Genomic DNA, 144,179 nt, shown 5'->3' with positions numbered 1-144,179 from the left:
AAAGGGCCTCAGTAAGTAGCTGAAGCTGTCCATGAACCCAGATCCTCCTGTCTCAGCCTCCCACCAAGCCCGGCTTTGTATTTCTTTTTAAATGAGATATCTGTTCAAATCTTTTGCCCATATTTATTTGGTTTCTTACAGTTGTGGTTTTAGAGTTCTATGTACAATCTAGATATGTCTTTCTTTTTTTTTTTTTGTGGGTCTAGGGATGGAAACCCAGGGGCATTTGGCTTCCAAGCTACACCCCCTGCCCAATTTTTAGTCTTTATTTTGAAACAAGGTCTCACTGAGTTGCAGAGGGCCTAAGTAGCTGAGGCTGTCTGCGAACCGCGATCCTCCGGTCTCGGCCTCCCAAATGCTGGGATTACAAGTGTGCACCACCACGCCCAGCCTAGATATGTCTTTCATTATATAAATATATAATTAGCAAGTATTTTTGTCTGTATACAGCTTTTTCATTCTATTAACAGTATTTCAGAGAGAAAAAGTTTTATATTTTTTAGTGAAATCTTGTTTATCATTTTTTTCTTCTTATGGACTATGCTTTTAGTGTCATATCGAAGAATTCAGTTTAAGCAATGTCACACAGATTCTTTTAAGATTCATGTATATAGCCACTGCAAACCAGAATTAGTTTTCCTTCCTTCCTTCCCTCCCTCCCTCCCTACCTGTTTCTCTTTTGTCCTCCTCCTCCTCCTCCTCCTCCTCCTCCTCCTCCTCCTCTTCCTCCTTCTTCTCTCTCTCTCTTCTCTCTCTCTTTCCCCTTCTGCCTCTCTCCCTCTCTTTCTCTCCCACACTTCTTATACTCAGGATTGAATTCGGGGTATTGTATCACCAAGCTACATTTCAGCCCAGTTTAAAATTTTGAGGAGGGATTTCCGGGAAGATGGCGACCGAGAAAAGTGGGGCTTAAGAGCCCTGCTAACAACCAATCTCCATTACCACAAAATCAGCGCCTTTTATAACCAGAAAACACCATCACCAGAGAAACAAAAAAATCACCAGGCTCCAGAGAGAAAGCAGACTGAGAACAGAGCTCAGAGCCACAGAGGAGATACACCGGCCTCACGCCCGAGGCTGCAGCAGCAGCGCCATACTGCCGGCGGCAGCGGCGAGTTCACCAGACGGCTACAGCAAGCCGAGGTGAGCCGCTGCGGAACAGCCAGGCGGGATTTCTTGCCGCAGGTAAAATCTAAAGCTCCCAGTGGCTGAGCTCAGCACACGCTGCAGGGATTCAGAGTGGAAATCAAAACCAAGAAAAAATACGCCAGCCTCACGGCCGAGGGCGTAACAGCAGCGCCATATTGTCACCGGCGGCAGCAGCAGAGAATTCACCAAGTCCGGTACAGCTACATCTGCGTACTCAAGAATAGTCAAATTGCGGGCCACAGAGGAGAAATCCCAGTACTGTACTCCCTGGGACTTGACCCAGTGGGGGAGGAGCGGTGGCAGAGATATCACACCATAGGAGAATGTGCAACCTGGCACCCCCCACAGTCTAAAGCAGCCTCTATCGACTCTCTGGGTCGGAGACTCTGTGATACAACCTAGTAAAGGAGTAGTGGGGTCTGAGATACTACTGACTCGAGATCCAGAACACCTTAAGTGAAGTCATAGTGACCCAAGGGAAGAACCTAGAGAGGCACAAACATCCGAAATCATGGGAAAGAGGAATAACACTGGAGCAATGAATGCCCACAACCCCACAACATCAGAACCCGATAAAACAGAAAATCAGAGATTTCTAGAAGATCAAATCAGGAAAATAACTGTAGAAATAATAGAGATGCTTCGAAAAGAACTCAGAGAGAGCCAAAAAGAGATAAAGGATGCAATTAATGAAGTAAAGGCCTCAATTCAAAGCACAAACAACCGATTAGACCACATGGGGAACAGAATCTCGCTCTTAGAAGATGAGCAATCCAAAAATGAATGCATAGTTTCTAATCTAGAAAAAAATATCCGACAGCAGGAATCTGATATTGAAGAAATATGGGCCCGTTTTAAGAGAGCTAACCTAAGAATAATTGGAATAGAGGAGGGAAAAGAAAGTGATACCAAAGGGATCAACAATCTCTTCTAGGAAGTAATAGCAGAAAATTTTCCAAACATAGAGCAAGAGGTTGATACACAGGTCCAGGAAACTTATAGAACTCCCTTTAGACAGGATCGGGGAAGAGGATCCCCATGCCACATAATTGTCAAAATGACCAATGTGGAAGCCAAGCAGAGAATCTTAAAGGCAACAAAAACAAAGGGCCAACTGACATTCAGAGGCAAACCAATTAGAATCACTCCAGACTTCCCAAACCAAGTCATGAGAGCCAGAAGGGCTTGGAGTAACATATTCCAAACTCTGAAAGAAAACAACTTCCAGCCAAAAATTTCCTACCCAGCAAAACTTTCTATCAAATTAGATGGAGAAATAAGAAGCTTCCATGACAAACAGAAACTGAAGGAATTTATGTCTTCAAAACCAGCGCTAGAGAAAATACTCAAAGAGATTAACTACAAAGAAGAAATAGGTAACACACACCAGAACCAGAGAAACAAGAGTTTCCATCCAACAGTCAACTAAGATTGGTTATCTGTGGAGATTCATTACTTATGTTAGTCTTTTACCTATCTCTAAATGGTATTGTTTGCCTTTATTGTTGTTAATTTTTAGGATGTCTAGTTGGAATACTAATATACCTTCAGATATAGCATTTGGAAATATTTTATCCAAATCTATTAGTAACTTTTAACTCTGTTTACACTGTCTTTGGATATACAATATTTTTTTATTTTTTAGGGAGCTTGTAAACTCTTCTGTTGCCTGTGTCATTGAAATCATATCCAAGAAATCACTGCCAATTTCAATAGCTTTGTTCTTTTTCAAGATCGTTTTGGGTATCTAGAGTCCATATTCCATATTAGGATAGATTTTTTTTCTGAAAAATAAATATATAAATATATGATAGTTTCACCTAAAAAAATAGAAAAAAAATATTATCTGGTAAGAAAGAAAGTAAAAAGAAATATTGAAATGTTATCTTTAAGTCATCAAAAGCTTGGTATCAGACAAATGAAATTGTTATGTGAGATTATCATTTTTAATTTTGGATAAATTGCTATAATACTAGATGTCAACCACTAAGCCAAGCATGGGAGGGAGGGATGGGGAGAGAATGGGGTGGGGATCGGGTGGGGGCTGACTGGGCGATGTGTGCATGTATGTCTACAAAAGTTTGTATCCCACTATGTTGTATGAATACAGTGCACCAATAAAAATAAAAAAATAAATAAATAAAAATTGAAACAGAGTCTTATTAAGTTTCCCAGGGTAGCCTCAAACTATTATCCTCCTATCTCAGCCTTCCAAGTACTGGGATTACAGGTGTGTGCTACCATGTCCAGCTTATTGTTAAAATTTTATTGTAAGGTTTAAATGTGTATAGACAAGGAGGTACATATTCTCTAATGACAATATAAAATAGAGAACATATTATTAATAATGAATTCTTGGAGCAGGGCATGGTGGCACATGCTAGTAATCCCAGCATTTGGGAGGCTGAGACCGGAGGATTGCGGTTTGCGGACAGCATCAGCTACTTAGGGAGACCCTGTTAAAGAATAAAGCCTCCACAACTTAGGGAGACCCTGTTAAAGAATAAAGAATAAAAAATAGGGCAGGGAGTGTAGCTCGGAGAATAAATGCCCCTGGGTCCCATCCCCAGACGCCCCCCAAAAATTCTTGGAATTTAAGAAAATTTGACTGCTTTAGGTATCAAAACATCAGACCTCTATTCCTGTCCCCAACAAAAGGAAGGAAAGAAAAGCAGAGAAAAGAAAAACACAGTGCACTTTTCTAGGTATTGACATCACACTAGTAATTCTGTCTTCTGCAAGCCTTAGTGCAAAGAGGCAACTTTGGCTGGCCTTTGTTGTTTGCTTTTTGTGGTACTGGGGATCAACACAGGGCCTCACAAAAACTAGGCACATGCTTTGTCATCACTCAGCCACATCCCCAGCCCAGAAAGACAACCCTGGAATCAGACAGGAGATGGCCTGAGTTCTGGCTGGGCCACTTCCTAGCTGTATGGCCTAACCAATTATTTGTGTGCCTCAATTTGCCCAGCTAGGACCCTGTTTTATTTTTATTATTGTTTTATTTTTATTTTTATTTTTGGTGGTACTGGGGATGGAACCCTTCTACCTCTGGGTTACACTCCCAGACCTATTTTTATATTTTTTATTTGGAAACAGGGTCTCTTAAGCCAGCGCGGCTGGCTTCGAACCTGCGTAACCCTCCTGTCTCCACCTCCCAAGTGCGGGGATTACAAGCGTGCGCCACCACGCCTGGCTAGGACCCTGCTTTATTTTTATTTATTTAATTTAATTTTATTTTTTTTGGTAGTGCTGGGGTTCCTGGAAACCCTTCTACCTCTGGGCTCACTCCCAGATCTATTTTATATTTTTATTTGGAAACAGGGTCTCTTAAGCCAGCGAGGCTGGCTTCGAATCTGCGTGAGCCTCCTGTCTCTGTCTCCCAAGCGCGCGGGGATTACAAGAGTGCGCCACCACGCCTGGCTAAGACCCTGTTTTAAAATAAAAAATAAAAGCTGGGCTTGGTGGCACACGCTTGTAAACCCAGTACTTGGGAGGCTGAGACAGGAGGATTTCAGGGTTGCAGACAGCCTCAGCTACTTATTGAGGCCCTCTGCAACTTAGTGAGACCCTGTTTAAATAAAGAATAAAAAATAGGGCTGGGAGTGTAGCTCGAAGGTAGAATGTCCCTGGGTTTAATCCAAACAACACACACACACACACACACACACACACACACACACACACACACGTTATCAAAACACTAGAAGGTGATTGTAAGAATGGGAAAGTTTCAGATAAAGAAGTGCAAAAAATCATGATAAGACAGATTTAACTGCAAATACTTAAATTTATGTATGCAAAAGATATAAAAAGCAAATGTTTATAAATTGAGTAATATGAAATTGAGAAATAATGGTAGTCAAATATTTACTATATGAAGAACTGATACAAGGAAATAAGAGGAACTATAGTACTCTGTGTAACTACGACAATGCTGTCTTTACCAGGCCCTTAAACGCAGAGTTTGGAAGCTCAATCCCCGGCCAGCAGGTCGGCAGAGGTTTGGCTGATGTAGCCAGGCGGGGCTGGGCTGGAATGGGCTCCAGGCTGCAGATTGGGGTCATCCCATGGCATGTGTCTCCATTTGGAGACATGCCTGAAGGAGCAGCTACTATTCAGATTATTTGCAAGATTTTGATGTGGTAAATAGGACAAGAGGATATAAGCTAAGGCATCGTTTACTCCACTGAAATTACTTGTCATAAAATGCTAATTAAAGCAGATGGTCCCCTGGTCCATCCTAGGAGACATGGAGGAAGAGAACAGACTGGAAGCTCCTAGATGGTGATTTTACACCAGGCAAAAGTATGCAAAAAAACCCTCTTTAATCTAGAGGTTCGTTTGTGGAACTCTATAAGGCCTATTGACACTAACATGTTTGCCAAGCCTAATTATCCAGGAAAAAGGAAAAGGATGAGAATAATAAGAGAAAAATGGGAAGGGGTAAGTCTGATAGCGTATGAAGTGCTAAGAGTCACCAATAGCTACCTTGACTGCTGTGGGCAGCTTCCCCAACAGGAGAAGGAGAGTGAAAATTAGAGCAATGAATTTAGCCAAAGGCATGTGGAGGAGTTTTTATTGCTAGCGGCCACAATGGAATGGAGACAGCAAGTCACCATTTGTTCTAATGACTTGGGTTTCACATCCGGTAAACAGACTAGCTTGGGCTCCCTGCCCTTTGAGGTAGGCACGAGACCCAGGTTGATGGTGCTGTGTTCTGGGCTTGGTAAAGGGAGGTTCATGCCATTCTTGTGATGGGTGATAAGATGCAATCGGTGAAAGCAGCTATTAACATTGATTAACTCAAAAGTTGACCACCAGCACACACAGCTATTGTCTCCATCAGCCCTCTTTAGTGATGGGCTTTGTCTGGCTGGCTTCACAAGAGACGAATGCCATTACTGGAGACCAAATAACCTTACTGAGGCAGTTGTCAGATAATAGAGACGCTGCAGGTATTAGCCCGACTGCATTAGTTTGATTTGTTACCACTGTTCACCTTGTCCTAGGCATTAATGGAGACAAAGGCCTGGAATTACTAGGAGCAGAGATAAGCTCTGGATTAGGGCCTGTGTGAATTGAGGAAAGGAGGATTCTACTGTAGGTTTTTATTTCCATTTTGCTTTATTTTTTCCCTTTAAGTCCAGTTTTTCCCCTGAATATCATATTCTCTCCAAGTTACCAGTGACTGTAATTCCAAAATTTTTACTGATTTGTTATTTTCTTTAGTAGACCAGTTTTTTTTTATGATTTTAGAGGAAATGTAGTAGTGAACTTATATTTTATCTTGCATCTTGAATATTCTTATGTATTGTGAATTTGCTACATAAGTTTCTATTATAAGTAATTTCATTTCGTGTGTGTGTGTGTGTGTGTGTGTGTGTGTGTGTGTGTTACTGGGGGTGGAACCTAGGGGCTTTTCTACCTCCAGGCTATACTCCCAGACCTTTTTTGTAAATAATTTATTTGGAAACAGAATCTCACTAAGTTGCTGAGATCCTCACTAAGTAGCTGAGGCTGACTTCGAACCTGTGCGATCCTCCTGTCTCAGCCTCCCAAGCGCTGGGATTACAAGTGTGCGCCACCATGCCTGGCAACTAATTTCATTTCTATTATAAGTAATTTCACTTATAAATATATAATTTCAGCTAAACATACAGTTTATTTCACTTACAAACTGAGCTGTACTTTAGGACCACAAAAATCAGTTAGATAAAATTGTTGCTGGAAAATACTGAAATAATGATGTTTATAGGTATGATCCATTTTTATGATTAAAATAAATTGGATATACCAGGAGTGGTAGCACATGCCTGCAATTCCAGGCCTTGGAAAACTGACACAGGAGAATCTTGGGTTCCAGGCCAACCTCTGCAGCTTAGTGAGACCTGTTTGAAATAAAAAATAAAAAGGGCTGGAAGTAGCCAGGCATGGTGATGCACATTTGTAATCCCAGCCTTTGGGAGGCTGAGATAGGAGGACTGTGGTTCGTGGATAGCCTCAGCTACTTAGTGAGGGAGGCCCTTTGCAATTTAGTGAGACCCTGTTTCAAAATAAAGAATAAAAATAGGGCTGAAGGTGCAGCTTGGAGGTAGAATGTCCCTGGGTTCCATCCCCAGTACTACACACACACAAAAAAAAGGCTGAAAGTGTAGCTTAGACTTAGAATGTCTCTGAGTTCAATCTACAATACCAAATATAAATAAATAAATAAATGTACAAATTTGGTGCTAACAAATTATTAGTTGTTGATTAATATCTGTAATGCTGTTTCATTTTTTTTCCTGGATTCTATAGTCATTACTTAGTGATTTGGAGGTTACATTTGATTCTAATTACATTCTAGACAAACCTTACTCTTAAAATCACAATTTGTAAAATAGTATTACTTCAAAAATACTTAAATATTAATATTGTTGAATAGTTTCTTGTTTTGTATAAGACTTGAAATCTTATCCCCAATTCAGCAGCTATTAAGAAGAAAGAGAGCCGGGCGTGGTGGCGCACGCTTGTAATCCCAGCATTTGGGAGACTAAGACAAAAGGACTGCGGTTCGCGGACAGCCTCAGCTACTTAGTGAGGCCCTCTGCAACTCAGTGAGACCATGTTTCAAAATAAATAAAAAATAGGGCTGGGGGTGTAGCTTAGAGGTACAATGCCCCTGGGTTCCATCCCCAGTACCGCAAAAAAAAAAAAAAAAAAAAAAAAAAGTTGTAATTCTTACATGACAAGATATCTGAAAGAAACAGAATAAATTATAAAATGTGGTCATATTAAAAAAAATAAATAACAGCTCGCAGGGCATGGTGGCTCACACTTGTAATCCCCGCGCTTGGGAGGCTAAGACAGGAGGATCGCATAGGTTCAAAGCCAGCCTTAGCTGCTGAGTGAGGCTCTCAGTAACTCAGTGAGACCCTGTTTCCAAATAAAGTCTAAAATAGGTCTGGGAATATAGCCTGGAGGTAGAAAAGCCCCTGGGTTCCACCCCCAGTACCACACACACACATTAAAAAAAAAAAAAAAAAAACCAGCAAAAACCAATATGTAATATTTGGGAGATGAGACAGGAGTGCAGGTTCAAAGCCAGCAAATGGTAACTTAGGGAGACCCTATTTCCAAATAAAAAATAAAATAGGCTAGGGGTATAGCTCAGTAAAGTGATCTTGAGTTAAATCCCTAGTATTCAAAAAATAACAAACAAGAAACCAACAAAAATGTATGTATGTATGCACATACACATACACATAATATATAGTATATATATACATATACGCAGATCCTTTTATGATATACAAAACATCTATAAAAATATTTAATGATAGTTATCTTAAGAATGAAGTTTGAGGGAGCTGGGTGTGGTGGCACACACCTGTAATCCCAGTACTTGGGAGGCTGAGGCAGGAGGACCACAGGCTCAAGGGCAGCCTCAGCAAGCAGTGAGATTCTCATCAACCTCGTGAGACCCTGTTTCCAAATAAAAAATAAAATAGAGAGCCGGGTGTGGGGTCCCTCGCTTGTAATCTCAGTACTCTGGAGGCTGAGACAGGAGGATCATAGGTGCACGGCCAGCCTCAGCTACTTAGTGAGGCCCTCTGCAATTTAGTGAAACCCTGTTTCAAAATAAAGAATGAAAATATGGCTGGGAGTGTAGCTCAGAGGTAGAATGCCCCTAGGTTCAATCATCAGTGCACTAGGAAAAAAAAAAAATTGAGGTCTGAGGGAGATTTTTACTCTACTTCTCTACTGCTTAAATTGCTTACAGTATGTAAACGACCTTTGGGATTGAAAAAGACGCTTGCTAACACCATACACATCCTCTCTGATTCACTCCCCCAAGGCCTCCTCCATAACAGAATTTCATAGAAACCTAATGGAGAGCAAAGAAAGCTCTTGGTGGACAAATTTTGACTAATATAAAGAGTGCTCCAATTTTTATATTAACGAAAGCAGCTCTTTCCACTGGGAAAAGTGTCCCTGTCTTCCCTGGAGGACAGTTAGCACCCCTGGTCCTCTTGTTAACTATCCTGGTGCTCTTCTTTTCTTCCTCTCTCCCTATCCCAGCAAAGGTGGAACAGAATAAGCACAGTTTATTGTTGGCATGTTGTTCAGATACAGAGCTCTCTACTCAAGATGCACTCTCAGTAAATGATTTTCAAAAGCTCTAAAATTGAAATTATGACTTTTTTCCCCTCAAAAACAACTGAAAAGGCCCTCTAGTTAAAAAAAAAGTAAAGAAAAAAAAAAAAGCCAGAAAAGAATGTATCTACATATAAAGGTAATAGACTCAATAATTTAAAAAAAAAAAACCCTTTTCACTCTCATTAATAGGAGAAAGGAAGGAGGGAGAAATTGGAAAGAAAAAAAAATGGAAATTGGAAAAGGGAAGCAAGGGAGAATTTAATTCACATAGAAGAAGCTGAAATAAGGCTTCCATTGGACTCACACTGACACTTCAAAAAACAACCTCCACCTACTGAAGGTCTTCCATTAACTGGAATACAAACACCCAATCCCCGTGGAGAGGACTTCCTGCCACTCAACTCCTCTTCCTATCATTAAGAGGCAGGTACAGTGGAAAAAATAGGTGATGGAAAGAAAACATAGTTTTGTCACTTAGAAAGTACCCCAGTTATTGTCAGTGACTATCTAGGAGGACAATGCAATTTTCCTGACTTCTCAGTCAACATGATATTGTAATAAAATGCACAGTTGATTGGAAATCACTGAACTGGAAACAAATATGAACCATATGATTGTTATCACTTACGGGGATTAGAATAGAGCACAATATTAAATGAAGTAGAAAACTATTTAAAAATTTGCACTTATTTGCAACTTAATACTTTTGTGAGTAAATATTAGTGGTGTGACTATGATAGCAGATACTTTTATATTTCTACAAATATATACGTTTCTGTCACTCTGATGCTCATTATGATATATAATTACAATGCACCAATAAAGCATATTTTAAAAAAGCAGAAACTGACCTGCTATAAGAATTTGTTTTGAATTTTTTGGTGAGAAATTATCACTGCTTAATCCATAAGTCAAGAGAAACTAAAGATTTGTGATAAGCCAAACTCAGAAACTTGAGGGTTATATGTTTTCTTTCTTTCATTTGTGGAAACTCGAGAGAGAGAAAAAAAAGCAAAAAGGGGATCTTACAAAAGTTAAAAGGGAGACTGGTAGGGCAGAGGAAAGAGTGAGGGGAAGGTGGAGTGGAGGGAAAGGAGAGGGAGGGCAAAGGGGTGCTGGGGAGTGAAACTGACCAAATTATGTTATGCACATGTAAGCATAAGTCACAGTCCACTACTGTGTATACTTAAAATACACCAATTTAAAAGAAGACACACCAAGATGGATGAACAATCAGATTTTATAATATAGTTAAGCAGGATCCCGGTTCAAAATGTGCTTGAAGGAAACTAATTGAAACACATTACACTCTTTTTTGTTCTGGATTATTTTACTTGCAATACTTTGTAAATGGAATCCAGCATGTAGAATTATATAGTCACAAGTTTACTAATTTTAGCATGCTAATTTATTAGATTAACCTTGCTCACTTAAAAAATAGCTGACTTTTCTGAAAATTTTATTGAAATATATAGGAAAGGTCTTTATTGTAACCAAGAGTGTTCATATATAATATGCACCATGCTATTATCATAACTATTTACAATATATTTTCAGAAAAATCACAATACTAAGATTAAATGCAGGAAAGAAAATATCACTTGGTATTTCCACTGAGTTTTCATATTCTATAACTGGAGGATAATTTCACATGTTTAACTTTCTATCTATTCCAGATTTGTGTTGGAATGATTTTTTCACCACTAGAAACTGTGATTCTCTATGGGACCTCTTCAGTTTTGCACGTCGATTTTGGAACCAAATCTAAAATTAAGGAAAAATAAAACAGGTCTCAGAAACATTACTTTAATATTCTTAACATTTCAACCATCATGAGGAACAACTAAATTTGAAAACTACCTGGATTCTGTCTTCTTCTAGATTCAGTTTTTGAGCTAAGTCTTCTCTAATATCAATGCCAGGATAGCAATTTACTCTAAAGACGTTTTCCAGTACTTCAATCTAGAATAAGAAAATAGTTCTTTAAAATGTTAATATTCCATTCTGGTGACATAATTTGTATAGCAAAATAATTGCACTCAAACCTTGGGCGACTAATTTAAATTCCTTTGTTAAAGCGATTATCCAGAAACTGTTAATATATGATCGTCTATTGTTTCATTAATAAGGCTTCTAACCTGAAATTCCCAGAGTGAATTGGCTTTTTCTCAACAGGGCATCAGTTGAAGCCTTTGTGTTACCATAACTGTATGAAAAAAACTTCCCACCTGGTTTTGAGTAAAAGCAGTTCTTGGTCTTCGGCTTCTATACCAACTCATCTCCATTTTCAAAGAGAGTCTTTCTGAGGCTGAAAAGTAATTTTCATATTTCAAAGCTCTCTCTTCTTGAACTGGGTGATCCATCGTACAAGGAAACGAGATCCCATTGGGAAGGCTTGGGATGTGTCCACATAGATTACCACCTTTCTCTAAAATCAGAAAAATAAGCCGCATCTTAGATGGGCATTCCTAAGTTTTGCAAAGTTTTTAGAAGAAGTAATTCCAGTAACTTGTCTTTAATTTTTCTAGTGGAATTCTTGGTTTCACAAAAGAACTGCCCATCATCGACCCCAAACCCAAAAGCCAAACAAAAATGAATATTCTGCTTTGGTGACAAAGAACATTTTGGAGCCTGTAATTTTTTTTTTTTTTGTGAAAATAGAATATGTGATGTGTCAAATAAACAAATAAACCTTCTGAAGTAAATGCAGATGCTTGGCATTTCCTGTGAAGAAACTTATGCCCACTCAGCTCTAAGGCTGATAGATAATCTTTTTATTTCCCTATAGGACTCCGTAGGAGGCATTACAAATCCTAGATGCTTTAGTCAGGTAACTGAAGTCACAGTTTCTCTCTACCTCTATGTGGTATAAAGTTAAAAATTAACTAAAAACTCAAATGAAATTAAAAAAAAACTTTAAGGATTAAGCAGTGGCATACCTGAGGAGCCACAGGTGTCTGTCCAGGGCCTGTGGGGTTTCGTTGATGGAACACAGTCTTTCTTCTGGTCCAGTCCTAAGATGCTCTCAATTGAAAAGGAGCAGGGTGAGGGTTTGCTTTCCCTAAGCTGAGCAGCTTCCTGAAGGCTGGGAGACATCCTCTCATGGGCGAGCTCGGGCCCTTTTGCTGGCTCTGCCCCACATACACAGGGCTGGGATCTTGCTGCAGTTCACCTTATAGCTCTGCTGACAAGGGGGCTGGATTTAGAACGTCACTAATTAAAATCCTGTTTTAGAAAGTTTTAGCATGTCAATGAACTCTTGCCCAGCTAGCAGCTTAAGGAGTTAATTGTTTATTTGTTTGCAAGTAATTAGCAACTAATGGCTACACCAGGGGGGGCACCTACTGGGACAAAAAGTGTTATCTCTCCTAAGCAGAAAACAGATTTAACTTTCTTGAAAGAAGTGATGCACACCCTGAGCACTCCTCTTTTATTTGAAATCATTAATGTATAAAATCATGCTTTATATTCTGAAGTTCATACTTTCATAGACTCCAGTTACACATGCAGGCAAGCTAGGAAGCAGTCAAGTAATAAATAACCTAATTTAAGTGAATTTTCTTCCTATGAAATTGGAAAAAATAATAATCTCTTAATGCTATTACGGTAATGCTGATGAAAATGCCTGGTGTTCATATGCATATGTAATAGTGAATGTTGTCAATGGAAACACAATTGCATTTGGAGTGCAGCATACTGGAAAAGCTTGGCAATGTCATTAACACTGCGTGTAATTGTCTTCCAAGTGCCTGGATTAATTCATAGAAACAGTTGCACCGAGTATTTTAAATAATTAATGGACTAATTCCTTTCCTTCATCTCTACTTTTTAAACGAGGGATACAAGTTTATAAGAAGATTCCGATGTAACTACCTCCAAGCAATTTAAAAGCATGATTGTTCAAAGTAAAGAGAATAATTTCACTTCCTAACACAGTTGTTCCAAAGAAAAGAACATAGTTAAGCACACACACACTCACACTGGTATTAAACCCAGGCCGGTACCTCATGCATGCTAGGCAAGTGCTCTACTGCTGAGTTCTGAGTTTGTGCTACTGGGAAGTGAACCCAGAGGCATTCTATCTCAGAGCTACACCTCCAGCCTTTTTATTTTTAAAAACAGGGTCTTGCTAAATTACTGCATGCTGGCCTCAAATCTAGAATATTCCTGATTGTGCCTCCCAACTATGGGGATTACAGGAGTGCAACACTGTGGGCTTCTGTTTAACTACTTACTCTCCTCCTCCTCCTCCTCCTCCTCCTCCTCCTCCTCCTCCTCCTCCTCCTCCTCCTCCTCCTCCTCCCCCTCCTCCTCCTCCTCTTTTTTCTCTTCTTCTTCTCCTCCTTCTCCTCCTCCTCCTCCTCCTCCTCCTCCTCCTCCTCCTCCTCCTCCTCCTCCTCCTCCTTCTTCTTCTTCTTCTTCTTCTTCTTCTTCTTCTTCTTCTTCTTCTTCTTCTTCTTTCCAGTTCTGGGGATGGAACTCAGGGGCATTCTACCTCTGAGCTACACACCCAGCCCTATTTTTTTATTCTTTATTTTGAAACAGGATCTCGCTAAACTGCGAAGGGCCTAAGTAGCTGAGGCTGGCCAAGAATCTGCAGCCTCCCAAATGCTGGGATTACAAGTGTGTGCTACCACCCCCAGCTCTGTTTAACTACTTTCTAAGGAAAATTTTACCTTATTGATCTCCCCCCACACTCACCACACTTTTTCTTTTGGTGCTGGGAATCAAACCCAGGTTCTACCTCTGAGCTATATCCCTAGCCTTTTTTTAAATTTTGAAACAGAGTCTTACTAAATTGTCGAGGGTCTTGCTAAATTGCTGAGGCTGGCAGTAAACTTGAGATCCTCCTGTCTCAGCCCTCCAAGTACTGGGATTATAGGTGTGTGCCACCGCTCTGGGCCAACAGTTGGAATATGTGAAGAAGAAAAAGGACATAGTTGGAATGGAGTTAGCAGCACCAGAAGAATTTGGAGATCCAGGCTATGCTGGATAATGAATGAGTTTTATAAAGGCCAGGGTAAGGAGTTCCAGTGCAAAGGGAAGCCAGGGTAGGGCTTAAACTGGGGCAGATATGAAAGGATCTGTTTTAAAGCTCACTTTGGGACTGGGAGTGTATGAGCTCAGTGGTAGAGCACTAGTCTAGCATGCATAACACCTGGGTTTGGTCCTCAGCACTGCAATCCCTCACCTCACTCTGGATGCCATAAGGAAAGGCATTAGAGGGAATGAGTGTAACCAGGGAAGTCAGCTGGCAATTACTTATTCATGCAAATTTATTGCATATACACCGTGTGCTAGACACGGTTAAGGGATATACTGGTGAAAACAGCTATTTAGGGGCCAGAGATGCTATGATGGTCCTTGGATGAAAGGGTTAACAGTGAGTTTGGAGAGAGGTACAAGTCCTTAGGAGACTGCCAGACTGATTAACTGAAAAACTGGTTCCGATTCTTCAATCCTATATTTCTATTCTTCTCTATATTATATACTTCTCTATATTATATTCTTCTCTATATTATATACCCATCCCCCTGCTATGGCTTCATGGTAGACACTGCACTTCTTACCTCGTCTTAGGACTTGTCTGAATGACTTGCTTCAGCCAATAGAAAGAGATATGAGCAGAAGCTCAAATGTGCCGGAATGACTGGTGGACTCTCTTGGGCTTCTGATATCACCATGGAATCATCCCTGGGGTAGCTATTGCACTTCTGCCTGAACCCCAGAAGGGACACACTGGATCAGACCCCAGCCCATTCTGCAACCAGCAGCTAACTCACTTAAACACAGCCAAGCCGCCGGGCGTGGTGGCGCACGCTTGTAATCCCTGCGCTTGAGAGGCAGAGAGAGGAGGATCGCGCAGGTTCGAAGCCAGCCGCCCTGGCTTAAGAGACCCTGTTTCCAAAAAAAAAAAAAAAAAAAAAAAAAATAGGTCTGGGAGTGTAGCCCAGATATAGAAGGGCTTCCAGGAACCCTAGTACCACCAAAACCAAAACAAAACAAAACAACAAAAAAACAGCCAAGCCCAGGCAAACACCCAATGACCTACAATTTTGTGAGAAAAATACTCATTGTTCAAACCACTGAGATTTTTTGCACATAGGGAATCCCCCCCCCCCTCATGTATTATGTGTGTGTGGTACTAGGGATTGAACTCAGGGGCAGTCTACCTCTGAGCGCTGCCCCTAGCCTGATTTTTTATTCTTTATTTTGAAATAGGGTCTTACTAAGTTGCAGAGAGCCTCACAAGTTACAGAGGTTAGTTGTGAACCTCTGACTCTCCCGTCTCAGCCTCCCAAGGACTGGATTACAACTGTGTATCACCATGCCAGGCTTACACATAGCATTTTGGAACAAATAGCTCATTGATTCAGGGGTAAAATGAATTATTTTGGATTGGATATGGTGGTGAGGGAAAAGGAGGAATTAAGAGTGACTATGCTTTTTTTATTTTTCTCTTTTGCTTGAACAAAGTGCCAATTTTTGGAGAGTGGCATCCTGGACTGGGGAGAAAAAGTTTGGGATAAAATTACGAGCTCTGGTTTGGATATGAGTGTAAACTCAGGAATGGAGATCTAAAGGATGGTCTTAAAAGTCACAGATTTTCATGAGACCACCCAGAGATTAGAACAGTGTTCTCCAGTATGTGGAGGTCCGTGGGAAAGAAGTGATGCTGGAGAAGGAGCAGCTGGAGAAAACTGTGGAGCCAGGGAAATAGAGTCAAGAGAGCAAAAAGGTCAAGGGAAAGGATGGAGACAATAGCATCCCTAGTGGTCCCCGCTGCCACCCTTGGTGCCCTATGGCTTTCTGGCATGAGTAGCCAGAGGGGCCATTTCAAAACATCAGTCAGTCCATGTTGCAACTCTACTCAAAAATTAGCTCTCCATCTCAGTAACAGTGGCTTGCAGGACCCGACATGACCTGTCAGCTGTCTCACCTCGCTGATCTCTCCTGCTACTCTCTCCCCTGCTCCCTCCGTTCTAACCACATAGTCCTCCTCCTCCTCTTCATGAAAACACCAGGCACAGCCCTGCCTCTAGGCTTGCACTGGCTTTTGTCACTCCCTGGAATGTCTGTCTCCCATGTATCCTCCTTCACCTCCTCCAAGTCGTTGCCCCAATAGCGCCTTGTCAATGAGGCCTTCGTTTCCTATGCCTTTAAAAATTGCTACCTATTTCCCAGCACTTCTGATGTGCCTCGCCCTGCTCTCATTTTTGTATCCTACCAATTGTCACCTTTGGCCATATTACATATCTGTTTATATGTATTGTTTGTTGTCTGTTTCCTCCCTTTAGGATTTTTATCTATTCTCTTCACTCTCTAGTATTCAAAATAGTGTTTGGCTCATATTAGGGAAAAGAATAAATGAATGCTCACCTGTGTCAGTGCTGCTGAGAGGTTAATCTGAACACAGGGACAGAGCCACGAGGTCTGTTAACAAGGAGGTTACTGGCGACTGTGGCAAACTTGAGAGACACAGACTTGAAGTAAATTGAAGAGTGAATGGGGCATTTCTAGTCTGGCAATATGTTGTCTCATACTCCTTGAAACACCTTTCTACTATAAAACAACCAGATTGTAGACCTTAACATACCTTAAGTGTATTTTTGAGATCTCAACAGATGAGGAAAATTTTGTTTATCAACTAAAACCAAAACCAAAATAAGCAGCTAAGAAGTGAAATCAGAACTATAAGCAGTGAAGACTAACCATATGGTAAACATGGTATTGCTGCCAAGAACAAATATCTTAGCATCATTGAGACCAGGAGAGTAACCCTTGGACTAGCAGCAGGTGAGAAAGCTGGATTGAACACCAAGTTCAGGACAGACACATCAACCTCTTTGTCTTGGGCAAAGCAGACCAACCCCTTTCTGGAGGAAATTATCTCTAATTTAGGTTCACAAGATTCTAATAAATTAAGAGCAAACAAATATAAGCTTATAATCAAAGATCATCAAACTCATGAGGAAAGTCATCACAAGGGAAGGAATAACATCAGAATCAAGATTTGAATGGAGCACAACTGTAATCCTGGTACCTGGGACGCTGAGATTGTAGAATCAAGGGTTCAAGGCCAGCCTCAGCAACTTGGTGAGACTCCATTTCAAAACAAAAATAAAGTAGGGCTGGGGGTGTAGCTTAGAGGTTCAATCCTCAGTACCAACAACAACAAAAAAAACCAACCTGAGATTTTTTTTTTTTTTTTTTTTTTCAGATAGAACCCAAGGGGCATTCGACCTCTGAGCTATACCCCTGCCCTATTTTTTATTCTTTATTTTGAAACAGGGTCTCACTAATTTGCGGAGGGCCTCCCTAAGTAGCTGAGGCTGGCCACAAACCGCGATCCAACTGTCTCAGCCTCCTGAGTGCTGGGATTAACAAGTGTGCGCCACTACACCCGGCTCCAACCCAAGATTTCAACCATGTGGCAGAGACTGCTAGTTACCTCCCAATATCCATTTCATACTCACTAAGTAGCAATATAATTTTTAGGTAAAAGTTAATAACTACATTTACCAGGCTGCCCTGTGTTTTGGCGTGGTCATGTGACTCCATGTGTGGGGTGATATGTGCATGAGCTTAAGCACAGCTATCTGAAGTTATCTGAATAAAGGTAGGGCTTTGTTTTTCCTCTTGCCACCTATCTCTCTCTCTCTCTCTCTCTCTCTCTCTCTCTCTCTCTCTCTCTCTCTCTCTCGTGGCACTGGGGATGGAACCCAGGGTGCACTGTACTTACAAGCTACACCCCCAGCCCTATTTTTTAGTCTTTTTATTTTTTGAAACAGGGTCTCACGGAGTTGCGAAGGGCCTCGCTAAGTAGCTGAGGCTATCTGCGAACTGTGATCCTCCTGTCTCAGCCTCCCAAATGCTGGGATTACAAAGCCTTTGCCACCATGCCCAGCCCCATCTCTTTTTTTGTTGTCTGAACTTGGATGAGATGGTGAAATGTTGAGGGTAGCAGTATAGTAAGAGAGAAGGTAGCCTGGAACCCTGTTGGTTGTGGGTTGGACGTTCCATACCAGTACTGGACTACTTGAACAGAGCATAAATGTCTCTCTTGTGATTTGGGGTCTCTGCATTATAGCAGTCAAGTGTACATTCTTACTAATAACAGATTCAGGAGAAATTCAGCTGTGGCTGGAATTATCAGGTATAAGATACAGAGTAGCTATAAATAAAAAAATTAAGAAACTAAAGGTTAGAATCATGCATAGAGACAAGCAAAATAAAGCTATCAGGAACAACCAAGAATATTTTAAAAAGAGCCAAATGGAACTTATAAAATGAAAAATATATATGATTATTGAAATGTACTCAGCAGTAAAGTCAAACGGCATGTTGGACAGTCATATAAGCGCCCTTACCCACACCTAACACTCTATTTATTATAAACACTTAAAATTATTGCCCACCTGGAAGACATTTTTATATTCCTTAAGTAATATTAGACATTTGTTTCCTTATATGCTTATTTTTCAATATATATTTCTTCTTTTGTGAAATGATGAGCTATGTCCTTAGCCCCTCCTTTTTTGTGTTAGGGTGAATTTGTTCCTTTTTTTTTCTTCTATCCTTTCTTTAGAAAGTGAGGGTGACAGTAAGCATTGAATGGAAAGAAAAATTATAGAACTTTTAATTTAATTTTTTTTGTGGTATTGGGGATGGAACCCAGGGGCATTCTATTCCCGAGCTATACCCCCAGTCCTACTTTTTAGTCTTTTTTTTTTTTTTTTTTTTGAAACAGGGATCTGCGATCCTCCAGTCTCAGCCTCCCGAATGCTGGGATTATAAGCACGCACCACCATGCCCGGCTTAATTTTATGTATTTTTATGTTCCATATTTTGCTGGAATTTGACATGCACAGATGTATGTATTTGCCAATAACCACTGAAAATACTCTAAACATTTTTCATTTCTTTGAACCTAACATTTTATCTATGAAGAGTTTAGAGTGGAAACGTATTGATGTTTATTCATTCTCATTCTCTCTCTCTCTCTCTCTCTCTCTCTCTCTCTCTCTGTACTGGGGATGAAACCCAGGGGCATTCTACCTCCGAGTTACACCCCCAGCCCTATTTTTTATTCTTTATTTTAAAACAGGGTCTCACTGAGTTGCAAAGGGCCTCACTAAGTAGCTGAGGCTGGCTGTGAACCGCGGTCCTCCTGTCTCAGCCTCCCAAATGCTGGGATTACAAGCGTGCGCCACCACACCCGGCTTGTGACTAAAATTTAATAAAATGTGAAAACAGGGTATTACTCTAAAAACTGAGATAAAAATCTAAAAATCTTTTTTTTTTTTTTTGGTACTGGGGGTGGAACCCAGAGGCTTTCTACCTCCAGGCTATACTCCCAAACCTTTTTTAAAAAATATTTTATTTGGAAACAGGGTCTCACTAAGTTGCTAAGAGCCTCACTAAGTAGCTGAGGCTGGCTTCGAACCTGTGCGATCTTCCTGTCTCAGCCTCCCAAGCGTGGGGATTACAAGCGTGCACTACCATGCCTGGCAAAATCTAAAAATCTTGATTCATGTTGGACATTTCACATCTGCAGCACTCTATGTCCCCAGGGCTCTGGCTGCCAATGCTGGTACTAGAGTCTCGTGGTTCCCAGTTATTATAAGGTTGAGGAGAGTAGGGTTGTTTCATACATGAGTCTATTTCTCCTTAGACCCAGCATGCTGCCAATCATACAGGAGATAATAAATAAAGGTTGCTTGAATAAGTTCATTTACTTTATAACATGTACAAAATATTTTAGGCTTTGTTCTTCTTGAATCTCAAAAGAATAAAGTTTCATATTTTTCATTTTCAAATCAGTTAAAGGGACTGGGCGTGGTGGTGCATGCTTGTAATCCCAGCAGCATTTCATGGTTCGCAGACAGCCTCAGCTACTTCGTGAGGCCCTCTGCAACTCAGTGAAACCCTGTTTCAAAATAAAAGAATAAAAAATAGGACTGGAAGTGTAGCTTGGAGGTAGAATGCCCCTGGGTTCCATCCCTAGTACTACAAAAAAAAAAAATCAATTAAAATTATTTATGGTATAGTGTCTTGTATATATCTGATTTTCTTTTTTTTTTTTTTTGAGCTACTGGGGATGGAACTCAGGGACATTCTACCTCTGACCTACACCCCCAGCCTATTTTTTATTCTTTATTTTGAAACAGGGTCTCAGTGAGTTGCGGAGAGCCCCACTAAGTAGCTGAGGCTGGCCACGAACCACAATCCTCCTGTCTCAGCCTCCCGAATGCTGAGATTACAAGTGTGTGCCACCATGCCCAGCTTATCTGGTTCTCATTTAACAAATTTGATATAAAATCATTCAAACTACAAATGTATTTATTTATTTATTTATTTACTTATTTACTTATTTTGCAGTTCTGGGGATTGAAACCTCGTCCAGGAGCCTTCTACCTCTGAGCTACACCCCAGCCCTATTTTTATTCTTTATTTTGAAACAGGGTTTCTCTAAGTTGCAGAGGGCCTAAGTAGCTGAGGATGGCTATGAACCTGCGATCCTCTTGTCTCAGCCTCACAAGTGCTGGGATTACAAGCGTGCGCCACCACGCCCGGCTGCCATCCCATTCCTTGATATCTTTTCAAAGACACTGAAGTTAGAAACTAGAATGCTACATGCATACCCATGTTTATAGCGGCACTATTCACGATGGCCAAATTATGGAATCAACCTAGAGGTCTGTCAACGGATGGATAACAAAAATGTGGTATATATACGTAATGTAATTCTACTCAGTCATAAAGAAGAACATAACTATGTCATTTGCAGGAAAGTGGATGACACTAGAGAATACTGTGCTAAGTGGTGTCAGTCAGTCTCAGAGAGTCGAGTGTCATGTTTTACTGTGTGTGGAATCGAGAGCAAGAAAATGAAGCAAAAGTGATTTCAGTCAAATGATGAAGAGAAAATAGAAAAATAGTGAAAGGGCACTGGGGACGAGGTGAGGAGGGTAAGCAAGGTCTGAGGAAGGGAGCAGTTCAAATAAGGCTATGTCTCAATAAATTATGTTTCAATAAATTATGAAATAAGGTTCACTATCAATTTCTTTTTTTTTTTTTTGGTGGTACTGGGGGTGGAACCCAGAAGCTTTCTACCTCCGGGCTATACTCCCAGACCTATTTTATATTTTATTTGGAAACAGGGTCTCACTAAGTTGCTTAGAGCCTCACTAAGTAGCTGAGGCTGGCTTTGAACCTGTGCGATCCTCCTGTCTCAGCCTCCCAAGCGCGGGGATTACAAGTGTGCGCCACCACGCCCGGCTTCACTATCAATTTCAATAACAGGTATGGGGAGAGAGGGAGGAGGGGGAGAAGGAGGTGGGTATGCAAAGGGAAATAAACCAAGTGATGTGTGCATACATACTTGTATCACTTTGAATATCATTATGATATATAATTACATTGCACCAATGAACGTATAAAAACTAAAAAAATAAATAGGAGGATGCACGCACAGAATATTCATCTACACAAAGCCACGTGTGTTAGTCCGTAACTTTTGCTTTGTACTCCTCCAACTCTGTCAGCATGTACAGCTCTGCCTCCTTCTTCAGCTGCTGCTTGACAGTACATTGGATTGAGGAACCATAATTTATTGACATATACCCCTAAAAATGGGCACGTAGGTTGTTTCCGCTTTATTTTTTAGTATCACAAACATTACGGCAACAAATACTACATGTTCGCACACATGTAGGAGCATTTCCATAGAAAGTGTCTTTGAAGAAGAAATTGTTATATGATGGATACTGTCATGTATCCTTCTAAGAAAACTTTACCAATGAACACTTCCACCCAGCATAGCCCTTGTCCTCGTGTCCTTCCCAAATTAACACTGGGGACAAGAACACTTAGAACTGAACTAAACTAGATTTAGGTTTTCTAGAGACTTAATATCCAAAAGATAAAGCAGTTTAGGATTTAGGGCTCCAAGGGGCTCAGCCCTAAACTTTGGTGCCATTTAATCTAATCACTGTAGATTAAGTGGGAGTTGTCAGTTAATCCAAAAACCTGATAGCTATTTAAGACATTGTTTCTGGGGGATAAATGTTATAGGTCTAAACAATTTAAAAACAAACCTTTGGATCAGAACATACATCTAATAATTCTTAAACTGTAGCATTTATTGGGGGTGTGGCTAGATACTCGGAGTATAGAGACAAAATCATTTCTGTCTTCAAGATATTAATAACCAAGAAGATAGTAATTCTTGTTAATTTTGTTACATATGACAATGCAATTACAGTTATATAAAAATGCCCTTTTAAAGAAAGTCTACTTAAGTTTTTACAGGTGAAAGTTCATGATGTCTGGGTTTTGCTCTAAAATATTTCAGAAAAAAAATAATTGAAGTAAGTGTTGGAAAACGATGCGTTTAGAGTGCTGGGTAAATGTGAATTCGTTATCGCTAATGAGTACAAGTGCATTGCTGTGGATTCATCATTCTCTCTGCTTTTATAAACACAGAAACACCAGTAAGTACACACACAATTACGATATAAGAAAATAAAGATGCAGACGCAGAGGCTATAGGCACAATAAAGGGTCCAAATCTGCTTGTGCAGGGTTAAGCAGGATTAAGGAATGGTTAAAAGCCCCTCTGATGCCACCGCACCTGGGTCCACATTCCAGCTCCACTTTTTAGTTATGTGATATTGGGCATGTAACTTAGCCTCTCCTAACCTCGGTTTCCTCTTCAATAAAAAGACGATTATGGTACTGCAGGAGAATCAAATGGAAAAATTGTTGTAAAGCCCTTGGAATAGTACCTGACATATGGAAGGCATTATACAAACTTATTATTTGTTACTGTCATTGATGATATTACAAAGATTTTTCAGATCTCTCCTCCTCCTCCTCCTCCTCCTCCTCCTCCTCCTCCTCCTCCTCCTCCTCCTCCTTCTTCTTCTTCTTCTATCCACCCCCCACCCCTCTCTCGTGCTGGGGATTAAACCCAGGGGCATTCTACCTCTGAGCTACACCCCCGGTACTATTTTATTTTTTATTTGGAAACAGGATCTCCCTAACTTTCTGAGGACTTTGCTAAATTGCTGAGGCTGGTTACAAACCTGTGATTCTCCTGTCTCAGCCTCCCAAGTCCTGAGATTACAGGCATGCACCACCATGCCCAGGTCCCAGAGATATCTTGAGGCAGATACATGATTTAACGCCAATCAGATGTAGGTGTGTGTATGTGTGTGTGTGCATGCGTACACTTGGGTATGTATGTGTTGAAGGACAGGAAAGGGAGGAAGTTAACATGATTCCCCTATTCCTAGCTCAGGAAACCAGGTAGATAGATGATGGCATCACTATAGACCAGTAAGGGAATTATAGACAAAAGAACGTTTCTCTCTTTTATTCCTTCCTTCTTTCCCTTCCTCCCTTCCTTCCTTTCATGGAGATAAATGTCATCCAGCTGGTCTCAAACTTATGAATTCATGTGATTTTTCTCATCTTAGCTTCCTGACAGGCAAGCACTACTATGCCTAGCTTACAAGTTGTACCAACAAATGAGCAAGTATTTAGCAAACTAAATTGTTCTCTAATTAAAGTTCCCAGAATGAGACACAGTAAAAATTGGCAAAATGCAATGAATAATAAATGTTCTAAAATACTTCAGGAGACAACACTATCTAGAATAGTAAACATTATTGCCCTATACCTCACAAATATAACCTAAATAAACGAATTTATTTTATTATTAGAAGACACTGTAAAAACATTATTTTAGCTGGATATGGTGCTACACACCTGTGATCCTTTAGAGCAGTAGAACCCAGTCTGTAATGACACATTGCCTTTGTGTCTTTCTAGTTTCATTTAATCAGCAATAGATCCTCCGTAGTTCCTTAATAATAATAGATTATTAAGTTAATAATAATAGATTCCTCAGGAGTTCCTTAACTCTGACCTCAATAGAGATTACAGTCGCTTGTAGAATGCTCATTTATGGTTGACTGATTTTTCCTCCCAATGAGGCTTAGTTGGGCATCTTTGGTAGAAATATCACAGGAGTGATGGTGCATTCATTTCATTATTTCTTATCAAGCAGCTCATTATTTTGATAATTGGGAATGTTTAACTTCGAGCGTTTGATTAAGATGGTATGCTAGTTTTCTCCATTGTGAAGTTACTCTTTTAGTCTTTATAATAGAGTATTTTGTACAGGAGATACTTTAATCCAATTGTAAATATTTTCCCACCAAACTTTCTATTTATTCATTTATTTATATCAGCATGCCCTCACATTTTCCTACTTTACTTAATGAGTTATAATGTCTTTACTTATTGTGATGTTAAAGTTTCCCCTATGGACAATGAGGGGACCTCCTTCATGCTGACTTTTACATCCTTTGCCACATCAGCACTTTCTACTTTCTGGAATACCAAGACATCCTAGACACATCTTGTTCTGTACTTGCTTCAAGTTCTAGAATCAGCCATTTCTCCAAGGACTCCTGGTTCTTTATAATGAAGGACGGTGTTTGGAAGTCAAGATTGGGCTGTATAGTATTTATTGCAATTGGGTTATCTCTGATCTCAGGTCTTCTCAAAGAAGTGTTAAGAAACATACATATGGACTTCCGGGAAGATGGCGACCGAGAAAAGCGGGACTTAAGAGCCCCACTAACAACCAATCTCCCTTACCACAAAATCAGCGCCTTTCATAGCCAGAAAACACCATCACCAGAGAAACAAAAAAATCACCAGGCTCCAGAGAGAAAGAGGACTGAGAACAGAGCTCAGAGCCACAGAGGAGATACACTGGCCTCACGCCTGAGGACGCGGCAGCAGCGCCATACTGCCAGCGGCAGCGGCGAATTCACCGGACGGCTACAGCAAGCCGAGGTGAGCCGCTGCGGAACAGCCAGGCGGGATTTCTCGGCGCAGGGAACATCTAAAGCTCCCAGTGGCTGAGCTCAGCATGCGCTGCAGGGACTCAGAGTGGAACTCAAAACCAGAGAAGAAAAAATACGCCAGCCTCACGGCTGAGGGCGTGGCAGCGGCGCCATATTGCCACCGGTGGCAGCAGCAGCGAATTTACCAAGTCCGGTACAGCTACATCTGCGTACTCAAGAACAGTGAGTCAAATTGTGGGCCACAGAGGAGAAATCCCAGTACTGTACTCCCTGGGACTTGACCCAGTGGGGGAGTGGCGGTGGCAGAGATATCACACCATAGGAGAACGTGCAACCTGGCACCCCCCCATAGTCTAAAGCAGCCTCTATCGACTCCCTGGGTCGGAGACTCTGTGATACAACCCAGTAAAAGAGTAGTGGGGTCAGAGATACTACAGACTCGAGATCCAGAGCACCTTAAGCGAAGTCATAGTGACCCAAGGGAAGAACCCAGAGCAGGCACAAACTCCCGAAATCATGGGAAAGAGGAATAACACTGGAGCAATGAATGCCCACAACCCCACAACATCAGAACCCGATAAAACAGAAAATCAGAGATTTCTAGAAGATCAAATCAGGAAAATAACTGTAGAAATAATAGAGATGCTTTGAAAAGAACTCAGAGAGAGCCAAAAAGAGGTAAAGGATGCAATTAATGAAGTAAAGGCCTCAATTCAAAGCACAAACAACCAATTAGACCACATGGAGAACAGAATCTCGCTCCTAGAAGATGATCATTCCAAAAATGAACGCATAGTTTCTAATCTAGAAAAAAATATCCGACAGCAGGAATCTGACATTGAAGAAATATGGGCCCATTTTAAGAGAGCTAACCTAAGAATAATTGGAATAGAGGAGGGAAAAGAAAGTGAAACCAAAGGGATCAACAATCTCTTCAAGGAAGTAATAGCAGAAAATTTTCCAAACATAGAGCAAGAGGTTGATACACAGGTCCAGGAAACTTATAGAACTCCCTTTAGACAGGATCGGAGAAGAGGATCCCCACGCCACATAATTGTCAAAATAACCAATGTGGAAGCCAAGCAAAGAATCTTAAAGGCAACAAAAACAAAGGGCCAAGTGACATTCAGAGGCAAACCAATTAGAATCACTCCAGACTTCCCAAACCAAGTCATGAGAGCCAGAAGGGCTTGGAGTAACATATTCCAAACTCTGAAAGAAAACAACTTTCAGCCAAAAATTTCCTACCCAGCAAAACTTTCTATCAAATTAGATGGAGAAATAAGAAGCTTCCATGACAAACAGAACTGAAGGAATTTATGTCTTCAAAACCAGCACTAGAGAAAATACTCAAAGAGATTAACTACAAAGAAGAAATAGGTAACACACACCAGAACCAGAGAAAAAAGAGTTTCCATCCAACAGTCAACTAAGATTGGTTATCTGTGGAGATTCATTACTTATGTTAGTCTTTTACCTATCTCTAAATGGTATTGCTTGCCTTTATTGTTGTTAATTTTTAGGATGTCTAGTTGGAATATTAATATACCTTCAGATATAGCATTTGGAAATATTTTATCCCATTCTATTAGTAACTTTTAACTCTGTTTACATTGTCTTTGGATATACAATATTTTTTTATTTTTTAGGGAGTTTGTATACTCTTCTGTTGCCTATGCCATTGAAATCATATCCAAGAAATCACTGCCAATTTCAATGTTGTGAGGTTTTATGACCCAGATTTTCTTCTAAAAGTTTATAGTCTTAAGATTTATATTTAGGTCTTTTATCTATTTTGAGTTAATATTTCTATATGGGATTAGGTAAGGGTCCAACTTTATTCTTTTCCATGTAATTATTATGTTTCAACAATATTTAGTTAAAAGATTATTATTTCCACCACCAAATGTTCGTGGAAACCTTGTCAAAAATAACTTGACAATATAGGGAAGAATTTAGCTCTAGGCTTTTATTTAACTCCAATGGTTTATATATCTGCCTTTAGAACAGTACTACACTGTTTCAATTATTGTAGCTTTATATGGTTTGAAATCAGAAAATATATTATCTTCTAGCTTTGTTCTTTTTCAAGATCGTTTTGGGTATCTAGAGTCCATATTCCATATTAGGATAGATTTTTTTCCTGAAAAATAAATATATAAATATATGATAGTTTCACCTAAAAAAATAGAAAAAAAATTCTCTGGTAAGAAAGAAAGCAAAAAGAAATATTGAAATGTTATCTTTAAGTCATCAAAAGCTTGGTATCAGACAAATGAAATTGTTATGTGAGATTATCATTTTTAATTTTGGATAAATTGCTATAGTACTAGATGTCAACCACTAAGCCAAGCATGGGAAGGAGGGATGGGGAGGGAATGGGATGGGGATTGGGTGGGGGCTGACTGGGCGATGTGTGCATGTATGTCTACAAAAGTTTGTATCCCACTATAATGTATGAACACAGTGCCCCAATAAAAAAATATACAAAAAAAATAGGGAGGGAGGTGTAACTCAGAGGTAGAATGTCCCTGGGTTCCATTCCCAGTACCACAAAAAAATAAATCGTATCATGCTTTTCAAAAAAAAAAAAAAGAAAAGAAACATACATATGTGATACATTACACATTTACATCTGTATTTATTGAAAACTAGACATTCCATGGATACCTCATATTTTAATCCGGCACGACAGGGTTCATTTCCTTCTCATGTTCATGGTTCTCTCCTCTGAAAAACCTGGCATCTACATTCTTCACTATATTTATTTGATCTATCCTGTGTATGTAACCAAAGTTAGACTGCCACCGCCCTCTACCTGCAGAACTCTCTTGAGTTCTGACACCTATTTTTTTGTTGTTGTTGTTGCGGGTCTGGGGATGGAACCCAGGGGCATTCGACCTCCGAGCTACGCCCCCCTGCCCTATTTTTTATTCTTTATTTTGAAACCACGTCTCACTGAGTTGCAGAGGGCCTCACTAAGTAGCTGAGGCTGTCCGCGAACTGCGATCGTCCGGTCTCAGCCTCCCAGATGCTGGGATTACAAGCGTGCGCCACCATGCCCGACTTGACATCTAGTCTTGAACTGCCCTACTGCATGAACGCCTTCCTCATTCTACTCACTCACCAATACCCTGTGTTAGCACTAGGTTCTCCTCCATGCCAAGAAGCCCTTCTCTCTCTGCTTGGACTCTGACACCCAGACCCAGCCACTCTACATAGATGCTCTAGTCACCTCTGAGTTGTGTGGAAAAGAGGGCTCTGAGTTTGCCCTCTTTTCCACACAGTCCCCTCTTGCCTTGGGTTCTGAAATCCTGCTCCAGACTCCACCCCGCACAAAAGCCCTCCTCATGTATGTACTCTAAAACTGCCCTCCTGTGTGCATGCCTTCCTCGCCACTTTTGGACATCCTGCCCCAGGTCACCCCTTCACCAAAATGTCTTCTTCACCCTTCTTGTGCTCTGATGATTACAAATGCCAATCTCTGGGAAAGCCCTCTGCACCCTTGTAGGACTCCAACATTCTGTTCTGGTCCCAGGGCTTCCTCATCCTGTACAGACTCCTACTTGACCTGGCCTTGCCTAATGGCTTTAGGACTTAATTATTCAGGAAAGGAAGAGGAAAAGCCAAACATTCATTTTTTAGATTAAATTATTGTCTTCTGTTCTTAAGACACTGCTTTTGGTATCACTCATTTATTCAGCTTTCCCAACATTTGTTTCAAATTACAACCTTTGTTGGGCCTGGTAGCATACACTTGTAATCTCAGTACTTGAGAGGCTGAGAAAGGAGAATCAAGGTTTTTGGCCAACCTCAGCTACTTTGTGAGGCCCTCTGCAACTTAGTGAGACCTTGATTCATAATAAAGAATAAAAAATAGGGCTGGAGGTATAGCTCGGAGGTAGAATGTCCCTGGGTTCAAAAACAAAGAAAGAAAGAAAATCACAACTTTTTTTTTTTTTTTTTTTTTTTTTTGGTGGTACTGGCGTTCCTGAAAACCCTTCTACTTCTGGGCTACACTCCCAGACACTTTTTTATGTGGAAACAGGGTCTCTTAAGCCAGCGCGGCTATGGCTGGCTTCGAACCTGCGCGATCCTCCTGTCTCCGCCTCCCAAGCGCGGGGATTACAAGCGTGCGCCACCATGCCCGGCGAAAATCACAACCTTTAGTATTATTTTTTTATTATAAAATCAATATTTAATCATTGTCCATTGTCGCTTAACCCATTGCAATTCAAATTGATGTTCAAGAAATGGTCTAGACTAGTAGGTTAACTTATTATTATTTATTTTTTATAAGTGGAACATATTGAGAGTGGTGTACATTTACATTGTGCTTCATGCCCTTCCCCTTCTCTCCCCCCCCCATAGAGAGTGTCCAGGTTAGTCATGTTGTATTTATGCTATTACACATATTCGGATGTAGCTCCTCCATTGAACAACCTCAGCTTTCTTCCTCTCCTATCCTTCCGTTCAAGCTTTGCTGAGATTTCCCCTCCATCATCTGGAGTCCCTCTGGTATTACCACTACTCCCTAGCTTGGGCATATTAGAGAAAACATATGTCCCTTCTCTTTCTGTGCTTGACTAATCTCACTTAACATAATGTTCTCTAGTTCCTTCCATCTTCTTGCAAATGCTATTATTTTATTTTTCTTTATAGCTGAATAGAATTCCATTGTGTGTATTTCCCATAATTTTGCAATCCATTCATCTGTTGATGGAGATCTAGGTTGGTTCTATATTTTGGCTATTACAAACTGTGCTGCTATGAACATGGGTATGCATATGCTAACGTAGTTCTCTGATTTCAACCTGTGAAGTTATTAGAGAAAGGCATAGGATCTACACTTCAACATATAGGTACAGGGAGTAACTTTCTCAATAAGACTTCCAAAGCACAGGAAATTTAAGGAAGAATTAATAAGTGGGATCTATTCAAACTAAAAAGTTTCTTCTCATCAAAGGAAACCATCAGGAACCTAAAGAGGAAGCCTACAGAATGGGAGAAGATCTTTACCAGCCACTACTTTGATAGGGAGCTAATATCCAGAATATACAAAGAGCTCAAAAGACTCTACACTAGCAAAACAAACAACCCAATCAAGAAATGGGCAACTGAAATGAATAGACATTTCACAAAAGAAGAGATACAAATGGCCAATAGATACATGAAGAGATGTTCAACATCACTGGCCATCAGGGAGATGCAAATCAAAACTACGCTGAGATTCCATCTAACCCCAATCAGAGTGACAAACATGAAGAAATCAAACAACAACAATTGCTGGCGAGGATGTGGGGAAAGAGGAACTCTTTTACACTGTTGGTGGGAGTGCAAACTAGTTCAGCCTCTATGGAGATCTGTATGGAGATTCCTTAGAAAGCTGGGAATAGATCCACCATTTGATCTGGCTATACCACTCCTGGGTATCTTTCCAAAGGGGTTGAAATCAGAGAACTACGTTAACATATGCACAACCTTTATTAAAGGTGTTTTAGACCAAAATAGGATAAAAACCGAAATCATCATAGTAACCCGAGAGGTTTCGTATGATCTGGGCCTTTGCTCACCCTGTGACACGTTTTAAGTTTGTTTTTGCAGCACTAGGGATTGAATGCAGGGGCATTTACCTCTGAGCTACACTCCCAGTCCTACTCCTATTTTTTAATTCTTTATTTTGAAACAGTCCTTTTTATTTTTTATTTTGAGATGTGATCTATGTTTTCCAGTCTGATCTTAAACTTGAGAGTCTCCTGCCTCAGTTCTCCAAGTCATCAGGATTATAGGGCTGTGCCTCCTACACTGGCTTATTTTCCTGCCCAATTCTCCATAGCACTCAACACATCATAATATACCACACGTCTAAATACTACTTATGTTTATTTTTTACTGTCTTTATCCCACCATATCTATCAAACTGCAGCACCCCAAATGCAGGGATTTTTAATGCTTTGCTCACTTTTCGCAGTACAAGAGGATCCTGGTTGTTCGCGGACAAGCGTCAGTTACTTAGCGAGGCCTTTTGCTCATTATTTAATAAATGTTGAATGAAATAATTTCCTAAAGTGGTTTGAATCCCCAAACTAAATCAACAGCGCCATCTAGTGTTCATTGAAGAATGTGCTGATGAACCCTGAGGCTTATTTGCTTTAGCCTAATATAAATGGTACTGGTTTAGTCAATTCTAACTTCTTTTTTTTTTTTTTTTTTTTTTTTACTGCCTTCTCTTGTTCTGTAAAAATAAAAATGTTAAGCCAGTGCCAGGCGTGGTGGTGCACACGTGTAATCCCAGCATTCGGGAGGAAGAGACCAGAGGATCGCGGTTCTCGGTCAGCCTCAGCTACTACTTAGTGAGGCCCCTTGCAACTCAGTGAGACTCTGTTTCGAAGTGAAGAATAAAAAAATAGGACTGGGGATGTAACTCGGAGGTAGCATGCCCCTGGGTTCCATCCTCAGTACCGCAAAAAAAAAAAAATCAAAATGTGTTCAATGACTAAACAGTCACACGACTATTTAGATTTCTCTAATAGCAATCTCTTCTCCGATTTGCCTATTCCCAGAACTTCTATGCCTATGGCAGTGGGAATATCATCAACATCTTTTAACCTCCACATCTCCAGCCAACACACACCAAAAAATAAACAAATGAAAACCCCAAACACCTCAACATGGTAAAGTCTTTGCTGTTTTGGTAACTGTGTCTGTATACTTTTTTTCTAGAATATCAAAATACATATGGTATAATTTAATGATCTCACCAAAACTCGTGTTGAAATTTAAACACCACTGTGAAGTGTTAAGAGGGCAGAAATAGCTGGGTGTGGTGGTGCACGCTTGTAATCCCAGTACATGGGAGGATGAGACAGGAGGATCGTGGGTTCTCGGACAGCCTCAACTACTTAGTGAGGCCCTCTGAAACTTAGTGAGACCCTGTTTCAAAATAAACAATAAAAACAGGGTTGGGTGTAGCTTGGAGGTAGAATGCCCCTGGGTTCCATCCTCAGTACCAAAAAAAAAAAAAAGAGGGTAGAAATGCTTGTAATCCCAGCAAATCAGAAGGCGGAGGCAGGTGGATGCCAATTTTGAGCCCAGCCTCAGCAATTTAGTGAGACTTGTCTCAAAATAAAAAAAGGGGGTGCAGGGGTCATAGTTCAGTGGTGGAGTGTCCCTGGGTTCCATCTTCAGTGCCAAGGGGGGAAAAAGTTTACATAATTATTCTAGAAATAAGGTTTTATCATTTTTACAGCTAAGAAGGGAGAAGCTATAGAATTTGTCTTGCAGTGGCACAAGGAAGAAACAGTTAGCCCTTGCTGCCCTCTCTCTTTTTGCAACCTACTCCTCAGAACTTTTTTTTTTTTTTGCTTCAGTACTGGGGATGGAACCCAGGGGCATTCTACCTATTAGCTACACTCCCAGCCCTATTTTTTTAGTCTTTTTATTTTTTAATTGCAAAGGGCCTCACTAAGTAGCGGAGGCTGTCCATGAACAGCAATCCTCCAGTCTCAGCCTCCCGAATGCTGGGATTATGAGCATGCGCCATCGTGCCCGGCTCACTCCTCAGAACTTTTTGTTCTGTCTTCCAATTGCTCAAAGCTCCCAAACACTGCCACGGTTCCCAGACACTACCACTGGTTTAAAATAAATGGAATGGCTAGGTATGTTAGCACAGGCCTGTAAATTTAATTCTTGGGAGGCTGAGACAGGAGGATCACAGCTTCAAGGACAGCCTCAGCAGTGTAGCAAGACTCTCAGCAACCTAGAGAGACCTTGTCTCAAAAGAAGAAAAAAAAAAAAGTCTGGGGATGTAACTTGGGGTATAATGCCCCTGGGCTCAATCCTCATGACCAAATATATATATGTGTATATATGTATATATATAAATATATTTGTATACATATTTGGCATATATATTATTTATATATCTTAATATATCGCTATATATCTCTTGACATATATATATGTATATATATATCATAGCTGGCTGTTAAAAACAAAATTGAATTAGCTGCTAAAGTCAGTCTCATTAAGGAGTGATCTATTAGGGTAACATTCAGAAGTACTCACACATTATAGTCTTAAAAAAGGGCATAGTTCACCATATTGTAGATTAATGGGGTCTTTCAGAGGATATTTGTGAGTAGGTAACTTCCAGGCTTTCTAGATGATTCTAGAAGTGGTGTCCCTCTTGACACCCTCACCTGGAATCTGGAATTTCTTTTCTAAATGTTTACTTGACTTTTTTTCTTTCTTTCTTTTTTTTTTTGGTGGTGTTGGGGATTCAATCCAAGGCCTTAGGCATGCCAGGCAAGTGTCCCATCACTGAGCTAAACTTACCAGCTCTTTATAAGTTTTCTAAATTACAAAGTTATTTGGGAACGATAAATGGTAATTTTCCATCTTGTATGGAATTTTTTTAAAAATGTGTCTTGAGAATTATTTGCTTCATAATTATCTGTAGAGGTTTCCAGCCCCACCTCTGATCTATTACAGCAGAATTTTCTAGCAGGGCTCATGAATCTTTCTTCTAACTACCTCCCCAGATGATTTTTATATGTTTTTAAGTTTGGAAACCATTGGCCTAGAGGAATAATTTTTAAAAATAAAGCACCAGAATCATTGGGGTTGTTGGATTTTCTCCTATTACAGACCACAGACCAGAACTTCAAGGAATATCATGTAAAAACCTCATCATAAGAAGACCAGGTATAATATTAGGAGACTAATAATTAACAAACCTCTTTATAAGATCAAATGTCCTTTGTTGTAAATCGCATATGTGAAATGTCTCAATTAATTATATACATCTCAAATAATTCTTTGGTGGATGTTGTTTAATCCTGACTTGCCTTCCATAAAATTATCCAGCTGCCCCCAAATTTTAATAGGCTACCCACACAATGGTCTCCAGTCAGCCCTGAGGCATTCTCTGAACAAGCCTCATTTCCTGTATAAAAGGAAATGGTCTTAAAATGAATTGAGGTTGGTCAACTGTACAAAACTTAGGCTGATTAAACTTAAACTGGATATCAAAAGAGACTGTGAATCTTGTGCTTTGTTTTTTTTGGGGGGGGGTCTGGGGATGAAATCCAGGGGAATTCTACCTCTGAGCTACACCCCCAGCCCCATTTTATTTTATTTTTTATTTTGAAACAGGGTCTCACTAAGTTGCAGAGGGCCTAAGTTGCAGAGGCTGGCCATGAACCTGCAACCCTCCTGTCTCAGCCTCACAAGTACTGGGATTGCAAGTGTGGGTCACCACACTAGCTGAAATTTGTGGTTTTGAGATGTCTTAAGATAGGAAATTTGATGTTATTTTTGGATCAGCAGGGTGTACAATGGCCTAAAACTAGAGGATTTAAGTAGATGATGCTTCAAATTCTAGGTTTATAATTCGACTAAACCACCTCTCCAACCTAATTGAAAGTTAACCTGTTTTTTATTTTTTACCAGCTGAGCAGGCAAGAATTTCTTGCCCTTTGATAATGTAAAAGTCTCGTGACTACTTTATAGAAACTGAGTTCAGATGCACATAACAGAAAAAGAAGGAAAGCATTTAGCTTGATAATATCACACCCAGATAATTCAGATCAAATTTTTCGTTGGAATTACGTGGTTTAGCCAAGTTAATAGGGCAACTTCCCTTTGGTTACACTACATGATAACTCTCTTTTCTTATTCTTTGTTTTCAATTTTCATTTCTGTTTCTTATCAAATGTTACCACTTTTCGCTTCTTAAAATTTAAATCATGATTCAATCAAGAAGCTCACTTACCTTAAAAGTCTTCCTTCCTTAGAGCCAAGTTGCATGGTCCTTGTGCTGGCAGAGTGGAAGGGGGCCCAGGCTTGTAACCCAAGTGACTTAGGAGGATGAGGAGGGGAATTGCAAATTAGAGGACAGGCTAGGCAATCAGCAAGATCCTGTCTCAAAATAAAAAAAACAAAACAAAACAAAGGGGTGACGATGTGGATCAGTGGTAGGCCACCTCTAGGTTTGATCCCCAGTACCTGGGAAGGGGGAAGGTATACCAAGGATAAAGAACCCATAAAGATCTTTCGCTCTTTTGTGCGTGTGTGTGTGTGTGTGTGTGTGTGTGTGTGTGTGTATGGTACTAGGGATGGAACCCAGGGGCATTCTACTTCTGAGCTAAACCCCCAGCCTTATTTTTATTCTTTATTTTGAAATAGGGTCTCACTGAGTTGCAAAGGGCCTTACTAAGTAGCTGAGGCTGTCCGAGAGCCACAAACCTCCTGTCTCAGCCTCCCAAATGCTGGGATTACAAGGGTGCGCTACCACATCTGGCTGCTAAAGATCTCTATGAGTGACAACTTGGTAAAAAATCTAAGGGAAGAACTCTTTTTGAAAGATAATACTATAGATAATTCTGTGAAACTATAATAAAGTCTACCCCTCAAAAACTTTTTTTCTTTTTTTGTGGTACTGGGGATACAACCCAGGGGCATTCTACCTCCGAGCTACATACCCAGCCCTACTTTTTAGTCTATTTTATTTTATCTTATTTTATTTTATTTTATTTTTATTTTTTGGTGGTACGGGGGTTCCTGGAAGCCCTTCTACCTCTGGGCTACACTCCCAGACCTATTTTATTTTTGGAAACAGGGTCTCTTAAACCAGCATGGCTGGCTTCGAACCTGTGCGATCTTCCTGTCTCTGCCTCCCAAGTGCGGGGATGACAAGTGTGTGCCACCACGCCCAGCGCTAGTCTTTATTTTTTAAAACAGGGTCTGACTGCGTTGCGAAGGGCCTTGCTAAGTAGCTGAAGCTGTCTGTGAACTGCGATCCTCTGGTCTCCACCTCCCCAATGCTGGGATTACATGGCATGCACCACCATGTTCCGTTCCCCAAAATACTTTTTTTTTTTTTTGGTGGTACTAGGGGTGGAACCCAGAGGCTTTATACTTCTGGGCTATACTCCCAGACCGGTTTTATATTTTATTTGGAAACAGGGTCTCACTAAGCTGCTGAGAGCCTCACTTAGTAGCTAAGGCTGGCTTTGAACCTATGCGATCCTTCTATCTCAGCCTCCCAAGTGCAGGGATTATAAGCGTGCGCCACCAAGCTTGGCTCCCTCAAACACTTTTAAAACATAATTTTATCTTTCCTTCAAAAGATCATGGAAGTTGGGCATAGTGGTGCAGACCTATAATCCCAGTACTTGGTGGCTGAGACAGGAGGATCACAGGTTCAAGGGAAGCCTCAGAAACTTAGGCCCTTAGCAGCTTAAGTGAGACCCTGTTTCCAAATAAAAAATAAAATTGTGCTAGAGGTGTGGCTTGGATGTAGAATGCACTTGGGTAATACCCAGCACCACACACACACATGCGCACACACACACACACACACACACACACATAACACACACACACACACACACACACACACACCATGAAAACATCTAGTATTAAATATGTTAAATATGTATATCCATTCTCATTATCGTATCTAATTTATTCCATAGTATCTGATTTGTTTCAATATATCTATGAAACCAGGAAATTAATGATTTTCAGTCAGCATCTTATACTTTATAAATTAAAATGAAATGGGTTGCCGGATGTGGTGGCGCATGCTTGGAATGGCCGCGCTTGGGAGGCAGAGACAGGAGGATCGCACAGGCTTGAAGCCTGCCTTGCTGGCTTAAGAGACTCTGTTTCCAAATAAAAATATAAAATAGGTCTGGGAGTGTAGCCCAGAGGTAGAAGGGTTTCCAGGAACCCCAGTACCACCAAAAAAAAAAAAAAAAAAAAAGAAATGGGTTGCTGGGACTAATGGTCAGGTGTTTTGGGAAAACTCTAGTTTTTTGTTTTTACCATTTTCACTGTGTACTGATGAAAGCTTTTTGTAACTTTACAGATAAATAAATAAGACAGTGTGAGGTTTTGGAAAGCAGATCAAAAGGCAGGAGGAAAGACCAAGTTCTAGCCCTCAGCTAGTCAAATATCCCCAAATTCTTTGAGCTTCTTTACTGTAAAATTAGTCTGAAGGAGCTATTTAAAGCCTCTTCCCATACTACTTTGTGTTTTGCTGGCGATTGAATCCCGGGGCATTCTACCTCGGAGTTAATGCACCACAGCCCCATTTTTTATTCTTTATTTTGAAACAGGGTCTCACTAAGTTGTGGAGGGCCTCACTAAGTAGCTGAGGCTGGCCAGGAACCCACGATGTTCCTATCACAGGATTATCCTGAGGTGGCCCTGAACCTGTGATCCTCCCATCTCAGCCTCCCAAATTCTGCAATTATAGGTGCGAGTCACTACATCCAGCTTGAATACTTTTCAATGGAATAGAAATGTCAGTCTGTTGTTAACATAATTAGCCAGTGTATACTGATTTTTTTTGGGGGGGTAGTACTGGGGATGGAACCCAGGGGCATTCTACCTCTGAGCTATACCATCAGCCCTATTTTGTTTTCTCTTTCTTTCTTTCTTTCTTCTTTAATTTCTGTTGTGGTGCTGGGGATGGAACCCAGGGACATTCTACCTCTGAGCTACACTCTCAGCCCTATTTTTTATTCCTTATTTTGAAACAGGGTCTCACTAACTTGCAGAGGGCCTACTGGGTAGCTGAGGCTGGCTGTGAATCCACCACCCTCCTGCCTCAGCCTCCCAAGTACTGAGATTACAAGTGTGCACCACCACACCCGGTTTTTATTCTCTTCTCTTTTTTGGTGGTACTGGGGGTGGAACCCAGGGGCTTTACTACCTCTGGGCTATATTCCCAGATCTATTTTATACTTTATTTGGAAACAGGGTCTCACTAAGTTGAGAGCCTCACTAAGTAGCTGAGGCTGGCTTTGAACCTGTGCGATCCTCCTGTCTCACAATCATGCACACCATGCCTGGCTTATTCTTTTTTTTCTTTTTTTTCCCCCGTATTGGGGATGGAACCCAGGGGCGTTGCACCTCCAAGCTATACCTTCAGCCCTATTTTTTAGTCTTTCTTTCTTTATTTCTCTCTTTCTTTCTTTCTTTCTTTCTTTCTTTCTTTCTTTCTTTCTTTCTTTCTTTCTTCTATTTATTTTTTTGGTGGTACTGGGGGTGGGTCCCAGGGGCTTTCTATCTCCGGGCTATACTCCCAGACCTATTTTATATTTTATTTGGAAACAGGGTCTCACTAAGTTGCAGAGAGCCTCACTAAGTACCTGAGGCAGTCCTCCAACCATGATCCTTAGGTCTCCGCTTCCCAAATGCTGGGATTACAAGCGTGTGCCACCATGCCCGGGGTTTTTTTTTTTTTCCCCCTTCTCTCTCTCTTTCTTTTCTTTTCTCTCTCTCTCTCTCTCTCTCTCTCTCTCTCTCTCTCTCTTTCTCTCTCTCTTTCTTTCTTTTGAGGCACTGGAGATGGATTCCAGGGGCATTCTACCTCCGAGTTACACCCCCAGCCCTATTTTTTTATTCTTTATTTCAAAACAGGGTCTCACTGTGTTGCAAAGGGCCTAAATAGTAGCTGAGGCTGTCCACGAACCGCGATCCCCCTGTCTCAGCCTCCCAAATGCTGGGATTACAAAAGTGCGTCACCACGCCCGGCTCGCGTATCCTGATTTTTTAAAAGTTGTTTTCGTTCATGATGTAAAAGAATTATGGAAGTTGAAATCTAAGCTTGCTGGGCTTCAAGACCATAAATTAAGCATCAAAGTCCCATGCTTTTTTAAACTGAGTCTGCTGATACCCAATTGTCCAGTAAAATAATTTCGAGTCTACTGTTCACAAATTTTTCCAGAAAACCCAGATATGGACACGATCTGGGATTCCCCAGACCTATGATTTGGCCAGAACCATTTTGCGGGAGAGGTAAGACCCAAAGCTGGGGCAGAGCTGGGAAGGAACTAGGGCGTCAGCAGTCAGGGTTTTTCCCAGGTCGCTGACGAAAAATGCTACAGAAGAAGTAAAACGGCCCCAAATTCCCCCATGTGGTCCTCACTCGAGGCCTTGGTTACCGGAGGTAGTCGCCAACACGCAAGCTTGCCCCGGGCCCCAACCCTAGCGCCTCAGCCGCGAGGAGCCTCTCGCCCCGCCCCCAGCACCGACTGGCGTCAGCACCAGCCAATGGGCGTGCGGGGAGGCGGGGCCCCGCGGCCGGGGGCGGGATTTCCCGCGCGGCCGCTGGGCGCGGGGCTGGGGCGACGCGGGCGGCGTCGGCAGCAGCATCGCCTGCGAGAGGGCGGGCCGGGGTCAGCTGCCGCAGGCGGGCGGGCCAGCGCGCCGATCCGTGGGCGGCCGCCGCGACTCCTGCCGCCGCCCTCCCTTCGCCACGATGCCGGGGATCGACAAGCTGCCCATCGAGGAGACGCTGGAGGACAGTCCGCAGGTGAGGCGGGCCGCCGCCCCGGGGCCCCGCCAGCCCGCCCGCCGGCCGGGCAGCGGCGCGAGGCCCGCGTGGGCCGCGCGGAGGGCAGCCGGCCTGCGGGCGCGTTCGCGGCCCCGGACCCCGGCTCGGTCGCCGCGGTGGCGGCCGTGCCCCGAGCTGGGATTCGCGGAGACACCCCGCGTCGTCCGCGCGGTCCCGGCGCGGAGCCCGGGAGGCGGCGGGCGGCCGGGCCTGCTCTCGGCCCTCTGCGGCGGCGCGGCCCCCGGGCCAGCGCCGTGAACGCCCGCGCCGTGTGGTCCGTGCGTTGGGAGGATGCTGGTGCGGTGGCTCTAGCTCAGAACGGGTGGGGTAAAGGTAGCCGTTTGGTATTTTTATGAAATTGGCTGTATTAAAAAAAAAAAAAGGTGTCAGCGGAGGGGGGCTCTGACTTACATAGGGAAACTTGACTCCTGTGCCTGCCTTTTACACGGTAAGCGATGGCAGCAGAGGATGTTGTCTGCCATTCACTCAGAATGAAAAAAAAAAAAAATTCTGAAATGTTGTTTACTTAGCAATTGCGGTAGGTGTGTGCTGTGGTTTAATATGGCTCAGGAGAAAAGGAACAGGAGGCAAGAGCCAGGTCCTCCTTTTCTGGATGGCACGTGTGCTACGGATTTTTGTGACAGTTTTAACTGGCAAGTTGAAATTGGGCCCTGATTGTAGAGTTGTTTTTGTTTCCATTCTGTAGGTTATCTTCACAGGCCTGTGGCTTGCTGGTAATGTACTCTTATCAGACTATACTGACAGAAACCCACATTTTGTTTTATCTTGACTGCCAACATAGCCACTTCAGATTTTTCTTAATGATTTCTTCAGTATAAAATCATAGTATAAGCCGGGCGTGGTGGCGCACGCTTGTAATCCCCGCGCTTGGGAGGCGGAGACAGGAGGATCGCGCAGGTTCGGAGCCAGCCTCGCTGGTTTAAGAGACCCTGTTTCCAAATAAAAATATAAAATAGGTCTGGGAGTGTAGCCCGGAGGTAGAAGGGCTTCCAGGAACCCCAGTACCACCAAAAAAAAAAAAAAAAAAAAAAAGCCATAGTATATATGCACACATATATTTGCATAAAAACATATATTTCATATGATTAGCAGTGATTTTGTGGGTTGCATACATAGGTCAGGTGCACTTTGTCATTTTACTTTTTTATTATGTAACACTCAACAGGTTGTCTTATCTTTTTTTTTTTTTTTTGGCCTGTCCTGTTTTATATAGCCCATAAAGTCTGTTAACAGCTGAGCATGGGTCACAGGGTGCCCTAGCCATGACTTTTGAGGCACAGAATCTTGAACTTTTCACACAGTTAGTATATAACTTGAGAATTTTCTTTTACAAGCCTGCCTCATATTAGTATCAGTTTTATAGTACTTTTTAATGAAATAGTCATATTGGTATTCTTTGAGTTTCTAGAAGCAATGCTTTTTTTTTTTTTTTTTTTTTTTTTTGGTGGTACTGGGGTTCCTGGAAGCCCTTCTGCCTCCGGGCTACACTCCCAGACTTATTTTTACATTTTTATTTGGAAACAGGGTCTCCTAAGCCAGCGCGCATGGCTGGCTTCGAACCTGCGCGATCCTCCTGTCTCTGCCTCCCAAGCGCGGGAATTATAAGCGTGCGCTACCACGCCCGGCCTAAGCAATACATTTTACCTAGGTAATATTTTCTTAGGAAATTAGTTGGGACAGCTAGTAGTTAGGAAGGAAAGATGCTTGGAGGTAATTCTTAGGGAGAACATTAAGGTAGGATGGACAGCCCTGGAATTGCAACTGAGGGGATAAGTGTTTTAATCTTCACTGCTACCCTCTGCTTTATGTATTTTTTTTTTTAATGGTACTAGGAGTTGAACCCAGGGGCATTCTACCTCCAAGCTACACCCCAGCCCTATTTTATTTTTGTTATTATTATTATTATTATTTATTTTTTTGGTGGTACTGGGGTTCCTGGAAGCCCTTTACCTCCGGGCTACACTCCCAGACCTATTTTTACATTTTTATTTGGAAACAGGGTCTCCTAAGCCAGCGCGCGCGGCTGGCCTCGAACCTGCACGATCTTCCTGTCTCTGCCTCCCAAGCGCGGGGATGACAAGCGTGCGCCACCATGCCCGGCTTTATTTTTGTTTTGAAATAGAGTTTTGCTAGGTTGATGAGTCTCACTACTTGCTGAGGCTGTTCTTGAACTTGTGATCCTCCTGTCTCAGCCCCCCAAGTACTGGAATTACAGGCTTGTGCTGCCACACCAGGCTCACCCTCTGCTCTAAAGGCAAGTCACTTTGCTTCTCTAAACTTCCGTTATTGTAGATAGTGAATGTGTTTTTTTTTTAAACTTCTTGACCTTGATTATTAAAATAATAATTGCTTGCATCAAAAAAATTGGAAAGGACAGAACGCGCGCGCGGACACACACACACACACACACACACACACACACACACACACCCTGCATAATTACCCGTTAAGTATTCAGCATAAAACCCTGTTAAGTTTTTTTTATTCTAAATAAGCTTTTCCATCTTCTATATATTCTCTGTAGTCTTTTTTTCTGTATATTTTAATGTGATTGAGATTATATTGTGAATAACAATTTTATCCTGCTTTTGATTTAACATAGCTTAAGTATCTTTATATATTATATTTTGAGTAAAAAAAAATATGAGCATTGCAGCTAGGTGTGGTGGCACATGCTTTTAATCCCAATACTTGGGAGGCTGAGACAGGAGGATCGTGCAGATTTGAAGCCAGCCTCAGCTACTTAGTGAGGCTCTCAGCAACTTAGTGAGACCCAGTTTCCAAATAAAATATAAAATAGGTCTGGGAATATAGCCCCAGAGGTAGAAGGTCTTTGGTTCCATCCCCAGTACCACACACACACACACACACACACACACACACACACACACACACAGAGTGAACATTACATTTTTCCTTAACTGACTTAATAGGGTTTTTTATTTTAGCCTTTATTTTTTGAAAGGAGGTCTCACTGTGTTGCCCAGGATAGTTACAGAGATCCTCTTGTCTCAGTCTCCTGACTAGTTGGCTGTGGCACTGTGCCAGACTCCCAGTGTTGAGCTTTTAGCATTTTTCCTAAGTTACAAGGTTGAGATTAATACTTCTAGCATGAATTTTTGTTGTTGTTGTTGTTGTTGTTTGACTATTTAGACTACAGTTTAAAAAGCAGAGTAACAACAGAATATAACAGGTTTTTTTTTGTGTGTGTGTGTGGTACTGGAGATGTAACCCAGGGGCATTCCATCTTTGAGCTACACCCCCAGCCCTATATTTTTATTCTTTATTTTGAAACAGGGTCTCACTGAGTTGCAAAGGGCCTCACTAAGTAGCTGAGGCTGTCCGTGAACCACGATCCTCCTGTCTCAGCCTCCCAAATGCTGGGATTACAAGCAAATGTGCCACCACGCCTGGCTCAGAATGGGAAAACTTTTAAAGCTCCTAATATGGATAAGTTTCTTATTAAATCATTTGATCCTTATCAAAAGTAGCCTGTGAGTTGCTGTGTTACAATGTTGGAGCTTGGGAGTCATGAAAGACTATCCTGAATTATAGTTGCCTTTATTAAATTTAAATTTATTTTATTTTGGGGTGGTGGTGCTGCTGCTGAGGATTGAACCCAGGGCTGTACACTAAGCAAGCACTCTACCACTGAGCTTTATCTTCCCCTTTTTTTTGGGGGGGGGGAGTTACTGGAAATTGAATGCAGGGGCATTCTACCTCCAGGCTACGCTGGCAGCCCTATTTTATTTATTTATTTATTCATTTATTTGCATACTAGGGATGAAACCCAGGGGCATTCTTCCTCTGAGCTATGCCCCCAGCCCTATTTTTTATTCTTTATTTTTAAAACAGGGTCTCACTAAGTTGCAGAGGACCTCACTAAGTAGCTGAGGCTGGCCATGAACCTGTGATCCTCCTGCCTCAGCCTCCCAAGTGCTGGGGTTACAAGCGTGCACCACCATGCTTTCCTGTGAGTTGGTTGTATTTTTACAATTGTTATCAGCTTGGTGGTAGTCATATTGGACAGTGCCTGCAGATTTGATGTTGGTTCTTAGTGGCATAGTGGTCAAGGGCATTTTTCTGTTCAGTTAACAAGTCAATTTAAGGAAAGATAATCAGTCCTGGTTGTTATCTAATTAGTATTTTCTAGATGAAGAATTGGCCATGCTGGGGAGGAGTACTGTATTATTTTAAATTAGGATAGGGAGAGATTTGTTACTACTAGAAGAGACAATGAAAGGAGGGAAGTAATCATACTAAGTTATCCTGAAATAAAGCATTTACATATTTATATGTGGAATACTGTTAATTTAGGGTTTTATTTGTTTGTAGTGCTAGGATTCAAATCCAGGGCCTTGTGCAGCTAGGCCTCCTGTGTTCTACCACTGAGCTAGACCCCCAGCCTCCTAAGTTTTGAATATTTCTGTTGGTTTGTTTTTAGTTTAATTACAGAATTTTTAATTCATAAAAAGCATACCTATTTAATTATAGAATTTCTGATTAATAAAAATGCATCTTTGTTGGTCCTCCTAAAGTTTATACAATGTAGTTAGAAAATACTTCTTTAAGTGAAACTGAGAAAAATCTTTACTTGGGATTATTGTAAAAAGAGAAAATGTTAAAACTCAGAATTATTAGAGCTCTGTTATCTTAAACTTTCTGCTTCCTTTAGGGAAAAAAATGAGTTTTTAAATTTTATGTACTGATTAACATAAATGTATTGTTTTTATTTTATACAGACAAGGTCTTTACTGGGTGTATTTGAAGAAGATGCTATAGCCATTTCCAACTATATGAACCAGTTATATCAAGCTATGCATCGGATTTATGACGCACAGGTAAAAAGCTGAGGGCTAAAGTAGCACTGTTTAAAAATGAGTCTTTAAGTCCTGCGAGGACAGAGATAGCATCTGCCTTATTTACTGGAGCCAAGCCTTGTATTGGGCTAATAGGATGGGTGGGCTTGAAGTACATTGTAGTAGAAAGCATACATTTCAGTCACTAGTATATAGTTTGTAGCACTTAAAGGTGGTAAGATTGAAGCAGCTGTCTTTCACCCCAAACACAGCAAGGGCTTTCTTATTAAAACTCACTGACAGTGATTCTTGCCTAAGGTTTTACTGAAGACTACATATCAGGGCTCATATTTCCCCTAACCATGCTTTTAATCTGAAGGAACACTTCCCTTTTTTTTTTTTTTTTTTTGTGGTACTGGGGTTCCTGGAAGCCCTTCTACCTCCGGGCTACACTCCCAGACCTATTTTATATTATTGAAACAGGGTCTCTTACGCCAGCGTGGCTGGCTTCGAACCTGTGCGATCCTCCTGTCTCCGCCTCCCAAGCGCGGGGATTACAAGCGTGCGCCACCACGCCCGGCAACACTTCCCTTTTTTGAGTGGAGGATGTGAAAGTAGCATGTCTCTTCTCTAGTTAGTACATGGTAGTAAAAATTAGGTGTATCTCTGGGGTACAAGGAGAGGAATTTAAGAAGACTACAACTAGTTTTTCTTGTATAATATATACGTAATTTGAGGCTATGTTTATATAGCTTAATTATAAGCCTGCCTTAAAAATAATTATAAGCTTTAAGTTGGGGATGTAGCTCTGTAGTAAAGTGCCTATCTACTATGTACAGGGCCCTGGATTCACTCCCCAACACCACACACAAAAATAATTAGAAGCTTTAGAACCTGGGCTTTATGATATATTTTCTTTGAGATTAATTAAGTACACAAGTTTCATTTTTCCCCCCTTCTTATTTTTTTCTCTTTTCTGGATTAATATTCTCATTATGAACTTATAAGTTGCTATGGTAGTTATTTTTTCCTTGTGATCTCAAGGTTTGATTTTTTTTTTTTTACCACATATATTCAGTTAGCAGGTAAAAGAAGCATTTCAGTGCTTTACACTGAAAAAAACCTTTGAGTTAAAAATCTCTTTCAGCTGGGCATGGTGGCACACGCTTGTAATCCCAGCATTCAGGAGGCTGAGACTGGAGGATCGCAATTCGCAGACAGCCTCAGCTACTTAGTGAGGCCCTTTGCAACTTAGTGAAACCCTGTTTAAAAGTAAAGAATAATAAAAAATAGGGCAGGGGATGTAGCTCGGAGGTAGAATGCCCCGGGTTCCATCCCCAGATTCGCAAAAAAAAAAAAAAAAAAAAAAAAAAAAAATCTTTCATCTGGCTGTTCTAAGTAAATCAACCACATTTTGGTTGTATATTATCAAATGCTTATCATAGTCTGGTATCTGTCTAGATAGAAGAATAATAGTCATCCATGTAGTCTTAAAGATTTTGCTAAGATTATATATCGTTTACTTCTAGATTCTCAAATATTTAATTTAATGCTTATTTTTTATTATCCAATAAAAAAGAAGAAAAAGAAGATGTCTAGAACATTGCTGAAATCTTTCATGGTTTGAGTTTTCCTTTGAAGTACTTTAGTATTAGGTAGTTCTTTTTTTCAGTAATTTAATGAAGGTTTAAAAAACTATGATGTAAAGCTGGGTGTGGTGGCACACGCTTGTAATCCCAGCATTTGGGAGGCGGAGACTGGAGGATCATGGTTTGCAGACAGCCTCAGCTACTTAGTGAGATCCTCCATAACTTAGTGAGATCCTGTTTCAAAATAAAGAATAAAAATATATAGCAGGGAGTGTAGCTCAAAGATCAAATGACTCTGGGTTCCACTCCCAGACCATCAAAAAATAAATAAAAATAAAAAACTACAATGTATAATATTTATGGTAGATGTTAGTAAAAGTGGCCTAGGTATCTTCAGTTAAAACTTTTTCTTGATTAGTAATACTGTGTTAACTTGACTACTGATCTTTTTCTGTAGAATGAATTAAGTGCAGCTACGCACCTGACTTCGAAACTTTTAAAAGAGTATGAAAAACAGGTATTGTATATCAAAGTTTTAAAAGCATGATTTAATACTTGAAGTGATATAGTATTTGTATAGATAGATTTTCTCATTAAGAATTCTTTTTTTTTGTGGTACTGGGGGTGGAACCCAGGGGCTTTCTACCTCCAGGCTATATTCCCAGACCTATTTAGTATTTTATTTGGAAACAGGGTCTCACTAAGTTGCTGAGAGCCTCACTAAGTAGCTGAGGCTGGCTTCGAACCCGTGCGATCCTCCTGTCTCAGCCTCCCAAGCGCGGGGATTACAAGCGTGCGTCACCACGCCTGGCTTTCTCATTAAGAATTCTTAAATTTAGCCAGGCATGATGGCACATACCTATAATCCTGGTACTTGGGAGGCTGAGACAGGAGGATTGTAGATTTAGGGGCATCCTGACCAACTATCAAAACCCTATTTCCAAATAAAAAGTAAAAATAAGACTGGAGGTATAGCTTGGAGGTAGACTGTCCCTGAGTTCAATCCCCAATTCCCCCCGCAAAAAAAAAATTTCTTAAGCTTTTGTAATTCATAGACTATGCCACTGAAATTTCACTATAGCCCTTGCTTTGAGGTAATTTTAGTGATTTAATGTCAGAGACTGAGGTTATCTAGTTTCCCTTCTTACAAATGAGAAACAGCCATGCTCACGATTACACTGTTACTTATTGGAAGAAGTGGAGCTAAATGCTAAATGTTTGAATTCCCAGGATGGTGTCAGTTCCGGTGTACCATGCTCACTAGTTGCTTAGCACACATTTTAATTGATGTTTATTAATTATATAAGTTACTGTATTATGTTATTTTGGGGGCTTATTCAAAATTTTAGAAGTTTTCTGAAGTTACTTGAACATGTAAATTCTAATATCATTCACAAGATTCACATACTATTGGACTTTTACCTCATCTCTGTTCTCACTTTTCAGCGTTTTCCGTTGGGGGGTGATGATGAAGTTATGAGCTCTACTTTACAACAGTTTTCAAAAGTTATAGATGAGGTAAATGCTTATTTTGCATGTGTAAGTGATCTTCTAATTACATTATTCAGCTTTTATTGGAGACTTTTATTATTATGATTGTATGCGTAAAGCTTTGTTATTAAAGAAGGACCTTATTTCTATTCCTAGTGGCTGTCTCATAAAAACAGTACTTTATCTAATTAAAAAAATTGTTTTCCAGGAATAAACTTACAGATGAACATGTCTAATCCCAGTCCATTCAATCTTTTCAGTGTTCTTTGCTATAGGCAGGGAAAAAAGAGTGAAGCTGGGAGTTATAGGCCCTTTGCAGTTTCTCCTTTGTTATCAAGCAACATTTTACTGTTCAGACCTTATTAATCCTTCCATCCAAAACAGCAGGAATTAACTCGTAATTTCTGAAGCCAGTCATCACAACAAATCATTGAAAAAAGCAAAACAAAAGTCCTGGAAGCTAGGAAGAAGAAAGGTAGTAAAATATGTATGGAGAGTCCAATAGCTATTCTGTACCACTGTAGTGAATGCCTTTTTTTCATATAAACCATTAGATAGTTCTGTCTTTCCTAGTTAAGAGAATTAGAAGAGTGATTTTTTTTGAACAAGTGTATTTTTTGCCATGCTGAGGATTGAACCAGGGGACTTGCACGTGCTAGGCAAGTGTTTTACCACTGAGCTCCAAGTCTCTCCTTTTAAAGGAATTGAACCCAGGGGCAGTCTACCTCCAAGCTACATCCCAAGTCCTTTTATTTTTTATTTTGAAAAAGTCTCAGGAAGTTGCTGGTTATCTTGCCAAGTTGCTGAGGTTGGCTTTGAGCCTGTGATTCTCCTATCTCAGCCTCCCAAGTACTGGGACTACAAGTGTGCCATCTCACCTGGCTCCAGTTTTTAAAATATTTGACAAAATAGTATCCTAGGAGATCAACATAAATAAATAATACAGGAAATGGAACATTTTTCATTTTTTAAAAAAATTGTGGTAAAATACATATAAATTTGCCACTTGTAACAGTCAGTATCTTCACAGTGTTGTGTGCAATTCTCACAACTGTCTCATTCTAGAATATTTTCATTATCCCAAAGGAAATTCTCTGCCTGTTAAGCAGTCACTCCCCTACCCCCTGCCCGCCTTCCTTCTCTCCCCAGTTCTTGGCAACCCTAATCTGTCTCTATGGATTGCCCTGTTTTGGATATGTCATGTAAATAGACCCATATAATTTGTGGGCTTTTGTGTGTGTCTTAATTTACTTAGTGTGAGTTAAAGTTTATCTGTGCTATAGTATGTGTCAGCATTCATTTCCTTTTTTGGCTGAATAAAATTTCATCTATTTATTTGTGTGTGTGTCGGGGCGGGGGGGGGTGGTTACTGGGGATTGAACCAGGAGTATTCCACCTCTTAGCTATACCCCCAGCCCTATTTTTATTCTTTATTTTGAAACAGGGCTTTTAAGTTGGGGAGGTCCTCAGTAAGTAGCTGAGGCTGGCTGTAAGTCTGTGATCCTCCTGTTTCAGCCTCCCAAGTACTGGAATTACAAGCATGCACCACCGTGCCTGGCTACCCTTTTCTCATTTTTAAATTGGATTACTTTTTAAGAGTTCTCTATTCTAGATAAAAGTTTCTTGTTAGATAAGTGATTGACAAAGATGTTCTCCCATTCTGTCAGGTATCTTTTTTTTTTTTTTTTTTGTTTTTTCGCTACTGGGGAATGAACCTGGGGCATTACCTCTGAGCTACACTCTAGCCCAATTTTATTTTTTGTTTAGTCTTGCTATGTTGCTGAGAGTCTCATTATTTGCTGGGGTTGTCCTTAAACCTTGTGATCCTTCTTTGTCAGCCTCCCAAGTACTAGGATTACAGGTGTGCACCACCACACCTGGCTCACTCACTTTTTTGATAGTATCCTCTGATGCACAAAAGTTTTTTATTCTGAGGAAGTTCGATTTATATTTTAATTTTGTTTCTTGTGCTTTTGGTGTCATAGCTAAAAAAAAAAAAAGATCATTGCCAAATCCAGGGTCATTCTAAATTTTCTTTGAAGAAAATTCTAAATTTTCTTTGAAGAAAATTCTAAATTTTCTTTGAAGAAAATTTAGAAAAAAAATTAAACAAAATTTTTTGACTGTACAGTTTTGTACTGTATCACGTGGCTTTTAGTGTTTTCTTATGTATAATGTATCAAAGCTTTTCTATTTACTAGATTGTTTAATTTATATAACTAGTTAAATATCTCTGTGTAGACATTTATTAGTTTTAAATGTTATCTGTTAGTTATTTAACCTTCTTGGTCTTTCTTTTACTAGCTTAGCTCTTGTCATGCGGTACTTTCAACTCAACTTGCTGATGCCATGATGTTCCCCATTACCCAGTTTAAAGAAAGAGATCTGAAAGGTATTAAAGTCAAGCTTATATTTACTTTCATCCACTGTCAGAAGATCAGTGCTTACAAATGCATTTTACTCCATACTGAAACCATTTCTGACCACAGCTTGTGCCACTTTTACTTTAATCAGTCATCAAACATTTATAGGAGTGCTTAATAGGTGTTGAAGTAGATACTGACAGATGCTGATAGGAGATCTCCCTTCCCTTCAGAAATCTAGAGAAGGAGATGGGCAAACACATAATTATGACACTGTGTCTCTTATAATTAGAGAATGAAAAGGTGGTTTGGGAACTCAGAGGAAAATGTCAGAAAGGCTTCACCAAGTGTGTGACATGAGCATTGAACAATGAGGAAGAACATGCCAGAAGAGAGTCATTGTTCTCTTAGGGGAATAGACTGTATTAAGGAAGACACAACTTTTTTTAAGGATAAAACAAATTTATTGTGGCTCTACCATTGGATGTGTTGGGGCAAGGCAGATGATTATAGAAATAGATTCGATGGAACTAGATCATTGCCAAAGATGTTGGACTAGAGCCGGTAGAGATCTTTAAAAAAAGACAAACCCCCCTTTTTTGGAGGAAGAAATTGTGTGAATTTGGTGTGTAGGAGATTAGACTGAGAAATGAGAGCCCCATATGAGAGATGACTAAGTCTTGAATGAGGATACTGGTAGAATGGAGAGGTATTTTATATGGGCTAGAGGTCAGAGGTAGGGGTGCTGGCACATCTAACAACCTGTGACTTAAGAGTTTGTGGATATTTTTGTACATTTGGGGTTACTGGGTGATAAAATGCAAGATATATAGAATTGGCTCTTATAACTTTAAAACTTTTAAATATACAAATTTATTCTTGAAATAAAAGTTAGATTCTGGGACTGTGTCAGAATATTTGCCTACATTGGCATTTACAATGGCTTTAAAAATTTATATTGTGTCATAGTACTAATTTGTTGCAAGTAGATTTTCTGGTAGTATGTTACTAATGATAGTAGATGTTCCATAAACTAGTTAGAAAAAATACAGAGTGGTTTTTTTTACCTTGAATGTGGAAGTATAAAATATTATTTGGAGTTATAGCTTAAGTAGCATTTATTACTTTGTAAGCAGTTGTTTTTTCTTTTGTGGTACTGGAACCCAAGGGCTTTTGTACATGCTAGGCAAGCACTTTACCCCTCAGCTACATCCTCAACCCTATAAATAAAAAAATTAACATATTTTATAAATATACTAAACTGAAATTATTCTTGAACTTTTTCAGAAATACTGACATTGAAAGAAGTATTTCAAATTGCTAGTAATGGTAAGCCTTGAATTATTTTGCATACTTATTTTCTTGATGCATATTTCAGTGCATATCATTGCTGATGCTTTGTAGTAATGGAAAAATGAACCAAATTAAAAGTTTTTTTTTTATTTTTTGTGGTTCTGGGGATGGAACCAGGGGTCTCTACCTCTGGGTTACACCCCTGACATACTTTATATTTTATTTTGAAACAGGCTCTCACTAAGTTGCTGAGAGCCTCACTAAGTATCTGAGTCTGGCTTTGAACCTGTGCGATCCTCCTGTCTCAGCCTCCCTAGTACTGGGATTACAAGCATACACCACCACGCCCGGCTCCAAATTAAAAGTTTAAATGAGCATTGCAGACTCATTTAAATGAGTCTTGTAATTTACTGTCTTTATAATGCAGCATTTTACTTAAGTTGTTTTTCTGTATATTCAATTTTTTTTTTTTTTTTTTTTTTTTTGTGGTACTGGGGATGGAACCCTTCTACCTCCAGGCTACACTCCCAGACCTATTTTATGTTTTATTTGGAAACAGGGTCTCTTAAGCCAGCGAGGCTGGCTTTGAACCTGAGCCATCCTCTTGTTTCCACCTCTCAAGCACTGGGATTACAAGTGTGTGCCACCACGCCCAGCTTGTATATTCAAATTTTTAATGAGCATTTGCTATTTTTGTACTAGAGATACTTTCAAAACTTTTAGTAGATTATAGTTTCCTTGGAATTAAAATATCTTTTTTTTTTTTTTTTTTTTTTTTTTTTTTTTACCAGTTTGGTAAGTAGAAAGTTGTGGGGAGATTTTGCTGTGGAAATTTTTTTTTTTCAATACTGGAGATGGAAGCCAGGAGCATTCTACCTCCAAGTGACACCCCAAGCCCTATTTTTTATTCTTTATTTTGAAATAAGGTCTCATTGAGTTGCAAAGGATCTCACTAAGTAGCTGAGGCTGTCTGTGAACCATGATCCTCCTGTCCCAGCCTCCCAAATGCTGAGATTACAAGTGTAATCCCGGCTTGCTGTGGAGAAATTTGAATGTAGTGATCATGTGGTAGGGAATTCTTAACCTTATGTTAATACAGTCACAGAAAGATGCACATGTAAGACCATTTAGAGCAGTTATTTTGTGAAATATTGTTGTATTGCTGTTAACATTTATTTCTGCTTTCCAGATCATGATGCTGCAGTCAATAGATACAGCCGATTGTCAAAAAAAAGAGAAAATGACAAGGTGTGATACACATTTATTCTTGGAATATTCCCAATGACGATTTCACTAGGTGGTCTACTTTTCCCTGTTTAAAAATAGAGCCAGCATCTCATTTGTTTGCTTTGTTATATTGCTTTTAGTTGATTTCTTCCTGCTAGCTGTTTAAAAAACCTTTCCGATTATTGTTGGTCTTTTAACAAAATACTTTTTTCTGTTACAATTTCATAAGTCATAGTTAAACGTAAATATTCTAAAAATGTAATTGATGCCCACTATATAAGACTGCCTTATCTTGATAATATTACATCTGTTCTGTTTTCATTTGACCATTCATATATTCAAAAATGTCTTATGAGATACAGTAGTAAAAAAAATTGACTTGTGACACACACAATTCAGTGAAATTCTGTTCTAAGGTCCTCTTCATTTACAAGGAATCTTTGTCTGTAAGGACTGATATCCAGATATACTGTGGTATATTTGAGGAGAAATGCATTCAAATCAAGATTAAAGAACAACATATTAACAAGCTCATCTGGTTGCCCCTTAAGATTAGCTCTCTCCAGTGTCTGACCCAAGGCTTCATGTACATGCCTTACTGGATGCTTGAGTGAGCTAATCTCTGAGCTTGGGACTTGGTGTCTGTAGCCTTGGCTCCACCTACTGGTAAAGACACAGTGACAACTTGTGGTAATCAACAGTTGAGTAGGATTTACTGTACAGCCACTGTGACAATAAAGGAAACATTTCTTACACAAAGATTAGTCCAAAGATCTTCTTTTTTCTAATTTTAGCTCAGAAATTATTTGATGATGCAGGGACTGACAAAGCCTATATGAGATCTGCATTAGTCACTTTGCCTTAGGGAAATAGTTATAAAGCTGTAGATTCAAAATATGGTCCTGTGTGTGTATATATGTATATGTATATGTCTGTCTGTCTGTCTGTCTGTCTGTCTGTCTGTCTGTCTCTCTCTCTCTCTCTCTCTGAGGGTTGAACCCAGGGGCATTCTATATCTGAGTTACATCCCCAGTCCTATTTTTTATTCTTTTTTTTTTGGTACCCAGGGGCTTTTCTACCTCTGGGCTGTACTCCCAGAGCTATTTTTTATACTTTATTTGGAAACAGGGTCTCACTAAGTTACTGAGAGCTCACTCAGTAGCTGAGGCTGGCTTCTAACCTGTGTGATCCTCCTATCTCAGCCTCCCAAGTGCTGAGATTACAAGCATGTGCCACCATGCCCGGCTTTATTTTTTAATTCTTTATTTTATTTATTTATTTATTTTGATGGGGAGAGTCTGGGGATAGAACCCAGGGGCATTCGACCTCCGAGCTATACTCCCTGTCCTATTTTTTATTCTTGATCTTAAACAGGGTCTCACTAAGTTGTGGAGGGCCTCACTAAGTAGCTGAGGCTGTCCACAAACCGTGATCCTCCAATCTCAGCCTCCTGAATGCTGGGATTATAAGCGTGCGCCACCACGCCCGGCTCTTTATTCTTTATTTTGAAACAGGGTCTCACTAAGTTGGAGAGGGCCTCAATAAGTAGCTGAGGCTGGCTGTGAACCTGGGATCTTCCTGTCTCAGCTTCTCAAATACTAGGATTACAAGCATGCATCACCATGCCTGGCTAAAAAGTGCATATTTTACACTGGCGCTGGCTGTTAAAAGTATTTTAAGAAACATTTTCACTAGTTTTTTTTTTTTTTTTTCCAGTACTGGGAATGGAACCCAGAGGCATTCTACCTCCAAGTTACTCCCCAGCCCTATTTTTTATTCTTTATTTTGAAATGGGGTCTCACTGAGTTGCGGAGGGCCTCACTAAGTAGTAGCTGAGGCTGTCCTTGAACCATGATCCTCCTGTCTCAGCCTCCCAAATGCTGGGGTTACAAGTGTGTGCCACCATGCCTGGCCAGTTTTTTTTCTCCTCTTTTCTTTTTAATATATTAGCCAGGCGTAATAACACACATCTGTAATCCTAGTTCTTGGGAGGCTGAGACAGGAGGACCACAGGTGTGAAGCTAGCCTCAGCAACTTAGCAAGATGCTGTTCCCACAGGCCAGAGGTAGAAGGCCCCTGGGTTCCATCCCTAGCCCCCCCCCCCCATCCATCAAATAGTTATAGAACACTTAATATATGTCAAGCATATGTTGAGTATTTTGGGTGAAGGATGTTAATAGATTCCACTTCTGCCCTCAAAGAATGGATACTTTACATTTATTGAAGGCTTTTGTGTGAATGCATTTCACTAATATAGGGACCAGAGTACAGGATGAAGAGAAGGCATGAATTAATGAGTAAGTGCAATAATAGAGATTTTATTAAAATTCGAAGAGAACTTTGTTTGGTAGATTGGGTTGGCTTTTAAGAGGTGGTATTTGTATTGAAGATCACTGTTTGGGGATTGGCGAGAGAGTGTTCCCAAGTTTTAAAAAGCCTTTGCAGAGGCATATGGTAGAGTTGGGAGACTATGAAGGTCAAGAGCACTGGCTCTGGAGTCAGACCATTTGAGGATACATCTCTGCTCTGCCACAAATTTGCTTGAAGTCATGCATTTTTAAAACCATACTTTTATTTCCATATCTAAAAAGTTCAGTAATTGTGAAGATGACATTAGATGATGCATGCAGAGCTAGAATTGATGTTAGAAGGAGTGAGCAGCAGCCAGGTATGGTGGTACACATCTATAACCCCAGTTAGGAGACAGGAAGATTGCAGGTTTGAGGCTAGCGGTGGCAATTTAGTGAGGCCTTGTTTCAAAATAAAAAATAAAATTAGGGCTAGGGGTGTAGTCCAGAGGTAGAATATTCCCAGTTTCAATTCCAAGTACCCACACACTTTAAAAAAAAAAAAAGGAAAAGAAAAAAGGGGTGAGTAGCTACCAACGAGTCTAAATAGATAACATCATGCAGTTTTGTTAACAGAACAAAAACACTAATGAAAAGATATTGGAATCATTTGCATAGACATAATGAAGGTCTCAGCTAATGTTGTTATTGAAAGAAGACAAGAAGGAATACTTGGGGAGATATTTCATAGTAGAATTGACATGACCTGTGGTTGAAGGGAGAATCAAAAGTGATTCTTACATTATTTGGATGATTGGTTCTAGAGTGCTTAAGAGAGCTAAGAAATAAAGTAGAACAGGTTTTGTTGGGAAGACACTGTCTTATACTTTCCCAGTGCATTACACATGCACATATTACCTAAGCACATAAAGAACTCAGCTAGAGATAGTTTTTCTTTGGCACTTGGGAGAGTGTGGAGCAGGAGATAAAAATTTGTGACCATTGAATGACTGGTATTCTTAGAAGAAGAGAGAAGAGCCTAATGCATATAACAAGTATTCAATAAATATTTGTTATCTGAATAAAATAACCTAAGGGAGCACATATATTTTAAGTATGTGTGAAGGAAGATAAGCAAGTGGAAGTGAGGAAGAGTGGAAGGGAGAACCAGGAGAGGAGAATAGATGCTGTGAACTGATGGAGGTTGAAGACTAATGGCCGAGTTAGTAACAAACCACTCTCTGCCTTTTCTCCACACGGTAGACTTTGTTGGCCAGATTAGCTATTTACATTCTTATTTATATGCAAATATGCATTTAGTAAATGATGTGGTTGGTAGTTAAATAGGAAGATCAGGATTGAAAGATTGCTAAGATCAGAAAACTGACAGTTAGGTTCAGTTGCTAGTGATACACCATTTTCCTTTGTAGGCTCTTCCCCATAGCTACCACTGAAGATAATTCAATTATAAGGAAATAATATTTTAAACTTTTAATTCAAAGGTGAAGTATGAAGTAACAGAAGATGTGTATACATCCAGAAAGAAACAACACCAGACCATGATGCATTATTTTTGTGCATTAAATACCCTTCAGTACAAGAAGAAAATAGCATTATTAGAACCTCTACTTGGATACATGCAAGCTCAGGTAAATACTGTACTTTGTTTTGTGCTGGGTTTTAAGAAGTGCTTTTTTAAATGTCGTCAGTAGCCAGGTGTGTAATCCCAGAACTGGGGAGGCTGGAACAGGAAGGATCACAGGTTCATGGCCAATCTCAGCAACTTAGGCCCTGTTTTAAAATAAAAAGTAGGGCTGGAGCTGAGCGTGGTGGCACATGCTTCTAATCCCAGCTCTTGGGAGGCTGAGACAGGAGGATCGCACAGGTTCGAAGCCAGCCTCAGCTACTTAGTGAGACTCTCAGCAACTTAGTGGGACCCTGTTTCCAAATAAAGTATAAAACAGGTCTTGGGAGTGTAGCCCGGAGGTAGAAAAGCCCCTGATTCCACCCCCAGTATAACCAATGAATAAACAAACAAACAAGCAAATAATAAATTTTAAAAAGTAGGGCTGGGGGTATAGCTCAGGTAGAATGGCCCTGGGTTCAAACCCAGCACCATAAAGGAAAAACATGTCAGTATATTATTTTTAAAAACTTGGGGGAGAATGTTGCAAATGATGATTTCAAATGTTTTAGTTTAAGTGAAGCCACTTACATCATATTTAGCTTTGTCCACTGTAGCTGGGAAGCAGAAGCTGAATGAATTCAGAGTCACTCAATGCTGCTTCATGGTGGGGCTCAAAGGAGGATCAAGTTAGACTTTGGCCCATGTTCCTCTGAATACTTCCCGAGTAAAAATCATAAGTGAGCGCTCCAGTGCTCAAAGAAAAAAGAGACTAGGAAATTGGGTTTGGAGAATAAAGTCCAAAGGAATTTGGACAGTCCTGCATGTGTAAGTGTACGTACGATCATGAAGCCAGGCATGGGTTTGTACGATCATGAAGCCAGGCGGTGCCTCAGGCCTGTGATCAATCCAGCACTGGGAGGTTAGGACAGGAGGTCACAGGCTTGGGGCCAGCATTAGCAACTCAATGAGCTTCTATGTCAAATTAAATATAAAATGGCACTGGAGGTGTAGCTCAGTGGTAGAATGCCTCTGGGTTCAATCTCTACATCACATACATACAAAAAAAGTACTTATTCAAATTTAAAACTTATTTTGTACTGAAAAAATAGTTTATCTATGATTTATTTGAAAATGCTTTAAAATATATTTTCCAATTTTTATAAATTGTTTAGTGTACATCTGTTTTGTTCAGTTACAAAACATAAAAGGCCAGGCGTTGTGCGTGCCCATTAGCCTAGCACTTGGGAGGCTGAGACTGGAGAATCGCATGTTTGAGGCCACCCTCAGCAGTTCAGTGAGACTCTGAGCAACTATAGACCCTGTTTCAAAACAAAAAGATCCAAAAAGGGCTAAGGATATAGCTCAGAGGTAGGCTGCCTTTGGGTTCAATGCCCCGTACCACAAAATATTAAAAAAGTAAAAATAAAAAGATATTTTACTTTAATCACATATGTTGGAGATTGTTTATATGATTTAAGTATTGTTTTGTGTGTATGTTTTTATGTTGTTCAACCCTTCACTCTTCTATTCCAGATAAGTTTCTTTAAGATGGGTTCTGAAAATCTCAACGAACAGCTGGAAGAATTTTTAGCTAACATTGGCACGAGCGTACAGAAGTGAGTATTTTCCTTAAAGTTGAAAATGGAATGATGTAAATTCATAGCTGAATGCCATAATTTAAAAGCATTTGTGACTGAGGGCCGGCGGGCGGGCTCGCCTGCGCACCAGTGTTCACCGCCGTGGGCACTGCTTAGTTTCTCATCACCTTTCCCTCATGCGTAGATGCGAGTTTCATAGCAGTATCTAATTTGATGTCAATTTTAATGATACAGAGCCAGCTTATGTCTAAATGAAACAGACTCATAATAGTAATTGTCCATAAGTGAAATTAATCTCCAGATGATGGGAGTTGCTTGGGATATTACTAAATAACTCTTATTTTCCAAACCATGAGAGGTTAGAGAAAGAAAGTAGTATTCCAGTCAGGTTCAAAAGTCTGAGGAGTAATGTGATCAGCCTGAGGTATGGAGGTAGATGAAATGAATTTCTTATTTGCCATGCCGGGGATCAAATCTAGGGCTTCATGCATGCTATGCAAGTACTCTTCCACTGAGCTATGCACCCAGCCTTGGAAAATGAATGTTTTGTTTTTGTTTTTGTTTTGGTGGTACTGGAGATTGAACGTGAGGCATTCTAACTCTGAACTATACTTCCAGCTCGATTTTATTTCTTATTTGTAAATGGTCTCACTAGTTGGCTAAGGCTGTCCTCGAACCTGCCATCCTCTTGTCTCAGCCCCCCAAGCACTGGGATTACAGGGATGTCCGGTTGGGTGTTGTACAGGACAGAATAGTTTGAAAATTCCTCCACAGGTAGGCATTCAGTGTTAACTCCATTGGGTTTGTTTTATGTGTTTGTGCTTTTTTTTTTTTTTTTTTTTTTTTTTTTTTTTTTTTTGAGGTACTGGGGGTGGAACCCAGGGGTAGTCTACCTCTGAGCTACACCCCCTATTTCTTATTCTTTATTTTGAAATAAGGTCTCACTGAGTTGGAAAGGGCTTCATTAAGTAGCTGAGGCTGTCTGTGAACCACAATCCTCCTGTCTCAGCCTCCCAGATGCTGGGATTACAAGTGTGTGCCACCACACCTGGCTGTGTTTGTGTTTTTTAATGTAATACTGGGAATTGAACTCAGTGACATTCTACCTCTGAACCACACCCCCAGCCCTGGTTTTTTTTTTTTTTTAAACAGGGTCTCATACTAAATTATTGCATGATGCCTCAAACCTGCGATCCTTCTAATTCTGTTTCCCAAGTACTGGGATTTCAGGCTTGGGTCACACCTGGTGGCTTCATTAGTTTTTTAATTTTAATATTGTTTTCAAAATATGTAACTTTCATTTGAAATTTGAAATGTAAAGTTGTTCAAGAAGCATTCAAAGGTATGTACAAGTTGGGCGTAGTGATGCACACTTTTTTTTTCTTTTTTTTTTTTTGGTGGTACTGGGGTTCCTGGAAGCCTTTCTACCTCTGGGCTACACTCCCAGACCTATTTTTACATTTTCATTTTGGAAACAGGGTCTCCTAAGCCAGCGCACATGGCTGGCTTCGAACCTGCGCGATCCTCCTGTTTCTGCTCCCAAGCGTGGGGATTACAAGCGTGCGCCACCACGCCCGGCAGTGATGTACACTTTTAATCCCCACGCTTGGGAGGCTGAGACAGGAGGATTGCACAAGTTCAAAGTCAGCCTCAGCTACTTAGTGAGGCTCTCAGCAACTTAGTGAGACCCTTTTTCCAAATAAAATATAAAAATAGGTCTGGGAGTGTAGCCTGGAGGTAGAAAGCCTCTGGGTTCCACCACCCAAAAAAAAAAAAAAAATGTGTGTACATATATATATATATATATACACACACACACACACACACACACACACACACATACACATACACATTATATATGTACAAAACAAATATATAGGTAAATGTGATTGGTAAGGCTGGGCATGGTGGCACATGCTTGTAATCCCAGCATTTGGGAGGCTGAGACAGGAGGATCATGGTTTGCGGCCAGCCTTAGCTACTTAGTGAGGCCCTTTGCAACTCAGTGAGACCCTATTTCAAAATAAAGAATAAAAAATAGGACTGGGGGTGTCACTCAGAGGTAGAATGCTCCTGGGTTCCATCCCCAGAACCGCAAAAAAAAAAAAAAAAAAAAAAATCGTAAGGAGATATTTGGTAGTGGTAGCTGGTTGTAAATAATCTGTTCTCTGTATTAGTGTTCGCAGGGAGATGGACAGTGACGTAGAGATCATGCAGCAGACAATAGAGGATTTGGAAGTAGCCAGTGACCCTTTATATGTGCCTGACCCTGACCCCACCAAATTTCCTGTCAATCGAAATTTAACCCGAAAGGCTGGATATCTTAATGCTAGAAAGTAAGAAAACTATTGTTATTTCCATACGTTGTAAATATTGTAAGGTAATACCAGATGAGTATATCATTGATATTGGCTACCATAGTATTTTGATTTTACTAAAGATTGAACTTTGTAGAGTATTTTTATTTATGTTGCTTGTTGACAAATGGGATGGATGAATGCTTTTCAAAGTAAAATTCCACCTAGCTACTTAATGAATAATTTATAAGAGATGTGAAAACAACTTAAGTTTAAAAAATCATCATATTGACCACACTTTATGTCAAATTACAATATCAAGTGAAATTTTAGTTTCTATGTGAAGATTGGATAAAATAGGTTAATTGTAGGAATAAAATTAATTTGTTTTGAATTTATTACCTTGGAATATTAAAACATAACTTATACTTTATGGAGCATTGTTATAAGAGCTATAGTTTGATAATTTCCAGCTGTGTTTTGAAAAGTGTACATATATCCATACAAGTGAGTCAACATACATAAATTCATTTTAGAGACGGAAAAACTGATATTTATATTTTCTTTGCACTTTGATGCCTCTTTTGCAAGGTGGCTCTTTGTAACATTCTTTATTTTATATCTGGCTATTGATAAGGTAATTTTAAGTGTGCCATTATTAAAATGTGAATATACTTTCTTTTTTTTTTGAAGATTTAAAGAAGTTTATTAGAAAGATAGAAATACAGAAAATAGAAATACAGCTCCATACCAGACTGGCATGGAGGGGTGACTCGAAATGAATACACCCTGAATATACTTTATTTATTTAGTAAAACAGGCTTGGTGTCATCTACCTGGGATAGACAGTTCTACTTCACGCAGGGTGGAAACTTAATGAGTCAAGCCCGTGGAGATGTCGCAGGAGGCCTGGCCATGGACATTGACAACTGTTCAGTGATGGCTGTGGACTGTGAAGACAGGCGATACTGTTTTCAGATTACCTCTTTTGACGGAAAAAAGTTAGTATTTTTTTTCTTCTCTGAATAAAATCTGTATTTTAAACTGTTGAAATGCATGGTAGTTCCTTTTGTTCAGAAATGTAGTAGTCATTTCAGACTTACCATATCTTAAAGAAAATGTGCTTTTTATTATTATTTTTTAATGGTCCTGGGGAGTGAATCCAGCAGCACTTTTACCACTGAACTATATCCCTATCCCTTTTCATTTTTTATTTTCAGACAGACTCTCACGAAGTTGCCAAGGCTGGCCTCAGACTTGTGATCCTTCTGCCTCGGCCTCCTGAGTAGCTGGGATTACAGCTCAGCTAAGATAATTTGCTTTTTATTTTACAGGAATGAGTGAATTTTATTTTTTGACTTGGTTAAATTATTTCTTAATATTTTGAGATTGTTGAGGCAAGATCAAATGGTAAAGACCTGTGAGTTAATGTTATGACTGGTCACTGAAAATCCTGCATTGTATGGAAAAAAATAGCACAAGTTAAAGGATTTCAACTGTGGGGTCATAAAGTTCAATGTTTGGATCCATTACTGACTCTCTGAACTTAGACAAACTACCTAACTGTCCTGATTTCCACTTTAATACATGTAAAATGTAGGGAGAGGAGAGCTATAATTTCTATTCTGTAAATTGTTGTGAGGAATAGAAATTTAGCGTATAGAACATGCCCAGCGTATAAAAGGTGCTAATAATAGTGTTTTTTTAAGTATCATATACTTCTGATTAGATTATTTTGTCTATTAATGTTTATGGTGCCCCTTTAAACAATTCTATCTTTCCATTAAATGAGAATCTAGAGTGTTTAGGACACAATATTGAAAGCATAGAAAAATACAAAAAGGAATATGAAAAGAACCAGAGGCAATAATTAACTTTTTATTTGTTGCCTTCCAGTTCTTAAACTGACTACATTTTTTAAATAGTTGAAGTAGTACTGTATATATAACTTGGATCTGTAGCCACTTATTAAAAACATTTCATAATGGAAGCATTATAATCTTTTTAAAGACTTAATAATTTAAACATTTTTCAAATGATGAATGTTTAGGTTAGCTGTGATTTCTCCCCCTCTTAATTACTGATTTTTGACCTTTGGACTTTATTAATGTTTAGGAGCAAACTCTGGGTTCTCTGAAAGTAATTTTCTTCTTATACTTTTGCACATTGAAATATTATGAAAATAAATAAGTTCAAACTTCACTCCTTAGAAATATATTATGGTTCACTATCTTTTATCTGAATGGTTGTTAATTTCAAATGCCTTCTACAAACAGAACAAATACCAATATTATGTGATAGTTATCACACTAGATTAGGAGTTCTTTTATTCATTTATCAAAATTACCAAATTGTTCTGGGCATGGTAATGCACGCCTGTAACCCCAGTGCTAGGGAGGCCAAGAAAGGAAGATTACAGGTTTGAGAACAGCCTTAGCAAGTAGTGAGATTCTCATCAACCTAGTGAGACCCTGTTTCCAAATAAATAAAATGGGTCTGGGGGTATAGCTCAAAGGTAGACTGCCTCTGGGTTCAATCCCTAGAATAAAAAAAAAATTTACCAAAATGTTAATATTTTTATTATCAGTACTAATATATTTTAATTTTATTTTTTGCTAATGCTTAACATGATTTCCCATTTCTGGTGTAATAGGAAACTAGTAAAAATTATTTTTCCCTAACTTTTAAAATATTAGTATCATAGAATGGCCAAATATTGTTATGTTAGTGATTCACATATTGAAGTTTTGATTTAGTCATATTTAGTCAGTTTCTCCTGCCAGTAATGAAGTTAGCATTTTTCTAGTGGGGTTACAAGTGCGCACCACTGTGCTTGTCTCAAGTGTACTTTCATTGTTGATCTTTTGAGGGCCAGCACCAATTTCCATTTTGGAAATATTCTATCTTGGTGGAGACAGCCCAAATCAGTCACTAAAATCTTAGTCCTAATGTCTCTGGTACTTCCATTTTTCTAAAATGGTGTGGGTTGTATTTTCTTTTAAAAAAGTTGAGGTGAGAGCCGGGCATGGTGGCGCACACTTGTAATCCCTACGCTTGGGAGGCTGAGACAGGTGGATTGTGCAGGTTCAAAGCCAGCCTCAGCTACTTAGTGAGGCTCTCAGCAACTTAGTGAGACCCTGTTTCCAAATAAAATAGAAAATAGGTCTGGGAGTATAGCCCGGAGGTAGAAAGCTCCTGGGTTCCACCCCAGTACCACAAAAAAAAAAAAAAAAAATTGAAGTGAGTTGGGTATGGTGGTACACCCTTGTAATCCTAGTACTTGGGAGGATTGCAGGTTTGATAGCCTGAGCAAATAGTGAGACTCTCATTAACCTAGGGAGACCCTGTTTCCAAAAAATAAAAAAATAAAATAGGGCTGCAGGTATAGCTTGGAGGTAGATGCCACTGGGTTCAATCCCCAATACCACATTAAAAAAAAAAAAATGTTGAGACTGAAACTTTTTCTCTTTTTCTCCAGGTCTTCAATTTTACAAGCAGACAGTAAAAAAGACCATGAAGAGGTAAATTTTTATTTAGTCAATTTCTTTTCATTTTTCTTTTTTTGGCACTGGAAATGGTACCCAAGGGAATTCTACCTTGGAGCTACATTCCCAGACATATTTTTATTCTTTATTTTGAAAAAGGGTCTCGCTAAATTGTGGAGGGCCTAACTAAGTAGCTGAGGTTGGTCTTGAACCTGCAATCCTTCTGTCTCAGCCTCCCAAATACTGGGATTACAAGTGTGTGTGTCACCACACCCAGCTCTAGTTATTTCTTTAGCAGCATTTAAAAATATTTTTTGAAGCTGGGCATGGTGATGCATGCTTATAATCCTAGTACTTGGGAGGCTGAGGCAGGAAGATCACAGGTTCACAGCCAGCCTCAGGAACTTATGAGGCTCTCTGTAACCTAGTAATACCTAGTTTCAAAATAAAGAATAAAAAATAAGGCTGGGAGTGGAACCCAGAGGTAGAATGCCCCTGGGTTCTTATACCCAGTACCACAGAGACACACAAAAAATTTTAGGACAAAACTATATTTTACAAAATTCTAGTTAATTAAAATCTCATTTTTAAAAACCTTTTGTTCTCAAGCAACAAGTTTCTCACCGAATTTCATAGTTGGAAGCAACCTTAAAGATCATCGCTCTGATCTGAAAGGCTCAAGAGCTCGACCTTTGTGGCGCTTGTCTTCTGGCAGGCTGTTAGCATCATGAGGTGGTAGTTTTATTTGTTCTCTTCTCTCACCAACCCTTGAGACACTATTTACTGCAGTAAGAACATAGTGGCAGCAGATAGGACACAGCAAGAAGCAACTAAAACTTAAAATCTTGGGGAAATGAAAGACAGAAAAACAAAAATCTGGGAGTCTTTGTTCTTCCTTACAAGCCTTTTAGTTTTGGCTCCATTTTTACTTCTAGTATACCATGTATGGAAGGTAAGGCCTGCCAACTTTGTTTTGAGAAATATTCATCCATGAAAATATACCAAAGCTTGATTTTTGAGACTTTATTTAGTATTTTAATTGTTAGTAAAAGACATAGTTGGAAATTTTGTAGCTCTACTTTTACTTCTCCTGGAAAAAAAGTTCATATTAAAGCTTGCATTTGGTCTATGAGGAGTACAGGCAAATGTCTCTGCTCTCTGTATGGTTTACCAAGAAAATATTAGAGAGCCCTTTCAGCCCTTTCAGGCACAGGGTTCCTTGAGAGTGAATCAGAAGATGTGCAACACAGAATATCTTCCATGCTGGGAGAAGGGAAGTACTTAAAATATATTTACCACTAAGATGTTTCTCTGTAATTCTTTTGTTTGGATTGGTGTTAATTATGGTGTCTTTTTTTTTTTTCTTTTTTTTTTTGTGGTACTGGTGATGGAACCCTTCTCCAGGCTATACTCCCAGACCTTTTTAAAAATATTTTTATTTGGAAACAGGGTCTCTTAAACCAGAGACTGGCTTCGAACCTGTGCGATCCTCCTGTCTCCGCCTCCCAAGCGCAGTGATTGCAAGCGTGCACCACCACGCCCGGCTAATTATTGTGTCTTAAGTTCAGACTTTTTTTGTGTGTGTGTGTGTGTGTGTGAGCCTGAGGATGAAACCCAAGGGCATTCGACCTCTGAACCACCCCCTGCCCTATTTTTTTCTGTTTTTTTTATTTTGAAGCAGGTTCTCACCAAGTTCCAGAGTGTGTAAGTAGCTGAGGCGGCCGCAAACTGCGATTCTCCAGTCTCAGCCTCCTGAATGCTGGGATTACAAGCGTGTGCCACCACGCCTGGCTTAGACTGTATTGTTTGGTGGGAATTAAGGAGAAGGGACGTAATATAAAAAGATATAGACTATTAGATTACAATTTAACAGGATTATCATACTTTTTATTTCCATCTGTGAAATAAAAAGATCTTTAAAATAACAAACCAACTGAGTGATCTCTTATATTCATGTTTATTTTGAGTATAGTCTTATATTTTGTTTATAGCAAAGTGTTCTTTTGTTTTGGTACTTGGATTTAACCTAGGGCCTCACATGCTAAACATATGCTCTACTAGTGAGCTACACCTACCAATCCACAATGTTTTCTTGTAAGGAATATTATTGGTTACCTGTAATGAAACTTGTGTTTCAATTGCATATTGAACATTTTTCTTTAGAAGAAAAGCTTTTTGAAAGCAGTATTATTAATCATATTTTTCTGTTTTTTCCTCTTGCAGTGGATTTGTACAATAAACAATATATCTAAACAAATATACTTAAGTGAAAATCCAGAGGTAATATTTTTGTTTTATGTTATAAATGTCTAGCAAATTGAATAATTCTGTCACTTACATGGTTTTTATTAATTGGGTCATAATTTCTCAAGTTTTATAATCTTTTAATTTGATTTTGAATCTGTAGCTTTAATATATGCTGTATGAGTATCTAAGAACAATTTATTTCAGGTGTCAGTGAAACTAATAAATAGTTACTGGATATTGACTATTTAGCTCTTTGTTGAGTAGGAAAATGTAGAAAAAAAGAGGCCACAGATTCTGCCCTCTGTAGCCTCTCTCTATAGTGAGACAAAACTAAAACCTTAAGTAGCATTTCAAATAGAATGGATTGAGATTCAACACATGATGACCAACTAGAGGCTTACGTTTTGACTGTTAAGTTTGGTCCACACCTTCAGTTTTAGGAAAAGTTCTGTAGAGACGATGGAAATGGAAACTTGAGCTGGGATTTCTATTTTGAGAATAAGAGAAGTCATTGCAATAGTCCCTGAAATAGTTTTACAAATTTTATTTTAGTAAGAAGGATATAAAATTTGATGCGCTCCCCAGTGTAGAGATAGTGGTAGAGGTAGTTGAAATGTTCAGGTGGAATCATGAGCTACCAAAAACTGGAAGGTACCAAGTGTGTATACTGCATAGTGGTCCTAAGACAGGAGCTGTCTAAATCTGCCAGTCTTGAACACAGGGCTGACAATACTGGTTGAGGAAGGATTTCAGCTGGGAAGCCTTACTCTTAAAAATCTTATACATTGATATAATGGTGAATTAGGTGGGAGGATCTAGACTAGTTAGTAACTGATGTAAGGATGAAGGAAATTAATAAAAATAACTTCTAGGTTTCAAATCCAGGGGAGAAAAGAAAAATTTGGAAAAGAAGTAGAGTTCTGCTTTTATGCAAATAATTCTGAGGTGCTAGTCAGGACACACAGATGCCCAGGAAGAAGTTTGAACCAAAGGAACAAAAATCTCATGACCTTCAGAATAAGAGTAATTTTTTTTTTTAGTTTTATAATAAATTCAGGAGTTTAATCTTAGAAAATCATTGCATGCCAGGCAAGGTGGCAAACTCCTGGAATCCCAGTGACTTGGGGAACTGAGGCAGGAGGAGCACAAGTTTGAGGCCATGGACACTTAGACTCAGTCTTGAAAATAAAAAGGGCTAGGGATGTGATGCAGAGGTTGAGTACCCTTGGGTTCAGTACACAGTACCATACACACAAAAAAATAATGTTTTTTAACTTTAAAGTTTTGAAAATATTCACAATAACTTTATAAATTGATAAATATGTTAGATATTTCTGAGTGTAAATACATTCTGGAAAATTATGAAAACCTTACTAGCAAAGTTATAAAATAATAACTTTTATATTTTGTGAATATTTCCTATTCCTTCTAAATTTTTTTACTCCCCAAATGTATTGAATGTCTACTGTGCCAGACACTGTGTTAGGTTCTAACAGTGCAGACTTTAATCCTAAATATCTAGTAGTTAAAATATTGTAGAAGAAAATATTTTCTCATTATGTATGTTAGTAGAAAAACAATCATAAATTTCTAGATTATAGGAAAAGGAAACAAGATTATAATGTTGTGAAATTATATATTCCTTAATTGTAAAGATAGAATGTAGAACTACTTTAATGTCTCTAGTTTGTATTTTAAGTGTAACTGAAACATTCTGACAGTTCAGAGTTATATTTGAACTTTTGGTTTCTTACATTATTAATATTAGTCTTTTTAAAAAAAAAAAAAAATTACAATAGGAAACTGCAGCTCGAGTAAATCAGTCAGCTCTGGAAGCAGTCACTCCTTCCCCTTCCTTCCAGCAGAGGCATGAGAGCCTGCGGCCAGCAGGGTGAGTTAGCACAATGGATGTTATTTTAAGAACTATGTGGGCTATTTAAAGTGTTAGCACTTTGACTTTAGTAGTACTGCTTACATTAATGCCAAAGAGTTCCCTTAACAACAGAGAAAGTGTCTTTTCAGAATGGTAAATGTACCAGTAGGAATGTTAAACAAATGATGATTTCATAGTTTCTTAGTGTGTCCAACTAATTCTTTAGATTGAGGTGATTTATGGCTTTTAGTCTAATAATTGGAAATAAATCTGTTTTTAAATAAGTGTGTGTTTTTACTGAAACTTGCTTTCTTTTCTCATTGACTTAAAATGCAATTTTCTTTGGCTATAGTTTGTAAAGTGTTCAACTTCCAAAAGAAAAAACTAAATGCGGTGACTTCTTGCTTTTCTTTGTGCTTAGACAATCTCGGCCACCAACAGCTCGGACCAGCAGTTCAGGATCCTTAGGATCTGAGTCCACGAATTTGGCTGCCCTCTCTCTAGATTCACTTGTTGCTCCAGACACCCCAATACAGTTTGACATAATATCTCCAGTGTGTGAAGATCAGCCCGGCCAGGCAAAAGCCTCTGGTCAGGGAGGCAGGTAGGTGATGCATCAGAGAGACGTAGTGCTATGGTCTGCGTATTTAGACACCTGAGAGTCATCTCTCACATATGTACATCAGCTGTGGTGGTGGTGTGGTGGTGTGGTGTGTGTGCATGTCTTTCTCTGCCTGTGAGGTATATTCCCATCTGTATTTTATATTTATTTTATGGGTCCTGCCAAGTTACTGTAGACAGGCCTCAAACCTGCAATCCTTCTGTCTGAGATTCCCAAGTACTGTGATTATAGGTGCGGGCCGCTCTGCCTGGCTTTGTTTTGCTTTTTTAAATTACCTAACATGATTTTAATAGTTTAAATTTTAATTTTAAGAACATACAGGCCTTGTCTCCTGCCTCAATTTAAAGGAGTTAATTTAATTCTAAAAATGTTGCATCTGAATTGCTTATTAGGTTTCCTCCTTGGACATTTGGTCTTATAACTATAAGAGAAAGTTGATAGCTCTATCATTAGGTCATAGCACTATTTTTATTTTAATTAATTTATTTATTTGATACTAGGGTTTGAATCCAGGGACATTCTACCTGAGCTACACCCCTAGCCCTATTTTATTTTTTAGTTCAAAACAGGGTTTCACTAAGTTGCCGAGGCTGTGCTTGAACTTGAAATCGTCCTGTCTCAGCCTCCCCAATACTTGGATTATAGGCATGTGCCACCATCTCTGGCTGTGACATATTTTAAAAGTTCTTAAGGGTAATACTTATGCATTAGGTTTGTTAGAAAATATTTTTATCAGGAAAAGATCTTTAGGAAGGTACTAAAACATGATCACGTCTATGAATTACTACTGAGTCATCTTGTTTGTACAAGGAGGACTGTGTCTCTGACTATGGACAAGGAAACATAACTTATGGAGCAAATCATTTAAGTATGTTGGGCACGTAAATAGACTGGTATTAACTTGGATATGAATGGCTGTGACAAGTCATTTACATTCGATCATAGAAATATACTTAGTGTTTGATATAATAGTCCAGTAATGACTTAAAGAGATTAATTTCTTTTATCTTAGTGCCAGTATCATTTTAGAACTATTTAGCTTTTTGCTTTCAAAACTTACTTTGAATTGTATTTTCCCCTGTATTGTGAATGTGCAATAAGCCAAGCACACTAAGGAAAGAGAGATATCGTCTATCTCTAGTCACTTTTCTTCTTGCAATTTTGCTTACATCTTAAGAAACACAGGGTTGTTTTTTGTTTGTTCTTTTTTTTTTTTAATAGTTCCAGAGATCAAACCTAGGGCCCTGAGCATACTAGGCAAGAACTCTACCATCAAGCTGTATCTCTACATTAAAGTTCACATCATTATAGTTAACTTGCAACATATATTTAGAGAACTTTTTTTTTTTTCAATTTTGCCGTACAGTGGCATTCTACCTCTAAGTGACACTTTCAACCCTATTTTTTATTTCTATTTTGAAACAGGGTCTCACTAAGTTGCAGAGGGCCTCACTAAGTAGCCAAGGCTGTTTGGGAACTGAAGTCCTCTTGTCTCAGCCTCCCAAATGCTGGGATTACAAGCGTGCGCCACCATGTCCGGCAGAGAACTTTTTTTTTTTTGGTGGTACTGCTGGGGTTCCTGGAAGCCCTTCTACCTCCGGGCTACGCTCCTAGACCTATTTTGACATTTTTATTTGGAAACAGAGTTTCCTAAGCCAGCGCGCACAGCTGGCTTTGAACCTGCGCGATCCTCCTGTCTCTGCCTCCCAAGCGCGGGGATTACAAGTATGCGCCACCACGCCCGGCCAGAGAACATTTTAAAAAGTCTTTTTCCAGGCAAGGCACACACTATAATCTCAGTATTTAGGAGGTTGAGTCAGGAGGATCACAGGTTCAAGACTAGCCTCAGCAAGAACTTAGTGAGACCCTTAACTCAAAAATAGAATGGTTCTGGGTTCAATTCCCAGCACCAAAAGTAAAAAAGAGGCAGCTGGGCTTGTTGGCCCACTCTTGTATTCCCAGTACTTGGAAGGCTGAGACAGGAGGATCCAAGTTTGCAGCCAGCCTCAGCTACTTATTGAGGCCCTCTGCAACTTAGTGAGACCCTGTTTCAAAATAAAGAATAAAATCAGGCTGGGGATATAGCTCAGAGGTAATATGCCCCCGAGTTCATTCCTCATTACTGCAAAAATAGATAGATAGATAGATAGATAGATAGGCAGACAGACAGACAGACAGATAGATAGATAGATAGAGGCTTTTGTAGTCTTAAGAAATCCCTGGCATTTTTCTCAAACATCTAAGATAATAGTTAATGTTCCTCTGTGTTAGCTTATTTAAATTTAAGAAATTTTGCAGGATAGTTTATTATAATGTTGAATTTTTTATGTATGAATGAGTCTGAATTTCCAAGCCATGTATGTCTTCCAAAATGTAGCATCACTGAGTTCAGCCTTTTAACTGTGTGAGGACAGAAATCATGCAGTAATTTGATCATTAGTATCGTTCCCTAACAGGATGGGCATTTTAGAACTTTTTAAAATATATGTACAGAGTTTTAGTTTTTAACTCTGGTTTCATTGATTAGATTTCTTCTATGTGGTGCATGGCTTTTCTATTGTTCATACCTTTTTCTAAACTTTTCAGGCGTACAAATCCATTTGGAGAATCTGGAGGAAGTACAAAATCTGATACTGAAGGTAGAAGAGATGTGAAATATTCTTATATTTAAGAATTGTTTCTCAGTAAACTGGATTACAAGTGTGCACCATCATGACCAACTTTGTTATGCTGGGGTTTTTTTTAACTTTATAAACTTTTTATTTACGCATAGTATCTTAACACAGTTAAACTTAATCTGACTTATGATGTTATTCAGAAAACATTAGAGAATAACATGTACTTTTTACCTCATAGTCACTCTCAATGCATAGGCTAGCCTTTAAGTTTTTCTGAACAGCTGATATTTCTGGTCCTGAGTAACTTTTTTCTCATTTTCCAGTAGCTATTATTTTATATATATATAATTTCAAACTTACAGAAAAGCTCTAAGAATAGTACAAGGAATTGTTTTTACCCAGAACCACATGGTTGAACCACATTACCTTCTACTTTTTCAATCTGAGACCTTAATTTTCCTATACCTTGAATACTGCATTTAAAAGTTATTTCTAAATGCTTTTATCAGGTTGAATTTTCCCTTAGAAAACCTAAAAGCAGGCAGTATATTTTATTCTTTTGGAAAAGAAATGTAAGGTTTAAAAAAACATAATGTACCCTGTTCTGTTTTAGATTCTATTCTTCATCAGTTATTTATCGTACGATTCCTTGGTTCTATGGAAGTGAAATCAGATGACCATCCAGACATTGTTTATGAAACAATGCGCCAAATCTTAGCTGCTCGGGCTATTCATAACATCTTTCGTATGACAGAATCACATTTATTAGTCACTTGTGACTGTTTAAAGTAAGTAGTAAACCTTCTTTAAAATAATCTGTGGGAAACATTTTTATTATATGATTTCAGCCTAATAAAAATTTATTTTCCAAATTATTATTGTAGGCTAATTGACCCACAGACACAAGTTACAAGGCTTACGGTGAGTTAAATACCTTCAGGCATGTACACATCTTGTAACTTGATAATTATTCTGATTCTGTATATTCATGTATGATAGTAGTAATTATAGTTGGTCTTTAGGCTGTTGTAGAGCCAATCGCTATCTCCAAAAAGTTATAATTGGACATTCTATATAACTTAGAAGAAACAACAAAATATGGTATGATTCTTAAGTGTTAGGAAACATATCGTACACCGAAGAAATTAATAGTAGGAGTTAAAAGGTACACAATTGAATTTATTTTAATACCTGTTTTGAAATAGCTGCATGTATTATTTAATCATCAAATGACTTTTTATTATTGGATTTGATTTTATAAAATGTGTCAATAAGCCAGGCGTGGTGGCACATGCTTGTAATCTCAGCATTTGGGAGGCTGAGACAGGAGGATCCGGGTTCGTGAACAGACTCAGCTACTTAGTGATGCCCTTTGCAACTCAGTGAGACCCTGTTTCAAAATAAAGAAAAATAGGGCTGGGGGTGTAGCTTAGAGGTGGAATGCCCCTGAGTTCCATCCCCAGTACTGCAAAAAAAAAAAAAAAAAAAAAAAGTGTCAGTAACTAATAAAACTCAGTAGTCAGCATCCTCTTGCTTTCCTTGGTAATCCAAAAACAAATAGTCATTATGTCTTCTTAGATTATCCGTATGTTAAAAATTTGTCTTTAAGATCTTATTTAGGGTATTTTTTAGAACCTAGTATGAGTTTGTCATATATGCGTGCTACTGCTGTGAGTTGATAGATTTCATACTGACCTCGGTGTTTTCTATGCTAGTTTCCATTACCCTATGTAGTTTTGTATGCTACACACCAGGAAAATAAGCGGCTTTTTGGATTTGTTCTCCGGACATCAGGAGGAAGAAGTGAAAGTAGTCTATCATCAGTCTGCTACATATTTGAATCAAACAATGAGGGAGAAAAGGTAACATTAAGTTCTATTGTGAAATACATTTCATAGTCCGAGTTTTTACTAAGATCTTTGGAAGTTGCTTGAGCAAAGCACGTTGCTCTGGAGAGACCCACCATGAATGGGTTGGGCCTTCTGAGGCTCACACCTGTGTCGTCTTGGCCATTGATGGCTGGTTCAGTTTTCTACCCTTCGTAACCTATCCTGGGAATACAACATACTGACATAAGCAGTCCTTTTAAGGCGTCTTCAGCAGCTTCCTCCTCCTGTCTTTGCAGGCTGTCCTATCTCATGATTGATGTGAGATAGTGAGAAATGAGGCACATGAAGAAGGCGACTCGGTCTCTAAAGAAAACATTCAAAGGCTTGCTTTGAGACTGGAGCCACCCTTAAGTCAGCTTTTATTTGAAGCACTGTATTGAGTTATAAAACTAGTTATATCAGCTATTTGGGTACTAGAAATTTCTGCTTTGATGTGAGAACTGAGTGTTTCATGCTCTTTTTTCCTTTTTAGATCTGTGATTCTGTTGGACTGGCAAAACAGATAGCTTTGCATGCTGAACTGGTAAGAATTCAAGAGATGCTTGATTTTTTCAAGAATGTTAACTAGAGTAGTATAAACTTTCATATCAGCAAGTAAATGAAATGATTTTGCTAAGTAAGGCTAACAATGGGTGCGAGTGCTCATACAGCATAGAACTGGATAAATGAAACGCTATTGGTATGCTTTCCTACGTACAAATTTTTTTAAAGCTTAAAAATCACAAAGATCATACTGAAATGTCTAAAATTTAAAGTTATTTCATATTTAACTCATTAGTTTTATTCATCTGTTCTTCAGGATCGTAGGGCATCAGAAAAACAAAAAGAAATAGAGAGAGTAAAAGAGAAGCAACAGAAAGAACTCAGTAAACAAAAACAGATTGAAAAGGTATGCGGTCCTAAGATCTGGATATTCTCTCTATGCCGGGTTTGTGAATACTTAATTCACCACTGTGACTTTCAGATTTGAATTTCCAAATGAAGGCCTGTTTCTCCTTGATACTTCATTACCGATCATTCATAGCATAGCAGAAAAGGATAACATTTGAATTCTGCTATTTATCTGATAGGATATGTTTCATGACTTATTGTTAAAAGCAAACAGCAAAACTTTCATATTCTAGTGAGGGTTATGTCTGTCAAAGTGGTTCTTTTGAGAGGCTTTATAGACTTAATTGCTATCACTGAAAGCTATATTGCCTTCTAATTATTAATAAAATTTAAATGTTGCTAGGAGTGTCAATTAATTTTCCAAAAGGATACTTTTAAAACTTTTCAGTACTGGGGATAAAGCCCACAAAAGAATATTGTCAAGCTACAGTTTTCAGAGTAAAATATTGATTAGGTAATCCATGAGTTTGTAAGATTGACAGTGGGAATGGGAAGGAGGCGACAGCTGCAGGACACTTGATGAGAGTAGATCACTGAGGAGTGGTAGTGCGCCTGATGTATGGACAGAGAAGGGGGAACGGCAGAGGTGCCACTGAAGTCGTGCTTCCCTCATAGGCTTGACTGAAGGAAGGTGATGCCTGATTTAGCAGGATGAAGTCGATTAGGATGGAGAATAGGTCTGGAGAGGAGGAAGGCGCGGGGTGTGGGGTGATCTTTTATGTAGCTTTCACTCAAATTGAGATTACTCTTGTAGTGTATAGTGAGACATGATGATAGCCTGAGTTTGATTACTGGCTAGGAAAAAAAAAGAAGAAAACCAGAGATTTTAGTTTGTTGGCTTTTATAGGATTCCTAGAATGGTGCCAAAATTCACTTTGGCGTCACATCGGTTGGGAATTAGCCTTTCTTTTTATCAGGTTGGCAGAATCATACATGCATGTCTCTGACAGAAGGACTGAAGTGGTTCTCAAGTATGGGTTTTTAACTGCAAAGTTTTCCATTTCCAGGCAGTTAATGTAGTTTCTTTTCTGTCTTTTCCACTAGGACTTGGAAGAACAAAGTCGCTTGATAGCTGCTTCCAGTAGACCAAATCAAGCCAGTAGTGAGGGGCAATTTGTTGTCCTTAGCAGTAGCCAATCAGAAGAGAGTGATTTGGGAGAAGAAGGAAAGAAGAGAGAGTCAGAAGCATAAACTTATCTTTACTTTTTGATTGATTTCTCCCCTTGGAATTTGACAATTTCTGTGGTGAAATGGCACAAGGTAACAACTATGTTGAAATATCAAGGAGGCAACTAAGCTTTATATTTACTTATTGTTTTAGCTTCACTTAAAAAATATAATTGAACTTGATGACTTAGGTTTCTTTTCTTAAAAATAATAATATACTATGCATTAACATTAAATTCCACTTCTCTAAACAAAACCTCCTTATTTCTCTGAAGTAGATGGCTGAGGAATTATACTTAGTGAAGCACTGTCCCCTTCACATTGTGAACTTTTTAAATCTTGTGCTGTAATTGGCTTAGCCCATGAGAAATAATTTATTCTTTAGGTTCAGATACTCATGAACCTCCCATGTCCAAATATTTTGCTGGTAGTGAAGAAGTGTGCAACTGAGTACATTAAAACCCTTTCTACAGGGAATTCTACAAGTTTGCAAATATTTTAACAATATAAAATGTGCAATAGAGTTTGTATAAAATCATTACAGCAGAGGTTTTAGACTTGGGGTTTTCAGTTGTGGCAGGTGGGGCTGCTGACTTCACGGCACTTTCTTGGATTGCTTTCATTTTTGTGATGTACTACACCTGATGCCAGTAGGGAAGAAGCCTAAGTGTCTTTGGTTCAAAATTGATATAACCTTCAGCATTTTATTATCATATTCTTAGTTCTCAGGTCGGAACTACAATAATTGCTGCAGAGCAGTAAAGACAAGTAAGATTTTGGAATTCATTAAAAGAATTTTGTTGTTCAAGTACATTTTAGATTAGAATTGACATGTAAAGATATTGTTACAGGATGATAACATTGTATTTTCTGCATTATGTGAAATAATTTTTACTGATAATCAAATGACATTTCAAAAGGTCTATAACAATTATGTTTACTGCTTAAAGTAAAAATTCCCAGAGCTTACTTTAGAAAATGTAATCTTTTAAATTTCAGACTGATAAGCCCCGTATTTTCATAATCCCGTGTTTTGATAAAGCACTGAATCACCACTTTATATCCAGAAAGGCAAATAATGAATTTATGAGCATAGAATAATTTGCACTAACTATTGTAAATACTTCTACTTTTCAAATGAGTAAAAGGTCTAATTCCATAAAAGGTTGAGAAAAATGCCTGGTATAGCATCGGAAAAGTGACCAAGGAAGGATTTTAGTCTGGTACCAAAATTAAATTAACATTAGTTTAACAATGCCTATCTTCTCTGTCAAAAATTGATTTCTTTTTTCTTTATTTGTATTTTAAAAATGGCTTATAGAAATTATGTTCATGTGTCCCACATGAAAAACTGTATAGATAAACAAGTTAAATATATTGGGTAAAATATTTTACATAGTAGCATATATACAAATTTAATAAGTTAGCCACTAGGGCTAATTTTACAAGGGAAAAAGCCCTTTTTCAAACCCTTGTGTAGTTTTCCTCTTCTTAGTTTTGAATTAGATATGACATCTGTTTAATTCTCAAAGTATAGCTCAGTTGTTTCACACTGTGTTATGTACATTGTTTTCTGTAGGAATGGGATAGGTAATTATATATTGTTTCATGATATTATTTTTATCCATGTGCCAAATGGGAATAACAGTTATTTAATACTCTTTGAAGCCTTATGTTACCAAAACATATAGTAGACTAGTAGAAATTTGTGGAATACTTTTTTGATTAAAAGTTTCTCCTGTGCCTACTAAAGGGAATGTTTTCACAGTAGTGCATCGTTCCTTTTGTTGAAGTTGAAATTTCTTTTGTGGTCAGTACTTGATTAGTTACAGCAAGTCCTGTTTTTAAGACTAGTTTGAGATTGGTAAGCTTTTTTTTTCATTAAGTCCTTTATATAAGATGTCACCTCACTTAGTTCACATGAAATCTGTTGCCCTATAAGGTAGGTAGGCATCATTAGGAGGCGGTTTTAGTTGGCTGGCCCTTTGAATGGTAGGCAGCAAAGTGCTGCCTTTGTTAGCACTCTGGGCTAGAATTAAGGGTACTGGTAGACTTAGAGATGCTGGACAGACTTGTAGTTCCTTGTAAGTCTTGTTTCATAGGAATTTTCACAATAATACGTCCATGTCCATGGGTCTGGATCAAAATGCATTCCAATGCCAAGTAGAAGTCATGAGTGGGAGCTGGGCATGGTGGCGCATGCTTGTAATCCCAGCGCTTGGTTGAGACAGGAGGACCGCACAGGTTCAAAGCCAGCCTCAGCTACTGAGTGAGGCTCTCAGCAACTTAGTGAGACCCTGTTTCCAAATAAAGTATAAAAATAGGTCTGGGAGTATAGCCTGGAGGTAGAAAAGCCCCGGGGTTCCACCTTCAGTACCACAAAAAAAAAAAAAAAATAGTCATGAGTAGGTTTAACAATTTTTAGATGATTCCATTTTAATAAGCTCTCTTTTTTGTTTAAAGAAGGTCACCCATGGGCTGGGTGAGGTGGTGTGTATACCTGTAATCCCAGTGACTCAAGATGCTGAGGTATAAAAATTGTGGGTTTGAAGCCAGCCTGGGCAATTTAGCAAGACCCTATCTCAAAAACAAAATGGACTGGGGATGTAGCTCAGTAGTAGAGAACACACTTGGGTTCAATTCCCAACTGCAAAAAAAAAAAAAAAAGAAGACTGCCCATAGGCTTCTTCCTAAGGTTCAAGCTAATCTTACTGCGTTGTATCCTTCTCCTAAATCTCATCTTTCTCTGGGATGCTTTGGTGATGATATCTGGATTATATGTGGGGATATATTTTCTCCAACACCAATTTACAATGAGTGCTTTCTAAAAATTAAAAAAATTTTTAAAAAAGGAATTAAGCCTAATTCTGCTATTGTTCACCTATCTATATGAACAGTACTTTTATAACTGGTTAATGAAGTTTATAGATAGAAATCAGTTAAATTCCTGCATCCACATAAAGTTTTGAAAACTTGCCAGGTGTGTGGCACATGCCTGTAATCCCAGTGCTTGGGAAGCTGAAATGGGAGGATCCCAGATTCATGGCCAGCCTCAGCTACTTAGTGAGGCCCTCTGCAACTCCGTTTCAAAATAAAAAATGAAAATAGGGCTGGGAATGGGGCTCAGAGGTAGAATGCCTCTAGGTTTAACCCAGTACCACAAAAAAATAAAAATAAAAAAGAAAGAAAAGAAAAGCTAAAGAAAAGAAAAAGTTTTGAAACCTTGCTACGTAGGGCCTGGAACTGTCGTCTGAACAGAGTCCCTTACAGCTAGTCTAGTTTTTGCCATGTTTGTCATGATTATTTTGTTTAATTTCCAAAGAATTCTCAGGTTCCACAATCGAGGGGTAATAAAGCTGTTTTAATTATACTTGGAAAAAAGACAATAGGATGTGCAAATATCCTAATAATCTAAAGTTTTGTGTGGTCAAGGCACTTAAGTTCATTCTGAGCTAACTCGGTATTAACATTTTACTTTATTAATGCTGGACAGACCCTTAGAGCTAGCGCATTACAGAACCTATCACCCGAATAAAATGAAAATATTAAAGTTGGTTTTGATGACAAACTCCTAACATTCAAACTATACTTTAAATATTTAAACATACCAATTGTAACAAGAAAGTCCTTAATTTTATTTTTAGCAAATTTGGTTTACTTTTCTTTTGTGAGTTTTATTTTGTTCTATATTAATTACACAAAGATTTGAAACTGGAACCATATATTGCTTTTAACATCTCTTGTGGCTGCACTCATAAATAATTTACTTTAGGTAATATGAGAGCTGAGTATTAAATTATAACTAATGTTCAGAATTGCTTTGTATATTTGGTCATTTTGAAATGTACGTGAATTGGTTAATTCTTATTTCACTGATAATATTAATCATGCAGTGTAAAATTTAAAACCATGCAACATTTTCCTTTAGAATTGAAGAATGCAATTTTACGTGATCATGGTATACATGTAGGGCAGAGAACTTATTTTTCAATTCTGTCAAAATAGGTATTTGCTGACAAGGCTTCAGGAAATATGTTAGAAGAAGATTTTTTATTGTATAATAAAGTCTATGATTTTTGTACAGTCTTTTTTGTATGAAATATTTGATATACTCTGAACTTTATTTCTCCAAATAATTTCAAATGATTGTTTAATCTGTTATAACACTAATTATATTTTTCCCTACTGCAATTCCACAATAGCTAAAGTGAAAAAAATATTGACACTTACTGGTTACAGAAGCAAACCAATTCATCACTAGTGACTTTTCTTGTTGCAAAGAGAAGAGACTTTAATAATTATCCTAGATATGTTGTATATATACTGTTCGGTCCTACTTAAAGAAATTCTTCTAATTTAAAGGAGCAGCTTATTGTATGTTCCAGCTTAGGCCTGTAATTTTAATAGTAATAAATATTCATCCCATGTACTCTTTGTAGCTCATTATAGCACTTACCAACTTCTTCTATTGGGAGTTTGTGTTCTAATTTGTTTTGAATTTTATAAAAATGTGTATATACCTTTAGAAGTATATACATCTAGAAGGCTGAGAGAAGTGGATGAAATTAACTTTAGAATTATGTAATTTATCTGATAAAAGTGCATGTGTATACTAAATATCTATTTGTATATTGACGTACATATAACTTACCATTTGCTTATAAGCACACACAGTTTGATTAAAAAATAAAAACTTCATGTTAGCTAGTTTTGTGAATTTTTTTTTAAAATGAGAATTGAACCCAAGGGCATTCTACCTCTGAGCTGCACTCTCAGCCCTTTATTTTTTTAATTTTGAAACAGGGTCTCACTAAGTTGCTGCAGGTCTTGCTAAGTTGCTGAGGCTGGCCCAAACCTACAACCCTCTTGTCTCTGCCTCCCAAGTTTAATGCCTCTTGGGATTACAGGCCTGAGTACCATACGTGGCTTAGTTTTGCTTTTTTTTTTTTTTTTTTTTTTTTGCTGGTACTGGGGTTCCTGGAAACCCTTCTACATTTAACATTTATATACAGTGAAAAATGAATAGAAATAATTTAATCTGGCTTTTTTGTTGTTGTTGTTATCAGTGAGCTCCTCCATGTCCAATACCAGGCATTTGAAGCCTGCCCCCCCCCCCCTTTTTTGTGGTACTGGGAATGGAACCCAGGGGCATTCTACCTCCAAGCTATACCCCCAGCTGTATTTTTTATTCTTTATTTTGAAACAGGGTGTCACTGAGTTGCAAAGAATCTCACTAAGTAGCTGAGGCTGTTCACTAACCGTAATCCTCCTGTCTCAGCCTCCTGAATGCTAGGATTACAAGTGTGCGCCACCATGCCTGGCTAAAGCCCTTTTAATTTTCATTTCGTGATTACATTAGGTAAATAATGGCAAGCCATAACTAGGGCTTTGTTAAAAAAGGGATATGTGTTTCTCATTAAAGATGAAATTTTAATTAAAAGTTCTATTTAAGTTATTTGAATTCTCCTGTCTCTTTACTTGATTACAAAGAAACAGTAAGCTGGTATTTTGCCCATGGACATCTAACTTTCAGGGTATATAATTGGGTCAGTATATAGTCTGTCCAATCACTAAGATATATATGTTCTCATTAAAATAAAAGAATAGCCGGGCGTGGTGGTGCATGCTGTAATCCCCACGCTTGGGAGGCAGAGACCGAAGGATTGTGCAGGTTCAAAGCTAGCTTCACTGGCTTAAGAGACCCTGTTTCCAAATAAAAATATAAAATAGGTCTGGGAATATAGCCTGGGGGTAGAAGGGCTTCCAGGAACCCCAGTGTGTGTGTGTGTGTATATATATATATATATATATATATATATATATATATATATATATATATCACACACACACACACACACACACAATTACCTTGAATTGTCAGAGAAGGCATCTGTTATTTTGAGCACAAGGAAACTAGATTTGTACACTTAGTATAAGATCAGTGCAGAATTGGAACTGGCACATAGGGCTGGGGTTATTAGCTCAGTGATAGAATGCTTCCCTAGTGTGCATGAGGCCCTGGATTTAATTTCTAGCACTGTAAAAACAAAACAAAAACTTAGTGTATTTCAGTTACTTAAGATTTGTACTTATTGGGGTTTTTTTAATTGCCTTTAGAATTATAGCCATTTATACATTGAGAGGCTATGCTCAGAGCAATTGTTTAAAAAATGAAGATTAGCCAGGTGTGGCACAAGCTTGTGCCACCACAAATGCTTGGGAAGCTGAGACAGGATAATCATAGATTGAAGTCAGCCTCAGCAGCCTGGTCAGGCTCTCAGCAACTTAATGAGATCCTGTTTCCAAATAAAACATAAAATGAGTCTGAGGGTGTAGCCTGGAGGTAGAAAACTCCTGGGTTCCATCCCCAGTACCACAAAAAAGTAAAAAGATTTTAAAAATTAAAAATGTAGACTACATTGACATTTTTAATTGCTAGGTAAAGCAAAAAATTTGACTTACACATGACAAGTCAAATTTTAAGAAAAACAGCTGTAAAATTATACCTTTTCCTCAAGAATAGTTGGATCACCAGGTTCCTGTAAAAATCCCTTGTCCATAAAGGTCATATTCTTTGTAAAGTATATAAGCTTTTAGCCGATTGGGTAATGGAAGAAATGACATGAAGACAGGGCAGCGCAAATGTAAGCGCCCCATACACTTCCGGATCTTTAGGCGGCACAGATGCTTTAGGGTGCGAGGGTTTGCTAAAATGAACAAGAGGCATATTATTAGCCAAAAGAGAAAAGAATTGTTTAGTGATCTTAGGGTTTGATTAGCAAAGGTATTTGATATTTAAGTCACCGGGATTTGTATTTGCTATGACTAAATGGGAATATCAACAGGGAAAAATTTTCAGTTCGCATTGCAACCCCTAGTGTAAATATGGTTTAAGAGCCACATCATGTTGGAATCCAGAGATGTATAAATTGTGCATCTGGCCTGTGAGACCTAAAGTCTTTAACTCTCAACTAGCCTCCAGTTCTGTCCATGAAGTCAGGCTAAGAACAAAGATCACCATCTAGGGTGAAATGAAATTAAAGAAATTCTTAATTTTATTAAGGTGCTGTTTTAAAAGAATTTTGTTTAGAGAAGGGTCGTTCAGTACCCTCTATAATCTAGATCTTAGCTTTTCCTTGTCCCTGTTTTTATTGCCATTTCACAGATTTTAACTCCTGTGTCTATAGTGTTCTTTCACAGCCATAGTTTAAAAAATATAGTAATTACCTACAGATTCTGTCCACTAAAAAATAAGTACAAATTAGTGTAGTCATGAACTGTAGCTTTTTTTAAGTAGTATTTTTCTAGTTTATTTAGGTCAAGTTTCAACCAAAAGAGAAGAGTATTCTAAAAAAACAAATAATACAATTCATATTTTGGTCAATTTTCTACAAGAAATATACTCACTCAAGATAGAATGTATTTCTGACCAGAGCCCCTGTTTTTGAAGCACAGCCTTCAGCTTTGAACAGATCTGAACTTGATCAACGTAATCAAGCATCACTCGGACAACCTTTCCAGAGAGATGCTGAAGCCATGACAGAGTTATTACTTCACAGAACTGAGGAAAACGCAGAAAGTAAAGGGAAAGCATTGAGTATCTGAAGGTCAGCATAGTCATCAAATGAACACTGACTTAGTCAAGAACCAAGGCCTTGAGTTCCTCATTCGATCTCATAGCTTTAACATTTGGAAAAATATTTACTACTATTCAGAATTATATAAGATGTCATGGCAGAATGGTAGAGATTGTCATGTAACATCTCTTAACTGCTTTGGTTGGTCACCTGGCTATCTGCAATAAAGATTACCTGTCCAGCTTTACTTGTAGCTAGTGCCCACCTGATTAAGCTCTAGTCAGTAAGAAGTATCCTGTGCAATTCCCCAAAGACCATTAAGAAGAGCAAGACGTGCGGCTTCCTCCTCCCTTCCTCTGGCTGGAATGTGGGTGGGAATTTTTTCTGTAACTCACGAGGCTGTCCAATTAGAAAGTTATCTACTTCTAGCCTTTATTTATAGGAGATGATGCTTGGAATGAGACCTGAAAAGTGGAAGTCATTTGAAAAACTAGGGGAAAAGTTCAAGTTGGAGAACATAACAGTGACCAATTAGATGAGGGAAGACCAGAGGATTGGTGTGAGAAAATGTTTCAAAAGGGGGAAGGGATGTCTCAAAAAGAATTGATTCTTTTTTCACCAGAAAGAAAACTAATCCAACTGTTAGAGCTAAAAGAAAAAGCCAGAAACCTAGGGGTTGTGGGTATCAGGAATCCAGCAACATTTCAGCCAGATAACTCATTCAAAGAAATATAACTGTAATATCAGACTATTCAGTCTTTAAAACCTGTCTCAAGCCAGGCATGGTGACAGGCACTTATAATCCTACTACCTGGGAGGCTGAGACAGGAGGCTCACAGGTATGTGGGCAGCCTCAGCTACTTAGTGAGGCTAAGTACTCTGGAAGTAAGACCCTGTTTCAAAATAATAAAAATAGGGCTAGGAGTGTAGCTCAGAGGTCGAATGCTCCTGGGTTCAATATTCAGTACTGCAAATAAACCAAAACCTGTGTCAGGTATAACTTCATTTGTGAAACTCCCTGACAGTTTGAGGTAAAGTCATTTCTTTCTCTAAATTATTGTAGTACCCTTTATATCTTTCTATATTATAGTTATTTTGTCATATATTTACCATGCTAGAGTCTTTACAACTATTTGCTTTTGAAGAGAGGGTGGAGTCTATTACTATAGTTCAAAGACTATGGACAATGACTGTGTTAAGGTAATAGAACTAGTACTGTGAACTTACCATAGTATCTTTAATAACTGTAGATGTCCAGCCTTCAAAAGTATAGGAAGGATGAACGTTGTCCCCATGAAGACAATCAAAGCACCGCTCTGTGTCATACCCATAATTCAGCAGCATTCTGAGCAGGACTTCATCTTTCAGTGTGTATTGCAGTGCTGATGGGAAGTGCAGAGGGTTAACTCTGCAGAAGTAGTTGACATTGGCCCCATGCCGTAGCAGCAGGCTGATCAGCTCGTAGTTACCCATCCTGAGGGCTATCTGCAGGCAGTTAACTGGGTCTTGATTCGGCAGAGCTCCAGCACTCAGAAGCAGCCTCACTGAAGAGAGGTCACCATTTGACACAGCAAAATACAAAGCTGACTTCCTTTGATCGTCATAGTGTTTACGGATTCTCTGATCAAGCATGAAGTTCACATCAAATCCAGCTTGGATGAGCAGGTCCAGACACTGAGAGTGTGCTCCTGCAGCTGCGCAGTGGACTGGGCTGATCCCACTCCGCTTAATGGCACTGAGGTCTGTAACTGGAAGCAACATCTTCAGAGCTCTGGGAAAGAATTCAAAGTGCCCAGTAATTTGAGACCCAAGGCTTCTGATATGCCTAAGACCCTGATAATAAACCACTTTCTAGCTGATCAAGAGTTTATAAGGTGTTTAAAGTTATTGGATTAGAGAAAAAGAATATGAAGTTTATGTAAGCTGCTATTACTATTTCCATTATTTCCAATAATGTAATTTTTTTTTTTTTTTTTTTTTTTTGCGGTACTGGGGATGGAACCCAGGAGCTTTCTACCTCTGAGCTGCATCCTTAGCCCTATTTTTTATTCTTTATTTTGGAACAGGGTCTCACTGAGTTTCAAAGGGCCTCACCAAGTAGCTGAGGCTGGCTGCGAACCTGGATCCTCCTGTCTCAGTCTCCCAAATGCTGAGATTACAAGGGTGCACCACCACGCCTGGCTGTCTCCAATAATGTAATTGGACTTACAATAAGTGTCCTCTGTCAGCAGCTATGTGAATAGGCAGGTGGCCTGAATTCTTAGGGATGTTGGCATCTGCTCCATGCTCTAGCAGGAGAGCTACCGAGTCTGGGTTTCCTCCTCTAGCAGCTTCAAGTAAGATGGAAGAAGAATCAGAAGCCTGGCCATGAGCGTTGGCACCTAAGAGGAGAGAGTCTTGTTATACAAAATTATTTTCCACTGCAATTGCTTAACCAATCTCAAAAATGTATTACTACCATCAAAAAGGAGTGAGTGAGCACTTACTCTACCAAAGTACTAAGAATCAAAGAAACAAAATACGTACTTCTCTATGAAGCAGTTTCTAAATTTTAGGTTAGCTTTCATAATAATTTTATAAGTTGTTTGCAACTTGAAAATTCCAGTAGAAATACTATTATAAAAAATGGTTTAATTCTAGACCACCCTACAAAAGCCTGCTTAACTCATATCATGCTAACATGTAGAATGGTATTAAACTGAACTGTATCGCCGTGCCATCTAATGATGTTTTGGTGGAAAGTGACATTTGTTTGTTTTAACTTGTTTTTAGGGGACTGTTCAGAGTAAGAGACACTAATTGTTATAAATTGAAGTTAGAGGTTGCTGATAGCTAAAATTAATTGAAGTACCTGTATGCCAAGTATCATGTGAGTTGGGCAGATGAGAAGAGTTACAGGTGTAAGCAACATGTCTTCTAGGGTAGGGCTGTGAGGGGAGCTGGGAGGTGAAGAGAAAGGAGTTTGGGTCAGTCCTGGAAGAGTAGCATTTGGATTGACATAGTTCTGGAGAGCATTCTAAGCACATTCACAGCTCATAAAGAAAGATGTAGTGACTAATTTAGTACAGACTCTCTAAGTGTCATCAGGGTACAGTGGTTACCTAAAACCCTATTGCTTAAAAAAGTTTTACATCTAGGGCTAGGGGTGTAGCTCAGAGGCAGATTGTTTTCCTAGCATGTGCAAGGCCTGGGTTTCATTTCCAGTACTGGAACAACAAAAAGATTAATCTTTTCTAGGAGGTGAAAGATCCCAGTGTTTGCTTTTTCTTATTCTAGCTAATAACTTCAGGCATTTATCACTCATGTAAAGCATCTTGCTTAAAATGTTTTAAAGTCATTGGTTAGAAACAAGCATCCCATAGGAAAGATTAGGTAAGTCTCCAAAGCACAGGGTTGTTCTTAAATACAGGGAATCCTGCCATCTAGCATACTGGAGACCAGGACCATACCATATGTTAATAAAGAAATAAGGCTTGTGGACATAGAATGAAAAAGGTAGTGTGTGTGTGTGTATGTGTGTGTGTGTGTGTGTGTGTGTGTGTGTGTGTGTGTGTGTTATACTGGAGATTGAACCCATAGGCATTTTACCTCCAAACTATACCCTCAGCCCTAATTTTTTTTTATTCTTTATTTTGAAACAGTCTCACTAAGTTGCAGAGGGCCTCATTAATTAGCCGAGGCTGGCTGCAAACCTGTGATCCTCGGTCTCAGCCTCTCATCATGCCCAACAAGAAGATACTTTTAATATTGGAACTTTATTAAATCTTTCAGTTCTTTGTTATTGCTTCATCTTACAGTGGAGGTTTTGTGAAAGACAAATGCCAAAGTTTTCTGAGCCAAGGGTCCAGTCCAGTAAAACCAGGATCTAAAATGGCTACTGTTATAACTTGTACCATCCCTGACCTTTACTCAAGTGCAAAATGTAGTTAATACCTGCTTCACTGATTGTGTGTGTGTGTTGGGAGGGCTCTGGGGATGGAACCCAGGGGCATTCGACCTCCGAGCTACACCCCCTGCCCTATTTTGAATTCTTTATTTTGAAACAGGGTCTCACTAAGTTGAGGAGGGCCTCACTAAGTAGCTGATGCTGTCTGTAAACCACAATCCTCTGGTCTCGGCCTCCCCAATGCTGGGGTTACACGCATGCGCCACCATGCCCAGCTCTTCACTGAATTTTTAAAGGATTACCTGGTACAATTTACACAGCTTAATACCTGTTGTGTACCAAGTACTTAATTATCCTCCCCTTCTCTTGGAGTTATGGTTATTACTAAAGAAGAAAACTCGCCGGGTGTAGTGGCGCACGCTTGTAATCCCTGCGCTTGGGAGGCGGAGACAGGAGGATTGTGCAGGTTCGAAGCCAGCCGCGCTGGCTTAAGAGACCCTGTTTCCAAATTTTTTAAAAATTGTAAAATAGGTCTGTGTAGCCCGGAGGTGGAAGGGCTTCCAGGAACCCCAGTACCACAAACAAAACAAAACAAAACAAAACAAAAAAACAAAACTGGCCCAAAGTGAAGAAATTAGGAAAGATTTCCTAGCATTTAAAGCTGTTTAATGACAGATTAAACTGTCTCATGACAACATAAGTAGCAACAAATGTTACATGAGCTTAGATTTTGATTTTAAGAAAAGACAACACAAAAAAAGTTAAAGAAAATAACCATCCTTTTAGCATAGTAAAGGAACATTAAGTCCCTGCATCATAGCAATTTTAGGGAAGTTATGTGATACCAACTAAGAATATTGAATCTATTTGAGGCATGTTAGTAACCAACATGAACACAATTTTATCAAATTTTCATTTTGGTCCCAAATAAACTCTTCTATTATTGTGAAGCTCTCCATCAAGAGGAGAGCAGTAGAAAATCACACTACGCACTCTGGTGTACTGACTATAGAAAAGCTTGCCTTTCTGCAGTAAAAACTGCATGACCTCAGTGTGTCCACTTTGGGCAGCAAGAGCAAGAGGAGTGAACCCATAGGAACTCTGTGGGTCAGGGTGTGCCCCGGAAGCCAGCAGGAGCTTCACCATGTCCTGTCTGCCTAGTTTGGCTGCTTCATGGAGAGCTGTCCTCTCATTGGCACATCGTAGGTTGACATCTGCTCCGTAGCTGATCAGCAAGCTGGCCATGTCGTAGGAATCACGCAGAACAGCTGGGAAATTAGAAGTGAGGTGGACATTATGTTCACCAGGATTAAAGCCAGAAAACCATCTCAGCTAGTGTACATCAGATTTTTAAGGAGCTCTTCCTATCTACTGACACATTCCAGCATTGTGTGTGTAGGAAACATAAAGACATAGCAAATGCTATTTGCATCACTGTGCTTCTTGGTGTCTTTTTTTTTTTTTTTGGTGGTACTGGGGTTCCTGGAAGCCCTTCTACCTCCGGGCTACACTCCCACACCTATTTTTTAACTTTATATGGAAACAGGGTCTCTTAAACCAGCAAGGCTGGCTCCGAACCAGCACGATCCTCCTGTCTCTGCCTCCCAAGCACGGGGATTACAAGCGTGCGCCACCACGCCCGGCATCTTGGTGTCTTTTAATGCATGATTAATATTCATTGGCTATTGTCTGCTTACTGGTTGATACATATAAAAATTTTATTTATATGGGTGTGATGGCACACACTTGTAATTCCAGTTCTTAGGAGGCTGAGACAGGAGGATTGTGGATTCAAGTTAAAGAAACTAACCATCCTTTTAGCATAGTAAAGGAACATTAAGTCCTTGCATCATAGCAATATTAGGGAAGTTATGTGACACCAAGACCAGCCTCAGCAACTTAGGCCCTTCACAACTTAGTGAAATTCTGTTTCAAAATAAAAGATTAAAATAGGGTTGGTGGTATAGCTTGGTGGTAGAATGCCCTCGGATTCCATCCCCAAGATCCCCCCCAAAACTTCATTTATCATCTTTATTTTATCAAGAAAATGAGAACCTAATAGTACAATCCTGAAAGTACTTGAAGCTTCTTCAGAAGTAAATCAAAACTGCGACCCAACAAACGTAACCGAAAGGCTTATAGAACTGATCACAAATTCAGCAGTGTCTGGATACAAAATCAATCTTAAAAAAATCAGAAGCTTTCCTGTATGCTAACCACAAATCCACTGAAAAAGAAATCCAGAAAATGCTTCCACTCAGGATACCCCACACACACAAAAACAACTTAGGAATAAACCTAAGGAGGTAAAAGACCTCTACAAAGAAGTTATAAAACACTAAAAAAAGAAATCGACCTTAGAAGATGGAAAGATCTTCCATGTTCTTGGATAGGCAGAATAAATATCATCAAAATGGCCATTTTTCCAAAAGTGATCTACAGATTCAACACAATACCCATTAAATTACCAAGATCATTCCTCATAAACATAGAAAAATCAGTCCTTAAATTCATTTGGAACAACAAAAAACCCAGAATAGCCAAAGTAGTTCTCAGCAACAAAAACCATGCAGGAGGCATCACAATACCTGACTTCAAACTATACTACAAAGTCATAGTAATAAAAAGAGCATGGTACTGTCATAAAAAACAGACACATAGACCAATGAAGCAAAATAGAAGACTCAGAAACAAATTGATTTTTGGCAGAGGGGCCAAAAATATACACTGGGAAAAAGATAGCCTCTTCAACAAATGGTGTTGGCAAAACTGGTTAACCATATAAAAAAACAAATAAATTCCACTTTCTCACCCTGTGCAAGAGTCAATTCAAGTTGGATCAAAGACTTGGAAATCAGACCAGAGACCTTGCAGCTCCTTTAAGAGGGCATAGGCCCAGTACTGCAACACATAGGCACAGGTACAAACTCAACAAGACTCTAAAGGTAAAAGAAACTAAAAGGTGGGTCAATGTGTGGGATTGCATTAAACTGAAGAGCTTCTGTAAAGCAAAGAAAATTATCAATAACCTCAACAGAGAGCTGATAGAATGGGAGAAAATTTTTGCCAACTATTCCTCTGATAGAAGACTAAATCTAGAATATACAGAGAACTCAAGAAACTCAGCACTAAGAAAACAACCCAATTTAAAACAATGGGCAAGTGAACTAAATAGACACTTCACAAAAAAGAAATTCAAATGGCTGATAAATGTATGAAAAAATGTTCAATATCAGTAGCAATCAGATGCAAATCAAAACTACCCTGAGATTTCATGCAACTCCAACTAGAATGACAGTCATTTAAAAACACAGCAACAGGGTGAGGGTGAATTGGCCCGGACCACCCTCCCCCCATGCCATTCTGGCATGGGGCTGTAACTATTTTCTGTATTTCTATCTTTTTAATAAACTTCTTTAAATCTTAAAAAAATAAAACACAACAACAGATGCTGGCAAGGATGTGGAGAAGTGGGAACTCTAAAACATTATTGGTAGGATTACAAATTAGTGCAACCACTTTGGAAAACAATATGGAAGATCCTCAGAAGAATGGAATGAACCTACCATATGTCCCAGCAATACCAGTTCTGCGTATCTACACAAAAGAATGGAAACCAAACTACCAAACTAATGCATGTGTATCTTTGTTCATAGCTGCACAGTTCACAATTTCCAAACTATGGAACCAGCCAAGATGTCCATCAACAGTTGAGTGGATTACAAAACTATGGGAAATGTACATAATGGAATTTTATTCAGCCATAAAGAGGAGCAAAATTATGTCATTTACAGGGAAATGAATGGAACTGGAGATTATAGGCACTTGCCACCACACCCAGCTCAAAAGAGTTCTTTTCACTATCTTACACTATCTATGCATTTTAGTGCTGTATAGCTTATGAGCTGCTTTCTTGGAAAAGGTGTTTCTGTTAACATTTTTTTCAACAAATGCAGAGCCTTAGAGCACTTTGTGATAAACCAGGATGAGATCCAAATCCCAATTTTCAGTAATACCCTGTCCTGGTCTCAATCTCTTCCCTTCCCTTACTCTATCTCTTCTCCCCTCTTCCCTTTCTTCTTTCTCCTCTCTCTCATTTTGCACCAGGGAGTATGAAACACAGGGGCATTCTACCTCCAAGCTATACCCCATCCCTATTTCTTTTCTTTTCTTTTTGGAATAGGGTTTTATTTATTCATTCATTCATTTATTTATTTATTTATTTATTTATTTATTTATTTATTTATTTGTGGTACTGGGGTTCCTGGAAGCCCTTTTACCTCCGGGCTACGCTCCCAGACCTATTTTATATTTTTGAAACAGGGTCTCTTCAGCCAGCATGGCTGGCTACGAACCTGCACGATCCTCCTGTCTCCTCCCAAGCGCGGGGATTACAAGCGTGCGCCACCACGCCCGACTAGGATCTTTTATTTTGAAATAAATTACTGCAGATCTTGCTAGGTTGCTGAAGCTAGCTTCGATCCTTTGATCCTCCTGTCTCAGCCTCCCAAGTACTGAGATTACAGGTGTGTGCTACCATGCCTGGCTTACTGGTGTCTTTAACATTTTATTTTATTTATTTATTTTTAACTTGATACAAGTTATACACATGGAGGACTTAAAAGTCCAATTACTACAGATTTCTATACTCTTTTCAAATCTCTTTCCCCTTCCCCAGAGCATCTTTTATCTCATTCTTTGTAATCTAATGTTAATATTCCTAAAGAGCCTGCTTATATTGCTTTATTTATTTATGTATTTATTTATTTTTGGTTTTAGTATAATTTGACTTATTATGGAAAGGTAAGATTTTTCTCCTATGTCCACCATACATACACATTTTTATTATCCTTTCATTTTTAAAGCATAATTTTTGTTAGATAAATATTTACCTTATTTTGATTAAAAAACTGGACCATATTTATGTTTCCTTTCCTGAACATCTTTTATTTTCTCTAGTACTTATCTACTTATCTTACATTTCATTTGCTTAGTTTCTTTTCCTTTTTTTTTTTTCCTTTGGTGTTGCTGGGCATCAAACCCAGGGTGGTGCTCAGGCATAGGCAATCTCTGTCTAAATCTCCTTTCAAGACGTGAATTCCAATCTCATCATTTTCTGAAGGAACATCTACCTGGACCTCCTGAGCTGTTTCAGTCTGGAACCCAGTGCCTGAACGTGTGACCCTAGGATTGTTGTGCCATACCATCTTGGGGCTCTCACTTGCCTACCATTTGTGTTGGACCTTCTGTTTCTTGGATCCCAGCAAGAGTGGAGTTTACTCCACGTTGGCAGAAAATTTGTTCCATTATCACCTTCATACATTCATACCTTCATCACCTTCATACATTAACTGTGTGAGAGATCAAAGCTTTTGAGATCTTCTTGTGTCTATGCTTTTGTTCTAAAATTTTCAGATTTTTTTTGTGTGTGTGTGTGTATATGTGTTACTGTGTAGTACTAGGGATTGAACCCAGAGGCATTCTACCTCCAAGCTACACCCCAACCCTATTTTATTTTATTTTATTATTTTGAAACAGAGTCTCCTTAGGTTGATGAGAGTCTCATTACTTGCTGAGGTTGTACTTACACCTGCAAACCTCCAGTCTCAGCCTCGCAAGTACTGGAATTATAGGCATGTGCCACCACACCTTGCTAAACTTTTAGATTAAATAGTTTGCTTAAATACAGAATTTTAAGTTGAAAACAGTGTTCCTTCAGAATTTGTGAAGCTGTTCTCCACCAATTTCATCAAAGATTTAGTTACTCTTCAGAAGTCTGAAGCCATTCTAACTTATAATGTTTTGTATATGACATTTCCCCACTTTTTCTCTCTCAGAAATTTATGGAAGTTTTGCTTTGTTCCCAGTGACCATGTAGGTCTTTTTAAAAGTACTTATTATAATAAAAATTTTGATGTTCAGTGAACTTAGAGTATATATGCAGAAAAGGGAAAAAAGACTCATAACTACGCTGTACTCTTTGAGATTTTCTTTTTTAACATTTTTGTATCTATCCAGGCATTTAATTCTATATATGTTACTTTTTTTGGAAATTATTTTTGATCACATTTTGTTAAGAAAACTTCTGTAACAACTGGCTTTTTTTTGTACTTATACTCTCTATTCCCACTTGCACAATGATTCAGTCTCTCAAGATCTTAAAACAGCCAAATTACTCATCTCACTATTCATTTGCTAGTTATTGGCACCAAATGCATGTGGAGTCTTATCAAATTCCTGGTATAAATTATGTTTAGAACCATTTATAATGTGTCATGAAAGTGCTTGAATTGCTAAGACTGGAAAACAGTGCTGGGCGTGTAGCGCCTGTTTTAATTCCCTGAGGTGACACTGTGTGCCATGTCATGTTGGTAAAACATGGCCCTCATTTAACGTCATTTTGACTTATTTCATTGATGATATAGTGCCTCCATCATGTCTATTTGTGTGTGCTTGTCTCCCCTCCCTCTCTCTCCTCTCTTTCTATTCTAGTGATTAAATCCAGGGTGCTCCATCCCCAGCTCTACTTATTTTTATCTTGAAGAGGGTCTTGCTAAGTTGCCCAGGCTGGCCCCAAACTTGTGACCCTCCAGCCTCAGCCTCCCCAGTAGCTGGGATTGTACGTGTGCCGCAGTCTATCGTTCTTGCTATTCACATGATGCTTTTCTTGGATTTTTTTTCTTCTAATTTTGTTGTTTCTCTTCTTTCCTATTTTCCATTTCTTTTCTTTTCCTTCTTTCTTTCTTTTTTTGGGGGGGGGGGTGGTACTGGGGTTCCTGGAAACCCTTCTACCTCTGGGCTACACTCCCATAACTATTTTTTATGTATTTTTAAAATTTGGAAACAGGGTCTCCTAAGCCAGCGTGGCTGGCTTTGAACCAGCGTGATCCTCCTGTCTCCGCCTCCCAAGCGCGGGGAGTACAAGTGTGCGCCACCACGCCCGGCCATTTCTTATTTTCTTCTGGAATTTTTTTAAACTTCATCTTTCAGAATCGTTTTGAACATCTTTTATTTCTACTTTAATATTTTTGTTGATTTTTTTGTTTTGCTTTTTTAGTATTCTGTTCTTCATTAAGTTTTCTAGGAAAATCAACGATAATTTCCCTTTACATTTTATCTTTCCTAAATAATCTGCTTCCTCAAGTTGCTTATTTCTCTTTGTTGAAGACTTTCCTTGGATGGTTCTTGGCTGCTCATAAGGAAGAAGTGGGGTCTACAGGGCTGGCTGGGAATTCTAAGCAGCGTGTGGGGCTTGTGGACTGTGGTCTTCAGTCCAGGTTGCTATGCTTGGGCTATTTGTTGGGGAGCCCCCAATGTTGCTGCCATTAGATCTTTCTTCCTGGGCTGGTCAAATTCTCCAGAGAAGCCTCTTCTGGGAGAGCAAAGACAAGGCCACCTACATTCTGGGGTCATGGTGGAAAATGCCTCCTAAGGGGAGAGAGGCAGAGGGGGCATCTCAGTCTGTTTGCTTAATTCCTCTAGTGTTTTCAACCTGGTACTCCCACTTCCACCTAATGTTTCTGGTCCAGAGACCCTGTAGAAGATAGCCAGAGAATGAACCTCCAGAACTCCAGGGGCTGGGGAGGAGTCCTTCTCAGCAGGCCGAGAGGGAGGAGCCGTCAGAGGCCCGCCTCCCTGCTTCTTACCAGTTGCAGCCAATCCTCCCATCGCAGTTGCCTGTCCTTCAGCCATGCTGCATGACTCTACCCCCTCTTAAATGTCTTACAGCAGAACTTACTGGTTCTATTAAAGCACCAGGTAAAATAAGCTGCTCCTACTTGGGAAGAGATTTTGCATCAGGCCATCTCACAGACCAGTCTTTAGAAAGTTTCTTGAGGGTCCAGTTCCCAGGTTCAGTCAGTTGGGACCAAAGGGACAGCGTTAAGACTGTGCACAGAAAGCTGCCTTTGAAACCCGAGGGCATGGAGGAGACAGAGCCACAGACCCTTCTCCAGAGAAGTGTTCATTTACCTGTGAGAAGAGGAGAATTGCCTTCGAAATTCCTAGAGTTTGGATTGCAGCCGTTGAGAAGAAGAAAACTGACATTTTCTAAGAGGCAGCTGCTGACAGCCAAGAACAATGGCGTTTCACCATTGTGGGTGGTTTGTTCCCACGTACTGGATTTTGAGGCTGAAATAAATTCATATCACACAGGTTAAGATATACAAATAAATGTGTGTGTGTGTGTGTGTGTGTGTGTGTGTGTGTGTGTGTGCACACATAGGCACACATGTGTGGTACTGGGGGTTGAACTTGGGCATTCTATCTCTGAGCTACACCCCCAGCCCTTTTTACTTTTTTTTTTTTTTTTTTTTTGCGTGTCTGGGGATGGAACCCAGGGGCATTCGACCTCTGAGCTACACCCCCTGCCCTATTTTTTAGTCTTTATTTTGAAACCAGGTCTCACTGAGTTGCAGAGGGCTTCACTAAGTAGCTGAGGCTGTCCGCAAACCGCAATCCTTCGGGCTCAGCCTCCTGAATGCTGGGATTACAAGCGTGCGCCACCACGCCCGGCTCCTTTTTACATTTTTTATTTTGAAACAGGGTCTTGCTAAGTTCCTGAGAGTCTCACTTAAGTTGCTGAGGCTGTCCTTGAGCCTGTGGTCCTCCGGTCTTAGCCTCCCAAGTAGTAGGACTACAGATGTCTGCCACTATGCCCAGCTTTAAAAAAAAGTTTCAAGTTTATTTCTCAGAAGCATCAAGAAAAGTAAAAGGGAGTGTACCTTTCAGGGTTATTTCTAAAACGTTCTTATTTAGTTGTGCTGCAGCCTTATGCAGAGGAGTCCAGCCTGTCCCATCAGCCTCATCAAAAGCAGACTGGTACTTGGTTAACTGTGACAGTACATCTTCCTCACCTATTAACAAGAAAAATCAAAACAGATTCACATTTGGCACACACACCGCTTCTGAGTTCCACCACCCATGCTAGTACATGAGACAACAGAGTACCAGCTTTTCTAAAAGACAAACCCTCAGGGCACAGACAGACGGCCTGCCATTTAGTATTCGACACCACCCCCCATCCCCAAGCCAGGCCTTATCCCATGAAGAACAGCTCTGTCTGCAGGGGAACCCGAGGACTCTTTGCTGTACTGTGGTATTTACTCCATGAAGAGGCCACATCCCACTCTGGACAACCAGCTGAGGACCTCCATAGCACTCAGCCTTGGCAAGAACCTGCTTCTAGGCTTCCTGAGCATAGAGGAGAGAGTCTCCCAGTTGTCGGCATCATGTCTCACCACAGTTGAAGGGACAATAGGAAGAGTACTTAACTGTCTCTATTGTTTCAATTATCTTCTTATAGTCAGCACTCAGAAAGGAATGGAAGCTGCAGAGGAAAAAAAAAAAAAAAAGAATGTAATTCCAAAACCGAGGAGAAAACGAATGAATGTCTTGTGTAAACCAAAAGGCAAAAGCAAAGGCAGGAGAATCAGGGATCAACTGATGCAATGACTGAGGCTTAATAGAAAGCTTTTAATAGGCTGCTGGGGGTGCAGCTCCATGGTAGAAAGCCCCGGGGTTCAGTCTCCAGAAACACACACACACACACACACACACACACACACGTTATTAGAGTTCTTCTCTAGTCCACTGGAAACTTCATTCATTTCTTCTGGTTTCAAGTTTAAATCTTGTCTGGTCAGGCATCATATTTTAGTCATATTTCAGTGACAGCTGGGGAGAGGGTAGTAGCTGAGTGGCTACTTTAGTAAAGATGAGGCCCTGGGTCCCATACCCAGTACGGGCTTAGGAGGGAGACAGATACTGCGTCACCAATGAGGGAGCCGTTACCTCTCGTCAGGTGTACACCGTGTTGTCCCTGGCTTGTAAATATCCTGTAAACTCTGCTCAATACTGAGCTGGGTATCAAAGTCATCGTCTGTGTCTTCATCACTGGTGTAATTATCCATTACTCAAACAGGCTTAATTTAAAATCAAAATGAGTTAAAAATATTTTTCCAATTGAGAAAATATTATCAACCACCTGAAATTGTACACGAAATCCAGAAAATTAGAAAATTGACAGGACTAATATATGAAGAAAATAAAACATTTGGAAAACAAAATACTCATTTAAAAACTTTTCCATAAGCATAAAACATTTTTTTGGACTGCCATAGATTTAGCATAAATTAGAAGTTCCTATGAGTAGCCATTTACTTAAAGCTTAGTCAAGAAGACAGTTTTTCAAATAAGACTTGGGTCAGGACATTGTAACACTGAAAACGCTCACGCTGATCTACTTTGATGTGGCCTCTGAGGGTTTCGCAGTGATTATAGCACTTGCTGAAAAGAATGCGTTTCCTACACACACTGAGAGTTATGCTGAAAATAACATTTTACTTAGTCAACACTAAAACCTGTTATCAGGCTAACTGTACTCTCAATACAGCATGTATTGCAGTACTGAAAGCCAGCATTTTATTAGGCAATATCTAAATGCTTTAAAAGAACATTGCAGTTTTAGTACAGCACATACCAAAGACATTTTTACCTTTTGTTATATCTTCTAGGACAGCAATGAAGTTTTCAACTGCTAAGGATTATTAGCACATGCAAGTCTCAGAATTTTCATTTATATTTAGGATCTCCATTCCCCTGTTGGACCATTATAAATAGATTTACTATAAATACTTGGTCATAAGACAGGCTGGCACATTCTCCCTTGTTTTTTACATGTTGTTTAGAAACATGATCTCTTCTTTGCTAGATTCATTAAATTTAAAGGATTAAGCATCTTATTGATGAAATAAAAACATTTGCGGAAGGTTTGGACATGCAAAGAGAATTCATTCTCTTAAGACTCATACACATAAGCACTGCAAACCAGAATTTTCTTTCCTTTTTTGGGGGGTGGGTACTGGGGACCAACCCAAGAGTGGTCTACCACTGAACTGCACCCAAGACCTTTTTATTTTTAATTTTAATTTTAATTTTTATTTTTTGTAGTACTGGGGGTGGAACCCTGTGGCTTTTCTACATCCGGGCTATACTCCTAGACCTATTTTATATTTTATTTGGAAACAGGGTCTCACTAAATTGCTGAGAGCCTCACTAAGTAGCTGAGGCTGGCCTCGAATCTATGCAATCCTCCTGTCTCAGCTGCCCAAGCATTGGGATTACAAGCGTGCACCACGAAGCCTAGCTTGCCCTTTTTATTTTTTATTTTGAAATGGGGTCTTGCTAAATTGCCCAGGATGACCTCAAGCCTACGGTCCTCTTGTATCAGCCTCCCATGTATTGGGATTACAGGTGTGTGCCAGCATACCCCCAGCTTTGTTGAAATATTTTAAAATCATTAATGCACACTAATTTTTAAAAAATTTTATTGGTGCATTGTATTTATATATCATAATGGGGTTAAAAAAAAAACTTGTGTGCACACATCACCCAGCCAGCCCCCACTCAGTCCCCACCCTATTCCCTCCCCATCCTTCCCTCCCATGCTTGGCTTAGTGGTTGACTACGATATGAATAAATACATCATATACTTTAAAGAGTTTCCTTCTTCCCTCACTCCCATCCCCATAGTTAGTTTGCCTTATTTGCTCCTCTATAGCATCTCCTTTTTCACCTGGCGTTCCTCCTATGACCCATTTCACCTTAGCTTTCACATATTAGGGAAAGCATCCATTTCTTACTTTTTGTGACTGACTAATCTTGCTTAGCATAATGTCCTCCAGTTCCATCCATTTCCCTGAAAATGATGTAATTGAGTTTTTTTAAATGGCTGAGTAAAATTCCATTGTGTACATATCCCACAGTTTTGTAATCCATTCATCTGTTGATGGACATCTTGGTTGGTTCCATAGTTTGGAAATGGTGAAACATGCATTAGTTTGGTAGTTTGGTTTCCTTTCTTTTGGGTAGATACCCGGAAGTGGTATTGCTGGATCAAATGGTAGATTTGTTCCCATTCTTCTGAGGATCTTCCATACTGTTTTACAACGTGGTTGCACTAATTTGCAATCCCACCAACAATGTTTTAGAGTTCCCACTTCTCCACATCCTCACCAGAATTTGTTGCTGTGTTTTGAATGATTGCCATTCTAGTTGGAGTTAGGTGAAATCTTGGGATAGTTTTGATTTGCATCTCTCTGATTGCCAATGATGTTGAGCATTTTTTCATGCATTTATTGGCCATTTGAATTTCTTCTTTCATGAAGTGTCTATTTAGTTCGCTTGCCCATTTTGTTATAGGATGATTTGTTTTTTTACTGTTGACTTTCTTGAGTTCTCTGTATAGTCTAGATATTAGTCCTCTATTGGAGGAGTAGGTGGCAAAAATCTTCTCCCATTCTGTTGGCTCTCGATTGAGGTTCTTGACAGTTTCCTTTGCTGTACAGAAGCTCTTCAGTTTCATGCAATCCCACGTATTGATTCGCCTTTTAGTTTGTTGTGCCTTTGGTGTCTTGTTGAAAAAGTGTTTATCTGTGCCTATGTGTTGCAGTGTTGGACCTATGCCCTCTTCAAGGAGCTGCAAGGTCTCTGGTCTAATTTCCAAGTCTTTGATCCATCTTGAATTGATTTTGTGCAGGGTGAGAGAGTGGGATTAATTTCCAATTTTCTGCATATGGTTAACCAGTTTTGCCAACACCATGTGTTGAACAGGCTCTCTTTTTTCCAGTGTATGTTGTTGGCCCCTTTGTCAAAAATCAATTGGCTGAAAGTGTGTGGATTTGTTTCTGGGTTTTCTATTCTGCTCCATTGATCTATGTATATGTTTTTGTGCCAGTACAATGCTGTTTTTTTTTTTTTTGTTACAGTGGCTTTGTAATATAGTTTAAAGTCGGGTATTGTGATTCCTCCTGCATGGATTTTGTTGCTGAGAACTACTTTGGCTATTCTGGGTTTTTTGTTGTTTCCAATAAATTTAATGATGGATTTTTCTATGTCTTTGAATAATGATCTTGGTAGTTTAATGGGCATTGTGTTAAATCTGTAGATCACTTTTGGAAGGATGGCCATTTTAATGATATTTGTTCTGCCAATCCATGAACATGGAAGATGTTTCCATCTTCTAAGATCTTCTTCGATTTCTTTTTTCAATGTTTTATAATTTTCTTTGTAGAGATCTTTTACCTCCTTGGTTAAGTTTATTCCTAAGTATTTTATTTTTTTGTGGGAGATCCCGAGTGGAAGTGGGATTTGAATTTCTTTTTCAGTGGATTTATGGTTGGTGTACAGAAAAACTTCTGATTTTTTAAGATTGATTTCGTATCCAGACACTGTGCTGAATTTGTTGACCAGGTCTATAAGCCTTTTGGTTGAGTTTGTTGGGTTTTCTAAATGTAGTATGATGTCATCTGCAAATAGTGTAAGTTTGAGTTCTTCTTTCCTTATTTGTACTCCTTTGATTTCCTTTTCTTGCCTTGTTGCTCTGTCTAGAGTCTCAAGTACTATATGAAGAGAAGTGGTGATAGTGGACATCCTTGTCTTGTTCCTGGTCTTTTTTTTTTTTTTTTTTTTTTTTGGTGGTACTGGGGTTCCTGGAAACCCTTCTACCTCGGGGGTAGACTCCCAGACCTATTTTTATATATTTTTTTAAATTTGGAAACAGGCTCTCTTAAGCCAGTGAGGCTGGCTTTGTTTTTTTGTTTTATTTTGTTTTGTTTTCAAATTTATTTATTTATTTTTTATTGGTGCATTGTAAACATATATCACATTGGAATACAAGACTTGAGAGGATATACAAGCACACATCATCCAATTAGCCCTCATCCAGCCCCCATCCCATTTCCTCCCCCTCCCTCGTTCCCATGCTTGTTTGGTGATTAACTTTGATACATTTGTTTATGTACCTCCTGTGTTTTAAAGAGGCTCCATCCTCCCCTATTCCATACCCTCTGATTGGTCACCTTAGTTGCTTCACTATAGGGTCCTTTCTATAACTCAACCTCTTCCTGTTGCCCCTTTCCTCCTAGTTATTGCTGATTAGGGGAAGCATCTGATTTTTATTTTCTGTGATATTTCTCTGTGCATACCACGTTGCAAGTACCGATCCCACTCTTGACGGCCCCAGTAGTGGCCTGGCTACCTGGTGGACTGATCCAGACCTTGCTGGCTCAAGCAGTGGCCTTGCCTCATGGGAAGCCCCGATTCTGGTTTTTCTGGCCCCGACACCAGCCTAACCCCTCAGCTGGCTCTGATCCTGGCCTCAGAGGCCCCAGTAGCGGCCTTGCCTCACGGCCAGCTCCAATGCCGGCCATTGGCCCTGGCACTGGCCTAACCTCTCGGCAGGCTCCGATCCTGGCCTCGGAGGCCCTAGCACCGGCCTAGCCTCACAGTAGGCTCCGATCCCGGCCTCGCTGGCCCCAGCACCGGCCTTGCTTCACAGCAGGCTCCGATCCCGGCCACGCTGGCCCTGGCACCGGCCTAACACCTTGGCAGGCTCTTATCCCGGCCTCGGAGGCCCAGCACCGGCCTTGCCTCACAGCTGGCCGCTGGCCCCAGCATCGGCCTAACCCCTTGGCAGGCTCCGATCCCAGCCTCGGAGGCCCCAGTAGCAGCCTTGCCTCATGGTAGGCTTCGATGCCGGCCACTGGCCCCGGCACCAGCCTAACCCCTCGGCAGGCTCTTATCCTGGCCTCAGAGGCCCCAGCACCAGCCTTGATGAGGCTGGCTTTGAACCTGCGTTATCCTCCTGTCTCTGCCTCCTAAGCGCCCTGATTACAAGGGTGTGCCACCACGCCCAGCGAGAGATGATTTTTAATTCTTAACATTGTTAAGATTTTATTTCAGTTTGAAATGTTTGTTCTTTTTTGCTTAGTTGTCTGTTGGATGGAAATTCGTATTTCTCTGTTTCTGTCTCCGCCACCCAAGCATGGGGATTACAAGTGTGCTCCACCATGCCTGGCTTGTTCCTATTTTTAGGGGAAATTCTTGAAGTTTTCCCCATTTATTATTTATGATGTTGGCTATGGGTTTATTGTAGATTGCCTTTATGATGCTGAGATATGTTCCTTCTATTCTGATTCTCTGTAGTGCTTTAATCATAAATGGATGTTGGATTTTATCAAATGCTTTTCCAGCATCTATTGAAATGATCATGTTATTTTTGTATTTGGTTCTGTTTATATGATTAATTACATGGATTGATTTTCATATGTTGAATCAGCCTTGCATCCCTAGGATGAACCCTACCTGGTGTGATGTATGATTTTCTTTATGTGTTTTTTTTCTTTTTTTTTGGGGGGGTGGTACTGGGGTTCCTGGAAGACCTTCTACCTCTGGGCTACACTCCAAGACCTATTTTTTATACTTTTTATTTGGAAACAGGGTCTCTTAAGCCAGCGCGGCTGGCTTTGAACCTGCGCGATCCTCCTGTCTCTGCCTCCCAAGCACGGGGATTACAAGCGTGTGCCACCACGCCCGGCTCTTTATGTGGTTTTGAATGCATGTTGCTAGTATTTTGTTTAGCAGTTTGCATCCAAAGTCATCAAAGATATAGGCCTGTAGTTCTCCTTCCTTGAACTGTCTTTATTTGGCTTTGATATTAATGTGATGCTGGCTTCATAGAATGTATTTGGGAGAGTTTCATTTTTTCTGTTTCATGAAATAGATTGAGGAGTATTGGTATTAGCTCTTCTGTAAAGGTTTTATAGAATTCACTTGGGAAATCATCTGGTCCTGGGCTTTTCTTTGATGGTAGGCTCTTTATTGCTGTTTAAGTCTCTTTGATTATTGGTTGGTTTAAATTTTTTATATCTTCTCAATTCAGTTTTGGAAGGCTGTATTTACCTAGAAATTTGTCAATTTCCTCCAGATTTTCCATTTTGTTGGAGGATAGTTTTTCAAAGTAGTTTCTGATAATCCTCTGGATTTCTACACTGTCAATAGTAATATCTCGAGACTTCCGGGAAGATGGCGACCGAGAAAAGCGGGGCTTAAGAGTCCCGCTAACAACCAATCTCCATTACCACAAAAAGAGCGCCTTTCATAGCCAGAAAACACCATCACCAGAAAAACAAAAAAAACCACCAGGCTCCAGAGAGAAAGCGGACTGAGAACAGAGCTCAGGGCCACAGAGGAGACACACGCGCCCGAGGACGCGGCAGCAGCGCCATACTGCCGGCGGCAGCGGCGAACTCAGCGGACGGCTACAGAAAGCTGAGGTGAGCCGATGCGGAACAGCCAGGCGGGATCTTTCGGCGCAGACAGCATTTAAAGCTCCCAGTGGCTGAGCTCAGCACACGCTGCAGGGATTCAGAGTGGAAATCAAAACCAGAGAAGAAAAAATATGCCAGCCTCATGGCCGAGGGCGTGGTAGAGGCGCCATATTGACACCGGCTGCAGCAGCAGCAGTGAATTCACCGAGTCCAGTACAGCTACATCTACGTACTCAAGAACAGTGAGTCAAATTGCGGGCCACAGAGGAGAAATCGCAGTATTGTGCCTCCTGGGACTTGACCCAGTGAGGGAGTGGTGGTGGCAGAGATATCACACCATAGGAGAACGTGCAACCTGGCACCCCCCATAGTTTAAAGCAGCCTCTATCGACTCCCTGGGTCGGAGACTCTGTGATACAACCCAGTAAAGGAGTAGTAGGGTCTGAGATAATACAGACTCGAGATCCAGAGCACCTTAAGTGAAGCCATAGTGACCCAGGGGAAGAACCCAGAGAAGGCACAAACCTCCGAAATCATGGGAAAGAGGAATAATACTGGAGCAATGAATGCTCACAACCCCACAACATCAGAACCCGATAAAACAGAAAATCAGAGATTTCTAGAAGATCAAATCAGGAAAATAACTGTAGAAATAATAGAGGTGCTTCGAAAAGAACTCAGAGAGAGCCAAAAAGAGATAAAGGATGCAATTAATGAAGTAAAGGCCTCAATTCAAAGCACAAACAACCGATTAGAACACATGGAGAACAGAATCTCGCTCTTAGAAGATGATCATTCCAAAAATGAACGCATAGTTTCTAATCTAGAAAAAAATATCCAACAGCAGGAATCTGATATTGAAGAAATATGGGCCCATTTTAAGAGAGCTAACCTAAGAATAATTGGAATAGAGGAGGGAAAAGAAAGTGATACCAAAGGGATCAACAATCTCTTCAAGGAAGTAATAGCAGAAAATTTTCCAAACATAGAGCAAGAGGTTGATACACAGATCCAGGAAACTTATAGAACTCCCTTTAGACAGGATCCGAGAAGAGGATCCCCACGCCATATAATTGTCAAAATGACCAATGTAGAAGCCAAGCAGAGAATCTTAAAGGCAACAAAAACAAAGGGCCAAGTGACATTCAGAAGCAAACCAATTAGAATCACTCCAGACTTCCCAAACCAAGTCATGAGAGCCAGAAGGGCTTAGAGTAACATATTCCAAACTCTGAAAGAAAACAACTTCCAGCCAAAAATTTCCTATCCAGCAAAACTTTCTATCAAATTAGATGGAGAAATAAGAAGCTTCCATGACAAACAGAAACTGAAGGAATTTATGTCTTCAAAACCAGCGCTAGAGAAAATACTCAAAGAGATTAACTACAAAGAAGAAATAGGTAACACTCACCAGAACCAGAGAAACAAGAGTTTCCATCCAACAGACAACTAAGATTGGTTATCAGTGGAGATTCATTATTTATGTTAGTCTTTTACCTATCTCTAAATTGTATTGTTTGCCTTTATTGTTGTTAATTTTTAGGATTTCTAGTTGGAATATTAATATACCTTCAGATATAGCATTTGGAAATATTTTATCCAATTCTATTAGTAACTTTTAACTCTGTTTACATTGTCTTTGGATATACAATATTTTCTTTTATTTTTTAGGGAGTTTGTATATTCTTCTGTTGCCTGTGCCATTGAAATCATATCCAAGAAATCACTGCCAATTTCAATGTTGTGAGGTTTTATGACCCAGATTTTCTCCTAAAAGTTTATAGTCTTAAGATTTATATTTAGGTCTTTTATCTAGTTTGAGTTAATACTTGTATGTGGGATTAGGTAAGGGTCCAATTTTATTCTTTTCCATGTAATTATTATTTTTCAACAATATTTAGTTAAAAGATTATTATTTCCACCACCAAATCTTCGTGGAAACCTTGTCAAAAATAACTTGACAATATAGGGAAGAAGTTAGCTCTAGGCTTGTATTTAACTCCAATGGTCTATATATCTGCCTTTAGAACAGTACTACACTGTTTCAATTATTGCAGCTTTATATGGTTTGAAATCAGAAAATATACATCTTCTAGCTTTGTTTTTGCTTCGAGATTGTTTTGGGTATCTAGAGTCCATATTCCATATCAGGATAGATTTTTTTCTGAAAAATAAATATATGATAGTTTCACCTAAAAAAAAGAAAAAAATATTCTCTGGTAAGAAAGAAAGCAAAAAGAAATATTGAAATGTTATCTTTAAGTCATCAAAAGCTTGGTATCAGACAAATGAAACTGTTATGTGAGATTATCATTTTTAATTTTGGATAAATTGCTATAATACTAGATGTCAACCACTAAGCCAAGCATGGGAGGGAGGGATGGGGAGAGAATGGGGTGGGGATCGGGTGGGGGCTGACTGGGCGATGTGTGCATGTATGTCTACAAAAGTTTGTATCCCACTATGATGTATGAATACAGTGCACCAATAAAATAAAATTTAAAAAAAATAGTAATATCTCCCTTTTCATCTCTTATCTTCATAATTTGAGTTGATTCTCTCTTTTTTTAGTTAGGTTGGCTAGTGGTTTGTCTATCTTGTTAATTTTTTCGAGAAACCAGCTTTTGGTTTTGTTGATTTTCTGTTCGTTTGTTGTTGTTTTTTTGTGTGGTACTGGGGTTCCTGGAAGCCCTTCTACCTCCGGGATACACTCCCAGACCTATTTTTTATACTTTTTAAATTTAGAAACAGAGTCTCCTAAGCCAGCGCGCTGGCTGGCTTCAAACCTGCATGATCCTCCTGACTCCACCTCCCAAGCGCGGGGATTACAAGCGTGTGCCATCACGCCTGGTGCTGATTTTCTGTATTTTTTTAATTCTCTACTTCATTAATTTCTGCTCTGATTTTAATAATTTCCTGTCTTCTACTGGCTTTGGGTTAGATTGTTTCTGTTTCTCAAGGGCTTTGAGGTGTGTCGTTAGGTTATTTATTTGATGATTTTCTGTTTTTCTTATGTGAGCACTCAGTGCTATAAAATTTTCTCTTAACACTGCCTTCAAAGTGTCCCAGAGACTTTGATATGTTATATCTTTATTTTCATTTTTTTCTATAAATTTCTTGATTTCAACTCTTATATATTCTATGGCCCATTTTTCATTCAGAAGTGTGGTGTTCAGCCTCCACATGCTTATGTGGTTTCTCTGGGTCTTATAGTTGATTTCTAATTTCATTCCATTATGGTCTAAAAAGACACAGGGAAGTATGTCACATTTTTTTAATTTGCTAGTGCTCACTTTGTGGCCCATGATGTGATCTATTTTGAAGAAGGTTCCATGAGCAACTGAGAAAAATGTGAACTCCTTTGTAGTTGGGTGAAATATTCTATATGTGTCCAACAGGTCCATTTGATTAATAGTGTTCTTTAGTTCTGAGGCATCTTTACTGACCTTTTGTCTAGAAGATTGGTCTAATGGTGTGAGAGGGGTCCTGAAGTCTCCCAGTATTATTGTATTGTGATTTATATGTGACTTAATGTCACAGAAAGTTTGTTTTATGAAAGTAGCTGTACCTATGTTTGGGGCATAGATGTTGATTATTTTTATTTCCTCTTGCTGAATTGTTCCTTTTACCAGTAAAAATGACCTTTGTCTCTTCTAATAAGCTTGGTCTTGAAGTCTAACTTGTCTGATATCATAGTTGCCACCCCTGCTTGCCTTTGAGTTCCATTGACATGGATTACCTTGCTCCAGCCCTTTACCTTAAGTTTGTTACTATCTTTACTTGTCAGGTAAGTTTATTGTAAGCAGCAGATGGATGGATTCTGGTTTTTAATCCATTTTGCCACTTTACGCCTTTTTATTGGGGAGTTGAGGCCATTTACATTCAGTGTGATTATTGAGAGATGATTTTCATTTTTTTTATTTTTATTTTTTGGTGGTACTGGGGTTCCTGGAAACCCTTCTACCTATGGGCTACACTCCCATACCTATTTTATATTTTTTAAAATTTGGAAACAGGATCTCTTAAGCCAGTGAGGCTGGCTTTGAACCTGCGTGATCCTCCTGTCTCCACCTCCTAAGCAGGGGGATTACGAGGGTGTGCCACCATGCCCTGTTGTTGAATTGTTTTTTCTAAGTTATAAACTATGCAAGCATTTTTGGAGTGATCATCCTCTAGGAGTGAGATTCTATTTTCCATGTGGTCTAATTGATTGTCTATAGTTTGAATTGATGCTTTACTGTGATGGACCAAGCTCGGCCAGAGCAACTAGAGACCGTTGTGGGACTTATTTCTTAGAAGGTGGGCATAGGGATTTGGCTTAGTTCTCAGAGGCCTCTCTGCAGCAATTCCTTCTGCTTACCAACTAGGCTTCTTCAAGTCCTTGTTCACGGCCCCAAACTGTGGAAATTAATCTCCAGGACTTGGAAGGGAGAAATCTGAAATAATTTGACATGGACAACTGCCTCCTCTCGTGCAATTGACAATTTATTTTCCCAAACCCAGGATTTATATATTCTACTTCAGTGAAGTTAATAGTAGAAGAGTGTAAACACCAAAGGACAATAGTGAAGGACATGTAAACAAAACAAAGGGAAGAACTGTGACATTACTGGTCTTGTGATTAAAATCAGTCCCTTGGCCTTGCAGATGATTGCCTTTAGAGGGCAAATTCCAGAAGGGACAGGCATGCCCAGGGCTTTGGAGAATTTGGCTTTTAGAATCTCTTTTAACCCTTTTGGAATTTTCCGTTCCTAGGGCTTAGTCCATGTAGTTGGCATGGGGAAATCAGATGGGTCTAAGCCGTGTATGTCTATGACGATCCAAAGGACTGCGATGGATGTCTGTCAGGTCCTGGCTGTAAACAACACTCACAAAACATTTTTAGCAGACAGGGTCCAAAAAACAACATGAAGTTTTTAGATTTAATTATCAGATGTACTTCCCTAGTCTCTACCTGCTGCTGAGCACTTTCTTCTTGGGAACACACAAGCGGTAGGCTTATTAGAAACCTACTCCTCTTTTAATAATCCATCTTCATACAACAATCCTTCTGCAACTTGCTTTTCAACCTTCCTGTTTTTTATCTTGATCCTTTCTTTCCCATTTGGGACAATCTTAGGATAAACTTTACTTCACACAAAATGCTTTCTTATTCTCACAAGATTTCCTTTCTTTATCTCCATCAAAACTTCATACCTGCACACTTATTATATCTGTCTTTTGTTCTGACATAACTATTTCCTTAGCCAGGTGGTGCCTCTTTGTCTCTGGGCAGTGCACGTACTAGGTGCAAGGGTCAAGAATCTTCCTGGCCCTCGGCTCTTTTGTATTGGGCAGTATTAGCTGCTCATCAACTAGGCTGCTTTGAAGTCACACACAAAGTTTATCTTTCCTATATCCAGGTCGGATCACAAGGAGAGGAGGTAAACAGAGGCACCGGTTGCCTCCCTTGCTGTTTTAGGGCTAATGGCTTTAGTTGACTCTTAAGGCTTTTACTATAGGTTAATGATTAGAATCAAGGGCAAAGATAGAGAGGAACTCTGCATTGTAATTGCTGCAGCCTGAATGCTTTCACAGCACTTAAGCTCTAACTAGATTTTATTGGAGCTTGGAGCAAGACAGGGGAAGGCTGAGGGCTGAGACATATATTACCAGAACTTTTATCTTCCATGGACTCAGTTTCTCCCATAGTCCTGATTTTTGGGGCCCCATTTTACATCACTGGAGCCATTAGTATAGAATCATTACCAAAAGAACAATAGCTTATAAAAGAATATCTAAGAGCAAGGAGTAGTTTGACCAGCGACAACGTTCCCTCAGGGCTTTTCCTCCTTGAGGTTTGCCATGTCATGCGTGCAGGGTCACGCACACAGACTCTAAGAAAGTGAGGCCGTGGCACTTTACTTCAATGATTGCATCCTTTATTTCTTTCAGACTCTCTAAATTCTTTTCTAAAATCCTGTATTATTTCTACAGTTACATTCCTGATTTGATCTTCAGGAGATCTCTGCATTTCTGTGTTATCAGGTTCTGTTTTTGTGGGGTTGTGAGAGCTCATTGCTCCATTGTTGTTCTTCCTTCCCATGATTTCAGAAGTTTGTACCTGTTGCTTTTGGTAGATTTCTCTCAGTCTCTAGGTGTCAGCTGGTATATTCAAGGGCAAGTTGTATTGTATTCAACAGTGAAGGCTGAGTAAGGAGGAAAGTGAAGGAGTAAATGGGAAAATAGGGTAAGGTGTCAGATAGGGTCAAATAGTATGAGTATATGGGTTTGGTAAAGTAGTATATACTAGAGGTTAGAGATAGTACAAATGTAGTAGTATTCTAGTGACCAATGTAGAGTTTCTGATATAGTGATATGAAGTGGACTTAATACAAGACAAGGGAGTGATAAAAAGAAGAGAGAAGAAAATGGATAGAGAGGAGAGCGTAGGTATGTACAAAGGAAGAAACTTGGGACAGGATTTGGGAAGAGGGTTAAAAAAAACAAAACAAAAAAGCCTAGCGTGGTGGTGCACGCTTGTAATCCCCGTGCTTGGGAGGCAGAGACAGGAGGATCACGCAGGTTTGAAGCCAGCCATGCTGGGTTAAGAGACCCTGTTTCCAAATAAAAATATAAAAAGTAGGTCTGGGAGTGTAGCCTGGAGGTAGAAGGGCTTCCAGGAACCCCAGTACTACAAAAAAAAGAAAAAAAAAAAACCCAAAAACAAAAACAAAAAAATCCATAAAAACAAAACAAAACAACACAAAAAACCCACAAACCCCCTTCCAAAAAAAGAGAAAAAAAAAAAAACCAGTCAGCTATACACTGTAGCACACACAAAAGAGAATGAAAAAAACTAAACAATCCCAACAACAAATTAATGTGAGTCTACAAATAAATGACTATTCAGCAGTCACTGTGTAGATACCAAGTGCCATCAGCACTTTTCCCTCTGTGAGTCTGGTTCTCTGAGTCTTCTCAGTCTATGCAGATGGTCAATATCAATGGGGCTGTATTTAATATTGAGTAAAGGTCATCCTCCATACTTTCCACAGATTTGGAGTCTAGGTCTCTCCCTGCCTCTGTTGGTAGCATATGCCTCTGAGACCAAACTCAATGTAGGAGTCTCTGTTTTCCACAGCTAGAGCTGGGCTAGTCTGACTTCTCCCTGTTCACCACAATTGGGATAACTGTGGTGTTCTCGGAAATTCTACTCATTGGGTTTAGTGCTAAGCGTAAGACAACCCCCCCCCCCACTCTCCACTGATCAGAGCCTGAGTCTGTCTGAGCTTCTGATATGATCAACAGCAGATCCCACTCCCACCTTCTCTGGGTTCTTCTCCGGATCACCACAACTTCACTTATTGTGCTCTGGATCTCTGGAGGGTATGGTAATCTCAGCCGCCACCACTCCTTCCCTGGGTTGATCTCAGCCACCACCACTCCTTCTCTGGGTTGTATCGCAAAGTCTCAAACCCAGGGAGTTAGTCACAGCTGCGCAAGATCCTGAGGGCCCAGGCTGGGCGTTTTTCTTCGGGGAATGGCTACTAGAGTGTAGTTATTTTTGCCACCCCTACTCCTTCACTGGATTGAACTGCAAGATCTCACACCTAGGGAGTTTATCAAAGTTGTGCAAGTCCCTGTTGGTGCAGAGCTGGGATTTCTCCTGTAGGGGCCGCAACTTCACTTACGATTGTGGTGCACAATGGGCTGGAGCTCTCACGGGCGTGGTGAACTCACCACCGCTGCTGGCAATATGGTGTCGATGCCACGCCCTTGGCTGTGAGGCTGGCATATTCTTTTCTGCTTTTGAGCTCCACTCTGAATCCCTGGAGAGCATAATGGGCTTGGCCGCTGGAAATTTTAGCTGGTCTTCATGCTGAAAGAACTGCTAAATTACAACTGACTGGACTGCAACTGGTCACTTCAGCTCCTTGTATTTCTTTTCCTCCCTGGAATCTGGATCTGTGAGGCAAGATGGCAGCGGCACGGTGGCCACTGCTACAAGGCAGGCAGGTTTCTTTTCTGCTCTCTGTTTGTTCTTCTAGTCTTCTTTTTCTCTGTCCCTTGTATTTATAGCTTTTATTTCTCAATTGATAGTATTTCCTGGCTATGTAAGGCATTATTTTTGAAGCTATGGAGATCGAGTGTCAGCAGTATTCGTAGACGCTGCTTTACTCGGTCATCATCTTCCATATCTCCCCAATATACACTAATATTAAGGGTGCATACTAACTGATAGAAATATTAACTATTAAACACAAGAAAGGGATCACTTGACATTTCCAATTAAATATGAAGCAAATGCTGAGAAGCACAAAGTCACTGCAGTACTGGGGTAGTAGTGATGTCCCAGCCATCTCACCGCCTTTTATGTCAGCTTCATTACTTTGAGTTTCTTTTCCTAATCACAGAGGTACTTTGAGAAATGTAACTAAAGGTTAAAAGTATGAAGTTAGGGAATTGGTTCTTAAATTGTTTTAGTATTTTTCTTAAAATATTTTTTATGTACTGAAAATGTTCACATATATCGCTTCTCAGCCTTTTGGCTAAGATCAAGTGTAAAATGTTCATATATAATAACTTTAGGTAAGTAGAAAGTAAACTACTAAAGCTGAATAAATACTTTAATGCAAGTCATATTTTCTAATATTAGTTTAATTTTATTCATTTAATCTTCCAAATCTGTTTTTTACATAGATATCAAACTTAGAGAAACAAAATAGAAAGCTGGGCATAGTAGTACACACCCAGTGCTGTAATCTCAGCACTTGGGAGCCTAAGTCAGGAGGATCGCAGATATAAAGCCAGCCAGATGCTCAGCAACCTAGTGAGACCCTGTTTGAAAATAAAAACAAAAAAAGGCTGAAGTGTAACCCCGATATAGAATGCCCCTGAGTTCTATCCTTAGTAATCTCCCTAAACCAGGTATGGTGGTGCACGCTTTTAATCCCAGCATTTGGGAGGCTGAGACTGGAGGATCGCGGGTGGCCAGCCTCAGCTACTTAGTGAGGCCCTTTGCAACTCAGTGAGACCTGGTTTCAAAATATAGAATAAAAAATAGGGCAGGGGGTGTAGCTCAGAGGTCAAATGCCCCTGGGTACCATCCTCAGAACTAAAAAAAATAAAACAACTTAGTAAGCTCCACCCCCCCACACACACACCCATGTGCACACACGAGAGAAAAAACAGACGCTTCAAAGATTTTTCATATGCTTCAGATTAGCACTTCTTTTCATGTTTTCCTTCCACAGTTGCCTAACAGTGATCTGAGAGTCAGATTAGAAGACCTAATTTCAATCAAGAGCGTTTTTTCAGTAAGGAGAACAATGAAAGACTTTTCACAAATGACACCAAGATACTTGATTTTATATTTTTAAGTAAGTGAAAAAAACTTTATCTTCACTTTCAGATGTTTTCTAAAATTGTCCAGTTCAGTCATCTAACTGACAAAGCAAAGCCACACCACGCTTAATCCAGTGGTTAGTGGGTTGGTCCGTTTTCAGCAACATGGCAATGACAAAGTTAGTAGAGTGTCCGGTAGTGGAAAGCGTTCCTTTCCGTTCACTCGTCTTGTAGAGAGGACAAACATAGGAATGTGACTTCATAATCTGAGACTTTGGAGCTTGGAAAAAAAAAAACAAGAGAAATATATGCATTTAATAAAAGGGGAACAACCACTAGCACTAAAAGAACAACTGTGTATTTTGTAATAAAATATAAAGGTTAGCTGAGCGTGGTGGAACACGCTTGTAATCCCTGTGTTTGGGAGGCTGAGACAGGAGGATCACACAGGTTCGAAGCCAGCCTCAGCTACTTAGTGAGGCTCTCAGCAACTTAGTGAGACCGTTTCCAAATAAAATAGAAAATGGGTCTGGGAGTATAACCCAGAGGTAGAAAGCGTCTGGGTTCCACCCCCAGTACCACACACACACACACACACACACACACACACACAAAAAAAACCCAAACATAAAGGTTTTTGTTTTTATAGTATATATTATTAATGTTGGAAACCAGGCAGGTGATTTCATATGGTACATGATTCTAGGTCTAGGAGTCAGGAGGGTATTTTATTATATTTTATTTTTTCGGTACTGGGGATGGAACCCAGGGGCATTCTACCTCCAAGCTACACCTCCAGCTCTATTTTTTTATTTTTTATTTTGAAATGGTCTCATTGAGTTGCAAAGGGCCTCCCTGAGTAGTAGCTGAGGCTGTCCACGAACCATGATCCTCCTGTCTCAGCCTCCCAGATGCTGGGATTGCAAGTGTACAGGAGGATATTTTAAAGTTCTGATCACTTAGCAGGAATTAAAAAACTGGAGAGGATTTGGGAGGGAAGGAGTAAGAAAAATAGAAAATAAGAATGAAGGAATAAAATACAGTAGAAGTAATGGGCAAGATTCAAAAGGAGAAACAAGCTGCTTAGAGCTCTAATACAAGAAACCCATGGCTTAAAAGAAGCTAAAGTTTATATTTGTTTTTAGTAGTTTATTAGTTAAAAAACCAAACCAACAACCAACCAACCAACAACAATAACCCCCCCCACACACACACAGTCCTTACCAATTCACAAAAAGAATCTGTATAACTCCTGAAAAGGCCATGTTTCTCCCAATTAAACCACATTAATAATGAAAATATTTGATAGGTTGGGTGGTGATTCTGAGTGATTTGTAAATGTTTTTACTTATTGTTATTTTAAAAGTTGGGCATAAAGCTGGTGTGGTGGCTCAGGCTTGTAATCCCAGCATTTAAGAGACTGAGACAGGAGGATCACGGTTCACAGATAGCCTCAGTTACTTAGTGAGGCCCTTTGCAACTCAGTGAGACCCTGTTTCAAAATAAAGAATAAAAAATAGGGCTAAGGGTGTATCTCAGAGGTAGAATGCTCCTGGGTTCCATCCCCAGTACCGAAAAAATAAGAAAAATAAAAAAGTTGGGCATAGTGGTCCATGCCTATAATTCTACTACTTGGGAAGCCAAGACAGGAGGATCATAGGTTTGAGGACAGGCTCACTGACTTAAAGAGACTCTCAGCAATCCAGCAAGACCCTGTTTCAAAACCAAAAAATAAAAAAGGCTGAGAGCTGGGCATGGTGGAACACCCTTGTAATCTCAGTACTTGGGAGGCTGAAATAGGAGGGTCACAGGTTTGTGGACAATCTCAGCAAGAAGTTAGACTCAGCAACCTAGCAAGACCTGTTTCAAAATAAAGAATAAAAAATAGGGCTGGGGATGTAGCTCTGATGTATAATTCCCCTAGGTTCAATCCCCAGTACTGAAAAACATAATAAATAAACAATAAAATAGGACTGGGGGTGTATCTCAGAGATAGAGCTCCACTGAGTTCAGACCCTAGTATCTCTCCCCCGAAAAAGGGCTGGATGTGCAGCTTGGAGGTGGAATGCCCCTGGGTTCAATCCCCAATACTCCCCTCCAAGAGCATAAGGAAATTAGGCCTGGGGTGTAGCTTAGTGGTAGAGTCACGCTTGACATGAGTGAAACTCTTGGTTCTTTCCCCAGCACTGGGTTGGGGGGGGGGCTGGGGACACAATATATTCCCATTGTAGACATTCCATCGTTCTTTAAAGTATAATTAAGTTAGATCCTAAAGATTTACGTAAAAACTTATTTGAGGAGCAGTTAATAATATCTATTGTTTTTCTCCCTAAAACTCAAGAAAATTTTGTTTAAAATGTATTTACTTGGTTTTATCCATATGATAGGCATCAGGTCAAACAGAATTTTGGGATGTTGTTCATCAAGCAGTCCACTGTAAAATGAAATTAACATAAGTTATCGTTTCTTGTTATGGTTAGGAACTAAGATCTGTTTCAAAGTTCATATTCTAAAGGTTCAGCTGCCAGCCTGTGTCGATATTAGAAGACGGTGCAACCTTTAGGAGATTGGGCCTCGTTGGAAGAAGTAGGTCCCTGGGAGTGTGGCCCCTTCCTCTCTCATGCACTTTCTTTCTGCTCCCTGGACTCTATGGGGGTAAGAGCTGTGTCCCCCACACACTCTCCGACATGATGTTCTACTGGCCCAGAGACAATGGAGCCAGGTAATTAGAACCAAAACCTCTTAAACTATAAGCGAAAATAAATCCATTTTCCTTTTGTTTTTCTCCGGTGTTTTGTCACAGTGATGAAAAGCTGACATATATTTCTTTTTTTTCTTTCTTTTTTTTTTTTTTTTTTTTGCAGTCATACTTGGCAGGCACTGGACTACATCTCCAGCACTTGGCTAATATATTTCTGAAATTTGTTTCTTAGAACAGATGGCTACCTAAATACTGATTTTTAAAAATTTTTATTGGTGCATTGAGGACCAGAGATATAGAGGAAAAGACGTCTAAAAGAAAGGGGGAAAAAAAAGGAGGGGGGAGAAGAAGACAGGAGGCAAAGAAGAATTCAGAAAACCAAAAGAAAATTTTGGACAAGCAAAATGTAAAACAGTGGACCGATGTCTACCAATTTTAAGTTCTTCCCAGGAGGCAGACATTATGCAATCACATTTGACCCTTAGACTGACCCTGTCCCCATCTCCATTCCTATTTCATAGATAAAGATTGGAGGCCCAGCAACACTGAGTAATTTAAACTTAGGTCTTCTAAACAGAAAATATGGTTTCTTTTCACTATACTACATTATTGGAAAGGTGGTAAGGAATAAGTGACTACACATAGAAAACAAAGTAAGAGAAGAAAAGTGGCAGTAAAATAATGAAAAAAAGGAAAGAAAAATAATAAACCGAATTGTGTGAGCCTAGTTGGGCCTTCTCATTACCCTGTCTCAGAACTATCTCGGTAGAGCCACCTCTCTGATCCCTCCGAGGCAATTTTTCCTACCCTAGTCTCTAACCTCCGTCTTTAACAGCCCCTGAGAGCAAATCTAACTCTCCCTCTGGAGGTACAGGGTTTTGCCTACAAAGGGATTGTTTTCTCCCCTTCCTTTTACTCCTATTTATTTTAAACCAGGAATAGTTTCCTCTTAGTTTTCTAAGAGTGAAAGCTAGAAATTGAACATTTGTTCTAAATATTTATTCATTGTGTTATTAAAATGTAAGAAAAAGTTTTCCATTTACTAAAAGGGAACTTGATTATAACTGTTAGCTGATTAAAACTGGATCAGTCCTACATATTACAATACAGAAAGTAACTGCTAAACAAAGAAGCAAGAAAATAATTTAGGGTAACTTTTCTACCAGTGAAACCACTGAAATATTAACTAAAAATTGCTTAAAAACTTAAAACAATCACTCATTAATTGTTCCAGGCTGAGTATTGACTTATGTAATAATTCTGATAATGTGCTACTTACTGTATTCCTTAGAAGAGACCTTTCAGTTAAAAAAAGTGCAAGTCGGGCTGAGACAGGAGGATCACAGGTTTGAAGCCAGCCTTGGCAATTTAGGGAGGCTCTCAGCAACTTAGCAGGACCCTGTTTCCAAATAAAAAATAAAATAGGTTGGGGATGTAGCACAGAAGTAGAATGCTCCTAAGTACCATCTCCAGTACCCCCACACCTACACACACACACACAGCAGAAGACCACTTATCTTACCCGTGATTCAGCTACAATTGAAGAGGGGGTTGCATTTGAAGCTACTGACCTTTCTCTGTCCCAGCGTGCGCCATCAAGATATAATCCGTGGATGTAGACGCCATCTTCTGGTGATGTCTCAGATGTATCAGAGGGAATAACCTAAGGGGAGAGGGTCACACTAGTAGTGTTCCTCTTCATACAACTTAATCTCACAAAGAAAACATTGGGTAAATATCTAGAACACATTCAGGGAAACTCTATGATAATATAGAATAGCTTGTTAAACTATAAATGTTTTCAACCATAGTAAATAAAAATGTATAATACTGCGTGGTTCTTTCTTTCTATAGTTCTTTCTTCTTTTGGGGGGCAGTAAACCCAAGGGCATCCTACCTCTTAGCTAGATCCAAGCCTTTTTTAGTTTTATGTATTTATTTTTCATTTCATTTCATTTCATTTCATTTCATTTCATTTCATGGTATTGGGGATTAAACCCAGGGGCATTCTGCCTCTGAGCTACACCCTCAACCCTATTTAATTTTTCATTTTGAAACAGAATCTTGCTAGGTTGCTGAGGGTCTTGATAACTGCTGAGGCTGGCCTCAACCTTGAAACTGCTATGATTATAGGCATGTTCCAATGCACCCAGCTCTGTATAGTTCTTTTTGAAGCATTTATCAAGTTTTACTATACCTCATATTAAATTTTGCTAAAATATAAGAACAGCTTTGAATTATTTGAATCAAATACTGAGATATACAAAACTTATATTCTAGAGATAATAAGACAAACATACTTTATTCATTGAACACAAAAAATGAAGTTAAATTGCTTATAATGGCTCATAACATAAATTCTGCATATCCTTTTTATTTAAACACACGACTTTTCATACTTTAATTGGTGCAGCAGAGGCTCGCATCACAGCGCAGCTCACAGTGGTGGGGACACACATGCACCTGGCACTTGGTGGGCATAGGGTTGGACGTACTGATACACTGTTGAGTTTAAGGAATCACTATACCTCAAATTCGTATCCTAGTAAATCAATAGGGATGGTGTACTTTCTGGCATAATTCTGCATAGCTCCAGTTAAAAAGGCTTGGGTGAAGAAGAAGCCTGAGAGCCAGAACACACAAGGTTTTCCCGACTCAAACCAGTTCTGTAAAGAAAAAACAAAATACATTATGCCCATGTTTTGTACTTATAAAAATGTCACCTGACATACAATTTCTGATTCTGATTTCGTGTTGCTTTCCATCACGAGATTCTCTCCCCTGACATCAGACACACTCTCCTATTTCTTTTTCCCTCTGGTTATTCTTGGGAAAACTGTAAATAATTTGAGCATTTATCTGAATGAAACATAGTTTGAAAGATTCAAGTCTTTTGCAAAAAGCCAAATGTTTTGAGTTTTCTAACATTACTCATTTCTCTGAAAACCCACCTTTTCTTTTTTGTGTGGTACTGGGGATTGAACCCAGGAACATTCTACCTCTGAGCTATACTCCCAGCCCTATTTTATTTTTCATTTTTAAATAGGATCTTACTAAGTTGCTGGGGGCCTTGCTAAATTGCTGAGAATGGTCTTGAATCTGCGACCCTCCTGTCTCAGCCTCCCAAGCACTAAAACCTACCATATTACACTGTGCCTTCCCATGGGCTTCCAGTTTCCTAAACCTCTTAATCCCTTTGCCTCCATGCCCACTGCACCCCGAAGTTCATGGTCTCTTTCCCCATCAGTGTACACTGCCTTCTTCCCTATCTGCTCTGTACATCTAGAACTATGCTACCAGAATATATCTGAACAGGCGTAGTTTGGATCAGACTTACCATCTTGTGTAGTTCTTCAGTGACCAACACGTCCTTTAGTGACCCACCAATTTAGAGCCTAAGCCTTAGTCTCCTTTTCAAGGATCCAGCCCCCAGTGTCTCTTTTTCATTTCCCTTCAAGCATCCTACATTCTAATGAGTTATGTTTATTTTTCTTTTTGCAGTACTAGGGATTGAACCTGGAAATATTTTAATATTCTACCTCTGAGCTGTACCCTTAGCCCTACCTTATTTTTTATTTTTAAGCAGGGTCTCACTAAGTTGCTGAGGCTGGCCTTGAATATGTGACCCTTCTGTCTCAGCCTCCTAAGTACTGAGATTATAGGTGTGTACCACCATACCTGGTTTGTTTCTTAGGTACATAGCTAATTTCTCTGTAGGCTACTGGTACCTTGAAGTTGGGGCTTATTCTGTAATCCTTTTTTTTTTTAATCAAAGAGCACATAACAAGGTACTTTGAACAAAGTGGGGTCTTGATTCCTATTTGTTGAATGAGCAGGTGAGTCAATAAAATGAACTTTGTTGCTGAGCAAACAGTACACTACGGGGGAAGTCAGCTTTGCCTGTTGGGAGGAATGGAAGAAACTGCTGGTGGACATAAGTTAGCAGACTGAGAAAAGGTAGCGAAAGGGATGGAGTGGTAACAGGGCAAAACGAGGCAAAACCAGTACCACGTACACGTAAGCAGTAAGAACAGCGAAGTCAAGTATGTAGAAAAGCACCTCTCTCAGGCGGAGCCTCGTGTAGGGGAGACTCTCACTAGTGCCAGTGGTCAGCAATTACACAGTCTGAATTGCCTGCCATTTTCTAGGTGCATAGAGCATTCCAGGCACTGTCCTAAGTACTTACTGTCCATGCATCACCTCATTCAGTCCATAAAGTAACTTGATGGGTTAGGTCTTATTCCTCTCACTTTACAGACCAGGAAACCGGGGTGAATAACTTCTCAAAGTCACAAAGGTTATGTCAGATTCAGAACTTATTCTGAGATTTTAGCCAACTTGTAAAAAGATTTTTTAAAAAAGACATAGGAAGGGGAAATACTATGGACAGAATGTTTTTCTCCAAAACACATGTGTGGAAACTTTAATTTCCAAATTTGATGAGATTAAAGTTTGGAAGGTGATTAGGCCATGAAGGGTGGAGCCATCATGGTGGGATTAGTCTCTTCATTTAAAGAACGAGGAGAGCTCTCTGCTGCTGCTCATCTGTAAACAAGGAGCGCCTGCACCCCCAACTAGACATGCCAGCCTCTTGGCTATGAAAAACAGATGCCAGCTGTTTGAATCATCTTAACAGCGGCCTGCAAGGAAATAGAAGATAAAAAGCATGAATGGTGAAAGAGAAATAAGAAAAAGAAAATTCAGATGACTCATTGGCTTAATTTGTTAACTCTAAGAACCATTAGAAAATAAATTTTAAAAAAGAGTCATATCTGGTCAAGTTGAGATTTTTAAGAACTTCATTTTTAATTTGTAATAATAGTTTACAATTAGATTTTTTCAAAAAAGTCAACAAACTGCAAGCACCCGTTAAAAAGATCTTAAATATTAAAAAAAAAGAGCCCAGGAGAAATATAATGAGAAAGCTGGACAGCTTTCTGTAAAGATAAGAGGACAAAAGAGGAGTCAATTCAATATTCTATTCTATTCTATTCTATTCTATTTCTTAAGCTACACCCTTAATGCATATAAGAAGTGCCTGTAAATTAAAAAAAAATAGTCCCAAAGAAAAATGGGCCTAGGTTATGGATAGGCAATTTACAGAAGAAAATACAAGTAGGAAGCACACACACCAGAAGAGATGCAGGCTCACTAATAATCCAAGAAAGCCAATCGGAAACAAGCCATGGCTGGCCTGTAAGATTAGAAAAATTAAAAGGGAAATATGAGAAAATCTGTATCTCCATATCTTCTTGAGCACTGTTTATTTTATAATTAGCTTCAACAGTGAATCCAAGCTTTTGTGTAACAAGAAGGCAGCTGTTAGTGTCTGGGTCTTAAAATCTCCTGTGCTGAAAGCTGGGGCCCCAGCTGACGGCACTCACTCTCAGGAGGTGGGGCCTCTTGGAAGAAGTGGGGCCCTGGGGGCAGCTCCTGGAAGGGCTCTTGGGACCCCAACCCCTTCCTCTCTCACTGTGTGTGTGTGTGGGGGGTACTGGGGAATGGAATCCAGGGGCATTGTACCTCTGAGCTACACCCCCAGCCCTATTTTTTTCTTTTTTTAGTCTTTTTTTTTTTTTTTTTTTTGGTGGTACTGGGGTTCCTGGAAGCCCTTCTACCTCCGGGCTACACTCCCAGACCTATTTTATATTTTTGAAACAGGGTCTCTTACGCCAGCGCGGCTGGCTTCGAACCTGCGCGATCCTCCTGTCTCCGCCTCCCAAGCGCGGGGATTACAAGCGTGCGCCACCACGCCCGGCTAGTCTTTATTTTTTGAAACAAGGTCTCACTGAGTTGCGAAGGGCCTCGCTAAGGAGCTGAGGCTGTCCAAGAACCGCGATCCTCTGGTCTCCCGAATGCTGGGATTGCAGGCCTGTGCCACCACGCCCGGCCTCTCACTCTCTTTTGCTTCCTGGCTACAGGAGCTGAGCAACCTTCCTCTGCCATGTTCTCCCTACCACGAGGCTCCGCTTCACCACAGGTCCAAAGTGACCGCCAGAAGACCAGGGCTGCAGCTTCTGACACTGCAAGCCACACAACAGCTCATCACATGCTTTTGGGAATTTCCAAAAGGATATTTTTGAGATTCTCCCTGTCCCATATGTCTGCATCAACACAACTTCAGACGGGGGAAACAGGGGAGTTGAGAAAAGCAGCGTCCTGCCTTCTGTCTTTCTCTGCCCACAGCCTTCCCTGGATGTGTGCCTGTGTGTGTGTGGTGGGAGGGAGGAACGGGAGAGTCAAAGCACTTATATTTTCTTTGGTTCTATGAGATAAATGGTAAGAAAAAATGATTTTTAAAACAATGGATGGGATTATTGATAAATTCAAGCTTCAGACTTTTTAATAAACTACCATTAACTATTAAGATCACAAGACAACATTAAATTAAGGTCTCAGAGGATCACAAACTTCGAATCTTCAGTAAATGTCACTCATTACTTGGGTTTGACTAATGTAAAATTTTAATATTCTACTTATTATCTTGAAAGTATTCTAAAGTATTTTTCAGTATTCTAAATTTTTTATTATATTACTATGAAACTACTAATCACATTCCATTTAACACAGAGACATTAAAGTGATCACAATTACTAACATCTCCCCAGTCATTAAAAAATATATGTGTATAATTTTTACCTGTAAAAAGTTCAGCCGGGCTAGAAAATCTGTGATGTAACTTCCTAGGGGCTTCAGACTCGGGTATGATCGTTTGGCCCACATTTCTGGAACCTTCCCAATAAGTAAGCTGCCAGAAAGTGCCTCCAGTGCGGAATCCATTACAACCACGCCCTTAATAGCTTTTGTAAGATCTCGTAGAGTGTTACGGATAGTTTTAATTAAGCTAAAATGAAAGAAATTATGTCATCAACACACACACACATATATTAAATACATATATATATTATATATATATTATATATATAAATATCAACATATAGTCTTTCCAGAAGAAACACTGACAGGAACCTCATTGATAGCCTTACAACTTACAATCGCCTTATGGTCACCTCCCACTTGGTGGTATGTGAGGTCATTTTAAGTGATACTTGGACGAACATTTTCATTTTAATCATTACACACATATTTTTAAACATAGACAGTAATACTGCTAGTATATAAAAATCTTTGCTTTCTGGCTATTATTGCTTAGAATGTGGCATTTTTTGCTTTTATTTGCATTTACTTTATGGTGAATTTATTCCTGTGCCATAGCTTCTTCAGTTTCTTCTGGGATATCTTATTTTTCTGTGCAACCTCTCTTCTGGTTTAGGAACAGTTTGTGCCTTCTCAGTGAGAGTCATCTCAGTGTGGCAGGGGGAGCTCATGGACAGGTTCATCTGACCCTGAGCTCTGTACATACGGTGATGGATCCTGGGGGCTTTGTTCACCTGGATGTATTTAATGACCAGAGAATCAACATCTAACCCCTTAAAATTCAGCACTCTTTTTCGGCTGCTGATGTTGTGACCTACTGCTTGGCCTGGGTACACCACCAACTTCACCATTGTAATGCCAGAATGGCACTCACTTCTACTTCTCCTCCACCACCACCACCACCACCTCCTCCTCCTCTCCCTCCTCCTCCTCTTCTTCCTCCTCCTTCTTTTTTGGTGGAACCCAGAGGCCTTCTACACTTCTAGCCCGATTTTTTATTATTTATTTTGCTATTTAATTTAATTAATTTATTTATTTGGTGCTACTGGGGTTCCTGGAAGCCCTTCTACCTCCGGGATACACTCCCAGACCTATTTTTTATACTTTTTTATTTAGAAACTGGGTTTCCTAAGCCAGCACGCGTGGCTGGCTTCGAACCAGCGTGATCCTCCTGTCTCCACCTCCCAAGCGCGGGGATTACAAGCGTGTGCCACCACGCCCGGTTTTTATTAATTTTAAAACGGTCTCACTGAGTTGCAAAGGGCCTCGCTAAATAGCTGAGGCTGGCTGCAAACCACGGTCCTCCTGTCTCAGCCTCCCAAATGCTGGAATTCAAGCGTGTACCACCATGCCTGGCCACACTGATTCTTTAATGTGACATCTTTCAGGTATGTGGTGGCTTTTCGGGTTGCATACCTTGATGGCTGGGCAGTTTCATGGGTGTTCTTAAAATGAACATGTAGATTTGAACTTTTTTTGTGTGTGCGGTACTGGGGATGGAACCCAGGGGCATTCTACCTTTGAGCTACACTCCCAGCCCGCCTTCCTTCCTTCCTTCCTTCCTTTCTTTTTTGTGGTACTGAGGGTGGAACCCAGGGGCTTTTCTACTTCCAGGCTATACTCCCAGACTTATTTTATACTTTACTTGGAAACAGGGTCTTACTAACTTGCTCAGAGCCTCACTAAGTATCTGAGGCTGGTTTTGAACCTGTGCGATCCTCCTGTCTCAGCCTCCCAAGCTTATTATTTATTTTGAAACAGGTACATCCTCATTCTCTTTTTGAATTTTTAAATTAACTTTGGGTACTAGTGATTGAAACCATGGGCATTCTACCTCTGAGATACACCTCCAGCCCTATTTTTATTTTTTTATTTTGAAAAAGGGTCTCACAGCTGGGCATGGTGGCTCATGCTTGTAATCCCAGTACTTGGGAGGCTGAGACAGGAGGATCTCAAGTTCACAGCCAGCCTCAGCTACTTAGTGAGGCCCTCCACAACTTAGTGAGACCCTGTTTCAAAATAAAAGAATAATAGGGCTGGAGGTATAGCCCAGAGGTGAAGGCCCCTGAGTTCTATCCCCAGTAACACACACACACACACACACACACACACACACACACACACACACACACCCGAAAGAAAAGTGTTTCCCTAAGTCATGGAGGGCTTACTAAGTTGCTAGCGCTGGCTGTGAACCTGAGACCCTCCTGTCGCAGCCTCCCACATACTGGGGTTATGGGCATGTGGCACCATGCTCATTTTGTGTTTTATTTTGAGACAGGGTCTCGCTGACTGGTCCAGGCTGGCCTTAACCCGCAGCCCTGCCTCAGTACCCAGGCTGCTGGAGTTGCCGGCGCCATGCGCTCAGTGATGAGTTGCCGGCGCCATGCGCTCAGTGATGACTACCATTCTACCTTCTGCTTCTCTAAATCCAGTTGTTTTAGATTCTACCGAGTGTGAGAACATGTGCTGTTTGCTTTTCAGGTTTTGGCTTATTTCACTTGGCATAATACCCTCCAATTATGTCCATGTTGTTGCAAATGAGAATTCTGTCCTTCTGCTACGACTAAACAGCATCCTACTGTGTACATATTCTTCATTTTCCTTACCCTTTCACTCTTTGAGTGACACTTGGGTTGATTCCAGAACTTGACTATTATGAATAGTACCACAACGAGCCTGTGACTACAGCCATCTTTTGGCACAGGAGTTGTACCGGGCGTGTGAGGTGGCAGAAAGATGACAAAAGATGCCTGTGCATGGGCCTAGTTAATGCTCAGTCTCTCTTTAATCCCTGAGCAGAATAATAGTGGATTGGATGAAAAGTTACAATTAATGAATAGTTTTCATCAGTAAGATAAAAGATACCTCATTTTCTGGGACAAAAGGTTATGATATTTTTAAAAGGAAAATAATAAAGGGGTATTTTTCTTATATTTTTAAATTTAACATCAGTATTTCCTTTGATCGTCTTTGGCTGGCAGCCTTAGGAACCACTGGGGATACAGGTACTCACTTGTTGAATCGTTCCATTTCTTGCACTAACACGGTGTTCATGCTCTCTTCGTATCTCACAGGATACTTCGCGAGTGCGATTTCAATATCGAAATCATTTGGGAGCTACAAGAATAGATTTTGAAGACCACAAATTACTCTGCAATTGGATAATTCGTCTTCTTTTTTTTTTTTTTTTTGGTGGTACTGGGGTTCCTGGAAGCCCTTCTACCTCCGGGATACACTCCCACGGCCTACACTCCCAGACCTATTTTTTAACCTTTTCATTTGGAAACAGGGTCTCTTAAGCCAGTGCGGCTGGCTTTGAACCAGCGCGATCCTCCTGTCTCCGCCTCCCAAGCGCAGGGATTACAAGCGTGTGCCACCATGCACGGCTAATTTGTCTTATTCAATGGCTAGAATATCAATCATTGTTGACACTATGGTGTTGCCAGGTGGCAGCACTGTGCTTACTGCTTTCCACAAATTATCTCATTTACTCTCGTGTGTGTGTGTGTGTGTGTGTGTGTGTGTGTGTGTGTGTGGTGAGGGGTGCTAGGGACTGGACCTGGGGACATTCTACCTCTGAGGGAGGGACATTAGCCCTTTATATATTTGAAACAAGGCCTCACCAAGTTAGCACATGCTGGCTTCCAATCTGTGATCCTCCTTTCTCAACCTCCTGAGCACTGGGATTACAGGTGTGCACCACTGCACCCAGCTTCCTTTAATCTTTATTATACAATTATTGTTTATACTCCAGAAATGAGTACATTTAGGATAAGGGAGTCTAGCTTTCTGGCCCAATGGCACACAGCCAAAAAGTAGCCTATGTAAACCCATGGGCCTCTGATTTTAGAATCAGATCCATGTTCTTAACTGCTATAGCACTTTGCAGATATTTCAGCAAAGTTGTGGAATATTTTTGTAAATTGAACTTTATTTTCCAGGATAAAGCTTATTTACCGCTTCATAGCTGCTTGCTTGCTTTCCTTCATAATGTGTATTCACCCAGGGGTGCTCTATCACAGAGCTACATCCCCCACCCTTTTTAAAGTTTTGAGACAAGGTCTTATTACTAAGTTGCTTGGGCTGGCCTTGAACTTGTGATTCTCCTGCCTTCCAAGTAGCTGGGCTTACAGGTCTGTGCCACCATGCCTAGTATATTTCTAATCAATTATCAACTAGTTTCAAATAGCTTGGCTTACCCTACTACCAAATAATAAACCTTGTAAATGTAGCAGGATTTCAGGGCATAGGAGGGAAAAGGCCTCTGAGTGTCTGATTTCTCTGAGACATTTGAGAAGTGATGAAGAATACTTTGGACTGCTGGCCAAGCCCAAAGACGCTGAAATACACACTCCTGGAAAGGTAAAGCGGTCTCCCAATCAGGGGAGTCCTAAACCAAGAGATGGGAGCTGCCCCGACTGCCCCAGGAGTGGCCCCCAGGTGTGCAAAAGAATTCTAAATCACATTAGGTGTCATTCCAGGGCCCTTTTGCTCTGCAAAACCCCTTACCCCAAATAAGTCCAAAATATCTCTGCCGGGTGCCCCCTACAAAGCTTATAAAACTCCTCTCTGAGAACAAGATGTCCCTACAGAGACAAGCCACAGAATCAGTGGGGCCAGACTGAGGAGTGCGAACGCAGAGGCCGCAGTGCAGGAGCGCACCGGGCTGGCTGGCTTCCACCTGTGGCCGAGAGTGCACTGCCCGACTCCTTCCTCAGGGGCCACAGCCAGATAGAGGGCGAGAAGGTGAGAACCCAGTAGTGGAACAACCCATGGGCTCTGAAGCCAGATTCTGCTCTGAATGTCTGGCACTGAAATATGGGCACATTTTTCACATTACCTTGGAGGGGAGTTGTGAAGATACGTATTTAGGATTATAATTTTTTTTTTCTTTTTTGGTACTGAAGGCTGAACCCATGGGCATTCTACTTCCAAGCTACACCTTCAGCCCTATTTTATTTATTTATTTTTTGAGACAGGGTCATATTAAGTTGCTGCAGGTCTAAGTTGCTAAGGCCTCAAACCTGCAATCCTCCTTTATCAGCCTCCCAAGAACTGGGATTACAGGCATGTGCCACCATGACTGGCTTAGGGCCATAATCTTCTAAAAGTTCCCTTAATAGTTCTTTATTTAAATTAAGACTTAAAGAAAAAAGGTGAGAATAGAGAGCGCCATTTTATTTTACCTGGCAGGGCTAAGGACATTGTACTGTATTATGAAAAGAAAACCCAGTAGCAGCTCACTTAGCACTGATTTCATCTTCCAGTGCCTCCTTACTTCCTAAGGTGTAGATTAAGTCATTCTCTCCTTGAACAAGCAAGCTTAGAACATTTCACCATTTAAAAAAGTAAGTCTGCCGGGCGTGGTGGCGCACACTTGTAATCCCCGCGCTTGGGAGGCTGAGACAGGAGGATCGCGCAGGTTCGAAGCCAGCCTCAGCTACTTAGGGTCTCAGCAACTTAGTGAGACCCTGTTTCCAAATAAAATATAAAATAGGTCTGGGAGTATAGCCCGGAGGTAGAAAGCCTCTGGGTTCCACCTCCAGTACCACAAAAAAAAATAAATAAATAAAAAATAAAAATAAAAAAGTAAGTCCTTTACCATCTACTTAGAAATAAAATAATGAATAAAATAAATCATATATATATATATATATATATATATATATATATATATATATCAACTCATCTGTTACTCTAATTACTAAAACTTGACCAGGTAGTAGACATTTTGCAAACTACTTTAAACGAATGTTCCTTTTTTTTTTTGGTGGTACTGGGGTTTCTGGAAGCCCTTCTACCTCCAGACCTATGTTATATCTTTATTTGGAAACAGGGTCTCTTAAGCCACCACGCCCGGCCGAATGTTCCCTTTAATGTCCTCGAAAACCTATACAATTGGTACTGTTTTCACCACTTAACAAGTTTAGAAACTATTGCTCAATAATTTTCAGATTATCATCTTGATTATCTTGTCATTTTCATTGCTATTAATATTATAAAGAACATATTTTAAGGAAAATATTACCTTGTTGACTATATCTTCAGTAATTTCTAACAGAATCTGGTCAGTGCTTCCTGAGGACCCTGTCTGCTTGGAGCCTCCCTGGGTGAGAAGCAAGGACTCAAAAAGGACTTTTGTTTGCTGGAGATCTTTGGAGATATCAACATTTTCATGTAATCCAAATATCTCCGGGTCTTGAGTAAAGGGAAGTTTCTATAAGAAAATAGACAGAGTATGCATCACATTTTCACTGGCTAGTGAAGGGATCGGGATACTTCACCTCCATATTCCAATTTAGCTAAGGATTATTTTGGGCTGAAAGCTATTTATTTATTTATTTATTTATTTATTTATTTATTTATGGTACTGGGGATGGAACCCAAGGGCATTCTACCTCTGAGCTACACCCCCAGCCCAATTTTTAAATTTTATTTATTTATTTATTTATTTATTTATTTATTTATTTATTTATGGTACTGGGGATGGAACCCAAGGGCATTCTACCTCTAAGCTACACCCCCAGCCCTATTTTTTATTTTATTTATTTATTTATTTATTTATTTATTTATTTATTTATTTTTGTGGTACTGGGGATGGAACCCAAGGGCATTCTACCTCTGAGCTACACCCCCAGCCCAATTTTTACTTATTTTTTTTATTTTGAAACAGGATCTCACTGAGTTGCAAATGGCCTCACTAAGTAGCTGAGGCTGTCTGAGAAGGCTGTTTCAGCCTCCCAAGTACTGAGATTGTACAAGCGTGTGCGACCACACCCAGCTTGAGCTGAAGACAATTTAAAATCAACACATACAAAGAGTCCTCCGCCCTGCCCTCTCCTTTCTGCCTGAAGACAGGGCATAAATCTCCCCCTGCCCTGTACCAGGATGAAGAGAACAATCCTACCCCTAGAGACAGTCAGCTGTCTTCCGGAGCCGACAGTTAGTTCTCTCCCATTAGTTTCTGCCACGTTTCCTAGTTACTTCTTCTCAATTCGCAGCCCCTAGAAGCCCAGCTACCTTTCCTTATTCAGTCAAATTTCCAGGAAGCTCCTGAGCACAGCTGCTGCCTTTGGCTTCTTCCTCTTTTCTGGGAAGCCCTTGTACACATAAAATATTAACAACAGTACAAATTGTATGCCTTTCTTCTGCTAATCTATCTTAAGTCAGTTAAATTTAAAGGGTAGAGGAAAGTTTTTTTCCTCTTCTACAAAACATTAATTCATAAGATAGACCTGTGCAGACCCCAAAAAGAGTTTAAAGCCAACTAAACTTCCAATAGCAGAAGAATCAAACTTTTCCAGTTTTCAGTAGTTAATAGAAAAAAGAAAAGATACTGAAAGTCAAATGAAACCATGATGCTTCCTCAAATGCACACATCTGAGGGAAACATTTCATCATTTGCTTTTAGAAAAACCACACATACGTCTAATCCTATTTTCAACAATATCAGTTACCTTAATAAATTCAATGTAGTCATCATAAGTGCCTTTGGGAGGTGAATAATAGTTTCCACTGGGAGAAAATCTATAATGAGGGTTTTCAATTACATATGGATTATAGAAATCAGCCAGCATGGTTAGCAGGAGGCGCCGGTCCCAGTCGTCTGTTACTCTTCCTCCATAATTACACTCTCCGGTCAGATAAGATATAGCTTCAAACGGGACTGTATCATATTCATTTATAAATAACTGAACAAAGGGGAAACAAAAAAATCTTAAATTACTCCATTTCGTTTCCATTTAAGATAGCTCGATCTATCTTGTAAAGGGAGTACTGGGAAGTGACTCCAGGGGTGTTCTACCTCTGAGCTGTACCCCCAGCCCTATTTTATTTATTACTTTGAAACAAGATCTAAGTTGCAGAGGGCCTTGCAAAGTTGCTGAGGCTAGCCTTGAACCTAAACCTTCCTATTTCAGCCTCCCAAGTACTGGGATCCGGCTCTATTTATCAATACAGAAAAGGCATTGAAAAAATTATCATCCTGGGTTGTCACCGAGTGTCTGTGATTTAGTGAGGTTAGTTAGTTTGTTTTCTGTGGCACTGGGGATGGAACCCAGGGGAATTCTACCTCTCAGCTATTTTTTTTTTAATTTGGAAACAGGGTCTCACTAAGTTGTGGAGGGCATTATTAAGTTACTGAGGCTGACTGTGAACCTGTGATCTTCCCATCTCAGCTCCCCAAGTACTGGTGAGATTTAGTGTTTTATTTTAAATTACTATATCTGCTACTCCCAATTTTTCTGTATTAAATATGTTCCTCCTTCTCATCCTTTTCCTCCTCTCCCTCCCCCTCCCTCCTCATTAAGACCAGGGGTAGCAGGTGTGGTGGTGCATACTTGTAATCCCAGTACTTGGGAGGCTGCAACAGGAGGATTGCAGATTCATGGTCAGCCTCAGTTACTTAGTGAGGCCCTTTGCAACTTAGTGAGACCCTGTTTCAAAATTAAGAATGAAAATAGGGCTGAGGGTGTATCTTGGAAGTAGAATATCCCTGGTTCAATTCCCAGTACTGCAAATAAACAAAAAACAAAACCAAAAACAAAACCCATGGGCACTTTACCTCTGAGCTACATCCCAGCCCTTTTCATTTTTTATTTTGAAAACAGGCTCTCACTAACTGCTAAAGGGTCTTCCTAAATTGCTGAGATGGGTCTCAAACCTGTGATCCTCCTGTCTCAGCTTCTCAAGTACTGGAAATACAGGAGTGTGCTACTGAATCTGGTTTGTATTGCTTCTTTAATGAAAAAATTAGTAATAATAAAGATGACATGAAATTACTAAATCTCTTTTCTCTTTCTTTCTTTCTTTCTTTCTCTTCCTTCCTTCCTTCCTTCTTTCTTTCTCTCCTTTCTCTTTCTCTCTTTCTTTCTTTTCTTCTTTCTTTCTTCTTTTTTTTGTGGTACTAGGGATTGAACTCCAGGGCATTCTACCTTCGAGCTACACCCTTTTTAATTTAATTTTGAAACAAGGTCTAAGTTGCTGAGAGTCTTGCTATATTGCTGAGGCTGTCCTTGAACCTGCAAAGGTCTATCCTAGCCTCTGAAGTACTGGGATTACAGGCATGTGCCACTGTGCTCGGATCCTAGTCTTTTAAAGGAGAACTTGGATAAGCCTTGTTTTGGATAAACCGGGGTCAATTTTGTACTCGAGAGACATTTAGCAATATCTGGGGATAATTTAGAGAGTCACAACTGTGGTGGTGTGTGCGGTGCTACTGGTGCTCACTGGGTTGAGGCCAAGGATGCTGCTAAATCATGCACAGGATAGCTGCTCATAGCCCCAAGGCCAATAGTACCGTGGCCGAAAACTTGGTGCCTGGTTCTTGGTGCCTCAGTGTAATAAAACAAAGCAGTTTTGCCGGGCATAGTGGCGCACGCTTGTAATCCCGCGCTTGGGAGGCGGAGACAGGAGGATCACGCTGGTTCAGAGCCAGCCTCGCTGGCTTAAGAGACCCTGTTTCCTCATAAAAAAGTTAAAAAATAGGTCTGGGAGTGTAGCCCGTGGGAGTGTAGCCCGGAGGTAGAAGGGCTTCCAGGAACCCCAGTACCACCAAAAACAAACAAACAAAAAGCAGTTTTAAACTTTAGTGCCACAGCCTTGTTCACACATTATTACAGTTCCACTGATAAGTAATACATATTGCTTCTAGTTTCCTTATTATAATAGTAATAATTGTAATAAAAACTATTATTTGCATAGCTTCCACATTGTCTTATTCATATCCCAGCAACACTGGAGAGCAGGACACAGTATGGAAAAGGTAAAGTAATATCAAGGCCTGAATTTATTTATTCCAATTCTAGATCATATACTTTTCCCATTCTTCACTCATTTTGGATAGTGTGGGTATTGGAATGTTACTTTACTACCAGAAATGGTGCACGGTTGAGAAAAGAATGTCTCTAAATTCTCCAGAGCCAAGTTAAAATAAGGCCTACGTCTTGTTTGAGGTTCCTATGTTTTCGGGAGGAAGAGAAGTGTCAAGCGCTGTGAGAGACACTGAGAGAGAGGGACAGTCGTCTTTTTTGACAAATCATTTGTGAAAAGAGGAAAGTTTCTCCCTCTCTTTTCTTTGGAAGAGGGCAAAGTTATATTCAGATGGGTCATCTCCCTCCTCCAAAACTAAAGGAAGAGACCCAAGAGAATTTAAAGGTAAATTTATGGTAAACATGAAAAGTAGGGACCAACAATTATTCCCGATTGTTTATCCACTGAGCCATCAGTTTTCTGACGTGCCCTGTTGGAGAGAGGTGGCCTGCTGGTATAACCAGGTGAAGATTATTTAAACTGAATCTCCTGTCTTCTCAGCTCCTTAAGACGTGAGGGATATGCAAGAGGGATCCAGTTGGTGATTTCAGGTCTCACTGTTGGGGCCAAGAAGACTGATCTTCCTGGAGGCTGCAGGTCGGGGCCTGGCCAGATGATGAACTCTCAGCTGAATGATGACGCTCACTAGTCATATTAGCAACATTCTCCAAGGCCAGGCTGCACCAACAACCTTGATCTCAAAAGTCAAGTCATTTAGTCATGTAATCATAATTCTATAAGAACCAATTTCGATAACTGTTAATAATTTTCAAATTAGATTTATTCCAGTTAAGGTTTCTACTCTTGTTTTTAAAGAGTTGATAAAATATCAATACTTTTGTTGATACTGATTATAAATTTTTATTATAAAATTTGATATAAATATGATTAAGTATTTATAACTTAGGGGCTAGGAGTATAGATTAGTGGTAGAGCATTTGCTTAACATGCACAGCGCCCTGGGTTTAATCCCTAACATTTTATATATATATTTACATATATGTTTATATATATGTTTATATATATATATGTTTATATATGTTTATATATATATCCTTATTAAAAACTCACCTTATTGAATATAATAGCACTTAAGGGCTTTATCAATACTTCCCTTCCCCTTCATGAAACCCTTTTTCATAAAGTCCCTTCAGAACAGTCAAGAAGAAGAAAAATATTAGTATTATTAATATTCTATGGTTGTTTAAAAAGCCAGACTCTCAGTTTTCCAAGCTGTCTTATAGCTAAAGCCTATGCCTGCAACCTGGGCTTGGCTACTCAGAACTCTAGGCTACCTGTGGAGATCAGGGAACAAAGAAACAAGAACAGCAGAGACTGTGGATGTGGCCATGACATCAGAGAGTAGCAATGCTGTTCTCACCACACGTGAGTTTGGATGTAACGCTAGTTGCCTTTCCTCTGAGCCTGGCTTTCCAGCTGCCTTGGCGATTTTGTGAGCTACCCAATATCTTTTCAATAAATTACTTTTCTAATTAAAGTAGATGGTCTGCTTCTATGGACTAACAGAACTAAATTGTAAATTTGACTCAGTAGAGAAGATAAGATAGTGCCAACACTGAGGATGGCACTGCAAAACAATGGAAGGGACCAGTGTCTTTGATGAGAACACTGTTGTGTTGCCGAATTAACCAACTACAGAGCTTGTCCTTCCTCTGTACGTCTTTTTATGTGAACTAATAAATTTCATTATATGGTTTAATCTAATTCAAATCAGATTTCCCATTATTTGCAGCATAAAGTTCTGTGGGCACAGTGCTTAATAAACCATAGCTATTACAACTATCTAGCCACCTATTAGTGGTATCCAGAGAACTGAGTTAGTTATTCTGAACAAAGAATACCAGGACTAGGGCCTGGTAAATAGAGATTCATCATAAATCTTAGTTTCTTTCCAATTTTACCTGTAGTTGCCGGATACTGATGCGTAAGTCGGATTCATTAAATCCATATGGAATATTCCAACCAAGGGGACCAAATTTTTTTCTCTCTTGTACAAGGGCATGAAAAAAACACACTCCAAACAGCAACTTCTCCCATACCTTCAATGTAAAAAGTACACAACAACAAAAAAAATCTGATTAGATTTCCATCTAATCCAGTAAAATGAGAATCGATAAATGGCCATTATCATTACAAGATTCTATGACTGTTTATCTCTACAAAGCACTATTTAAAGAAAATGCATAGTGGTGCACATCTATAATCCTAGTACTTGGGAGACTGAGGCAGAAGGAGAGCAGGTTCAAGGACACTGGTAGGGGTATAGTCCAAGGTAGACTGCCTCTGGGTTTAATCCCCAGTACCACAATAAGTAAGTAAGTAAGTAAGTAAGTAAGTAAGTAAGTAAGAAAGTAAGTAAATAATAAGGTTTGGGTGTAGCTCAGAGGTAGAATTTGTCTAGGTTCAATCTTCAGTATCACAATAAAGAAATGCTGTCTAGTTGGGTGTGTGGGGTCGGGTGCGGTGGCACACACCTGTCATCCCAGTACTTGAGAGTCTAAGAAAGGAGGGCCATAAGTTTGAGACCAGCCTCAGCAACTTTGTGAGACCCTGTTACAAAATAAAAAATAAAATAAGTCTGGGAGTATAGCTCCAAGGTGCAATGCCCCTAGGTTCAATTCCAGTACCAAAAATAAAATAAAATTTTCTATAAAAATCATTCATTCTCTGACTTGCTTCAAATCTCCAAAACTAAACAAAACACAATATTAAACTTTGTTAACAGCTCATTAATTTTAACATTTTACCAAAATACTTGTTAATGAAACCTTGGTATTAGTCATAGATATTTATAGTGTCAATATTCAAATGTTATCTTGTAGGTTTGTTGGCATGTACTGGAGACTGTATATGCAGAAGAATTATTAATCATTAGAATATGAAAAACCCAATATATAATCCCTGAGTTTGTTACTTTTCATTTGGAGATCATTTTTTAAATTTATTTACTTATTTATTTATTTATTTATTTATTTATTGGTGGTACTGAGGGTGGAACCCAGAGGCTTTTCTACCTCCGGGCTATACTCCCAGACCTATTTTATACTTTATTTGGAAACAGGGTCTCACTAAGTTGCTGAGAGCCTCACTAAGTAGCTGAGGCTGGCTTCGAACCTGTGCGATCCTCCTGTCTCAGCCTCCCAAGCGCTGGGATTAGAAGTGTGCACCACCACGCCTGGCTGGAAATCATTTTTTAAACTGCTGTTTATTTGATCTATCCATGACATCTTCATATGTTTAATATGATGTCACATGGGCATCTCATTAAACCTGTTGTCAGTGCTCTGTGAGTTGGCCATCTATCTAAGTTTCCCCCAAATAAATTTCAAGAATATTATGGCATGTATTTTAAATCTGACCTCTCCAAAGACAACTCCAAATCCATCCAGCTACTTTTATGTGATATATATTCTACTACTACATCACATGAAAGTAGTTGGATGGATTCGGAGTTGTCGCCAAAAAAGAATATATATTTATACTTTTTTGGCACTGGGGATTGAACCCAGGGGCAGTCTACCTCTGACTACACCCCCAGCCCTATTTTTAAATCTTTATTTTGAAGCAGGGTCTCATTAAGTTTCAGAGGGCCTCATTACATAGCTGAGGCTGTCTGAGAACCTTGATCCTCCTGTCTCAGCCTCCCGAGTACTGGGATTACAAGCGCGTGCCACCACGCCCGGCTGACTTTATTTTTATATTTGAGACAGGACCGTGCCCTCTTGCCCAGGCTGGCCTCAAGTTCTGGGGCTCAAGTGATCCTTCTGCCTCAGTCTCTGGTGCATACCCTTTGCTGTTGAACATCTTTCCATATTCCTGTTGGACATCTAGATCTTCTTTGGCAGAATGTCTATTCAAGTCTAGCTTTTTTTTACAGATTATAAGTTTTTTCCTCAGATTGAGTTCTAGTTTGTTATATGTTTTGGAAATCAATCCCTTTTTGGTATATGGTTTATAACTATAAAGATTGTACATTTTATATAGCCAAATGATGATAGCTCAAATTACTGTAGGACAAATTGTCAGAAATTAGCCAGGACAACCCAGTTATTCCTGGGAGCCTCCGAAGAAATTTCTTAAGTATCTACAAGCCAACCACTTGCAGAAATCCTAAGACACTGAATTCCAAAGTGTGTTCCCAGGATTCCCAGGATTTTTGGTATTCATTTCATCTGAAAATCAGTTACAACTGTACATTCTAAAGTCCTATCCCAGGCCTACAAAATTAGAAACTCTGGGTGATGGACCCACCAAGATGAGCTTGAGCAAGTCTTTAGGAGAATCTGATGCACACTGAGAATCTATGGCACAGGGCATGCACATCCTTTATCTTATCTTACCCCAGCTGTTTGTTTGTTTGTTTGTTTGTTTGACCACTACAGAGGTTGCTTGGCGAAGCTTTAACCTAGTGCCATTATTCATTGTAAAATTATGATACATGGCATGGGGGCTAACTTTGGGCATCACACAAATCCCAATACATGGGGCGCTGACATTGCTTGCTCGGTGTTGTAATGCAGAAGGAGGGTGCTTCTTCTCCCACACAGAACCGCTTTCATTTGAGTGATGTGAGCCCCAAAGAGCTCAACTCTCGTCATTCTGTTCCTGGATCTCTTTCCTCTAATTGCTGGGTTTCAGCCTCTAAATGGAGACCACAAACCATGCTACCATCTCCATTACACTCAGCTTCTTTCCTACCTAAAACCACAAAATATCCACCCTTTCTCCCAAACAAAGTTATTATACAGAAGTAGGAGCATACGGAGATTCCCATTAAGCAACAGGACTGACTCCCAAAGAATTTAGTCCTTATTTTACCTTCAATGTCATTCTTTTTATAGTTCTAATAGGCAAATAAAATAAATGTTGTATGTTGGAGTGAGGGTCGGGGGATAATTTCCCTCCCAGTATTGTTTCTTTCCTTGGAGGGAAGCCAAAACTAATATCACATTCTTGTACTTACTTGCTACAGAAGAAGGGGTGAACTTAGACAAAAAAAAGTGAACCAGTGATGCTTGGCTCAGCTCCTCCCTTTCTCTTTTAGAAGTGAGCTTCCTGCAGGAACTGAATTTTTCTCTACTGCTGTAGATGGATAAATCTTAAATCTGAGGTTCAGTAACATGCAACCAGTTTGTTCACAGATACAAGTGACACTCATCTTCAAACCTAGCCTATATGAACAATTGAGGTCATAATTTGGTTCCCCTAAGTTTACACTTTTTCCTGCTTCTCAACTGGTAAGAATTCAGACAGGGAAAGTGAATGCTATTCACCGGGACCTCCTGAGGATCCCAGTAGCATGTACAAACCTGTCTTAGAAGGCTACGCTAAAAAACATTATTATTATTATTATTATTATTATTATTATTATTATTTTATTTATTTTTATTTTTTTTGCGGATCTGGAGATGGAACCCTGAGGCATTTGACCTCCAAGCTACATCCCCTGCCCTATTTTTTATTCTTTATTTGAAACAGGGTGTAAGTTGCAGAGAGTCTCAACTAAGTAGCTGAGGCTGTCTGCAAACAGCGATCCTCCAGTCTTAGCCTCCCAAATGCTGGGATTACAAGCGCGCGCCACCACACCCAGTTTAAGAAACATTAATAAGCCGGGCGTGGTGGCGCACGCTTGTAATCCCCGCTCTTGGGAGGTGGAGACAGGAGGATCACGCAGGTTCGAAGCCAGCCTTGCTGGCTTAAGAGACCCTGTTTCCAAATAAAAATATTTTAAAAATAGGTCTGGGAGTGTAGCCCAGAGGTAGGAGGGTTTCCAGGAACCCCAGTACCACCAAAAAAAAAAAATATTAATATGCCAAGACATTATCACTAAAACATAAGTTCCGCAAGGATTTCCTTGTGTCCATTTGTTCTCATCGCTTTATATCTGGCATCTAGAGAACACCTAATACACATATTTATAGAAGAAATTAATAAATAACATAAAATATATTTCTATTCTTGGGTTTTAATTGAAAACACTATTGGGTTTTGGTTTAAAAACTAAGCTAGATTTGTTCCTTTAAAATATTCATTCCAAGGCCGGGCGTGGTGGCGCAGGCTTGTAATTCCAGCGCTTGGGAGGCTGAGACAGGAGGATCGCACAGGTTCGAAGCCAGCCTCAGCTGCTTAGTGAGGCTCTCAGCAACTTAGTGAGACCCTGATTCCAAATAAAATAGAAAATAGGTCTGGGAGTATAGCCCGGAGGTAGAAAGCCCTTGGGTTCCATCCCAGTACAAAAAAAATAAAATAAAATAAATAAATAAAATAAAATATTCATTTCATTGTATACTATATGGTAAGCAAAACACACACTATGGGGAATAAAATGATAAACAAGAGAGGAACAATTTCTGTCTTGTAAGAAAATGCACGAAGTTTAAACACGATTAGGTTTAACATCTACATTAAACATGCTAATCACTATAAAAACAGTACAAAAGTTCCAGAAGTTGAATGTTACCACTTCTTTTCCATGGCATCCCTTGAAAAAAGTTGGATCAGAAACTGGATCAGTGAGATACGACTGAAGGAGATTTAGCCGAAGACCGGTGGGGGGCTCGTTGGTCATTTTTACTCCATTCTGTAGAATTGTGACCGGGAACTATGAGGAAATGGGGAGAAATGAAGAAAGGGAGGGGGCGTTATGTAAGACAGCAACACGAAGCCCTACAACGCATACGACTAGCAGATGAGGAAAAGGGTATATTAAAGGATGCCAGAGATATATTTAAACCTCTTGAGATTAAGCATCTAAAGCTCAATTAAGATACACAGTGTAACAGACAGAAAAATCAGTGCACCAAACTCTGTGAGAAATAAACGTACTTTCGGAGATGGGTAGCTCGTAAGCCAGAGCCTGAAGGAGGAGTTACAGGTCTCAGAGCTGAAATCTTCACATATTTTTTCCAACATGGGCATCCAGGAAACAGCAAGATGACAGTTTTGTAGGCAAACCCAAGTGCCTTCTTCTACGGCTGCTCTAATCATTTTTGTGGCAATGGGTCCTTGTCCCTGTCCCAGTGAAATCGCTTGAAACTTATTTCCGGACATAGATTTATCATTTGCAAATTTCAGCAGACCTACGAGGGGAACAACAACAACAAAGAATGGTCCCACCACCCACTCTAAAACTGTAAAATGTCCCTTCTGATTTCTGTGTGTCTGGTTGCTTTATCATGGGAAATTCTAGTTACTTTCCTCTATAAATATCAGATTTAAACTGGGCATGGTGGCGCACGCTTGTAATCCCAGTACTTGGGAGGCTGAGACAGGAGGATCGCAGGTTCAAGGCCAGCCTCAGTTGCTTGGTGAGCCCTCCGAAACTTAGTAAGACCCTGTTTCAAAATAAAGAATAAAAATTAGGGCTAGGGTTGTAGCTCAGAGGTAGAATGCCCCTGGGTCCAATCCCCAGTACCACAAATAAATAATATCAGATTTACAAATCATATAACAAATACTGAGTGACATATTTTAATTATAATCTCTGAAAAGATCACAATACATGCACTTACTAGCCATTGGATCTGCTCCCGGAGATAGCACAAAAATTAGAGGAATGGTGCAGTTTGAATCCAAATAACTTTTTGTCAAATCAAATGGCGGAGGCTCTACAAACTTTTTCCCTAGTTTATCAGTTACATAATTTGTTATGGCTGGGGTTATCTGGTGAAGAGAGATGATAAGATCTTTGCAGTAATTTTTATTTTACACGACAGCTTCAATTATTATTATTATTATTAATTATTGTTATTATTATTATTTTGCAGTACTAAGGATTGAATCCAGGGGCATTGTACCTCCGAGCCACACCCCCCAGCCCTATTTTTCAATCTTTTCATTTTTGAAACAGGGTCTCACTGAGATGCAAAGGGCCTCGCTAAGTAGCTGAGGCTGTCCTCAAACCGCAATCCTCTGGTTTCAGCCTCCTGAATGCTGGGATTACAAGCGTGTGCCATCACGCCTGCTTCAATTATTATTGAAAAATTACAAAGAATGGAATTTGAGTCTTATGGCCAAGAAAACTGTACCTTCTATCATAGACAAAGCACTAATTTCCCAACTATGTAAAATTGTCTGTAAATTGATGGGACAAAAACAGTAATCCATAATTAGAATGGGCAGAGGAGAGGTTTACAGAAAATGAAATACAAATGGTCTCAAACATGAAAGGGCGCTCATATTCACTCCTTCTAGGAGGACCACCGTCTACGCCTGTCTTCCCACCTTTGGCTCACAGCGCCCCAAGTGTTTCCCAACACTTCTTGCTGCAGCTGTTGCATAACAAACAGTGTTGGCCAGAGGGACAAGTTGAAATTATATATGGAACTTCCAGAACACATTTTTATAAGGAAGCCATGACCTTCAGCACTTATTTCCCCCTTCAACAGATGAGGTGTTCACGAGCCAGTTCCAGCCTTGCTGACGGAGGTCACACTCTCAGGGACTTCTCTAGCATGAGAGAAAGGACCTGAGCTTCTGGTCTCAGGAACTGCGTTGCCCCTGTCAGTCCTTAATCATTTGCCTCTAGGCCACCAGAAAAGAAAGAAATCAACTTCTGTTTTATTTATTTATTTATTTATTTATTTATTTATTTATTTATTTTTGCGGTACTGGGGATGGAACCCAGGGCATTCTACCTCTGAGCTACACCCCTAGCCCTAATTTTTTATCCTTTATTTTGAAACAAGGTCTCCCTGAGTTTCAGAGGGCCTCACTAAGTAGCCGAGGCTGGCCTCGAACCACAATCCTCCTGTCTCACCTCCCGAATGCTGGGATTACAAGCGTGGGCCACCACGCCCAGCTGTTTTATTTAAGTGACTGTACTCTAGAGAACTTTGTGGTAGCAGCTTTGTCTATGCCCTTACATTCATAAGAAACATACACATTGTAACCACACTTAGATACCAGTTTTCCTCTGTCTCATTGCTATGTAAGTGAGCCAAGATGGCCGATGAGGCTACAATATCCAGATATTTGGTCAAAAATAGTCTGCATGCTGCTGTGAAGGGTGTCCTTTTTGTTTTGTTTTGTTTTTGTTTTGGTACTGGGGAATTGAACCCAGGGGTATTCTGCATGAAGGTGTGTGTGTGTGTGTGTGTGTGTGTGTGTGTGTGTATAGTACTGGGGATTGGAGTCAGGGTCATTCTCCCTCTGAGCTACACCTCCAGCCCTTTTTATTGTTTTACTTTGAAACTGGCGAGTTCACCGGACAGCTGAAGACCAACGCACTTAACCAGCCACCAGGCTCCAGAGAAGAGGGTGGACAGTGAGCCGAGGTGAACAGTTGCTGAGCAGCCGGGTGGCAGTCAGCAGTTTTTTTGGCGCAAGGAACGTCTAAAGCTCCCAAGAGCCAGGCTCAGCACACCCGGCAGGGACTCAGAGCGGAGCTTAAAACCAGAGAAGAAATACGCCAGCTTCACAGACGAGGGCGTGGCAGCAGTGCCATATTGCCAGCAGCAGCAGCAGCGAATTCACCGAGTCCACTACAGTTCCATTAGTGCACTCAACAACCGTGAATCAAATTGCGGCCCCTAGAGGAGAAATCCCAGTACTGCACTCCCAGAGACGTGTGCAGATAATCTCCCTGGTTCTGAGATTTTAGCAGTCCAACCCAGTGGGGGAGTGGCGGTGGCAGAGATATCACACCATAGTCACAACTCCCAGCTGGAGAATGCCCAACCTGGCACCCCCCATGGTCTAAAGCAGCCTCAATTGACTCCCTGGGTCTGAGACTTTGCAATTCAACCCAGTAAAGTAGTAGTGGGGACTGAGATACCACAGACTCGAGATCCACAGCACCTTAAGTGAACTCGTAGTGACCCAGGGAAGAACCCAGAGAAGGCACAAAATTCTGAAATCATGGGAAAGAGGAATAACAATGGAGCAGTGAATGCCCACAACCCCACAACATCAGAACCTGATAAAACAGAAATTCAGAGTTTTATAGAAGATCAAATCAGGAAAATAACTGTAGAAATAATAGAGATGTTTTGAAAAAAATTCAGAGAGAGCCAAAGAGAGATAAAGGATGCAATTAATGAAGTAAAGGCCTCAATTCAAAGTACAAACAACCGATTAGACCACATGGAGAATAGAATCTCGCTCCTAGAAGATGATCACTCCAAAAATGAATGCATAGTTTCTAATTTAGAAAAAAAATCCGACAGCAGGAATCTGACATTGAAGAAATATGGGCCCATTTTAAGAGAGCTAACCTAAGAATAATTGGAATAGAGGAGAGAAAAGAAGGTGAAACCAAAGGGATTAACAATCTTTTCAAGGAAATAATAGCAGAAAATTTTCCAAACATAGAGCAAGAGGTTGATACACAGGTCCAGGAAACTTATAGAACCCCCTTTAGAGAGGATCAGAGAAGAGGATCCCCACGCCACATAATTGTCAAAATGACCACTGTGGAAGCTAAGCAGAGAATCTTAAAGGCAACAAAAACAAAGGGCCAAGTGACATTCAGAGGCAAACCAATTAGAATCACTCCAGACTTCCCAAACCAAGTTATGACAGCCAGAAGGGCTTGGAGTAACATATTCCAAACTCTGAAAGAAAACAACTTCCAGCCAAAAATTTCCTACCCAGCAAAACTTTCTATCAAATTAGATGGGGAAATAAGAAGCTTCCACGACAAACAGGAACTGAAGGAATTTATGTCTTCAAAACCAGCGCTAGAGAAAATACTCAAGAAGATTAACTACAAAGAGGAAATGGTAATACACTACAGAAACAAAGAAACAAGAATTCCCATCTAGCAGACAACTAAGCAAAGAAGAAAAAACAGTATCTCAAACAGAAATAAGATCTTAACATGTTGGGAATTAAAAATTATCTCTCTATAACCACACTGAATGTAAACAGCCTCAACTCCCCAATAAAAAGACATAAAGTGGCCAAATGGATTAAAAACCAGAATCCATCCATCTGCTGCTTACAAGAAACACACCTTACAAGTAAAGATAGGAACAAACTCAAGGTAAAAGGCTGGAGCAAAGTAATCCATGCTAATGGTACTCGAAGACAAACAGGAGTAGCAACGATGATATCAGACAAGTTAGACTTGAAACCCAAACTTATTAGAAGAGACAAAGAAGGTCACATTTTACTGGCAAAAGGAATAATCCAGCAAGAGGAAATAACAATAATCAACATCTATGCTCCAAACATAGGGGCAGCCACTTTCATAAATCAAACTCTTTGTGACATGAAGTCACACATAAATCCCAACACAGTAATACTGGGAGACTTCAACACACCTCTCACAATACTAGACCAATCTTCCAGACAAAGGGTCAGTAAAGATACTGCAGAACTAAAGAACACCATTATCCAAATGGACCTGTTGGACACATATAGAATATTTCACCCAACTACAGCGGAGTTGACATTTTTCTCAGCTGCTAACGGAACCTTCTCCAAAATAGATCACATCCTGGGACACAAAATGAGCACTAGCAAATTTAAAAAATGTTACATACTTTCCTGTGTCATTTCAGACCATAATGGAATAAAACTAGAAATCAACTATAAGAAGACCCCGAGAAACAACATAAACATGTGGAGACTGAACACCACACTTCTGAATGAAGAATGGGTCATAGAAGATATAAGAGGTGAAATCAAGAAATTTCTAGAAACAAATGAAAATAAAGATACAACATATCAAAAACTCTGGGACACTTTGAAGGCAGTATTAAGAGGAAAATTTATAGCACTGAGTGCTCACATAAGAAAAACAGAAAATCTTCAAATAAATAGCCTAACGACACACCTCAAAGCCCTTGAAAAGCAGGAACAATTGAACCCCAAAGCCAGTAGAAGATGGGAAATTATTAAAATTAGAGCAGAAATTAATGAAATAGAGAATAAAAAACAATACAGAAAATCAACAAAACCAAAAGCTGGTTTCCTGAAAAAATTAACAAGATTGATAAACCACTAGCCAACCTAACTAAAAAAAAGAGAGAATCAACCAAAATTATGAAGATAAGAGATGAAAAAAGAGACATTACTACTGACAGTGTAGAAATTCAGAGGATTATCAGAAACTACTTTGAAAAACTATACTCCAACAAAATGGAAAATCTGGAGGAAATCGACAACTTCCTAGATAAATACAACTTTCCTAAACTGAGTCAAGAAGATATAGAATACTTAAATAAACCAATAACAATCAAAGAGATTGAAACAGCAATAAAGAACTTACCATCAAAGAAAAGCCCAGGCCCAGATGGTTTCCCAAGTGAATTCTATAAAACCTTTGTAGAAGAGCTAGCCCCAATACTACTCAAACTATTTCACAAAATAGAAAAAACTGGGACTCTCCCAAATACATTCTATGAAGCCAACATCACACTAATACCCAAACCGAATAAAGACAGTTCAAGGAAGGAAAACTACAGGCCTATATTTCTGATGAACTTGGATGCAAAACTATTAAACAAAATACTAGCAACACGCATTCAAAACCACATCAAGAAAATCATATACCATGACCAAGCAGGGTTCATCCCAGGGATGCAAGGCTGGTTCAATAAATGAAAATCAGTCCATGTAATTCATCATATAAACAGAATAAAAGACAAAAATCACATGATCATCTTAATAGACACTGAAAAAGCATTTGATAAAATTCAACATCCATTTATGATAAAAACACTGCAGAGAATTGGAATAGAAGGGACATATCTCAACATTATTAAGGCGATGTACAATAAGCCCACTGCTAACATCATATTAAATGGGGAAAAACTTCAAGAATTTCCCCTAAAAACTGGAATGAGACAAGGATGTCCATTATCGCCACTTCTCTTCAATATAGTACTAGAGACTTTAGCCAGAGCAATAAGGCAAGAAAAGGAAATCAAAGGAGTACAAATAGGAAAAGAAGAACTCAAGCTTTCCCTATTTGCAGATGACATGATACTATATTTAGAAAACCCAACAAACTCAACCAAAAGGCTTATAGAACTGATCAACAAATTCAGCAAAGTATCTGGATACAAAATCAATCTTAAAAAATCAGTAGCTTTCCTGTACACCAACCATAAATTCACTGAAAAAAAAAATTCAGAAAACACTTCCAGTCAGGATCTCCCACAAAAAAATTAAATACCTAGGAATAAACTTGACCAAGGAGGTAAAAGATCTCTACAAAGAAAATTATAAGA

The 144,179-nt window shown here is 39.7% G+C and overlaps 4 protein-coding genes across 4 annotated transcripts in view; 1 reads left to right on the top strand and 3 right to left on the bottom strand.

Moving 5' to 3' along the window:
- Positions 1–10,938: 10,938 nt before the first annotated feature.
- On the bottom strand, positions 10,939–12,387 carry HESX1 (HESX homeobox 1; the record flags this gene model as incomplete). Its single annotated transcript, XM_080715369.1, has 4 exons — positions 10,939–11,055; positions 11,152–11,253; positions 11,520–11,719; positions 12,231–12,387. The coding sequence occupies 4 exons, from the start codon at positions 12,385–12,387 to the stop codon at positions 10,939–10,941; spliced, it is 576 nt and encodes a 191-aa protein (XP_080571495.1).
- Positions 12,388–39,450: 27,063 nt separating this feature from the next.
- APPL1 (adaptor protein, phosphotyrosine interacting with PH domain and leucine zipper 1) lies at positions 39,451–74,934 on the top strand (the record flags this gene model as incomplete). Its single annotated transcript, XM_080715996.1, has 22 exons — positions 39,451–39,504; positions 44,289–44,387; positions 46,392–46,451; positions 47,381–47,452; positions 49,730–49,817; positions 51,076–51,117; positions 52,271–52,329; positions 56,099–56,245; positions 57,757–57,839; positions 59,999–60,157; positions 60,931–61,119; positions 63,597–63,639; positions 65,827–65,883; positions 67,650–67,741; positions 68,145–68,327; positions 70,932–70,984; positions 71,577–71,751; positions 71,848–71,884; positions 72,679–72,825; positions 73,325–73,375; positions 73,652–73,741; positions 74,788–74,934. 22 exons carry the CDS (start codon positions 39,451–39,453, stop codon positions 74,932–74,934), a joined length of 2,127 nt encoding a protein of 708 aa, XP_080572122.1.
- Positions 74,935–81,438: 6,504 nt separating this feature from the next.
- ASB14 (ankyrin repeat and SOCS box containing 14) lies at positions 81,439–96,284 on the bottom strand (the record flags this gene model as incomplete). Its single annotated transcript, XM_080715368.1, has 9 exons — positions 81,439–81,617; positions 82,318–82,471; positions 83,715–84,258; positions 84,697–84,868; positions 87,396–87,641; positions 94,345–94,503; positions 95,097–95,237; positions 95,613–95,701; positions 96,166–96,284. The coding sequence occupies 9 exons, from the start codon at positions 96,282–96,284 to the stop codon at positions 81,439–81,441; spliced, it is 1,803 nt and encodes a 600-aa protein (XP_080571494.1).
- A 15,614-nt stretch (positions 96,285–111,898) lies between these two features.
- Positions 111,899–144,179, bottom strand: part of DNAH12 (dynein axonemal heavy chain 12) — a gene marked incomplete at both ends in the record, with an annotated part of 212,727 nt that continues 180,446 nt past the window's right edge. The window contains 12 exons of the mRNA XM_080715991.1: positions 111,899–112,089; positions 114,176–114,243; positions 116,082–116,173; positions 117,039–117,176; positions 121,150–121,354; positions 124,184–124,287; positions 127,199–127,387; positions 128,628–128,861; positions 132,903–133,040; positions 137,462–137,602; positions 137,827–138,080; positions 138,513–138,663. Of these exons, the coding sequence (XP_080572117.1) occupies positions 111,899–112,089; positions 114,176–114,243; positions 116,082–116,173; positions 117,039–117,176; positions 121,150–121,354; positions 124,184–124,287; positions 127,199–127,387; positions 128,628–128,861; positions 132,903–133,040; positions 137,462–137,602; positions 137,827–138,080; positions 138,513–138,663 (1,905 nt within the window). The remainder of the gene's footprint in view (positions 112,090–114,175; positions 114,244–116,081; positions 116,174–117,038; positions 117,177–121,149; positions 121,355–124,183; positions 124,288–127,198; positions 127,388–128,627; positions 128,862–132,902; positions 133,041–137,461; positions 137,603–137,826; positions 138,081–138,512; positions 138,664–144,179) is intronic.

Source organism: Muscardinus avellanarius (genome assembly GCF_963383645.1).
Source record: "Muscardinus avellanarius genome assembly, chromosome: 18".
Taxonomy (NCBI): domain Eukaryota; kingdom Metazoa; phylum Chordata; class Mammalia; order Rodentia; family Gliridae; genus Muscardinus; species Muscardinus avellanarius.
Note: the sequence above shows the minus strand (reverse complement) of the source record. Positions and strands in the feature narration are given on the sequence as shown.